Source organism: Pararge aegeria, chromosome Z, assembly GCF_905163445.1.
Source record: "Pararge aegeria chromosome Z, ilParAegt1.1, whole genome shotgun sequence".
Lineage (NCBI taxonomy): Eukaryota > Metazoa > Arthropoda > Insecta > Lepidoptera > Nymphalidae > Pararge > Pararge aegeria.
The window spans coordinates 24,598,892-24,707,433 of record NC_053208.1 but is presented as its reverse complement, the minus strand read 5'-3'; the positions used below and the strand labels follow the sequence as shown (position 1 = coordinate 24,707,433).

The following is a 108,542-nucleotide window of genomic DNA, read 5'->3' as shown; positions in this document are numbered from 1 at the left end:
ATTACATCCCGAAGTTCCCTTACGGGGTGTAATGTGAGTTTGAGAAACCGGACGATGATCCAAGCCTAGTCCATTCTCAAATATTACAATAGTGACGGTTGATATTGTTATTATTAATATTCCAACTCTAGGCACCTGTATTTCAAGACATGATTTAGTCAAAATCTTTCAGTGCCAAGACCAATGTCTTTTAGTCTTGCTAGTTGACGTATCCAGAAGAGACAACGACTCCATTGAACGTCTGGTTGTCCAAGGAAGAATCGAGGGCACCAGATCACGCGGAAGATCGCCCATAAGATGGGCCAACCAAATAAAGGCAAGAAGGCAGAAAGGCAGCTGCCAGACAGGTGTGGCGACGAATAGTCAAGCGTACCACAACCCTTAAGTGACGACCACGACCGCTCTGACAAGAGCCAACCAACTGAGAAGAAGTTATGACTTAAGGCTCTGAAAGACGGTCTGTACCTGGGTACAATAAGAAGGCTCACAGACACTTAGCGGGCAATGATCAGCTTTGCTTGCAGTGAGATACTCGTGATTAAATAAGGACATCCGTGGAAGAATCAGAGTTACCGACTTAGATAAACTAGTTAAGGTGGTGTAAAGTAAACTTAAGATGTGCTAATGTTGGGATTCCAAAGGGAACCCAGCACTGGATAGCGCATTATTGGTAGACATTACTCTTATTAAGTCGCAGGGAGTGATGAAAAACAAGTTTCCCTGAGAGACATTCCAACTACGCAAATCATGTTAAAGTGCGCAAGTGTGTACCCAAACACAGCTGCACTATCTATTTCACCACTCTCATAGTACGATGGCAGATCTGACTCCACCGTGAAGCGATCAGGCGCAGGATCGACAGCTCAACGTGCTCTCCAAAGAACGGGGTCGAATCAAACACTGAGCTGCTACTGAGAATAGAAAAACCTAATACTATACTAATATACCTAACTGGCCCGACCTGGGGATCGAACGCATGGCCTCATTATCTGCAGGCGTACATGCCCACCACTGGGCCGTCGACGCAATCCAGGGAGTTATGGTTACGGGCACAAACATAACGACCTTTTTAATTTTTTTTTCTGTGCATAATTTACATACAAAATCTATACTTATAACTTTAATATAATAAATAAATAATAAATATACTACGACAATACACACATCGCCATCTAGCCCCAAAGTAAGCGTAGCTTGTGTTATGGGTACTAAGATGACTGATGAATATTTTTTATTAATAATATACATATAAACACCCAGACACTGAAAAACATTCATGCTCATCACACAAACATTTTCCAGTTGTGGGAATCGAACCCAGGGCCTTGGACACAGAAAGCAGGGTCGCTGCAAACTGCGCCAATCGGCCGTCGAATATGTCATGTTCATGTTTATTCTTTAAAATAATTGTTTTATAAATAAAACCTAAAATAAACTATTTAAAACTAAATAAAATCTAAAACGTCCTCAAAACCACCGCAGCGAGGCACAGTTTCTAAGATGCTGGCAGCATTGCCCCTTTGGATGGCCAAACTAATTCGTTGGCCAAGGTATCTGCCCGCTCTAGGATCACCAGTAGACTCGATAACCCTTTTCGATAATTCGTTAAAAAGGGCTCTTGCCTCCGGACCCCACGGTCCAAAGTCTAAAAAAGGCACAAAACGGAGTAAACGGATATAAATAAAATTCGGTATAGTAGTAGCTGATATTCCGGGTCAACGTATAGGATATTTTGTATCCCGATAAACAATGAGTTTCCTCCGGTAAACGGGATGAAAATTTTTATCAATTATTATACTTCATAACCCCGTTAGATTTTATCCGTTTTTAATAATTCTTTATTTGAAAGTGTAGCATGCATGTATTGTCTAAATTTTTATGAAGATCTGACAAATAGTCTCGGAGAAAAAAGATATAATTCTTCGCAAATAACAAAGAAGGTTGCATGCCGTGTAGCGCACGCCTCTCTGGAGGATTTGGCAGCGATCAGGCCATTGATGATAGGACCCGCCATGCACTGGGGGGTGAAAACCTTGGCGAGAGTGCGGTGAATACGCAAGTGAACCCCGGGCTCTCACTTATAGGTCTATCGAGGAACAGAGTTTTTAGTGGGTGCGAGTCCCATATAACTACTCCGTCTCCCCCAACGGAGTGCTATGCGTCAGGCATTTTCTCCGTATAAAAAAAAAGGCACAAGGAACAACGATCGAATGCGTGCGTACCATCCTACTAATATTATAAATGCGAAAGTTTGTGAGGATGGATGTATGGATGATGTACAAATGATAGGGTATATTATTTCCAGCAGTGGGCGTACATGATGATTATGTTAGTCTAGAACATTTATAATTATTTAGTTTTATTCTTGCAATCTTTTTAAAGATTATTTTGCTTTTTCTTCTCGAATTACTCGACTACGCTACTCTTAATCGACACCGCCGGAGCTGTGTCGTAAAACAAAAAACATATCGTACCTATTAAAGTGAAAAGGTATTTAAAATTTGACAATATTATGTGTCAATAATGTGTGCTTAGAATGCTGTTCTATGGCTAAGTTAAGTATTGACTTAGTGTTTTGTGGCATTCAACGAAATCAGAGTCTAAATATTACATTCCCAAAATAGACAGTGCGTCCATTTAAGGAATGTAATACTTAGAACAGTTGCTAAGTACTTACTTGGGGTAAGCCATCGTCTAACAACCACTATTTATCTCGGCTTTAGTTTTAAAAGGGCTCATCGATTTTGATAGTTCTATTAATAGCAGGTTACTAGTAAAACGTCATTATTGTTCGATATTAGTGGTACTCGTGGCATGAGCTATATATAGTAGTAATACATATTTTTTGTGCATAATTTACATACCTAATAGGTATATTATAATTTAAATACTAACATATTACTAATATTACCAAAATGTGATCACATTCCAGAATATCACAATATACTTAAGATACTGAGTGTGATTTATGAGTCCAAGGCCGTGGGTTCGATTCCCACAAATGGAAAATGTTTGTGTGATGAGCATGAATGTTTTTCGGTGTCTGGGTGTTTATATGTATATTCCAAGTGTTTATGTATTATATTCATCAGTCATCTCAGTACCCATAACACAAGCTACGCTTACTTTGGGGCTATATGGCGATATGTGTGTTGTCGTAGTATATCTTAATATATATAAATCTCTTGTCACGATGTTTGTCCGCGATGGACTCCTAAACTACTTAACCGATTTTAAATTATATTGGCACACCGTGAGCAGTCTGTTCCAACTTAAGAGATAGGATAGTTTAGATTTTTAATTATAGTCGCAATTTTATTTTATTGCAAATTATTTTTCTATAATTAATTGACAGTCACATGTTATATATATATAATACTACTATACTAATTTAAGGCTTAGCGATATTGAATGCTTTAAAAACAAAATCAAACGCAGACGAAGTCGCGGGCAACAGCTAGTAAATTATATATTTATATATATAAAAAAAAAAAGATTCAATCAATAAGCACTGTTACTATATCTATGGAGTTCTTCAAAGCCACAGGTAAGTATATTTTGCAAATAATTGCGAATTCCTCTCTCAGTTATAATATAAGATATACTTTGGTGTAGATCCGAATGGGGAGATGCCTCTCTTAAAGGTCATCTATTGCCTTTAATATTTTAATTCCGTTAATTTTATAATTTCTTTTTTTCACTTGTAGTTATAATTAGTACTCAAATAAATAGTACCTTTTTTAATTTTCTTTAATTTTATTATTCTTATTTTTTGGGTTCCTTTTTCAGTGTAATTTTTTAAACTAAACCTTTAATTCTTGCAGTACTTGACCCAGTATATCAAACATCTTTACCTAAGGAGTTCATAAAGCAGTTTCCGGCTCCATCTTCGAACCGAAGTACCGTCACCAAAGTAACATGGGTATTCCAAATTTCCGCCAATTATTTCATACATTTGAATCGAAATGTAGGCAAGTGTATTATTTACTTTAAGAAGCAAGGTTTTTTTATATTTAGAGTCATAATTGACGGATCATACAAACGGCCCACCTGATGGAAAGTCTACCCATTGCCTATAAACAGGGCAACACTTCCCAGGGCAAGAACAATGGCGTGCACCGGGTTTTTGACCAGGGTATGCATAAAGAAGGGAGATGGTATAACATTGAAAAATCCTTCCCATTTATGAGTTATACAAAAATTTTAGGGTATGCAGTGTTTTTGTGCATGTATGAAGTGCACGCTACTGGGCAAGAAGCACGTCCATCACGTCCATTTGAGTCGTAGGTGTTAACATTCATGTACACTCTACTACTTCTGCGGAAGATCTCTGTCACATAAACTCTCTACTGCTAAACTGTACCTTGTTGGTGTAACTGACCTTGTGAAATCTTTATTAAAATTAATAAAGATATGCAGTAAAATCGCCAAAAAAACTATCAATGCTCGTCGAAGTGATAACTTTTATCTTTATTGATTTTTAATTATTATAAATATTTTATAATTATTATATTCAATAGTTATTATATTCAATACTAGCTTCTACCCGCGACTTCGTCTGCGTGGACTTCAGAATTGGTTCTAAAGCTTATAGGTATGGAAAGTAAATGTCCTTTTCCATAGCATAAGTGACATTCATACCAAATTTCAAAGCTGTCTGCCCGCGGCCAAGCGTGTAAACAATTTTCAATTTTCCCTCGAGAACTATTTAAGGATACGGAATAAAAAGGTAACCTATGTTTGTTTTTCATGTCACAGGCTATATGAATGCCAAATTTCATCCAAATCGGTTCAGCCGTTTTTGCGTGATTATCTATTGTCGATATATATTTATTACTTACCAGCTTCAGCCCGCGACTTCGTCTGCGTGGACCTCAGAATTAGGTCTAAAGCACTTTACCAATTTTTAATCTTACCACGGAAACTATTTGAGAGGTCGGTATAGAAAGTACATGACCTTTTCATAGCATTGGTGACATGCATACTAAATTGCAAAGCTGTCTGCCCGCGGCCAAGCGTGTAAAAAATTTTCACCACACATTTTTCTTCGATTACTAACTACCAAGGAATCGGAATAAAAGCTAGCCTATGTTCTTAGCCATGTCAAAGGCTATGCATGCCAAATTTCATCCAAATCCGTTCAGCCGTTTTTGCGTGATTGATGAACAAACATCCACACTTTCACACACACATTTATAATATACTAGCGTACCCAGCCCGCTTCGCCGGGCTGGATTTTGCTTTGTTTTATTTAAACAATAAACTTACATCATTAAATTTTTAATTTAAGTCTCATAATATATTAAATCATTTATTTCTCTACGCATTCATTCTCTTCTCGAGCGACTGAAGATCATTATCTACACCCATGTACACCCAACAATCCAAGAATATCATCATCAGTAAATAAAAGCTGTATTTGACAGTTCAAAAATAGGAGTGCTCCGATCGTCGCCAAACTCGCCAGGTCAATCCGGAGATTCCCTGAAAGTTTCATTGAAATCGGTCGAGCCGTTTCGCAGCCTATACGGAACATACCCACACACTTTCTCTTTTATATATATATATATATATAGAAGATATAATAGGAAGTAAGATACCCAGCCTACGAAAGAGCATGGGTCTACTCTTAGAATGAGAAGGGATTAGGCTGCAGTGCACCGCGCAGGCCATGTGCGGATAGTTACACTTCACGAGCCTTTGAGAACGTCATGTTACTCGTAGGTATGCAGGTTTCCTTGCGATGTTTTCATTCACCGTTAAAGCAAGAGATATTTTAATTGCTGAACTAAAAACGCACATAACTCCGAAAGTTAGAGGTGCGTTCCGGGGATCTAGTTCGGTCTCCCCGAAAGTGAGGCTGAACCCTTTAAGCTAGTGCAAAGGGTAAAAAATAAATAAAACATCAAAATATATCCCTTCAAACTGATTTATTTTAATACTGTAACAAAACAATCACTACATCCTTGGCAGACAATTATTCCGTACCAAAAATATTTAATAGGAATGATTTTCTTAAAATAAGAAAACCTATAACATTTACGTTAAGTTACGTTACGGCTGGCTTTCATATTTGCGACTTGGTCGTGCAATTGTCACGAAACTTTTCTTTGATGCATAAATCTATTCTTCTGTTATTTTTTATCTGATATATTAATTACTATTATAATTAACTATTGTCGATTATCTATTGTAAATAAGTAGTTACCTATAGTTGATTTCTCCAATTGAATGACCAAATCGCCGAAATGAAATTTAAAAATACGATTACGCATTTCATATACTTACTAAATACGATTACGCATTTCATATACTTACTAAATACTTTTACGAGTCTGTGTTTATAATATTATGTTTATTTCTTATTAACATTTTAGTAAACATTTCAAAAAGCCTTAAATTGACACCCTGAACAACGCACTATGTGTTGTTTGAAGGCAGTTTAATGGTTTTTCATGTAAATAGTTGCCTGTCAGTATTCGGCAATAAAAAATTACTTTATTAATGGATTCTCCGGATATTTGTCAATGATTACATAGAATAATTTTAGAAAAGGATGGTTTCACAGTCACGGACCATACGCTTTATTTGCGCGTGTTTAACTAATAACTTACCAACTGATCAACAGACAGAAGTAAAAGAAACATGTATAAAAATAAATTACTTAGTAAAAGGATGCCCGTTTTAAGAAGTTGCTTCTAAACTACTACAATTTGTGACAATATCTTTGTGGGTACGTACTAGTTCAAAAATATATTAAATTACCGGACCCACAATTAGGTATATCATGTTAAAATTTCAAATTATCACAAAATAGTCCCCGCTATTCAAATTGTATGTGGGTTTGACAAATAGTATCCTCAAAGATGATAACACGAAAAATTATCCAAATGAAATGCGAGAAAGTTCTTGTTATATGTAAGTAACATTCGAAAATATTGTTTTTCTATTTCATTGTACACTAAATACGTGATTTGATCACGAATAATCTAATAATTTTAGTGGATGGCAATTTAATACAAATGTCGATTATAATATTTTTTTTTTAATAAATTTTAATAGCATTGTATTCAGAAACATACACTACCTATATGAATGTCTATCTACCATATTGTATGATAGGTATTACGACGGCGCTATAATACCTAACTGTAGATATATTTTATTTATATTCTTTGTATAAATGAGGCCGGCATGAGACAGATTTTAAAGGGAGCCTAGGCAGGTATACGAATGTTCAGTAATCCGCGTGAGAATGAAATAACTGTCAGAGTGAAATTACATTAACCGGTATTTAATTCGCATCATATTACTTCAATAACAACAGAATTCTGACTCGTATTTCTTTTTTAAAATACCTGTAATGGGAGAACTTGTTTATGTGTTGTATTTCAAAAGTCAACGTAAAATAAATAAAGGTTACTTTCTTATGCGAAAGATAAAGTAACTACTGTATTACAATCATTTAGCTGCGAGTGTAGATTAAATGCGAATCGAAGCTGATAAAAACGACGACGAAACGACACGTTGAGGGTGCGTTCAAAAAAGCCGTAATAGGCAACAGATCTGATAATCCCTGCACGTAATAATAGATTACTTTAGTGTAACAGCAGACCTATCAATCCTTATATACATTATGAATGATAGGTCGATGATGAATAGGACATTAATTCATCGCATTTTATTGTAGTTTCTTTATTTTTAGCCCTCACAATCTAGGAATATACTCAGTTCGGCCACCAGCTATTTAGGGTAAATGGTATGAATTTTAATTAATTTCAATGCATACTTAAAAAATGGTGCGTTAATCTAAATTAAATGCCTCTATCAATACTGCCATCCTTACGAAAAGTTCAAAAAGACGGTCTCACAGACTTTTATAGATAGCTATCCGAAAACATAAAAATGTTCTACATTGTCGTCTCGGTATAGAGAGATACCTGCTTAGACAGCTTAAGGTATCTATCGCGAATATGATTTTTACTGCCCAAGACCGCCATAACTTTACCGTTGAAATCTTATTCACACTGTTATTTAACTTTAGAATTATTTGAACCGGGTTATTTTACTTATCGTTAGGAGGGCAGAATATGATTCCATATACAATGTTATATTGTAAAATCATTGCATTTTCCGAAAATGCCCTTAATACACAATGAAATTAGTTTCTAATACACAAACTTAAAAATTCACTTATCTAATGATTTCATCTCGTACATTATAATAATACCTAATTACTCAGCATTTATTGCCAACTTTTTTAAGGAAACTAAGAACTTCGCTTTGATTTGGGTATTTTTTGCTACAAAAACATAACCTAATATTTTTATCACATTTCGATAATGCACTAGAAAACATCTCACACGTATTTTTATATATCTACAATTTCCTTAAAACTATTACTCAACCAAGCCAACCGGACGCGTGGGTGGATCCCCCTCCCCTCCCCCCATACGGCATAACCCCCTCAGCACGGCTAGCAAGGGTAGGAGACATTTTTCACCCCGGGAAGAGAATAAAAATGATCTTATCCCACAGTTTTGTCAACTTTTCGAGCATTGGCGCACAATTATATACAAAATAATATGTGAATCGGGTAAACTTCTCCTATTCCGTGTTGTCGCGCTTTGGCAGGTGGACAGGTGAATTTTATCCCCTGTCATAGATATATATAATTATTGTCTCTTGCCCATTCTAGCCGTGCAGGAACCGTGATTGTTATGACACCATTCGCAGTAATAATAAATAACCTGATTTTCTGTTAATGTTCTTTGAAATGAGTGAAGTGACCGTAAATATTTATTCACTTTTTTTTTTTACTTTTCTTACCCGAAAATCTGTGAGAAAAGTTACGTTTTAGAGTCGTCTACTTGGCTTGGTCAGCTAGTGTGTAAATGGCTACAGAGATTCGGGGCTAAATAAAGTCGTAACTCATAATGCAATGGTATGGTAATGGTAAAAATTCAACTAGCCCTCGACATGTGACTTCGTAGCCGACAAACAGAATATAGTAATACGAACTGTTTTAATGGGTTTAAAGTCGTACGCTTTTGTACACCCGTGTTGCGATATCGCTAAAACTGTAGACATATCTAATAGGTCATCAACCAATTCTATATATGTACGACCACATCACATACCGTCAGAGATAGTTCCATATTTCGTAACTAGCGTGGCTATATAGGTAGCTACTGATAATGATATCCTACGGTCAGAGCCATTTGAAATAATAAGGCTAAACAAGGCTAGCAAAAAAGTAGTTTTAACCAACCTAGTAGGTAGATAAAAATTAAGCTGATTTGTTTTTAAAAACAATGCGTTTTGGACTTTATGTAAAATTAGCTCATTATTGCACGCGTCATAAGCGAAGCGTTGAGGTGGGTATTACTGTCAGTTTACGCACACCGAGTGATTCTCCAACTTAAATGTCACTTTATTATTCTTTATTGCTTTTACAAGTGAATATATTTCGAGAAATGTTGAGAAAAACACTATTTTTAACACATGATATTTTTAAATCTCTTATTATTATTTAAATTAATTAAAAAATTGTTTAAAAAAGTTCTTCTTGGACGTCCGTGTGTCTGTATGTGCGGATCCCGTATCTTGTGGTCACGATAACGAGCGAAAACTTCGCTTATCGAGTTGTTTTTTTTATAGGCTTCAGTATTTTTAGGAATAGAAGCCTATTACTTCACTAATTAGATGTAGTTTAATTATTATTTACAAATAATATATCTCAATTTTATTGTAATGAATGAGATTATGAAACGTGCACGTTTGGATTTTCCAACTATTTCAAAAATGCACTCACAATATATTTAAGTTACTTATCTGGTTCAACATTATCAACGACGATGATGAATGTTGTGCGCGAAGAATAAAGGAAACTGATATTGCGTCTTGCATGCAGTGTGCTGCAACTCTGTTTTCCACTCACGATTGCATTGGATATATGCAAGAAATTTTGAACGCGTGGAAGTGTTAAATCATTTAAAAACACTTGGTACACTAGGTACTGAAGAAACATGGATGGATAAATATTGGTTTAGGCAAAAAATTGCCTAGAACCCACCGGAGTACCTGCGTCCGTACACCCAGTGTTTAAAAAGGGTATATGCATATTATGTACCAATGTTTAAAACCGGCCAACAGTTTGGAAGCTACGACGTCACAAGCAAAGAGAACGCGTAAATACATAAATCCCATTGTTTTCCACAGAGGGTTCAAAACACAACCCGTTTGGCGCTACCTACCACAGCTGGCATGTACCTACATAACACTAATCTCGAAAAATAACATCGAACATTAATCATATAAAACTCACAATATTTAGGAATCTTTATATTATTATAATAATAAAATAGTATAAAATGATAATAATGGACCTAATAGCAAAATTATCTATAAAAAATTAGCCCTTAAATCCAATTTGAGCCTTAATGCTACTCGTATTATAGTCTTTTGCGTTAGTCTATTATTCTTCACCCCTGATAATGCCTAAAATACTGACGTAGGAACCCGTTAGGAAGCCGAGAATTCCAAAGCAGATCAGGAACATGTTCTTCCAGAGTACCCAGTTGAAGCGCCCGAGGCCATTGGGGCGATCCCAGAAGGTCACTGTTTCGATGACTGCGGGGAATATGAGGCCGAGAAACGAAAGGCAGACGGCACCGACCAGTGATATGAAAGGTCCCAGGTCTGGAATTGCCACGGCAATGCATACGGTCAAGATGATTATGGCGATCCTGATGCTGTATTCCGCAAGGTTCTTCTTGGCGCCGAAAAAGTGACGTACGTTCTTCCAGATAATCTCCATGGGCACGTAGAACTGAAGACAGTAGGTAAAGAAGATTGCGACAGCGATCATTAACTTGACGCATTGTCCCAGACTGAAATAAAAAAACAGATGCTTGTTACACAAAAAAAAAATAGACGGTTATAATCAAAAGGTATAAATCTCTTCACACCATAGATATTCCTGCTCTCAATACGCAATCCGGTAAAAGACTGGTTCCAGACCCTGGGACCGTGAATGGGTGCCTTTGTGTGATGCAATATGTGTTCATACAATAGCCTAATCTCATGACAGTAAATAAACATCCAGACCGTAAGCTGCAGCTGAAATGACTAAAGTCGGTGTGGCATAAGCATGCTTTGGTAAAGATTGATATACGAGTATATGTGACGAAGGCCACGTAGGCCACGGAGTCTTAGTTATGATTTTTTTCGAGATATTACACCGCCGTTGCCGCGTTCGCCTTTTGGCCACTTTGCTGATGAAGCTTTGGTTTTATAAATGGGAAGTAGCAATTTATTGTTCTCGTACAATGCCGAGTAGACATCGATTGCGAGCGAGATTAATAATATAACAGCCATATCCCTAACAGCTTAGCGAGCTACCATCTTAGACTGCATGATCACTTACCACCAGTCGACGTTGCAGCCTAAGAGAGCTAATATAGCCGCATAGTAAGAGCTAACTAATAGGAAAAAAGTAGGAGAAAATAAAATCTGGTGACTGGTGGCTAAATTCTCGTCAATTATTTTTACATGGACTTCAGTTATAAATAAATCATAACTTTTCGAGTGAAGATAACAAAATTGCCAGAAAATCAATTCACACATTATAATATCCGCTAAGATAAACGCTATCTAAATGTTCACCAACTTGATGATGAGCTTTAGGAAACTTTTTCCACCGGAGTTGTGGTAGATTGTGGGATTAGGATCTGTAAGATATCAATCAATAAAATAACCTGCAATGCCTATAGCGTTTCAATTAATTTCGAACCTGCACCAGCCTAGTACTGAGTGCCTAATTAAAGAAACAATGCATGCCCCAAAATTTCGGTACTGTTATACTGTTATAGTGTCTAGTCTTTTGCCGTCATCCATGATCAAACTAAAGAGTTCCAACACCACTAATTTCTAACAATACTGATTCCATACTGATTAGTCGCCATATAGACCATAATAATAATAATAATAATAATAATAATAATAAAGCCCTTTATTACTGAAAAAAGCATGATTGTTAACAAAAAAAAAAACATAAATATTCAAACTATTATTTAAAACACAATCTTCCTTATGACTATTTTTCTTAACATATTATTTATATTTGACAGTTTCGCAGTTCAGTACGCCCTTTGGACGAAGGCCTCCTCCATTTCTTTCCATGCATCTCTATCACGCGCCAGTCTTTGCCATGTTGCTCCCATCATTTTGACAAAATCATCGCTCCACCTAATTCTCTGCCGTCCTCTAGATCGCTTCCCTTCTCTCGGATACCATTCTGTCACTCTTTTTGCCCACCTGTCTTGCTTTTGCCTGCACACATGTCCCGCCCATTTCCATTTTAGTTTTCGGATTTTTACTTTAACATCTGTTATGTTCGTTTCTTTTCTTAGTGATTCATTTCTTATTTTGTCTAACCGTTTAACATGTAACATACTACGTTCCATCGAGCGCTGACAAATTGCTAATTTTTGTTCTAACTTTTGCGTTAAAGCCCAAGTCTGGCTTCCGTAGGTTAATATAGGAAGTATGCACATATCGAAAACTTTTTGTTTGTATTTCATTAGCATGTCTTTCGATTTCATCACTTCTTTAAACATCCAGTACCTATTCCATGCATTTGTGGTTCGACGTTCTATTTTCTTACTTATTGCGTCTGTTGTAGACACAATTTCCCCGAGATAAATGTATTCTTCCACATATTCTATCTCCATATTATTAGCTTTAATGCATTTATGATCTCCGTTTGTTTTTGCCTCCAACTGAACTCCGATTGCCTTTGTCTTTTGCATATTCATATCCAGGCCGACTTTTTTGCTTTCATACAGTAGTTCATTTAACATTGATTCTAATTTAGTAGGGCTTTCAGAGAATAAGACTACATCGTCCGCAAATCTCAAATTACTTAAGAATTTGCCATCTACTTTTATTCCTTGGTTTTCCCAACTTAATCTACGAAATATATTTTCAAGAACTGCGTTAAAAATTTTTGGCGACATAGGATCTCCCTGTTTTACACCTCTTGACAGCTTAAACCATTTGCCTTCACGATCTAATTTGACTTTTGCCGTGCTATTGACATATATATTTTTTATTATCCGTTTATATTTTGGATGTACCCCTTGTTCCCTCCATATTTCACTAAATTCTAGACTATCAAACGCTTTTGAGTAGTCTATGAATAAGATGTATATGGTTTTCTTATACTCGTTATATTTTTCTATAATTTGATTCAGTGTATGAATATGATCAATAGTTGAAAATCTTGCTCGAAAACCAGCTTGTTCTAGAGGCTGATTTTCATCCAATCTATTTTCTATTCTTTTCAAAATTACTTTTGAAAATATTTTGTAAATATTCGAAGATAAACTAATGGGACGGTAATTATTGATATCGCTAGTATCACCTTTTTTATGAAGTAGTTTTATTATTGATCGCGTCCATTGCATTGGTATATTTTCAGTGTATAAAATTGCGTTAAAAATTGTGCATAATATGTCACTAATTGTAGGTTCGACCGACTTAAGAAGTTCATTTATTATTTTTTTGTGATGACAAAGCGTTGGATACTTCTTTCGGCAAGATCCATGGTATTGATTCCTCAATACTATTCGAGTCTATGTCTTCGATAGAGTTTTGGATAGATTTATATAAACGTTCGTAGAATTCTGTAGCTATAGATATAATTCCTTCTCTATTGTTAACTATTTTCTTTTCTTTATTAAGAATTTTGGGCATCCTTTGTATTTTTTTATCTAATTCTCTGTATGCTTTATGAGTAGCCCCAGATAATTCTATATATTTTTTTAATGTATTTGATCTGTATTCTCGTTTTTTCAGCCTAGAATATCGGTTAATTTTTTTACTAATTTTAGTTATTTCTGCTTTGTTATGTGTTCTATTTGATAGTAACAGTTTCCGCTGCTACATCAAATCCAAAAGAGTTTTTGATACATGTTTTTCATTAGAAGTTTTAGTAGTTAAGGAATTAAGTATTGACTTGATCTTTGCTTCAAAATTATTATAACACTGTTGTACCTCTATTGACGTGACATCAGTTTTATTAAAATTTTCTTCATTTTTCCATTGTTCCAATTCTTTGTTAATTATTAGACTGTCTTCTCTTCCAAATCTTTTAGTGTTGTTCGAATAGTTTCTTCTACTCTTTTTTTGGTGTTTTAGAATTACTTCACCTCTTATTAATCTATGATCAGAATAAAAGTTAAAGTTATTTAGAATCTTGAAGTTTTTTACATGTTTTTTGTTATTGCTTAAAAAGAAGTCTATTTCGTTGGTCGTATGACCATCTGGTGATATCCGGGTCCATTTTCGTTGTTGTTTTCTATTATAGAATGTATTTATTATAGACAGGTTATTACTTCTTGCTAATTGAATCATTCTTTCTCCGTTATCATTACACGTCGTGCCATAAGTATATGGGCCCATTATGAAGTCACCTTGCTTCTTACCTTTACCGATTTGAGCATTAAAATCACCCATGACAAAAATATTTTTCTCTAAGTTATTATTAATAGTCTCCTGTAATTTAGTGTAAAAATCTTGTTTTTTTTGTTTTTCTCATTCTTCCGTTGGGGCGTATACTTCTATTATTGTTGTCATACCCAAAGTTCTAAGGTAAATTTTTAATATAGCTATGCGCTCTGATATTCCGATAAATTCTTTAATGTTCTTTTTGAGATATTTTTTTACTAGAAAGCCTGTACCATACTGGCCTTTGGTTTCACCTATATGAAAGAAAATATAGTCATCCCTTTCCTCTATACATTTTCCCATTCTGCGAACTTCGCATAGACCAAGTATATCCCATTTCACTCTTTGAAGTGCTAATTCCAATTCCATTAATCGTTCATCGCTTCCTAATCTTCTAACGTTCATGCTCAAAATGTGGAAGTTATTATACTTTTGTTTTTTAATACTATCATTTTTTATTATAAAATTGTTGGTATTGATTTGCGAATTTTTACTTTTATTATTGCTGATTGGAGGGTGGTGGTCATTCTCTCCCACGGTGACCAACCGGATTGGGAGATTAATATTTTTATACGCGGTAGATAACCGTTCTGAGGTAGATATGTTAAGAGTTTTGCTTATCATTTTTATTTGTTTTGTGGCGGCAGCAGTGGTGATTGGATACTGGAGAGGCCCAGGTAATTTCTAGTCGTTAGTCTCTTCAGTAAGTACAACAGAGGTGATAGGTTTTTTTGACCCACCGTTATGTTTTTTTAGGAAGTTAGTCAAAGAGTTATGACCGTTATTCGGGATATGGCATTTAGGTTTGTTTTTCTTAGCTATTTGGTAATTTGGCGAATGTTGATTGTCTTTTGTATAAGAGTAACTCATTTGACTCGGAGGAGTGGTTTCTAATTCTCTTTTACGAGAGTTTTGATAGATTTTACCTTTCGCCACTGTATTTTCCTGAGTTGTATTTGCCTCATGGATTATTAACCGATCCTGGCGTAAATATGCCACCTTACCTTCGTTTCGTGCTTGTTGTAATTGGCCTTGAAGTTGTTTTCTTTTTTCCAATATTTTTTGCGGATAATCTTCCTTCAAATAAATGCTTTTGGTCTTTAAATAACGTTGGTTTTTTAAAATTGAGATTTTTTTTCCTTAGGTAGAAAATGTCACAACTATAGGTCTTATTTTGTTTTCTGTTTTTTTTTCCCATTCTTTTTACTATTTCAATTTCACTTCTGTTGCAGTCTATCTTCATATCTGTAGTAACTATGTGTAAAATTTTATTTTCTAACTCTTCATATGATTGACCGCAAAGAAAATTAAATTTCTATATCTTATATGTTTTTCTGTTGCCAGGATTCTCTCACTGTGTTCAAAACTATTTTTCTTTATTAATTCTATCTGACAGTGAATATTTTCGAACTTTTCATCTATGTTTTCATTAATGTTTTTTGTTATTCGCTCTTCGACTATTTTGAGAGACTGTTCGGAGTCCTTTTTGATGTCGCATCGCAGTTCGCGTAAAAGTTGTTCTAAATTGGACATGTTGCACCATCTATTGACAAACAACTTAATTACCTAACGCCCTCTATGTTATAATGATTGAATTACGATGATTAACTAGTGAAAAACACTTCATTCAAACCTTGCTTCTTCGATATTAAGTATATAATAGATCAGCTATTCGATGTTAGATGTCGCTAGGAGGGTCATGAAAAGTATGGTGTAGCAAATATTGATATTCTCGTTTATTTCAATTTTTCGCCAATAAATACCGTTATTATATTGTAAAGAGTTCAAGGTATTATATATTTCTATGTTGACTTATTTTTAGCACTGTTCCAGTTAAACTGGGGATTATTTATATATATTTCAAAACGCCCTCTTTTGGATTCCAATTATACTATGTTGATTAGCCCAAGTACTTAGTTAAATTGTCAAAGGTTGGATAGAACGTCTACTATAGATGTCGCTAGTGAGAACTTTTGGAGCATGATATAGCAAATTTTTAATAGTAATATTGTCTTTGTTTACTAATTAAACACTAATATTATTCACATCGCTAACTTTTCAAAGTCACTTGCTTACAATTTACTTACTTTAAGCACTGTTCCAGTTATACTGGTGATTATTATTTGAGTTCACTAAGAACCAAAAAGTCCGTTACGTTCATATTTTTGTTATTACACATTTGTTAGTTGTTTAGCACTTTGAAAAATACTTTTCACTTATCACTTTCAGTTTTCACTATCTTTTAATACATCAATTACTAGGTAAATCGCCTTATTTATTAAGATAATGATTTTTGAAAGCAAGAGGTGTTTAAAAGTAATGTTTAGTGCTGCACGCCCTCTACCGGGATATAGACCATAAAGGGTTCACAAATAGTGATTAAAGAGACCATGTTTTTTGTTTGAAACTTATGTCCAAGTCAGCTGAAGTTTTTTTAACCCTCTTAAGAACTAAGTCGTTAAAAACAAGGTTATAAGGCTATTGCGACTCGCCCCTTAAAGATGCAAAAGCAGAAGGAGCTTCTATAGTTAAAAGGCAAATTTTTGTTTTCACTAATGACGAACAAGGCAATGCCAAAATAAATAACGCATAATCTAAGGAGATTCCTAGCCATACATCAACCGTTTACCAATAGTTATCACCCAAGAGTTGGTGAAACGTTTTTTCCTTAAGACATCGCCTAAATCATTGAACATTCGATTAAACCGATTAACCGACTATTATTAGTCTTTTATTAAAACGACTCTGATGCGATGGTTTTAAAAACAATTCTAGCATTTAAGTCGTATAAAATATCGGCTGAATCTTATTAAAACTTAATCCTGCAGTCTGGGTTTTGTCAATCAGTCTTGACAATGGGGGCGATTTATTTTAACGAAGCATTAAATTAGAGTCCCTTTTATCACTCCTTGGAAACCTTTATCAACAAACGAGTCACTCAAAGTTTTTCCGTTCGATTATCGACCCCAGGTGATGGAAGAGCGTGTAGCATGACTCCTTCTTGATACATGGATAGATTCAAAAATACGTTAAATAATAGATATTCAAATACTTACACTTCATCTTGGGGCAAATTTAGAGTGATACTGCCTTTAGTTTCGTCGCCGAATTTTAAATATCCAAAGAATCCAACCAGAGCATACAGCGAAACAACGAAAAACATGCCAATGTTGAGCACTCCGGGGCATCCAATGAAGTGAGTTGGTGTCTTCATGTTGTTTTCCAAAGGCATAACCACACCAATGCCTTCAAGTGCGAATATAGCGGTACCAAAGAAGGTTGGAAGGCGTCCCAATTCAGAAAACTTGTTGCGTTCACTCACGCTTGGAATATCTTGAAATAGATAGTAGAAGGTTATCGCCATTCCAGTTGCAACAAGCAGATTGGCAATCATGGAGAAAGGTGCCAAATATTTCAGATTCCTTATGAGATTCATCGCGATGAGCAGAGGAAGGAGAGCTACCATGTAGAATCTCAGATCCAAGTCGTGGGGGAGCCAATCGCTGCTCTCAGCGTGATGGTCGACTACTTGCTTCACGTTCTTGGCAACAAACACGATGTACACGCAGCAACAGCCCAATAGATCTATCACGAGGAACCAGTTTATCATGGCTCTGAAATAATAAATGACAAATGTCATTATGTCGTCCAGACCAAAACTGAATTTGCTGCTTGCTGTAATGTTAATAGAAATTTGTTACTTTCAATAGTTTAATTAGCAGTATATCTTAAACATGCTATCAGTTTTTTTATGTCCTATAACAAATTGCTGGTTTTCGACCATACACAACTGATGGAAACCTATCAGGATACTAACTTAAATAGCAGCAGTAAAGTTCAGATGTATTTATAATTAATATACTACATCTGTATCTGTTTTATAAGGCGTTGGGTTTATCCATCAAATAATTCAGTACAACAGTGGAGTTAGAAAATTATCACGCCCCCCATGTCTTGGAGAGTAATTTCACAGGTCCGGTCCCGCTTATTGTCAGTATTATATGATAATGATCGTTAAAGCTAGCCAAGCCAGATAGGATTGGCGTGGAGTGTCTAAGCTCTACATCTTTGCTCCTAGTGAATGTCTGTACGTAGCATTAAGACAGGCAAGTCCTACTATCAAAAATGTGTCTATATAGTCGTGTTATTGGTAGGTACTTAAACATGCTAGCGTTAATTAAGACTACTTACTTAGCAAGTCTCGAAAATTTATGTGCAGCTGGTGGTCCGGTCAAGAAAGCAGCCTCAGCAGTTTCAGCGAAACCCAAGGAAGGTTTCTGCATCCTCCTGCATAGTTCGTGGGCAGTTTTCACAAGAACATGCACGCAGTAGGTGCAAATCCCACCGATAAGAAACGTGGCTACCAAGCCGAAGTAGAGGCCCGCGTTCATGACCGCCATAGGCATAGCTAAGATGCCGCTGCCAAGCGATCCCTTCAGCAAGTGAATCAACGTGTCAAAGTCTCTGGAAACAGATAATTGAAATAATTTTTAGTCTACTCTAAACAGTAATCATAAAGATGAATAAATTTTACACAAACCTAGTTTTATGAAAATCAATATGGGGCTGGATTAAAATGTCAATCGTTAAATGTACAGTGACTTTTTCGTCTTACAGCCTATAATGATTTATATTTTTTTTTTATAATAATTTTTTATAATTATTTTATAAATAAATAAATAAATATACTACAACAATACATACAGCGCCATCTAGCCCCAAAGTAAGCGTAGCTTCCTGTTATGGGTACTAAGTTGACTGAAGAATATTTTTAGGAATATAATACACATAATTACTTATAATATAAAGATAAACACCCAGACACTGAAAAACATTCATGTTTACCACACTAACATTTTTCCAGTTGTGGGAATCGAACCCACCGCCTTGGACGCAGAAAGCAGGGTCGCTGCCCACTGCGCCAACCGGCTGAATGATTAACCTAAAAGAAATGAATAATATTTCGGTGTTTTAAGATGAAAGAGTTGTCGGTCACAGATCCGATCAGTAGTTCGTCTTGGCAAAAATTATCTGACAAGCTGACTCTAAAATGCATTGTTTGTTATATTTTACTGTCAATGAATGAATGCTTAGTGACAACGAGGTCGAACAGTCAAATTATGGGACTGCCGCTGTACTATATTATGTACTAGTAAGTGTATTTTATCATCATCTTTAGCCTATAACAGTCCAGTACTGGACTAAAGATCTCTCCCAACCAGCGGGTTGTTCCATAACCACTACGTTGGGTAGACTGGTCAGTAATCGCAGTAGATGGTAGTTGTAACAGGGTGCGTTTGCCCTTTCTCCGTCATATTTTCATACTGGCTTTGTATGACACCCGTGGGCAGAGACAGGGTGGTGACAAATGCATTCTGATCCTGCCGTCACCGCGTGGTTTTTATTATTATCATTACTATTCAATTGGCACATAAGCATTCATCTCACACTTTCATCAGCTAACTAATTTTTTTAAAAGTATGATTTTTTTAGGTTGAACTTACGACGTAGGGTGAGCCAGTTTCCTGTGTTCAAATGGATTATAGTCCTCATCCACCTCAATATCTCTCCCCGGTATCTCCATAAGAGGAAGGGTGGACCCCGCCTGTTGTTCCACTGGTATCTCATTTGGATCAACTTTGTATCTGTGGAACCGTCATATAGAATTGTTATAGCTAATGTCTTCGATAGAAACATCATCATAAAAACATACTAATAAATATGCAGATGTATAGGTTAGAAGTGAGTGAATAACAGTGTAGTTTTTATCTCTAAATTGACCTCAAGCACAAGAAATGTAATGGCTTATGTAATGATAACACATAAAGCGCCACGTTTCAAGCTAAAATGATGATTTACTAAATTTACGTGATGTGTGAACTGTGATCTCTGTCGCGAATTATACTATGTATAGCAGTATCTATTCTACACGTGGATAATTTGTGATAACTGTTAATTTATAGGTATAAACCCGGATAAGAATCTTAAATTGGTTCATTGTTAGTCAGTTCTCAGTGTTTTCTATGTCAGTGTTGCTGGGTGAAGTGTGACAATCATTATGGTCTCCAAAATGTACAGGTTCATTTATTTAGGTATTGTGCGTGTCACTCTGTTAAGCCTCGGCATTTACAAAATGGGTGGGCCCAATCGCAAAATTTAATACAGCTTTACGTTTTGCATCTAATGAAACTATTATTGATGAAAATTTTGAATAAAAAAATTCAGCATCCAGAATAATTTGAACCATTTGAGGATTAGGGGATTTGGTTACAGGACTTTTTGCAAATCGCAACTGAATGGTATTTACGGCCAATGAAAATTGTAAAAGGTCATAAAGCTAGATCAAATTTGTACAAAAATACACGATTGCGAGCCAATACCGAACCTGAACAGAGATAGCGCACGAAGCGAACAGCTGCCGCGTTGCTCATGCTGTGCTGAAGGGAAATTTGGGGACGCATTTGATAGAAGCAGAAGGCTTGTTATAGTACCGCTACCTTACCTGAGTGTGACAACTTAGACTTAATAGGCATTTGAAGTGGGTGGCTGTTTAGGGTTATCTGCCAAAAGTTACAGCCTGCTATTTAAGATCGCGTAATTTCTTGTGAAGCTAGATCACATAGGGGATGTGAAGTTTGACGTTTATCAAGTTTTTCCTTAGATATTTTCAGACCTGCCAGTGCAACGATTGTCCACGTTTCCATACTCAGATATGGTAAAGGTACAATACCTATAACAAACTCTCAGCCTTTATCATTTACTTCCTCAAAAGTTTCCACCAGAGCCGTGATTCTCTATGACACTGTAATCGTAATTTGCAACGATCTCTATGTACTACGCGACTGATTTCGTGCGGAATATATTTTGTGATATCATATTTGACAACTCTTCATCGAAGAACTATGTAGTATGATGGCACAATCTAGAGCTTTTGCACACATTGACATTTTCAGGCGCTGAAGTGTTCGATACAATTGCTGTATGTTTACTTTCGGATTCGTTCAGTCTTTCAGTTTTTAGAGATACGTTTTAAGGAGACACTCATCGTTTGCGTCTAAAAATGTCATCGTAACAACATTTACTTACGTTGCAGAAGCTCTTTAATGTCATAAGGAATAAGGGCCCAGCTCTCGGACAGAAGGCCAGATTGAGCAGCGACTACAGTTAGCTATACTTTATTTCATTCTTTTAGCAGTACCAAATAAAATAAATAAACAAAATGAAACCACAAAATGGAATGATGTACCGGTGTATGAGTCCATTGCGATAGCGAGATGATCAAGGTCGCAGAGCGACCTTAATCTCGAGGATACTGCAAACGCCTTCCCGGATCGTCTCCGAACAGGGTCGAGCTGTTATTAGCTTGTTATAAGTACTTAACAGTCAACATACAATATAAAATACCATTTTAACGACAAAACATTTCTCAATAGATAAATAAACACCCGAGTCTAATTGACCCAGTAAAATTTCGCCTCGAAGTATATTTGAGGCTCAAAACGTTTCTCTTTTGTCAGTAAAATAGACTAGTCTTTTCAAAGTCCTGTTGAACAAAAATGTCAAATATTATTACAATAGATTGCTTCCGATGAAAAATGTACACTAAATATTATAATTCAACTTGCCAACAAAAAAAATTATGTTAAGCTGTGAAGCATGCTTTGATTGAACTTTATTTTAAAAGCAGTATGTATTGAGTACATTCCACACAAATGGTCGGATATGGTTCAGATTAAATTGAAGTTCAGTAGAAACCCGATTTATCCGGACTATTGTAAGGTTTTAAAGTTGGACAGGCATAAGAGCTTTATAGAAAATAAAATTGAAGTGGATGTTAAAGTTTTTTTAAAGAATACTAACTTTTGCTTTCTAAAAAGTTGATAAAGGTGTTCCAACATTTATACAGAAGAACGATTAGTTGTTGAAAATGAAAATGAAAATCCTTTATCGAATAAAATGTATGCCAATCTAACTCGGATAAATAGTTGTATATAGTTCCTATTGCCGTTTAACTGATAGTCACGCCTACGAATCCCCCCTTTTGCACATTCTTGTATCGCTCGTGAATGATTGCAGCTTGTTTGACGTCGATGTCGAGTTCGCCTCCTATCCTTAGTACGAGATTTGATCGTTCGCAAACGAGGAGTCTTTTTCGAGTACTTGAACATCAGAGTATTATGGATTTTATTAGCATTACATTAAAGCTCAAGTTTGTCTACAATTCTTTAGTTCGGGCTTTTGAAAGAATGTTTGAAAACAATAATGAGAAGTTCAGGATTTGCAATTCTAAAACAAGTGACATTAGGTCCATTTTACTTTGACGATACAGAGTTTGATATGCGAAAAAGTCACCTCGATTGTGAGCGTGCAAATCTTGTAGTAAGGCTACTCTTTCTTCTATTAGCAGTCACACGACTTTCACTACGGTTGGTTTTGTCGTTTGCCCGACGCAGGACGCAAACTTAAACGCCACGGCGGACGCAGGCTGGCCGCAGGAGTTTGGCCCAGCATTAAGAGTCGTTATATTGCGAAAACCGTCAAATCTCTATAGTTTTTCTTGAATGAATGATAGGGCTGTACGGAGAAAATTGGTTTACGCAGACGTGAAACGGGAATGGAAACCTATATTTATTTCGTGCACCCTTGTGTCATGTCCACCATTGTTAGTAAAGACGCTAAATATTAAGTATATAGGTTATATCGCGCAAATATTGCGTTGGTTAAATCAATATTGATCAGCAGTGGTTTCTGGATTGGAAGTTTAATTATTTTTTAACCTGTCTCGAAGTGCACCTTAAGCTATCGGCCATGCTGTTTTTGTAGTAACATGGTGAGGGTGACATAGCTCTGCACGCTTCAGGCCTAGATCTACAGAGAGTACTGCGTCTTTGCAAAGTTAGTGTTAAAATGATAAACACTTATGTAAAGTAGCCGTTATCTCCCTCTAACTATTTATTATGTCTCAGCAAAGTACCAACAGTCTATAGATCTCAGCCTTATTTTCTCACACATGCTACGAAAAAACTGTAGTGGCTATCAATCGCCTTAATCTCCTAAAACATTCAAAATCATTGTTTCATTATCGTCTAAACACGCCGGTTCAACTAAAACACAAGGCGGTCGCCCGGCGATTAGTCTACCACGAGTCGTCAAAGAGCGCGTCATCAACCAGTTTATAGCATTGTCATTGGCATTGTGTTAACATGTCAATCCACGGGCAAAGCGTTGTCAATCCACGAGTAACGCGTTGTATACAATTCGTAAGTGGGCTGTTGTTGCTTAGAAGTGGACGACTAGTGGGCAACTCGTTGTCCACTCATCGTTGAATGTTTTTTTGAAACTCACTTTATGCCGTACGGAATTAAGTTCACTTTTCAATGCTCTATCTTGATTATCGATAAGGTAGACGAGACCGCTGCCACAAATTCCCTCTTTGGTTATTTTGCTACTTTAAATGTTATAGTAAATAAGGCTCTGTAAGTCAAACCACATCAGGATCATGAGAGGAACCATCCTGCCCCGATGTATATCCTATCTTTTACGAAACGCCTGCGCCAGAAAGGTGGACATTAATAAAATGACAAAGTTGACGTTCTAAGTGCTCAGCTAGTCCAGATAATCGGGTCTCTATAACGAGTGATGATATTATTAACAACACTGGCAGTGAAGCTTGGTCGATGGTGATGAGCTTCTCCCACAGGATAGGAACATTGTCACTTACTTGACCATAACGACATCTGACAGATCATTTTTAACTCCTTTCCTCTTAGGATCATATTCGGCAATCATCGGCCGCATTTGTGGTTTCTGTAAAAAAGAAAATGTTTGGTAAGTTAACGAACTGTAAAAATATTAGTAACTAAAAATAAGGTTGCACTTTACATAACGAGAAGTAGAGTTGAGTTTTACATTGGCTATTTACTATATGTTTATCTATATATTACTGTTCTAGTTGTGGGATTATGGAGCAAGAGGAACTCGGTTGGAATCCAGGGACAAAATAATTTCAGTGCATCTCCGTACCACGGAAAGCATTGGGGCTGATTACTAAGTGGCAATGATGATGTTGGTTTTTTTGTTTGCGCTGTGCGTTGTTTCTTGCCGGAACATAATACGGAAGACCAAATTGATACAGCGGTACTGATCGCATGGAATTTGCAAGGCACATTTCATAAACAAAGCGGTGATAGCCCAGGACCCCGACTTCACTTTCGGGGGGCAGAGTTCGAATCCCAGCACGCACCTCTAACTTTTACATACATGGTTAACGCCGTATCCCACCAAGCTGGCCCAGCGTGTATATCTTCAGTGTAACAATAAACATTACAAAAAACGTAGTGTTCGTAATAACGACGCCATTATGACGTGTCGGCCTGGCACGGGAGCGCAGGGGCTCGGTAGGCCGCCCGTGTTTACGCCAAGAGACCAAGCTCTGCTATTTTGGCGAGTTAAAAATAGCCACTGCTCCAGCACCGCGAGGTGAATTCCAAATAGCCCGCCGCATTAACGAACTATACATGTCTTCAAACGAGATTCTTGTAAATACTACGTTATTTTTGAAGTGAAAACCTTTTTAGGGTAGTTGATAACTTTTTGGGTGAACAAAAATCATGACACTCTTCGTCACCGAACGATTTCCATGAGCTATATTTGTACTTTGTATACACAGATTTACACAGATTTAGTTTTCACTTGTATCGGCAGTCGGCAAAGATCGTTCCGAAAGTTTTTTTTTTAATTAGACCTTTACTGCAATCTCACCTGGATCTGTATTCGCTTAGCGGCACGTCTTTTGACAATAGGGTGGTAACTAGCGTCGGCTGAAGCCAAATGATCAGTTCTTAAATTATAAATTCCCAAATTGCCCCTGTGGGGAATCGAACCCGAGGTCTCCAACTTAAAACCAAAACGGTTCTGACTATTAGGAACGACTGGGTATAGAGATAAGGTTTAACTTGTTAAGTTTATCTTTATATGTTTATATGTTTCAATGCCGTAAAAACGACGCACTGTGCGCAAACAAAAACATATCTTTAAACCTAAGATGCCTAAAGTGCGTTGACATTAGAAAGTCGTTCATTAAAATAATGTCAAAACAAAAACAACAATGCTATCTTCTATTTTGAAGAAGACTTGTTGTGCTGATCGCCACACATCAAGGTTTAGAGCAAGCTTATGATTAAGAGGATTCTATTTATTCCCCTACTATCCCGGGATAGTCCCTGTAGAGCTAAATTTTGTGTGTTCGTAAAATCAGTCTAGGTTTTATGTCTCTATCATTTATGTTTATTGGTGGCCGGTTGGCGCAGCATTCGCGCATTGGGCAGTGACCCCACTTTCTGCATCCAAGGCAGTGGGTTCGATTCCCGCAACTGGAAATATGTTTGCGTAATGAACATGAATGGTTTTCATTGTCTGTCTGGTGTTTATCTGTATATTATAAGCATTTATGTGTATTATATTCATAAAAATATTCACCAGCTATCTTAGTACCCATTACACAAACTACGCTTACTTTGGGGCTAGATGACGATGTGTGTATTGTCGTAGTCTATTTATATTATTATTCTTGCAAATCCAATTACTTTAGCAATCTTATCCTCTAAAATCACATAGAATTCACCTTTATCACCGCCATGTTCAGAGATCTCACAGACAGATATGAACGAAAACACATGATGATGAATCTGTTTTAAAATGTTCATACCAAAAATAAGTGAATGTGACAGTTACGGGTGTGAAAACGGATAAACGAAACGTTAACCTCGTAAAATTTTTATTATACATTTTTTTTTTAATAATTGATGGACCAAGCCGATGGCCCACCTGATGTTCGCAGGGCATGGTCATAGGTATTAAGCCACATGAGCCTATAATTACACCGGCACACTTCAGACACAGCATTGCAACAATACTGCTTAGCGGCAGAAATGAACGAGGTGTTAGTGCTTCACCTGACGAGCTATGTCATACAAAGCTCTGTCACTAGTCAAATCGGACTGAGCTGTAGCTGTCCCTATCGGAGGAAGACATTCATTCTTCTAATTCTTGACCTACCAATGTATACATTTAAAAAATGTATGCGATTACTATACATTTGATGAATTCCTCAATGGCAAGGTAGATTGGAAGCAGCCAGCCTCGCTCTCATCTCCCGCAAGATAGAAAAATGATTGTAAATGTTGAAGTTGGAAAAGAGCAAGTACTGAGTTTCTTGCCGGCTCTTCTCGGTAGAATCTGCTTTGCGAACCGGTGGTAGAGTCACTACAAATATACATACTTGACGTTTCAAAAGTGCTTTTAAAGTAGGCCTACTTGAAATAAATGAATTTGAATTTGAACATAAGGAATTTAGCCCAGAATGTCGATAATAGTTTTTTCAAATACGTTTCATCTAATTTGTCGCAGCTATACCATCGTCTCATTTCAAGCGGTGATAGCCCAGTGAGTAGGAATTCCACTTTACTTTCGTGGGGCCGAGTTCGAATCCGCACGCACCAACTTTTTAAGTTATGTGCGTTTTAAGGAATTAAAATATCACTTGCTTCAACGGTGAAGGAAAACCTGCATGCCTGAGAGTTCTCCATAACGTTCTCAAAGGCGTGTGAAGTTCACCAATCCGCACTAGGCCAGCATGATGGACTGCGGCCTTAACCCTTTCTCATTGTGGGAGGAGGCCCGTGCCGTTGATGATGTACCATCGTCTTAATTTATGAGGTACTTGCATTGTCTCTAATGGATGTAATTTATCCTGAAACCTTGCAGAAACCTGCAATGTTTACTAGGTAGGTACCTAGTAAACATTGCAGGTTTCTTTGAATTATTGGAAAAAAACTTTGGAAAAGGTTGGAAACTTTTAAAACATTTAGCGTTTTCAATTACTTTATAAATAAGAAATTCTAGTAGCTGTTCTGATAGTACGTATTACTATTAGAATTAGGACCCAATTAACTATAATTTACATTTACATAAATATCCAAAAACGATAATAATTTTAATTACCTCTCAAGTAGCTACTGTAGTATTAATATACACTACACTGCCAAAAACGCTTTGTTTTGCCAATACCATTTCTATCGGTTTATATCATCGATGTTTAGTGCATATGACGTCATGTCGGTTAGCAACTGGGGTTACTGAATGCAAAGTAATAATTGGGTACTCGATGGCAATATTCTACATTGAAACGTAATTCAACAATAAAGAATAGGCCTGCAGATTCCCTTTCACATTGCAATCGCCCCAATTGCAGATTTTTTTTTTTAATCTTGATCAATCAGTTAAAAAAATTAACCAAATGCGCAGTTCATAGAGGATCAGCGACCTAAATGCCCTTGAAATACCCTTTCTTTTTTGAAGTATCTAGATAGGTATCAGGGCCCCGCTTAATATTCCAGTCTCTGTAATAGCCTTGAGCTCTTTTGTTCAACATAGACATAACATCAAAGCTAATGCAAGTTGCTTGCACGTGCTATTTTATTAATCCGCAAATAATTAAATTTCGCCTTTACGAAGATAAAAATAGAGTCGTAACATCCGAAATTAGGGTGCACCTTACCCCTACACCTTTCACAATTTCCCGTGAGTCATAATACATAAATTGTGTGTGTACATGCATGCAATTTAATTCCCCCTATTGTGTACAACTAACCAGATACTTTTTTTCAGGGGTATTCAGCTATTGGAGATTCTAAATATATTAGTGAAAGTTTTAAAAGTTTGCTTATATTTAGGTTAAGACTAATATAAATTTATTAGTTACATTATTAATTATTATAATATTTAACTTGTTAACTACGCTCGGCTGATTTGTGGCACGAGCTCCCTAGCCTAGGTCTAACTATTAATTTATTAATTAACATCACGATTCAGAGCTAGCCTCCGGAATTTGCTGTACCGACGTAACTTGAACATGATGTGATACGGCCGCTTCTTGGTTAGCAGGCATACTATGGCTAACAAAGTTAAAAGCACCGCTGCCGGGACAAAACAATGTATATAAATATAAAAAAACAGCATTCAGCAATCGTCACGTTCTATTGCAACACTTTCCAAAGCAAAAACTGTAACTTACTGCACTCAAATTTGTAGACGAATAAATATCATTTTTATCATTAATAACCTATGAAAATCTACTGCTAAAGTAATGGCCTTAATAAATTTTTTTGCCTGTTATCGCCACATTGGGCAGACGGGTTGGTGATCCCAGCAGATGGTAGTAGTAGCACTGATTATACAGTTACCGACTGCAAAAGAACGAGTTGCTAAGGTAAAGTGGCTATAAGCAGGGAACGTGGCACGTAGTACCTATGGCCGTTGATCCTAAGGTGCGGTGTGCGGTGTGTCCGCATTAGAGGGTGGAAAGACGCCATCACGTTAGTCACAAGTTAGGACAAGAGTGGCACAAAACTGAGTAGTATAAAATTGCTTACATCAGACCAGCAGAATGTCCAACCTAGGCTATCCATCGGTAGAAATCTCAATGATGATGAAAAGTGTATAAACTGTTTTTTTTATCCCTCGCAACCAATTTGATGGTACAAACGAAATATATTTTTAGCGTCGATTATTTTTATTATACGCTCTAAGGATACCGGTTGACTACCCCTGCCTCAGAATTTTATCGAATTTTGAACTCTGTTGTATAGAAATTAGATTTAATGTCGTTCGTCGGGTTGCTGTTGGCAGATCGTGATGAACTGGATTGAACTGGTTTCAAATAATTAATTGGGAGTCCATTGCCAATTGCTTGCAATTGCTGAAGAGAATCCGAGCGTGACAGGGTATATTGTGGTCAAAGTGAAAATTTGCATTCATCCAGTTTTATACGTTTTTGTGTACATCTGTCTACTTTATGTTTCCGTAGTTTTAAGTTGAATTTTCTCTGCTTTAAAAAGATGCTTATAAGAAATTAAGCCGGAGAATGTTCTAGCGTAGTCAAAACAGAAATGGGGGCTTTGTTAGAAACACCTAGTTTAGCCGAAGTTAGACATTACATCTATATAATGTAGATTACATCGATCGACCTATACATATGTGCCACTCAAATAGATTAAAAAGCATCTCTTAACCAAAACGTTTGTAATTCTTCTTGTTTAGATTGAATTTTCTGGAAGACAGGTAAAAATCACACAAGATTTTTTCACGACCTCCGTGGCGCAACGGTGAGTGCTGTGAATTTAAGTAGGTCCTGGGTTTTCTGAGTTTTTCTCTGGTCTGGTCTGGTGTGAAGCTTTGGCCCTGGCTAGTTACCATCCTGCCGACAAAAACTTACCGCTAAGCGACTTAGTGTTCCGGTGCGATTTAGCGTATAAACTGATTAGGGTTTTGACCATACCCCATAACAGTTTGCCCGCTACCATCTTAGACTGCATCATCACTTATCACCAAGTAAGATTGCAGTCAAGGGCTATTAGAAATTGCTGTCCTAATCGAAATCCAGTATCCGCTTGTCCGCACACATCGAATAAATACAACTACATGCGTGCGTCAAGGTTTTGTAAATGAATTTTTATTGATATCGGTTGAAGCTAGTTGCAATGAGTTTAAGAATTGAAATAATTTCTATTAATGGAATGCTAATAATTGACGCCTTGACTTCTTTGTTTTTCTTTGAACAGACCATGACTTCCTCCTCGGATTCTATATATTCATACATATGCTATCGTTAGCTTAAGATAATTATCATCCTTAAAAGATTATAAAGGACTAGCGTACCCATCCCGTTTCGCCGGGCTAGATTCATTTAAACAATAAACTTACATCATTAAATAAAAGCTGTATTTGACAGTTTGACAGTTCAAAAAAAGGAGTGCTCCGATCATCACCAAACTTTACAGGATTACTCGCCAGGTCAATCCGGAGATTCCCTCAAAGTTTCATTGAAATCGGTCCAGCCGTTTCGGAGCCTATACGGAACATACCCACACACTTTCTCTTTATTATAAATAGATAGATAGATAGATAGAAGATAAGTCAACCTTAAAAGGTATACATATGCTGTCGAATGCATTGTTTTTATCGAAACATTAACCGTTTACGCAGCGCACGCAGCCGCAGCTCTCAATGAAAAAAAAAAACGATTTTGAAACGCTACGCTACGCTTCTTTTTAGCGTGATCATATAGCCTATAGCCTTCGTCGATGAATGGGTTATCCAACACTGAAAGAATTTCCAGAGATCATCGCGTCCAAGTAAACAAACAAACAAAAAACAAATTCTTCAGCTTTATATATTAGTATCAGATAATTTTTGTTTAGAGATTTGTATCGGAATCGGCACCATTGCCGCTCATTGGATTTTTTTATCTCTAAAGTAGCTTGCTTATTCCTTACCGGATGAGTTGAAGAGAGACAGGCATGTATATCTGTACTCTTCTCGAGATTAATGGGGCTGTAAAGTAGACATTATTTAGGGATAAAAACATTAGTCTCGTACTCTCGATGTATCAGTAGTGTAGTAAAAATTTAAGATGTTTAAACAAAGTTAAGTAAGTATATTTCTTTATATAATACTAGCTGTTGCCCGCGACTTCGTCTGCGTTTGATTTTGTTTTCTGATGTGACATTAAATTTAGGTGTAGTTCTAAAAAAGTATTCAGTATCGCTAGCCTCGAATGAGGGGTTTGCTGCTGTCCGCTGAGGATATCTGTCATCTATCTCCAAACACAGATTAGGCAAAATTAAACACATATTATAACCTTATTAAATAGGTTATAATGTGTCGGAGTTATGGTATAAAATCGTCAAACACTTTCATCCCCTCTCCCAAAAGAACCAAGCTTAATGTCGGGATAAAAAGTATCCTATATTACTTCTAACACTTTCAAGTTTCATGAGGATCGGTTAAGTAGTTTTTGCGTGAAAGCGTAACAAACAAACTTACATTGACATTTATAATATTAGTAGGGATAGGGATTGGAATAGGGATAATAGAGTTTATAACTGCGTTCTGGTAATAAAAAGAGCAACATCTGAGTTTCTTACTAGATGGTAAAGCATTTCCGAAGTTTGCGATATCGGTAGAGTAATTTTAAATGATGAAGTAAAACGCCGAGTTTTAATGCCATTTCTATTGTTTTTTTCATTCTTGTTTATTTTTTTTATTCTTTATAATTATCTGCGGGATTAGAGAGTTTGAAATGAGATTATACATTTTTCAGTTCTAGTCAAGTTTCTGAATGCCTAATAGGAGCCGAGTACCGAAAAGGTATCTGAAGTCACGGTGTAGAGCATATTTACAGTATAATGTTTTTAATTATAAATATAATAGTTACTTAAAATCACTTAAATGTCCATGTAATAATATTTGGAGAGAGATATCATTTTTCTTTCAGGGTGGTCTTCCAGATATGTATTAATTAGAGCGCCTATTAAAAAAAAAAAAAAAAAAAAAAAAAAAAAAATCCGTGTGGAGTTGCTGGTCTCCCATCGGACGCGTCCCCAGGTTGTGGATAGGGGAACACTTCCCAGATATGGGTGGTACCGGGGAAATTAAATACCCGGCGCGAACAAAAACTGGTAGGCATGGGCGTGCCTAAAGTCCTGTAAGACGCGGCCTAGGGGACTTCACCCCGACAGAAAAAGCAAGCTGTAGCTCAGCCAAAAATGCAAGCGAATGGTAAAAACATTGTACCCCAGGAGGGTACCGCAGCCGGAATACCCTGCGGAGAACCCCTCACTGAACTACGTTCAGTCAGCCCCACCGTATCTGGGGGGGGCAGCTATCGCTGTACACAAGGAGATGACAGTTTTGACATGGACAATGACAGTATACAAGAGGTAGAAAACCCATTTTTAAGGAGGGATTCTATTAAACGAACACCACCGGCACTAGAAAATCTGCAAAGACCTCATGAAAGTGAGATACATCAGCCTTCTCACACCGAAAGACCAGAAAACGAGATCAAGAGTAGAGAGGAGACCTCGCCATCGGATGATCGCCCAAAAAAAAGGAAAAAACTATCGAGCCCTTTCGCATTATAATTAGGAGAAATCAAACCATCGATAGAACTCGCTAAGCTTAAATTAAGGTCTGATGAGCTATATAATTTTACAAGAAGCAACAAGAACGTACATAAAGAAGTTAAAAAGTTTGCGATGGAGATAACAAGTTTGGTGAAACAAGCAATTACAAGACATAAACATGACACATACAAAATCCAAGAACTGCAGAAGGAACTACAAGAGTACAGGGAGACTCAAGAATAAAATCAAGACAAAGCTAAGATCAAGTTTCACAAATCATAATAATTCCACCCCCAATGGGTGTGGATGTCGATATTATGTCAGAACGCGCTAAACTCGCAAAATCAGTCAGTTTTAGATCAGTCCGATTTAATAAATCTTTTTGTATCAAGCCAATCAATCTCAGCCAAATTCCTGAGGCTACTTTATAACATAAAGCTAAGGCAAGTGAGGCGACGCGGCGGGTCGGGGTATATTGTGTAGGATAGCGGAAGAAAGTTTGTATGTGAAACTTATCAGAAATTTTACCCGCTTGTAAAAATATTTAAAGTGAGTAGATAGATAAGATTAGATATGCATTTTGAAATAATCAATAAAAAAAAGTATATTAAGACGCTGCGTTATCAAACCGTTTTCCTGATTATGATGGATTTCTGTAGATCTTAGTCTTTTTATTATCCGGGTACGAGAAAGTAACGTAGGTTTTGGGGCTTTTGGCTATTCTCACATGCTCACTTCGTTGTTTCAACCCGAAACAACGAAGGTTCGATGTAAGGTATGGCCATACCCAGTTTCTGGTCTGGGGGGGAGGGGGGGGGGGGTGGTTAGATCAGATCACCGCCTTTTTTTTTAAATTTTTCTGCCCTCTCCTGGCTTTAGCTATATATTTTATAGTTAACTAGCCGTTTTCACTCACGTTAGTTAAATTATTATAATAATTCTAATATCCCTATCCCTATCTCTATCCCTACCAATATTAAAAATGTGAATGTAAGTTTGTTTGTTACGCTTTCACGCAAAAACTACTAAACGGATTATCACGAAACTTTGTACACATATTCCTGAAGGTATTAGAAGTAATATAGGATGCTTATTATCCCGAAATTAAGCTCAGTTCTTCTGGGAGAAGGGACCAATGTGTTTGACGATTTTACTTCATAAAGCCGTCACATAATAACCGATTTAAATACATTACTTTACTTTTGTACTTAAGAGGTTATATCTGTTATATCTGTTTAATTTTGCCCAAATTTCGTGTAGATCTGATGAATGTGATTGGAGATGGAGCAAACCCGTCATTTAAGGCTTAGCGATATTGAATATTTAAATTTTTTTTAGAACTACAACTAAATTGAATGCTACATCAAAAAACAAAATCAAACGCAGACGAAGTCGCGGGCAACAGCTAGTAATATTATAAATGCGAAAGTGTGTTATTTAAATTGCTTAAAATGATGTGCATTTTAGATATTAGAAATTTTAGATATTTGATACTTAGAAAAGTAAGTAGTGCGTGCTGGGGTTCGAACTCGACCCACGGAAAGTGACACCGAAGTAGATTAATATTAACTGATTAGTTTAATCATAATAATTAATCTTCTTTCCCTCTGATATTTCAGAAGCGGAGATATCGCCTTTCACAGTCATAAATAACTGATCTGTTCAGTACGAGAACGAGAGGCTGCACGGTCGAGGAGAAAAGCTGACTACACATCATCGTACCGTACGCCTAATGCTCCTAATCTTACTTGAGAAAGCGGACTGACATCCCAATTCGCTAGTTGCCGAGGCGTACTCTTGCATGTCCTTAACGAATCCGGACCATCTAATAACGACCCATAGGCCACACAGATACAAGTCCTGCTCGGCGTCTTCGCCGAACAGGTGTTCCTTATCATGGCTGAAGAGCCATGATAAATATACTACAACAATACACACATCGCCATCTAGACCCAAAGTAAGCGTAGCTTGTGTTATTATATATGCTTGGGTACAAAGATAGCTGACGAATATTTTGATATGAATATAATTCACTTAAATACTTTTATAATATGATACCACATAAGTTTAAAGAATGCCTAAAAAACAATTAATACATCGAGGTTACTATATTATTATTGATGAATTTCTTAATGACAAGGTTGCGTGGAGCAAGCCGCTCCGCTTTCATCTCACACAAGATAGAACAATGATTGTGAAATTGTAAAATGATGTTGGAAAAGAGCAACTGCTGAGCTTCTTGTCGGCTCCTTCTCGGTAGAATCTGCCTTCTGAACCGGTGGTAGAGTCACTACAAACAGACATACTTGACGTTTCAAAAGTGCTTATATTAGACCTACTTGAAATAAATGAATTTTTAATATGAATTTTGGATTTTTTGAATTTTGATAAAACGTTTCAAGCAATAGCATCTTGAGTTTTAATCATTATTTAAAATGTAGTTTTATGTTATTATTGCGATAAACTTATTTTCTTATATTATCACAATAATAATAACAAATTAGTAAAACTATTTAAAAAATCTGTTAAAATATTCTGTTCCAGACAAGAATATTTCAGAAATGTATTCGGATTCTGATTCTTCATTTTCTTTCTAGGCTTGTAAACTTTATTTATGTTATGAAAATATGACTCAAATATGAGTATTTAATTATGAAATATCCATGAATAATATAGTAACAATTTTATTTAGAAGTACCTACAAAAAAGTAACTTAATAAATGCTTTAAATTTAAAATGCATTTAAAATGCATTTTATAAAAAAATAAATATAGTACTAACACATAAAAGTTCAATAACCAATAAAAGTGCAATATCTTAAAAAAAATATTATATGTGGCTTAAAGACATACGGCCTTCTGAGTGAAGTTTAATATACCTAGTATTTAAGATGGGTATATTAATAAGTCATAATGCACCTAACGTCTTTATTGTTATGGCGACTAGCCCGTTCAATATTTGTTCTTAATTATTACAATTATCAACAGAGGAAATTGGAAAGCACGACCGAGACGTTTACTTGTGACGTATAGTTGTACTCGCACGGTTCTATTGGTTACCAATACAAATAATAGCTATTATGATCCGTCACGAGACGCTAAATGTTTTACTTAGACATTGTGACGTTACAATCACCTATTGTTTGGCAAACTGATGCGCATATGGCTAAATTGCCAGCCAAGGTTACCTTATCCACATATCTTCAGGACACGCCTTCCTAACGCACATTTAGAAAAAAATTCAAATTGCCATGTAAAAAGAGAGATCTTTTCGCAAATGCCGCAGAGCTGACAGTCATTTTCATGAACACTTGAGAATTGATGAAGACAATTAAATCCCGAGAATAATGTGGAGAACCACGTCCAGTTAATAAACATTGGTGTCACTTATACAACTAGCTTCTATTTTATAATAGTTGATAGTAATTCATTGAAAAAGTTCTGAAAATTAAACTTACGGCCAGCTCACGCAGTTTAAACTTTACTCTTTTCCGCCACAGCCATTTACGTCTACACATTAAACCATTTAGAATCTGAGTCCGCAATATCTTATAAAATAAATATACACCCATCGTTTTGAAAGTTTATAGTTTTGCGATAGATGTTACTACAGGGACAACATGAACCTGTTTGATGTTATCGTTAAACAATACGGAAATCAATCCGTAAACGAGTGAAGAACATCAATCGTAACGAGAGCGAACAGTACATAGCATGCTAATGAAATTGAAAGTTTCATGCGCAATGCAACTCTGTGTACACTATTCGCGTTCTTTTTCTACCTCATAGATTTTGCACATACGGGACTGAGATAAACAATGAACTGCAACTGCAGATTTAAAAACACACTCCTCGCGAGCTTTGCATTCCTGGTACTTCAGATGCTGTTTTTTGCAAAATTCTGCTTTTTCCTGCTCTATTCAAAATTTTCCTTCTCTTTCTTTCCATTGGAGAGAAGAGGTATTTTGAATTAAGTTGTTTTTAACATGTTTTGCACCAACAACAATCTGTAAGCCACGCCCCCGGCAGTGTGTTAATGAGCATAATAAGCTGTAGTGTCAAATTCACACCAGGGAAACATGACTTGCAAAGAGGTCGTTGCACACGCACACATGTAGTAAATGCAAACGCAACATGTGTGTGTACGATTCTGTACTGGCTTTTCTATATCTTGGAAATCATAACTGCGCATGTGTTGTTCTTGTTATTGTGTGCACATTCATAGCTTTTTCAAGGCTTTTACATAAAATGACTGCCAAGTCCTGAGGGTAACTTCTACGATAGTGTTTAAAAAAATCTTTAGCTCATACTAATACGTAAAAATGACACTTTAACTAATTGCTGGTTATAGAGCTTTGCTAATGCAGTCAGGCGGTACCAAAAAGGAACAACCTAAACTTGAAAAAAATATATATATATATAATTATCCATACAAAATTCATTTGATTTTTCCCAATATGCACTGATTTTTTTTGTTTATGAAGGACTAATGTCGTAATAAAATATAAAAAATGTTATAACAATATATTTATAAATTGTTAATTAATTTATTTATTTTTATTTTTTTTATTTATTAATTATTTGTTATTTATTTTTGTTACATATTTATTATAACTAATTTACACGGATTATTATATTATTATTATTGAATAATAAACCTCTATGGAAAATTTGAAATTTCTATACAGATTTCGGCTGGGTGTAAGTCATTTGGTAAAAAAGGGAATCACGAATTTCCTGCTTCCAATGCAAAGAAACATCAAAAAAACTTATTGCATCAACTCACGCAACTTTAAATTGTTTGCTCATCCTTTATTTTGCAAAATAGCTAAATAAAATTTCGATGACAGCAGTATTGCCCACAAAAAATAATCGAAATTTAACGCAAAATAAAAAAAACAATGTGTAAAATCAGTAAACTATTTTTTTTCTAGTTGCGCCGATTTTATCCGCTGTATACTTTTTGTTATTACCTAGAAGGCTAGTACAATCTATAAATTAAAATAATGTAAGTTAGAAAAACTATCTCTTTATAAACTCTACTTTATTTTCTAACCGATCTTCAAAAAAAGTATAATGCCATGTTTTATTAATAAATTAATAATTACGTACACCAGAAAACTAATGGAACACAAAATTGAGCCCTGTTCTGGGACATATTCAGAGCAACGCCTTCATGCGTCATGGTGTCTTAATTTCACTGAATTAATTAATTAATATTTTCAATTTTATGTTAAAGACAATCGAATGCATGCTAACCTGTCGGTCCCAGTTGTTAATATCCCAAAATGTCTATCTCCAATGCGAGGGGAGGTCTGTGCTCAGTAGAGGAGAACTAATTGTCTATGCAGTATGCTATTAAAAATGTATACTTACTTATATTTTTTTTTTTTTTTTTTAGATTATTAATACATAACTATAACCTAAAATAAACTATTTAAAAACTAAATAAAATCTAAAACGTCCTCGAAACCACCGCAGCGAAGCACAGTTCCTAAGATGCTGGCAGCATTGCCCCTCTGGATGGCCAAACTAATTCGTTGGCCAAGGTAACTGCCCGCTCTAGGATCACCGGTAGACTCGATAACCCTTTTCGATAATTCTTTGAAAAGGGCTCTTGCCTCCGGACCCCACGGTCCCAAAGTCTCTACTCCAAAAGGCACAAAAATGAAGCTGCTATATTTACGCCTCTTGGCCGGCTCGGCACTGGAAGCAGCCGCACCTACCATTGACGAAGTGGCCTGGATGTGTGATGCAGCTAGGGTATCAACACAAGTTGCATCCCACAGAAGTGACCTTCCAAGCCTCCAAGGTATGAGCGTCAATAAAATATAAATATTAGCATTATTTATATAACTTACTTATATTAAGTTATATAAATAATGCTAATATACTCGGCGAAACACTGATAGCCTAGTGGGTAAAACTTCGACTTCACTTTTGGCTCTCGAGTTCGAATACTTTTCGAAGTTAGATGCATTTTAAGCAATCAAAATATCACTTGTTTTAACGGTGAAGGAAAACATCGTGAGGAAACCTGCATGCCTGAGAGTTCACTATGATATTTTCAAAGGCGTGTGTAGTCCACGAATTCGCACTAAACCCTTCTCATTGTAGGTGGGATACCGTGCCCAGTAGTGGGTCGGTAACGGGGTGATATGATGATGATGTTGGCCATCGTCAAGCCGAGTGGCGCCGTGGGCAGGGACCCTGCTTTCTGTGTCCAAGAAGTTGTCCAAGGGGTTCGATTCCCACAACTGGAGAAAATGTTTGTGAAATGAACGAAATGGTTGCGGAAGAACATGAATGTTTTACAGTGTCTCGGTTTTTATTTATGCATACGATTCATAAAAAATATTCATAGTTATCCTAGTACCCACAACATAATTTAATTTATTATTTTTAAGTAATTTAATTTAATATTTGTATGGGTAGATGCATTTTAAGCAATCAAAATATCACTTGTTTTAACGGTGAACGAAAACATCGTGAGGAAACCTGCATGCCTGACAGTTCACTATGATATTTTCAAAGGCGTGTGTAGTCCACGAATTCGCACTAAACCCTTCTCATTGTATGTCCTCTAGTGGTATGTCCTAGAGGTACCCCACAGTAGGCTGCTACAGTACTTTACCCTAAGCAAAGAGCATCAAATATTGTTCTACTCAAGAATCTTGTTATACTTAACAATGGTACCGATTTTGTTGTACAAAAGTCTGTGAACAAAATTAATTAACATTTCTTAAATGCTGCCCTTTCCACTCTGTATCCATTGGCAAAGGATAACACTATTTTTAGACATGTCAATATAGTTTCGCTTAGTGATTATATTCACCAAAATTGTAAACATCTAGTGACGCTACATCATACATCATCTGCTACGACTATCTTAAATTAATCATGTTGGACTTTATTTTATGAAAATTATGCTTAATTTGCTATACTCCGCGAACAGCAGGAGAATCTGTATGGTGTAATCTATAATTAATTCAATCCGTATACTCCACACCAAACAGATCCTCGGCAATGTACCCTCTACGCACGTTTCGCTCCGAAACCGGAGCATCCTCAGGAGATGTTGACTTTACAATGAATGACTTTATTTTCATCACACTAATAGGACTTAATAACTTGGATCTTAATAATATTTAACGAGAACTGATATTAATTCAAATGATTTAACAAGAGCATAGTCATTAAAAATCAAAGTAATCAGAAAACAAAGTAATGGCATTAGGATATAAAATCAGTTTTACTTTAAGTCTCTAACTTTTTATAAACAAAAAAGGGGGATCACTTGCCACATCCTTCTTTTTAAATTACCATTTTTATTTGTAATTAGTAGGAATACTTTATCGACTCATTAAATATTGCAGTCTCCGCTATTAAATTCAAGGTCTGGAGCGTGAACTATCACTACATGACTCCTACAATTGATTACGCAGTCTGCACCGAGATTTGATGAAATAAAAGTTGTATTCTGAGCATGCGTGCGCCTGGCCCAATGTATCGAGCCATAATCCAGCTAAGGTACTGGGGACATCAGAGAATGCAGGAGGTAGACAAGCACTGCAAGTTAGCAATGCGCATGAAACCTACACATGCGCTCTGAGCTAGACCCACCCCAAAGTCTAGTTATTGAACCGTTTCTAATCCAGAATCACTAGGAGTTTATGAAATCGAAGAGATATACCAATCTCTTGGTGCTGATGTTTCGGCGGGAAGTGAGAATGTGCTTGAATTTCGATTGCATTGTTTACAATTTTAAAGGTAATTTTTCTAATGGTACTGGTTTAAATATGGGCTTAAACAGTACTATTAATGGTAGTTAGTGCTAATCTGCAGTAGGTAGATGCAAAGTGTTGTTGTGAAAATAAAGTTTCTTATTGAGGTTAGGAGGAGATTATTATCAAGTTTTGTTTTTGCTAAAGCACACACTAGTTTTTTGTTAATGCTTTGTTTTCAAGTAAGCTACAATATAGCCTCGTATATTGACAGTCAGATTCAAGCTCGAAATAAGAGATGCTTACTCGAAAAAATGAAGTTTTTTCTTTTAGATCTTTAGTTGTAATTCATAAACATTTCGGAGCAAATGATCTCTTGCTGTAAGTACTAGTACGGATGGTACATTTGCAACGAAAAGTATTAAGAGTGGTTATTAAATATCGTGAATGAAACCTTCCCCAAAATTATTTGAGCAGAACGGACAAATTTGGCAAGCATTCAAAATGAATGTATTTTTAAAGTTGTTTCTTTCTCAATCCATCCTGCACAGAATGTTTTTCTATACTTATGACTTTTAATATTTTTTTAATGGCGATATTTGTTTTATTGGGTGAGTTTTATAGTTCGGTCTTGTTCTTTCGAAGCGAACAAGTAAGCCAAAGTTGACATAGGTGGCACCACTTTGAATCGAAAGGTTGTAATCCAACTATGAATACATATCAGATATGTATTCAAACTTGTAGCTATTGCTTTTTAAATATATTATGTTAGACGAAGTATTGCTCGAAATAGAAGTTACCGGAAATAAAGATCAATTTTCAAATGGTGTAACTTTTGGTTTATTTGGGCGGTTGAACTACAGATGTAGAAATCGATTATTGTATTGAAACATAAAACATTACGGTTAAAATGTCATAGTAAAAACGTCTTATTTGAAATTTAAGTCGCAGCGGATCAAGCCTGTGCTTACAACGCGAACCACTAGTTTGTTAAAATTAACATAGGTAGCACTACTGCGGTGGTGTAATATAAATGGTCGATTTTATTTAATTGTTTTATTTAATTGTTTTATTTATAAGTTTTATTGAGGGGTTAAAAATTTCCTCTTTATAGTTTTATTTAAACTGTAACATTACAATAAAACGCAATATTGACCCGCAAGCACTAGATGGCGTTAGTTGTGGTTGCGTGAAATGTAAATCGCGCTAAAGAGATTTTTTCCCACTAGTACAAGAAGCTGCAGTGTTTATGCCAACGCTTTGCCCTCGGAGACACTTGCTGGACGCTGTAGTCAGGAACCTTACTAAAGAAACCTACAGGACGTGCTTCCAGATATTGCGTGGGACGTTAACTAGGGACACTGTTCTTGACTGTCAAGTAATTCTAAGTGAACTCTAAATATAACTTTGTTCTTCTGTTATAATTCCTTCACCCCGTCCCTTTTGCTCCGTCACGTAGAATTGATTACAAAACTAGCTATTTCCCGCTTTTATTACTGTGTTTTAATTGAAACTAAGTTCATTATATTGCCCGGGACATTAATATCATTAATCTACCCTGACTCTAGTTTTAATAATTTGTGTCTAGAGCTCCCTGCGACTTCGTTCGCGTATAACTTCTGATAAATATTTAGAAATGTGTATCAGCCCTTCTACTCCCGCCCACCTTTGCTATTTTGGTTTGCTAGGCGTTTTATCACACTTTTTAATTGCTCGACTATTAAGATTCATGGCACGGTGTTTAATTACTGATAATTAATCAAAATGTTTAGTGCTTTCGATTAAACTAAAACTCTTCAGCTTTTTTTTAGTCATAGGTGTCAACTTGCCGTTTAGCGCAGTGGGCAGCGGCCCTGCTTTATGAACCCAAGGCCGTGGGTTCGATTCCCACAACTGGAGAAAGTTTGAATGAAGATCATTAATGGTTTTCAGTGTCTGGGTGTTTATATAAATTATAAGTATATATGTGTATTATATTTTTATATTCATATAAAAATATTATTCAGCTATCTTAGTACCCATAACACAAGCTACGCTTACTTTGGGCCTAGATGGCGATATGTGTATTCTCGTAGTGTATAGAAGTTTTTTAGTTATAAGTACCTATGCCAACACTTAGGCATTTTTGAAACATCAAGACTGTAGTGCCAGTCTACCACTTTTTCAGAAACATATCTTACCGGGAAGTACAAGCAAGAAATTCTGTAATTGCTACGAGTATATTGCGAAGCCAATGTCTTTACCTTTTTTTATAAGTTTTTTATTAGAATAGACACGTGATCTAAGTTCATATATTGATGGGACAGCTGTTTTCTGTTCTTTTTGATCCTTTACGGTTTCCTTATACTATAATAGGATTTTTCTGTAAGCTTACGTTTAATGCAAACTTTGTGTGATTTATCTATGAGAAACATCCATAATCTCAGGGTAAACCTAACATAGTGGTAACGAGAGTGGTGGACTATATATTTTACTATATACTTCCGGATTCTATCACTGTGATATTTTTCATTCAAACAAATTTCAAAACTCAGTACTCCTTATTGCCCCCAACGGGTACCGGAACCTGGACCATCGTGGCCGTCTTGTAAAGAAAATACTTTTGTTATTTCAAAATTGGATGCATGCAAAGCTGACCAGTTTTAGGAATTTAAGTAAGTATTAAGATAGAAATAAAAAAATATATAAATATATAACAACAATACACACATCGCCATCTAGTCCCAAAGTTAGCGTAGCTTGTATTATTATAAATAAAAATATTTTAATAAATATATATATACCATAACACCCAGCCACTGTAAAAAAACATTCATGTTTAAATATATCAAGGAAAGTCTCATGATCGTGCAAAAGTTAAAGTCAGGTTACAGAGCCATAATACACTGAAGAGTTATTAGGTACGATTCTTTAAATAACTTCGCTATAAGGTATCATTTTTTGAAACAACCTTATGAAATATTCATCATTTATCATTCGTTCCTTTGAATTTCTCATAAACACAGACGCACATATAAAAACACACACACAAAATATACTCACACGCTCTCGAAACACACCAACACATCCACACTAGACACACACCTTTATAATTACATTTTGTATTGCCTACTAACCATTTGTTCACTGTTATCATAAAGATAATTTTAATTATGTACCTATTCTTTAGTGTCGGACTAAGAGAGCACTGTCTTTTATAATACAGGCTAAAACCTAGCATAGGGGCAGAAGTTTTTCATCTACTATATATCGACACAATGTTATCTAACTAAAGATTGTTGTAACAATTGCTTAGATCACTTATACGGCCGCACAAGATTATTGTCAACATCCGTATTAATCGTCTCGTTGAAAACACTTATGCAAATCGTCGCTATAATACTCTAGTTCTTAAATAGAGAGTTGGGGCCGGCCCACGCGAGCCGCTATCATAGCCTTAATAATGAGTAGTCAATTTATATCCATTGCGAAACAGTCAAGTGTCTGGGAGCCGGATCAGAGTGATTTAGCATTTAGGAACCCACGTGAGACTCGGTTAGGGCAGGGCCACGACCTTGGTGCATAAGCGATAGCGCAGTGTGCGATGTTACAGACGGCAACAGAGTCCGGAGTGTGAGATTTTCTACCTATACTTGCGCCAAATTGGAGAAAGAGTTTTTAATAACTTAACTAAAATTGTATCCCCCGATTTTATAACCTGATAAGGGGTATAATTAACGTGTCCATCTGTCAAAGCACGGAAACATGAAATATAAGAAGCCCTTGACTACAATCTCACCTGATAGTAAATGATGATGCAGTCTTAGATGGTAGCGGGCTAACCTGTTAGGGAGTATGGTAGTCATACCCCTAATCGGTTTCCACGCGACATTGCACGGGAACACTAAATCGCTTAGCGGCACATCTTTATCGGTAGGATGGTAACTAGCCACGGCCAAAGCCCACCAGACCAGACCAGAGAAAATTCAGAAATTATAAATTCCCAAATCGCCTCTGCCGGGAATCAAACCCGGGACCTCCTACTTAAATTCACAGCGCATAAAAATCTCTTACGTCACCCGCGGACAGAGGAGGGGTAGTGACCACTGTATTCTGATCTGTATGAACCAAATTAAATAATAAATAAATAAATATACTACGACAATACACACATCACCATCTAGCCCCAAAGTAAGCGTAGCTTGTATTATGGGTACTAAGATAGCTGTTGAATATCTTTATGAATATAATACATATAAATACTTATAATATACAGATAAATACCCAGACCCTGAAAAACAATCATGTTCATCACACAAACATTTTCCAGTTGTGGGAATCGAACCCACGGCCTTGGACTCAGAAAGCAGGGTCGCTGCCCACTGCGCCAGTCGGCCGTCAAAATTGAAGCGTTTATATAAAGATTTTTAAAATTTTTGATATCTCCGAGATCCCGTACCGTATGTTCAGTTGTTTCAATACATCTAATGTTAGTTTAAACATTTCAAGTTAATCTTTAACCAACAAGATTAATGAGGTACGCGGTAGCACCTACAGTATAAATATTGGTCGAGATTTAGATAACATGTTGCCAATTCACCATACCAATATCATATATATTTTGACCGACTGGCGCAGTGGGCAGCGACCCTGCTTTCTGAGTCCTAGGCCGTGGGTTCGATTCCCACAACTGGAAAATGTTTGTGTGATGAACATGATTGTTTTTCAGTGTCTGGGTATTTACCTGTATATTATAAGTATTTATATGTATTATATTCGTAAAAATATTCAACAGCTATCTTAGTACCCATAACACAAGCTACGCTTACTTTGGGGCTAGATGGTGATGTGTGTATTGTCGTAGTATATTTATTATTCAAAAAAAATATCGTACTCCGAGCTCTTATTTACATTAAAAGATTGATTATTAAGTTTTGAGTCGACTACCCTGGTGCATTTGTGAGTGCTGTGGTCTTATATGTGGGTGGGCCCGGGTTCTATTCCCGGCAGGACCAAATTGGGTATTTGTACGTGTATGTGTATTGGTACTGTTTTTGTTTTCTGGTCTGGTCTAGGCGGAGGCTTTGGCCGCTAAGCGATTTAGCGTCTCAGCACTATGTAGCGTGAAAACCGATAATATAGGTTTAATATAACTGCCGTACTTACTCCTAATAGTTTAGCCCGTTACACAAAGATAAACTGAAGTCAAGTGCAAATTTGTAGTTGCAAATGTCATCCAGCAGCACTCTTGCTGGCACTCACCTTTTTAACAAGAGTTTCGAATATTACCGCCATATGTATGACTACATAGATGACCCATTAATCTTCACTAGTAGTAGTGGAGTCGCAAAATGGGTCATAAATTCTGTAGTCATGGCTCACTCCTACCGAAGTGATGAAGCAGGCGACGACTCATAACAGAGTGCCATGTGTGAGATTTCCTTCCTACGTTTACTTATTCAATTTCGAGAAAGTTAAATACCCGGCTAAGTTTGTTGCGGGCTCTTCTTATACCAGGCCGCGTTTGGAAACCTCGTAGCTTTACGTTCAAGTTGGCGAACGAAGTTATCACCATCCCCTTACTTGTTATGTTAACATATATGTATGAACGCTTCATAAGTGCCTGTGATAGGCCTACATCAATAATTAAAACATGAATTTGAATTTTGAGTGCTTTAGCAGGTGGACACGTTAATTATATGCCAGGGGATATAATCGGGTGATATAATTGTTGTCTCCTGTCCCCTGCTTCTAGCCCTGCTGAGTGAGATTAAAGTAAAGGCCTTATTTGTAGATGAATAATAGAAAATGCCTTATGCTATACAGCTTCCACTCTCTTACTCTGGCTCTGTCGTTTCATTATTTGTGAAGCTTCGCCTTCTTAAAATTTGCTCAATAGATTGGCAAGTGTTTAGAAAACTTGTGAGAAATCGAAACACAAGTTTTTTTATTCAAAAGCTGCGACGTCTTTGGATCCGAGTCAACATTCCGTAAGTTTATTTACGTTGTTTGTGAATACACGATATAAGACAGACTTTCGCGGATGGACAGATTTCAGAGGCATGGGTTAAGGTGACCTTTCACGGCTTGTACTGATCTGTTATATTGTTTACGTTCTTCGTTACTGCAGGCAGGAAAAACAGGTGCTTGGATGAAAACGTTTCGTTCGAGTCAATTAGATGTAAACCACAAGCAAACGCTTACCTTGTGGTAAAATGGTAAAGAAAGAACTGGAGTGAAAAAACTGCCTACTACATTATATGCAAAATGAGAAATGAGCGTCTCAGAATGGGAATAATCAATGGAAAATATGCCTTTAGTATCTTTAAGATCTATGCGATCCTAGTATCTGATTTAGAGTAATGTAATGGTACTCACAACATAAAATAAATAGGAGATACAGCTTTTTGCAAGAAAATAGAAAACTGATTTTTATTTTGAGGGCTGATCGGCGCAGTGTGCAGTGACCCTGTTTTCTGCGTCCTAGACAGTGGGTTCAATAAATAATGGCAAACCCTCGCGTTGGGATAAATCTTTAGTCCAACATTGCATAGGCTATTTATTGATAATGAATATACTTAAGTGCCGTGGATAATAAATGTTAAAGACCACCAATCCGCGTTGGAGCAGCGTGGCGTGTCTATGATCTACAATCCTATAAGTGAAGCCTGTGTCCGCAGTGGGACGTAAATAGGTTTAAGATGATCAGTCTTGTATTTTTATAGTACTTAATGATGGCTGACTAGTAACTATTATTTGACGCGTGAAAAGCCTTCTTTATTGTCTAGAAAAAAAAATGGTATTCGATATTTCCAATACAGAAACAACGTTATTTATTAGGTCACGTCGGTTTTTCAGTGTTTATATATAAGAGTTTATAGTTCTAACTTTTCTAAGTCATGTACGTTTTAAGCAATTTAAATATAACTTGCTTCAACGGTGAAGGGAAACATCGTGAGGAAACCTGCAGGCCTGAAAGTTCTCCATAGCGTTCTCAAAGGCGTGTGGAATCCACCAATACGTAATGGACCAGCGTGGTGGAGTACGGCCTCAACCTCGGTATGGGAGGAGACTCGTGCCCGGACTGGTAATGGGTTGATATATAAGAGTATATATTCTGCCGCCTTTATGATATGATACGCAAACACACGCTTCCAGAGGCGCCGAGATGCCAATTATTTAAAAGGCTCGCTCTATCACGCCCTATGAGAAACTATCGTTAAACCGCATCCGATTTTAACGTCGCCTCAGCCAAAAATATAAACACGTGACGCGTGGTACGGGCCCATCTGTGTTGACGCGTAGTAGAAAAATATTTAGGTTGAACACACTTTGGAGCAGGAGAGAGCTATATTTATTTATAAACCATATCGCTACACATCAAGGTTGCCGGCCACTTCATAATATTATGATTTATTGTCGACTAGCGGCCCGCGACTTCGTCTGTGTACAACTTCTAAAGAGAACTGCACTCTTGAACGTCTCATTGAAACATCGAACCTTCTGGAATAAAGGACCACTCGAACGGGTTTGCATAACATAGTAACCACGCTGAGCTGGCTGGTGCTCGCAGTAAATGATAGTAGTAGCATGGAGAACAATGCTGTCCGCTCTTCGTTATATTACCTAAGTCGCCTCGTACGACACCCGTGGGAACTGGAGGGGTGGTGACAACTGTATTCTAAACTGCACAGCACGGGTTGGATAAACGAAATCCTTAAAACCGACAACACTTTAATGGCTGTTCATGCTGGTAGTTTTAAGAAACAAATTTATTTTTACACGCTTTATATTAGCTTCACTTGTATGTGTGTTTGTAACCGACTTCTTTGGGCGCGATTTTGACCCACTTTAAACAGTCAGATTTCTTTCAAACTTTGTAGACATATCGAGGACCGATGACAATACACTAATCTGAAAAGATTATTCCAATTTTCACTATAAAAAATAAGATTTTTTTCTAATTACTACAGCGCCATCTAGACCTAAATGTAAAAAAACCTATGGCGTTCGCGTACCTAACAAATTCCACAGAAAACATTAAGCTACTAGATGGTAGAGGGCGTTAGCTATTACTTTTTAATGGCCTGTTTTAAATAATAATTAGAACTTGCATTTCGAGAGACGGGCACACTGAATAAAAAAAAAAAAAATATCTCTTTAATGGTGGATGGGTTACCGATTAATTTTGCTCTAATAAAAATAATAGATCAAGAAAAACTAAAAAAAATCGCTATTATGAATAAACTAAAAGAAAGAAATTAGTTTAGTTTTTTATACCAAGCGTGTTTTTTTAGTTTGTTTGAACTATTTAATTATTAATAGTAATATGGATGGTCCACCGTCACCTTTAAATGCATGCCTAAAATTCCCGACAGAGGCAATTTTGGAATTTATAATTTCTAAATTTTCTTTGCCCGTGGCTAGTTACCATCATATTGATAAAGACGTGCCGCTAAGCGATTTAGTGTTCCGGTATTATGTCGCGTGGAACGGATATCACTACATTACTCCCTAACAGGTAAGCCCGCTACCATCTTGGACTGCATCATCACTTACCACCAGGTGAGATTGCAGTCAAAGGCTAACTTGTAGTGGAATAAATAAAAAAAAGCTGAGCTTTGCACAAGTAAATAAGTCAATGATTTATTCAATGTTTGGGAAGGCACTATCTAAACTTTAAGTTACCAGATTTCCTACTTTAGGGGTAAGGATTCCGAAGATTTATTTACACTGAGTATCTATCACTAATAAATACATTTTATATTATTCCACAATAGGTATCTAACTAATCATTTTCGGTCATGATATTGTCACGTCATTGCATCTGAAATGAAACCTACAATTGATACAATGATACAACAAGCCATAATTCCGCTCGCTACACAAACAGGTCAATCTTAATTTAAAGGAGTATTGGGTCAAGGTGGAAGCGGTGATAGCCCAGGACTCCGACTTCACCTTCGAGGGGCCGAGTTCGAATCCCATCACGCATCTCGTCTCTAGCTTTCCTAAGTTATGTTCGTTTTAAGCAATTAAAAACATCGTAAGGGTACCTGCATACCAGAGAGTTCTCCATAATGTTCTTAGAGGTGTGTGAAGTCAACCAAACCGTACTGGGTCACCGTGGTGGACTACGGCCTGCTTGTGGGAGGAGACCCGTGCTTTGTTCGGTGACGGGAATGGGTTGTAATGAGGTCAAGGCCTCAGAAGGAACAAGCTAGTATCATCAATAAGTCACACCGAATAAGTCGGCCTTGTATCAGCGGAAGTAGCTACTTGTGTTGGGGACAGATTTTTCTCCAACTATTCCGTTCAACGAGACAATATTATTCGACCGTGAGAATCCTGACGTCGGCAGCTTAGTCTAGACACGTATTAGTGTAAATTTAACCGACTGCGTAACAGGAGGACGCTCTCAATTTAACGCGTAATGGATATGAAAACTCTCGCATACTTTGTTGGACCTAGTTGTAAAATTATGAAAGTGGTGTCAATTAATTACTTATTTATTATCAAAGTCACACAACTTTGTCAATCAGAGAGTAAAGTTATATGCGATTGATTAAAAATTGGGATAAGCAAGAACCTATACAATAAAAAAAAATTCACACAACGATCCATGGTGTAATTTTCCAATTGATGTCTTACGTAAAATTCTCCATTAATCTTAGATAAAATATAAAATAAAGACAGAGCAAGTTATATTTAATGGCTTAAATAAAAAAAAAACCAATTGAAATGTGGGTATATAGAAGAATGCTGATAATATCATGGGTAGAGCATGTAAGGAACGCCACAGTATTGCAGAGGCTAGGCAAGAATCTGGAAATACTTATTACTATTAAACAAAGAAAGTTAGAGAATTTTGGTCATATTATCATTAAAGTAAGTATTACCTCCTTCAGCTCATTATTCGGGGGAAATTAGCCGGCAAAAGACCAGAAGAAAATCGTGGCTAAAAAACTTACGTCAATGGTTCGGGAAAAGTACTCGATCTAGACACAAAGTCTAGATGGCTTTATGGTTGCCAACCTTCGCTAGGAGTCGGCATTGCAAGACGAAGCATTAAAAAACGCACATAACTCCGAAAAGTTACTGGTGCGTGGCGAGAATCGAAGTCGGTCTCCCAGAAGGAAAGCCGAAACCTTACCCGCTAGGCTTCATATATAAGTTAACTGTTGATTAAATAATATTAACTTTTAAACCTGTAGATATACCATAATGCGTATAACTTTGCTTCCTTGTTTCTAATTGTGTAACGCGGAATGCCCTTCCGGTATCCGATTCCAATTCCTTCAAAGCAATCGTGTAAATACCAGTTCTAGGAAAGCATTATTACTAGGCATCAAATGACCATACAATTAGTATGTTTTGACTATAGAAACATAGACTTCTGTAAGCTACTGCTATTTCGGTGTGTTCATAAAGTGGATAGATGCTATAGTAGAAAACCGAGCATTGTTCGAAATAAAAAGGAAATGTAAGTCACTATTTTCAAAAAGAGAATAACGTAATTGTCAAACGCGGGAATTGTATTTGTAAGACCACTGCGCCAAAGTGGTCAACAAAATCCCTCCGGTACATTTATGTAATATCGAAGAAAAACTCAAGTCGTTCCGTTTATCTGTTGCTGAGCAACAGAAGGACAAACAAACCAATAAACACCTTCGCATTTATAATATTAGAGGGGATTTAGTAGTCGACCCGTCCCAATCTTCTCAGAATGAGTTTAGGCCGTAGTACCACGCTGGCCAAGTGCGTATTGGTCGACTTCACACGCCGTTGAGAACATTATGGAGAACTTTCAGGCATACAGGTTTCCTCATGATATTTTCCATCACCGTTGGAGCAAGTGATATTTTAATTGCTTAAATTAAAAACGCACATAACTCCGAAAAGTGGTGCGTGTCGAACCCGGTCTCCACGAATGGAAAGCCGAAGCCTGACCCACTAGGCTATCACCGCTTATACTCGCAGTAGCCATTGCCAGCCATAATTAACTAGGAAACGACGCGACGTAGGGCGTTAAAGGACCTTTGGCTTCCGCTCTACAAAGCCAAAGGCCAATAGCTACAATTCATTGCATACGATTAAATATATTCATTTGAATAAAATAGTGTTGGTAAATTATAATGGCTGTCACTAAAGTGTAATATTACCGAATCTAATCTAAGGTGAATGGATAGGTGATGGATTTGGGGGCTTTTATAGCATCATCATCATCACATCAACCTATTACTGACCAAATACAGGGCACAGGTCTCAGTGAGAAGGGGTTTAGGTCGTAGTCCACCATGCTGGCCTAGTGCATTGTTGGACTTACTAGCATAGCCTAATGCAATTCGCAGCGTTATTTTTATACCGTTAACGTTAATGTTCTTTATACCGAAATGGGCAAATATGAAAAAAAAAAAGACTATTGGAGACAGAAAACTCTTAGAAAATGACAGTAAACCAACCGCAATTGCTGCTATTAAATAAAAATGCATTGTTTACGCAATAATATAACATTACTGTACACTCAAACAGATACCTTGATTTCACTGAAATAAGGATTATAATTCTGAAAAAAGAATAACTTTAAGTGATGTTTTATAATTATTTTAGTGACAAGGTTGCTGGAAAGTAGTCAGCTAAGCCCTCATCTGCCATAAGATAGAAAACTGATTGTTGATTTTCTTTCTAATCAGATTTTCTTGTCAATTTCTTCTCGGACGAATCTACATTCTGAACCGGTGGTTGACTTACGACATATAGACATATTGACGATTTAAAAGTGCTTGATAAGTGCTTGAAATAAAATAATTTTGAATTTAGTTGACAAATTTGGAGATTCGATGTGACCTCCAAAAATACTTACACAATCATAAGACTTTCTTATTAATTGAAAAAAATTAAAAACCACGTACCGAATTAAAATAATAACTGAATTATTATTATAAAAAAACGTGGGGTAGGCATATAGATGACTTTTCTAGGACATTCCGCTTTCAGCGTTAGAGGTCCTTGTAATTTTTACTTTTAAGGTCTCGTATTTGGAATTACGTTCAAATACTATTTATTATTGGAGACAAAATTACTATAATATCACTAGATCATTTCAAAAATACGTTCATTTTATATTTAAAAAATGATGCATAATCATTCTGTATGCCAGCCCCTGCCTGATTGCTGAATCTGTTAGTATGTTGGTTATTTTTTTTAGAACGAAATGATTAAGAGCATTCATAATTGTTTCATTTATTTAAATAGGGTCTACTTTATAAAAATTTTTGAAATGTCAAGTATGTGTGTTTATAGTGACTCTACCACCAGTTCGAAAAGCAGATTCTACCTAAAAGAGCCGGAAAGAAACTCAGTAGTTGCTTTTTTACAACATGAACATTTACAATCATTTTTCTACCTTGCGGAAGATGAGAGCAAAGCTGGCCAATCAGTATCAGGGAATAAAGTGTATACATATACATATATATATATACATATACATTCTACACAAACCCAAAATGCGGTACAATGAGTATGTGAGTACATTACAAACTTAAAAATTACAAATACATACATAAATACAAAAGAAAAGAAAGTTGGCCAAACTCCTGTCGCTACCTGGGAAACGAACCAAGGACCTCATTATCCTAACTGAACGTTGTAACGACTACACCAACGGGCAAGTTACGTCCCGGAAATTACTTTCTGTTGGCAAGCCTATTTGTAAGTGGCAAGGTCCGTGCGAATTTCAGATTAAAAATAAACTGCTTCTAGTCTATGGAGAGTAGGTAAGCGTGCCCGCGTCCCGAAATATCCCGACGTGATCTCCACCGACACGCGCACAATGCCACATCGTTATTACCGTAATATACTAACAGAAGTAACAGATATATAAATAACTACTCAAAATGATCCATTTGCAAAAATATCGCGTAATTTATTTCGTGAACACATTCTTTGGAATTTGTTTGTAAAGAACATTTAATCTTTCTCCTCTTATTATGTAAACAGTGTTTTTAATAACTTTCATGTGTAAAGAATGTTTTTAAAATAATAAACACATAAATTCGTAAATAGAATTTTGCTTATTTCTATTTAAAAAAAAACTTTAGACTCAAGTACTCAGTAATGGTAGTAATGTTTGCATCTAAGAATTATGATTAGGTGTGCATCAGTAGTAACATATATATTCAAAGTAATTATATATAATATTACTGTGAAGTCAGTCGTAAAAAGTTTCAGTGATAAACAATTCTTAACTACAATAAAACTATAGTAAATTGTAGGATCAAAAAATAGTGTTATAATCATTTCCTATATTGAACCCTGTAAGATGGATATCCATCACTTTACATCTGCCAATTAAAAAGATGTGTAGAATATAATTGAAAATTAAAATGACGAAAGTTTTTAGCATCCCAATGAGTATTAATAAAAGTGTATTAATAGTAAATATATTCATTAACTTTTGATCTAAAATAATAGTAGAAATAAAAATGAGTATTATTAATATTTAGTATACCTTATTTTAGGTAAGTGCATTAGTTTAAAAGAGTAGGGGGCCTTTTTTTAGCGCTTACTTTCTCATAGCTTGATTGCTTTAAGTAAAAATATATGCGTATAAAACTTTGACGTTTCCTCATTCATCATAGAGGAAACGTCAAAGTTTTACAAGTACCAAAAATAATTAATAACGTTATATCGAGATGTTATTAATAGAACAGCAAGTTATAAAATTACAACAGATATTACATAACGCTTATGCCCAGTGCCCACCAAATCGGTAGCGATAAAAAAATCTGAGAGGAAATATTAGAGGGTGTGAGTTAGCTTAGTCAAAGTCAAAATCAAAGTCAAATATTTATTTATTGAAATAGGCACATAGATGGCACTTTTGATGCGTATATTACATGTAAAATACGACAGGTTAAAGATATGCGTTGCTATATTGTATTACTTTTCTGAGAGTTGGTAACAGCTGTGAGAACCAGAAAGCTTCATTGATTGTATTGGTTGTATACTAGTCTAATGAATAAGTAGGTCTTTAATTTTCGGCAGTAACTAACATCATATACCATTTAAGCCTAATCGAAAGTATGGTGATATAAACTCCGGCTTTCGATTTTGAAGCGGCGTCATCTCTAAATAACCGTTTCCTATGAGAAAACAGTACAAAGCAGTAAGTCGTTGTTAGATGGCGGAGGCTTCTTGCCATTTGCGGCATATCGCTCACATCTCACTCATAAATAATTTTTTTAAGGCTTCTTCAGACGAAGATGCATTTGGAGCCATCACGTATTTAGGTTAATGTTGACGAATATTAAAATAGGAAATAACCACCTTACAATATTAGAAATAGGTTTAAAAAATAACTACTGTAGGCAGGATATGGAGTAACGTATTAAAAGTAATAGTAGAATGTAATATAACCTTAATTAAAATATTTTCATACGAGTGAATATGTAAATGTTTGTGTGAGGGTCAGTTATTTAATCGTCATTTAGGCATTAAACTTGATCTTTTGACAGGTTTTCTGAGCGACGGGGCGTCTGACAAAAATTTATTCGTCGCTTAGGTTATGAAATTAATGAAAAATCTATCCTGAAAGAAATGAAAATATATAATAATATATAAATGTTTAATAAAAGTGGTTTTATTTAGATAGAATCCATGCTGATATTATTAATGCGAAAGTTGGTTTGTTTGTTGTCCTTACTATACGCCGTAACTAAGCAACTAATGTACCTGATTTTTGGCATACAGTTAGTTGAAGGGATGGGGAGTAAAGTACCTGTGTTATAACCCCACGGATTGGTCAATAACCGTACTAAACCGAGGGAAAAAACGACGGTTTTAAATATAAGAACTTACGAATCCAAATAAGAACAACAGTTGTTATAAGATTAATAAAAAGCATATTATCATATCAGCGTATGCATCGGTTGACCTGGATCCACAGCTTAATAATTGAATCAAAAGAAAATTTATAAACCGGAAAATTTATTAGATTCAGATGCCATTCCTTAAATTTATATTTGCATTTTAAAATAAAATAAGTCTAGTTAAATGTATTATACAAGTCACTACTCTTCTGCGATCGTCTCCGCTTTGGCGGACACCGGGCCTTATCCGAATGTTATTCACGAAAACGTAGCGGTACATGAATCGGAGCCACTTTTCAGGTGACGTCACTGTCTGGATGCCACCCTTGGCTGGCGCCGACCGGCAGCGTGTCGGTGAAACAGGGTCACCCCGGAACACATTTCTACCGCCGGCAGCCATGGCAAAGCTTTTCATAACAAGCTTTAGTTCTACTTCTTTTTGAAGTTATACTTCTTTTGGCGCGATAGGGATTTTTTTTCAATTCTTTATTTATTCTTTACTTTTCTTAACAATAAGAATGTCAGCCCCATCGTTCCCTTTACAAAAATTAATAATTACTTCTTCTCTTATTACTTAAAATGTAATAGCATTCTACCTCTGAATAAGGAGATGACAGGATACTTTGCAATCATAAACATAATTAAACATTAAACTAACATATTAATATGTAAGTTTAAAATTAACGTTTAAATTCTTTTCCTATTGTTAATGTCAAAAGATAACATTTCTGTAAAACTTTTTATTTTTATTACGCCAAAGAAGTATTACTTCTAACGCATGTAAACACGTTATCCCCCTATCAGTTAGCTGTTGACTGCGACTTCACCTAGTCACTTCACTTAGAGTGATATCTAGCCAGGACCAAAGTCCGGTGAACCAACCTCTGTCGTGTCAACTCGTGTTTCTGGTTCCAATTTTTTCTGAAGGTTTTCCCCTAACGGCTGTTTAGTTAGCTTCATAAATTAATTTTTTATTTAATTTATAAGGCATTATTAGTGATAGCCGGAGTGTAGTCTCTAATAATTACAATTTTCGTAAATCGACAAAACAGTAGCCAATTTTTTTTGATTTTTTATTATATATTTAACAAAATCATAGAGAAATCACTGGTCTAAAATATGGATCTGAAATCGTTATAAAAGATACCATAGAAATATTGAATCTCTGCGTTTTTCAGCTCGTGCTCGTGTTATAAACTGTGCGCGATTTCAATTTCAAGTACCTACCTATTCAATGTTGTATTATCTCTACATTGCAGTCTGTTCATCAAGCAAATGTGAAAGGCAATATTTGGGGTACCGCGTCTGCCTCAAAGACTATAGTCTTACTCTTGGCCTTGGCCTAGATGATAACAATAAAAATACAGACAATTGGTGCCTACCTACACTACATAACAGACAGTGTAAGTCGAATGGTAAACAACGGTTGTATGTTTCAGTATTAATACGCGAACTTACCACCCCTACGTCAGTGCTGAATTCCTGGTCTTTTGTAGGGATTTTTACACTCCTTTGAGCTTTTGTGACCCTGTTTACCTTTTGTTATTTTTTTAGCTTTTCTTTTAATGTAAACATACTTTCATTAGGTTTTAGTACTTATCTGAAAATTGAATAAATAAGTACAAATAAAATAAAAAGAGAGATCATAAAAGACCATAAAAGACACCAAAAAAAATAATGCAGAAATTGATTTCCCTATAAGAGAATTAAGGAAAAATAGGCTTTAGATACTCGACCGAAACATAGAATATATTACTTACCTGCTTCATAAAGGAACACAAATAATTTATCCCTAAGAGTTCAGCCTTCTGTTGCCAAGCGGCGTTGTGGGAAAAGAGCGGCGTTGTGAGGCGACGCTAAAGTCATGAAAACGATTTTAGTAAGCATGCAAGGCGTAATGGGACTAACGTCAAAGTGGCGTAGTGGCAAAAGTTTGTCCGAAATAACAACTTGTTAAATTATTTCAATTAAACAGGAACCTGCGGGCACGTTCATAATTATAGGTACATAATTACGTTAGATTTATAGTTAGGTACGTGTGTAAAAATAAATGATGTTACAAGGAGTAAAATTATAGAAATAACGTTTTATTTCCTTTGTGTGGAAGCCGAATGCTCTAATGATCATTTATCGCGAATACAATAGAATTGACTGTAACTATGTACACATGTATAATATATATAATTACGTGTTTATTATTTACGTCTCATTAGTGTTCGATTTAAGTACAGTACCTAACTCTGGAGCTAGTTTAGCTAGACTAAAAAAACATCATTTAGACGGCATCCATGGTGGAGTGGCGAGCGTTATTAATTCAGAAGTGACAACTTGAATTTATCACTTCTGTATTGCCCCGGATGATTCTGGTGGGAGGCGACAGCCTTTCTTATCGTACCCTGCCGGCTGCCCTGCCGGTAAAGATGTGCTGCCAAGGGCCAAAATTTAAAAATAGTAATATGCTCTTGCGGACTTTTATATGGAAACAACTTTGTCATACATTATTTTAACCGTCTACTCATCGCACGCAGCGGAATCTCTCAAAATTGAAAAAATAAACCCGATTTTGAAACATTATTCATTGGAGTTATGCTCCTATTGGTCTTGACGTGATGATAAAGAGCCTATAGCTTTCCTCGACAACAAGGGCGTGCATAGACGGTATGCACAGGGTATGCAGATGAAATAAAATGAAGAAAATCTCCAGTAAGATTTCAAATAAAACTTAAAGATAGGTATTGTAAGAGTTATAAAAGCCTACCCTGAAGTATTTATAACTCGTACTGGTGATTTTCTTAATTTTATATCATCTGCATACCCTCTATGCACGCCACTGCTCGATAAATAAGCTATCCAACACTGAAATAATTTTTAAAATAGGACCAGTAGTTCCAAATAGAATCGCGCTCAAGTAAATAAACAAGAAAACTCTTCAGCTTAATATATATAGTATAAGATTTGGGTTTAATATAGCTACACCTGCCGCGGATCATTCCCGGGACCTTACTTAAAACCACATTTCAAACCGCTGCACCATAGTAAAAAAAAATAAACACAGTAGTTAATGGATATTCCTTTTATTACAAATTCATTAAAAATCCAATTACGTCTAAAACAATAGCCAATCGGAACAATATCGACTTCACTTTCCCATCACAATGAGTACATGGTATTTATAAACTTAGTGGAACTTTACGATTCATGTGTGCTATTCGCGAACCAGCGCTAACCGGTTTTAAGAGTTTAGCAGAAAGCATGTTAAGAGTCAACACAATGAAATTCCAAGACGTGCGCGATTCTCGCCGTTTGAGTTTAACTGAACGATAGAAGTGCAAGACTTTGTTTGTTTTATCATAGGCAAAAAAGTAGTCAATTAGTTATTCATAAACATTAATATTATACGTCGCACATTCATTATTAAATAATAAATTTTGTCATTCAAATGCATATGAATAATTGATAAATTCATTGTAATATTTTATCTATAATTACAAATAAGTAATGTCAGTTTTCACAATATTTCATTATAACTGTAACAAGTAGTGGGTATATTATGCCAAAGATATCGTTTAACGTTGTGAACATAAGTTTTTAGAGTGATTATTATATACTACTCTCTTGGTTTCTCTGCATACCCTGTGGAAACCGTTTATTTCCTTGAGAAAAAGTGTATGTTACTCTCGGGCCTTTCAACTAAATCTATGCCAAAAATTAAGATTAAAAATTAAGTTTGCTGGTGGGCGCCACTGTATGGATACCTATATTATTTTTAATAACAAAAAGTTTGGGTGGATATTTGTTACTACATTACAGTAGAAAGGCTGTAAGATTCTTGATGAAATTTTCCACTATACTTAGCGATAGATTAATGTCTGGTATAGGATATATAATAACTTTTGACATTACATAAATACATAGTTCAAGGGTCAAAGAATAAATAGGCTACAATTTACCCCGGAAAAATTTACGGTTCCTATGGAGTATGGTATAGCATAACAATAACTGTTTTTGTATTCAACAGGAATCGTGTTTCTAAAAAGAGTTTCGTTAAGGGTTGGGAAACAGAGTTTAAGGGCACTTTCCTCAAGAAAGCTTGGCCAGTACCTAACTGTAAGAATTTAAGAATATAAATGTATGCAGGAAGTGTGTGCCTACATTAAACTTATTAGCTAAGTAAGACTAAGTCGCGGGAACCTCAAAGTAAAAATTCTTACATCAAATCATCAGCTTCTGCTTCATTAATTTGACGGATAATTTTAAAACGATGTTTTTTTACGACAAGAACTGCGAAAAACGTCAATTCGTCAAAGCTGGCCTTTATTTAGTTTTTTATAGAATACCCATATTGATTTATTTCTTATCAATCTACGGTTTTGGGGAACAGTTAATAAAACAAGGCTTAGCTATAAAGCAATTAGCGTTATCACTTATCAGCTTGCTAAGTTTATCAGTGTGTTCTTGATTCATCTTGAAAGTGATATAGTATGATAACATCGAATGACTAATGAAACTGATAGTACAGTGACGTCAGTACTCTGTATATGCGCTAGGCAGAGCAATCGCACCGCTGATGACGCTGTGGGACAAAAATTAGTCCCGCAACTATCAAGCTAAACAGTACAGGAACATTCTAGTATTTTTAGAATTCTAGGAAACAGTAGGTGTATTTTAAATTATTTATAGTAGTCTTTGAAAGCTTTACCAATAACATAAAACGAATTTCCGATAAATATAGTGAACAAATAAAACGTTAAACGACCCGCCACGATGTTTTACGCCCTTTTCCAACTTTACGACTAGGCAATAATGGTTGAGGGCTTAGGCGCATACAAAAGGAAAATGTTGGACGAAGGAAATGTTTATTCTTTAGAATAAATAAACGTGAAGTGAAGCCATCTTAATACTTTGATGCCACTGGATTATTGCAATGTTGATAATAAATTTAATAACTATTCAAAATAGCAGCCAACATCAACCAAAGACATGATACAGTAGGTATTGAGTCAATTATCAATATATTTAAAAGAGAAAGTGTGTGGGTATGTTCCGCATAGGCTCCGAAACGGCTGGACCGATTTCATTGAAACTTTCAGGGAATCTCCGGATTGACCTGGCGAGTAATCCTGTAAAGTTCTGTGACGATCGGAGCACTCCTATTTTTGAACTGTCAAACTGTCAAATACAAGCTGTATTTACTATGATATTCTATTGTTGGGTGTACATGGGTGTAGATAAAGATCTTCACCCGCTCGAGAAGAGAATAGAAGAGAATGAATACGGAGAGAAATAAAAGATTTAATATATTATGAGACTTAAATTAAAAATTTTATGATGTAAGTTTATTGTTTAAATAAAATAACGCAAAATCTAGCCCGGCGAAGCGGAACGCTAGTTAATAATAAAACTAATTATTAATTGTGGGGTTATTGCAAGCCACAGGACGGAGGGCCATAAACATAAAGAACAAAAAGGGGAATTTTAACCTGAAGCGTAGGTATTAAGCCTCATACACGAGCAACCACGACCTTCGAAGCGGAAGCTGGCAACGGATAAGCATGGCAGTAGTACTCTTCGACGAGCTCTGTCAAAAAAAAACCTCTACTACCACTAGATTTGACAACAACTTCAGTAATTTCGAAGGGCAAGAGGGCGGTCACCTACTCGTTGGACGGATACGTTGACCCAGACTACTGTGGTGGCCGGTGGAATGCCTCCGACTAGCCAGCAATCGCTGAAAATCAAGAATCCTCGCGCGGGAAGCCGTGCGATCCAATGATGTAGGCATGCCAGTCCTCTTAGCAGGACCACTTTGCCAAGAGTGCCCGACTAAGAAGAAAAATTTTCGATCTTTGGCTTTCTATCTTTTTTGTATGGTCTGCGGTTATAGGTACGCGGTACGCTGCGGCGGATGGAAATCGTGGCGTCCATTGTAAAAAGGCCAATAAAATATAATGTGCCAGCCCGTTACGATATTGTTAATGGCATTCATATATCAAATATATATATGTATAGTCTGAAGTGGATGGAAATTTTCATATCAGTGTTTAGGTATGACACATAAATATTACCCAACATGACATGCATAGTTTCGTTAATATAAATGCCGTCTTGCCGGCTTCTCCCGCGTTTTCCTATAAGTGTGACAAATATTATGATATTTACTGTCTGAAAGAAAGGCGAGAACAAAAACTTATCTTTAGACTTTCTAATAAAGGGGTACTACCCCTTTCTAATACTATGGGCCGTAAAAGAAGCTGCAAGTGCGTTGATTTGGATTTTGTCGAGCGACCTTTTAATATTCAAATTAAAATTCCATACATTTTTCTCCTTTTATTTAATGAAATGATCGACAAAAATTGTATAGAACACAACTTAGGTACCTATCAAAACTAATAATAATATAGAGTCTCTTTTGGTGTGTTTAAACGCGTTTGTCTCTCAAACTACGCGTCTGATTTGATAAATCTTTTCTAAATTTAAAAGACCTTGCGAAATGTTATAAGCTATTAAATATAGAGCAAAGGGCAGACTATGCGATGCAGTGGGTCGCAGAAAGAATGTTTTGTATAGGACAAATTTGCTCAATAGAAGCCTACCTATGAAGTCGCGGGGAGGCATTAGTGTTATGCTTGACAATTTAGTTTAGTTTATGCCCAATGTACCATCAAAATTAGCACCGCTGACGTTATAGGTCGCGTCAAGAAAAAAGGCCGCTGATAGTGAATCTGCGCAGTTATGAACTCACACAATCATATTAAGAGTAGGCGTATATTATTGTACATTGGTTTATGTTTATGTATTATAGTTTATTACATGTAAAAACTAACAAGTATTATCTACTTGCTGTGTCCCGCATTCGGCATTCGGTGGTTAGGTACTATTACGATGGATTTGGAATTGATAAGTTAAGACTTTGAATCAATAAAGGTAAGTGTAGGTCTGTGAATTAATTTTTTTTTTACAATTATTAATTTTCGACATTCATTAATAAAATCATTACATAAAGACCACATAAATTAAATTGAAGTCTTTTATAGAATCTTATCCAATAATCAGATAATAATCGATTTCCGGATATTATGAAAATTTTTCTAAACTCGAACTTTCTGTTTCGGTTCAGGTACCTACTTGAAAATATAAAATACGTAGCTTAATACTCGTTACGTCATTCGTTTTATCGCTTAATTCATTGATTTACTTGAATAAACAATATCGAGAATATTGAAAATGTAAATCACCCATTGCGCTGCGCAGTTACACAGACATCGCTCTTTTCACGTGAAATGACTTACATAATGATACACAAGCATTTTAGCAATTTTAACACGTCGTGAAGGAAACGTTTGATATGTTAATATTGTTCTGACGAAAATATCGAATTGCTAACTACTGTTCTAACCAATCTGAACCGCATGTACTGATAATTGGTGGCACATAGCCTATAACGCTGGAAATCGGATCCAGGGCTGTCAACTATGCGTATCTTGAATTGTATATCGAACTAGAAGTGCCCTTGACTTTTTCCGCGTTGCTTTACTCATGTTCGTGTCTACAATATCCGTCTGTTTTTACACGCTTTATATTAGCTTCACCTGTATGTTTGTATGTTTGTTTGTAACCGACTTCTTTGGGCGCGATTTTGACCCACTTTAAACGGTCAGATTTCTTTCAAACTTTGTAGACATATCGAGGACCGATGACAATTCACTAATCTGAAAAGATAATCGAAATTTTCACTATAAAAAATAAGATTTTTTACTAATTATTACAGCGCCATCTAGACCCAAATGTAAAAAACCTATGGCGTTCGCGTACCTAACAAATTCCACAGAAAACATTAAGCTACTAGATGGTAGAGGGCGTTAGCTGTTACTATTTAATGGCCTGTTTTAAATAATAATTAGACCTTGCATTTCGAGAGACGGGCACACTGAATAAAAAAAAAATATTTTATCTATATTTTATCTCTTTAATGGTGGATGGGTTACCGATTAATTTTGCTCTAATAAAAATAATAGATCAAGAAAAACAAAAAAAATCGCTATTATGAATAAACTAAAACATAGAAATTAGTTTAGTTTTTATACCAAGCGTGTTTTTTAGTTTGTTTGAACTATTTCATTATTTTGAAGTAAATCTTTTTTAGGCGCGACTAGGGAGTAACACAGATTTACGTAAGTAACGCTTACGTCAGACGTCGATGCAGTTTCCGCTATTTAAAAATAATATTTGGATTGGTCGTAAATATATGTCATGTACAGTGCTTTTTCTGCGCTTCTTGACTTATACGCCAGCTAGTGGCATAATCAATTAGGATTATTTATTTACAATATATTCAACCGGATCAATTGTGAATAGGAAAGTGAATAAACAGTTTAAACAAATATTTTTAAGTAAATATATAAGTTTTTTGAATATAAAATAACCCAGGCCCAGGAACATTTTACTCTTTCATCAATTAATAATAATAAAAGTGTTACTTCAATCGCGCGTAAATTTTATAACACTACAAGTTAGTCATGTTTAACCCATACTCCGAATCGGTTTTTACGCTACATTATACCGGAACGCTAAATCGCTAAGTGTCACATCTTTGTTGGTATGGTGGTAACTAGCCACTGTTGGAGTCTCCCACCAGACAACGGTTTTAACAAAATAATGATCTAGATATAATTGTTTTTTATTAATCCCCTACAAGTTAGCCTTTGACTGCAGTCTAGCGGGTGGTACCTAAGGGATGACGCTGTTTAGGAGTGAGCCAGTTATATTAAAGTTATATCCCTATTCGGTTTTGAGCTTTAGTTCATGTTTTAAAATTGCTTACAAAGCAAATTAGCGGGCTTAGAGAAGCACGACTTTTAGACTTCCTACCGAAGTTAATAATCAATATACCTACTACAAGATATTCAGACCTGACCTTAGTGTAGACATCTTTATAGAGTAGAGAAAGAATAGCATAGCACTATAGCCACAATTCGGGGCCACAATTCGGGACAATTTAATGTCGACAGTCTTTGTATGCAGAGGTTTAAAAATTTACTTTATATATTTTGGTGAAATGAATAAGCAATTCGTACGCGATTTTTTCAATGCCAAAGATAATCAAAGCCTTGATAATAATCTTATTATTTTGTCGTGATATTGTCCTTTCATCTGCTACGGAAATAAATGTTGAAAACTCGTAATGTGTATCTTTTCGCGAATGAAAACTGGGGCAATATCCGTAAGTAGGTAAAGGTCACGACCGCCATAGATAGCTTTTGGCAACTTCTTCGGTAATAAAGACTTCTTATATATTATTCTCCGAATCTGTAACTATAGTAGCATAACAGAAGCCGGAGTAGGTCCGGACCCGTGGAAATTGAATGCAAACACAATCATTTTGTGCTTATTATGTTTGAATGTAAGCTACAACTATGTGTGTTTAAGTTTGACATTCGTAATAAGATTTTAGAATTTGGATTTAGATTTTAAAATTTTTATGAAAGTGCTTTTTCTGCACTTGGAGGAAATATACATATTTCTTCTAATTTAATTTAGCCTATAGCGTCCCACTTTTGGACAAATGCCTCCCCTTCTGCTCTAAATATTCGTTTAAATAAAATTAAAGGAAAACTCTGGATTAGACTATATTAGAAGAAATATTCGAACGATTAACTTTTTATATGCCCACGTTTCTTCAAAAAGAAGTGAAATTCGCTTAACCTTGGAACTAAGTGACCTGCAGAGTTGAAGTTTTGGATTTCAAGTATATGTTTATAACTTACTGGATGACGAAAATTTCTGCGTTCTGGTCTTATCCAGAGATTCTCAAACACGTTACGGCAGTGTTTGCTTCGCGCTCGACTTATCGGGGTCACTGCTGTGCCCCCTGATAATAAAATGAAATAAAAAGCTTGAATGCTTAAGAAGTTGAGTTATTTCTTTTTGTGGCAACCCTACCAAGATATTCTTATTGGTATCACAAGGTCGTAAAATCGGTTGTTGCCAAAGCTGCTGGTATAATTCTCTAAACCCCTACACCTCTCCTCTAAATAACGTTGTAAAATGGTTTTAGTTACGCAATGTTTTGTCTTCTTCATACGTATGCCAAATTATTGAGAACAGATAGAGAGAAAAAATTATTATCATCATCATCATCAGCTAAACAATTAATATTAGTAAGGGTTTAAAAAGGCTTTAAAGCGGTGATAGCGCTTTGGGTAGGAGATCGACTAACAATCAAACATCTCTAACTTTTCTAAGTTATGTGCGTTTCAAGTAATTAAGATATCACTTGCTTCAACGGTTAAGGAAAACATCGTGAGAACTGCATACCTGAGAGATCTACATAATGTACTCTAAGGTGTGTGGAGTCCACCAATCCGCACTGGGCCAGCGTGGTGGTGTACTGCCATAACACTTTCTCATTTGTGAGAGGAGACCTGTGCTCTATAACGGGCCGGTAATGGGTTGATGGTATGATGATGAAGGCTTTAAAACATTGTATTATCAAAGTTAAGCTTAATGCACGTTTCGCTGCGAAACCTGAGCATCTTCAAGAGATGTTGACTTTACAATGAATAATTGTTTTAACAATTTTTGTGGAAAATTTGGAGTGGACGTTAAGGATTGAAGTAATTACAGATTTTGAAGGATTGAAGTATTTACAGAGAATTGAATATATACAGATTCTCCTGCTGTTCGCGGAGTATAGAAAATTAAGCTTAATTTTCATAATATATTATGGATTTCCGCAAAGTAACCCTGAATCTGTCCAATATTTAAAACAATGATTTTAATCGTCGGTACGTCTTAATTACATATCAATACTAATATTGCTCTACGCCCTAACTAAGCAGGCCTTAACCAATTCACTTGATTTCTGGCTGATTTCTGGCAATGAGTTTTTCCCAGGAAATCCCACGGGATTTGTGAAAATCGCAGACTAAGTACGCGGGAAACAGTTGTCAACATGTTCACCATAAATTGCGTGAGCTCAGTAATTTGTCATTAATCAAGTGACTCAATACCCTGCGATACATTTCGACCGTGACTTTACTAAGAATTTGGCTTTCGTGTACCGAATAAAATAAAACAGTTTCAATATTAATGAATTATTACGGTCGAATAATATACCGAATAATATAACAACAGTGGGTAGGACTACGACGTCACTTTCACTTTCTAAGAAGAGTTTTTGACTTTGCATTTTCTAAGTTACGTGCGCTTTAAGCAATGAAAAATATCGTTTGCTCCAACGTTGAAGGAAAACGTCGTGAAGAAACCTGCATGATTGAGAGTTCTCCATGATGTCCTCTAATGGAGAATGTTCTGGAGTCCACCAATCCGCACTAGGCCAGCGTGTTGGACTACGTCCTTAAACCCTTCTCATTGTTGGATAGGTAGTTGGCCGGTGATGGGACGGATATGGAGTTCGACTAACAAATAACGTCTACTATAGAACGGTATAACGCAGTATTTTCGTTAATAAGTTTATAACAAGAGACTGTAAAACTATATAAACGAGTTTTTTTGGAAAATACTTACCGACAGGTGATGTCTTGCCAAATCCGACTCTCAAGTCGGCAGTTCAAGGTTATCTCTAATAACGGTCGCATGGTGGTCTTGTTACCTTGTCAACCAATGAGTCGACGCCATTTTGTTTGTTCAAAACCCGGTCCATACGCAGAAATGAAGTAAGTATATGAAATTCAGTGACATTTAAATAATGGTTTTTTCAGTCTAATATACTTATCTTCTTACGATAAGTACAAATCTTTTTATTTAAAATGATTTTTACAGTACTAAAATGCGACGTAGCTATAGAAATATTCGATGTTGCAACCGATGTAGGTGAATATAATTTTAACTAAGAGAATCGCCATGCTGCGTCTATTATTATACTGCTAGCTTTGGGGTGAACGACCGAAATGCTTTGACTAGATTTATTATAAGCAAACTCATATTTTGCCGAGCTCATGGACGCAGTGCGCGTGGGAGGTCCATGGTTCGGTGCCTAGGTCGTGCTATGAATTGTTAGGCCACAGCCTTTCAACTAGAAGGAGAACCAGGAGTTATAAAACGGGCGTTTAACTCTCGTGTCTCGAAGTGTACGTTACGCGTTCGATTCCTTTATTTTATTTTTAATATGTGGAAATATTATAAAAAAATGTTTAATATATGAAAAGAAATATTTTTGCTAGCTGCTGCCCAATTAGGTAGATTTTTTTTTTATTGCAAATATACTTGTTCATATCTCAATCAATGGACTTTGAATCCACATTTTTTATATTCTTTATACTTATACATATATTATAATATCATCATCATATCAACCAATTACCAGCCCACTACAGGGTACGGATCTCCCCCCACAAAGAAAAGGGGTTAAGGCCGTAGTCCACAACGCTGACGCAGTGCGAATTGGTGGACATCACACACCTTTGAAAACGTTTCGGTGAAATGTTAAGTATGCAGGTCTCGTGATATTTTCCTTCGCCGTTGAAGCAAGTGATATTTTAATTACTAAAATCGCATATAATGCTAGCCTATTCACTGTCGATTGAGCCGTCTAAGTTGTTAGACATCGCACTCATGATTTTTTTCTTAATTAAGATGAAATAACGGATAGGATGTAGGTCCTACGGTCGATGCGATCATTAAATATATTTTTTAATAAAATTAGACAGTTCCTATGTGTATCAAAGTATCACATTAGTCTTGAAAAATATATTTCACGCATATTTACAATATATTAATTACAATCAGACATTGTAATCTAAGTTGGTACGTGTCGCGTGCCAACATGTTGGCACATCTGTAGATGTGGGCTGAATACCTCATTACTTTAGTGAGCCGTAACTCACTAATGTACTGAACGTTCATCTGTATAATAATAGTCTATTCAAAAAACTTGCCAAAAGCGTGTTAGATCTAATTGAGATGGTGTTCCGCATGTTATTGATAAAAAGTGTACGTGAACTAAAAACAAGCATCAATTTTTACCATCATGTTTTTTTTTAATATTCAATAAAAAAAATTATCTAATAAAAAAAACATATGTGTGTGTGTGTATTAGTGTTCACACATAAGAAGTGAAAATTCTTAAGATATTTACTTTATTGTTTCAATTAATTGAGGTTTACTAGATTAAGTGTCGTAATAATTAATAATTGCTAGTTTTAGTAAAATTATTTACATGCACTTATATTTACAATCAAAACTTGAGGTTACATGCACTTATATTTACAATCAAAACTTGAGGTTTGAAGATGGATGGGTGGATGAAGATGTCGCGTAACAGAAAAACGTCACATTGCTATAAAATTTCTCCCATACGTAAAGAAGTTTCAGTTCACTTCAAAAAATGTGTATTCAATTATTATTCCAAGTGAATACAAGAACAATTATTTTAGTATTATATCAACAGATAACGGTGATATTTTTAATTATAACTAAAAAAAAAATATCTGTGTATTAATTCTAGAATTTAGTTGGTTAGTTTTCCGTTATTGAAACGAGAAACGAGTATGCTGAAAAATGTTTGCCTGTCGCTTTTGTATTAGAATGAAGATGAGAGCGAGGCTGGCTGCTTTCAATCTACCTTGTCATTCAGGAATTCATCAAATGTATAGTTACCTCGCTGTACTAGATGCGTTTTTACACATTTTTTAAACGTATGCATTGGTAGGTCAAGTATTTTCTTAGGAATCATGTTGTTGTTGTGTTGATAACGAGTTTTGTCTTGCCTAATTAACAGAATAAAAGCGGACGGACAAACTGACATGACTAGATGAAATTATAATGGCTCCTTGTTTTACTGACCTAAGACGGAACCCTAAAACGTTGCTGAACGGTGGCCTGATTATTCTCTCTATGTTGATTTTCTATTCATAAGACTTGTTTATTTTATTTGTACTTACTTATACTGTGTTAACGTTATTGTTATTGTTAATATTATGTTTGGAATTACGTATAAAAGAGCAATCTGCTCAGTTTCTAGCTGGCTCTTCTCGGTGCAATCTGCCTTCCGAACCGGTGTTAGAGTCACTCCAAAGATCCTATATCGCGCTATTGAAGTTTTCACAAGCGAAAACAATATGTACATTATACAACTTCCATAGACGTAGAGTTGAAACCTGGAGGAAGATCTTCCTTTTGTTACGGTCGAACATATTATCATAGTTCCCGTACAACTGGCTGTCTTTGCAACTGTATTATCATTAATCTATTAACATCCCATGGATAGGCCCTGGCCTCCTTTCTCATAGGAGGGAGGGTGTGGGAGCATAAGCCCAACATGCAGCTCGGATATGCTTACCACTGTACATGCGAGACCGTTATGGACACTAACACACAGCTGGACAAAGTCGACATGTTTTTGAACAGTGGGTGTTGTCGGTCACGTTTTATCCTTATATAAGCTAACATAACTTGGCAATAACTCAATGAGTGAAATTTTTCTGCAGTGGCGATAGGCAAAGTCCCCACTAGATTGACAAAAGATATACAAAAGATAGATAGGTCACAGAAAGCTGTAGCAAGAGAAAATTCACACAAAAGAACTGTATCCGTCCTTAATCGATTGAAATTATGATGAATCATACATGACGATAAAAACGGGATTCGATATTAATGTTTTTCGGATGTTTCCCTTGATTTCTACAAATAACTTGCTTTCGTGCCAAATAGCAAGATTCCAGGTCACCACGAGGTTGCCTATAGGCATTATGATATAATAAATCATGAAATGAGGTTTCCAATGGATTTATTGCTGGGAGTATTTTTTTTCGTTGTGTCATTAAATGTAGCTTGGCGAGGCTAATTAGGAAACTGTAATGTCTTTCTGGGTATTCAAATAAATAAATAATGTCACATAATGTGACATAGTCACTTCATGTGGCTAAGCTCTTAAATAAGAGAAAAAGAGAAAAGTCTAATCCAAAATCATAAGAAGGCAGATTGAATTTAGTAGAGCTATCCTTATCCATAGAGAAAGTAGGAAAAATATAGCACTACCAGATAGATAGGGTAGATTAATGCAATCTGCCATCTGAAGATTTTGGATTATTAATTTCTGACGCCAATGGATACTTGTAGAATCGATCGATAGAATAAAATTGCATCGCGCATTTCTTGTAGTACTGAAAGGTTTTACGGTCTAGTTGATTCCAATTAGATTCTAGGAGCATTGGAGAAGAGGACTAAAAAGATATCCTACGGACAATGGGAAATCAAGTCAAGTTAATCGTGATCAGTGCAATCACTTGTAATAAGATCGGATTCTCGATAAGTTAAAAGTTTTACAGCAACATCCTACTTTTGTAAAATAAATTACTTCAATTCAAATAAGAAAAATTCTTTAACTATGTACGGCACTCAAGAAGTTACAAACCAAATCCGTTGACTTAAAACTAAAGCGAGGAGGGTTTCAAATGCAATTTAAATATAACGTAAAATATTTCTCTAACTAGGTTTCTGGATACTTTACATACTGGACAACGTAGTTGTTCTTATTATATGCGCACTTTGCAGGACTAGATATATATGGAAGCCTCGTCGTCAAAGTTAAAGTTATAAATTTCTACCCCATTTGAGATTCAGCTTTAGTGGGATCTTAAAATGTTTAGAAAGTTAGACCTACTTTTATTTACGAATTTCTACGTACTGTGTGTGCGTTCGCATTTGATTGTTCAGTGCGAAGCCTCTTAAACAAATAAAAGAGGAAATAATAAACTCATCTGCACCTTTCAGTAAATTCTGTACCGCACCAACGCCGAACACAATGATTATGTACGGTTATTAATTCGCAAGAGTAGGCACGCGTAGTTGCTAGAACGAGTCATCTGAGCTAAATATTACACCGCCATACAATTATGTTGTTAAAAGCAAATCATGGCAGCCCTGCGGAGCAATCACATCCTCGCTCTTAATAATTACCCGACTACGGAAGAGTTATAACGATTTTCACTGGCTTCAAATGAGGAAGCGAATTCCAAGGAGAATAAATCGAGGTGTAATTTACCTACCTCTAAGTCTTTATTAGGCTGCTTTGCACGCTTTTAGGAACATTATGGAAAAAACTCAGGCATTTCTTCACCGTGCTCTCACGACACTTTATATCATTGATTTTTCAGTATTTGAATAAATCTATTAAAATATGTTAAGCCGCGTACGCATGTAAGAATCAAATTGTTGCGTTGCATGATGGGTAAAAACATTATTTCCATTTACCACGAATGAAGCATGAAGATCAAATTCTGTGTTGATCTCTTTCTTTCATGTATACCAATATGGTACACAATAATTTAAGTAGGTAGAAAAGCATATTGATATGAAGCCCCGTAAGGACATTGCAATATGGTTGAAATTATTTAAAAATGAAATTCCAAAAACAAATTAAATATAAATATTGACCATCAATCATATTCGGAGTTATATTATTCTAAAATAATTCATTTACATTTTGCTTTTCGGACAGAAACGTTCTTTTCAATCGACAATCCTTTGCGATTAGCTCTAGTACATGGCGGTATTATGTGTGTACAAACATTTTCTTGTATGCTTCTCTTATTCGCGTGCGTGCACTTAGCTCAATATATCTACTACAATAGTTAGTATTTATTTTAACTCTTTTTCTGAACCAAATTGTCGTATTTGTAACATTCGTGTTGTAGTTTGCGTACGGGGCTTTATAATATTTTCATAGCAATTTCATGGTAGCGATCACGGGCGCGTTGGGTCTGCAAATCGGCTCTGCTTTGTGTGTGGTATTTGTATTGTATTTTGTAAAGTCTGATCGAACGAGGGAGTGGCTCGACTGAATGGCGACGTCTGATTATAATAGCGGTATATCACGATATCCCGCAAAATATTCGCGTACTTACTTTAATATATAAATATGAAAGTGTGGATGTTTTTTACTCAATCACAGAAAAATGGCAGAACGGATTGGGATAAAATTTTGCATGCATGCCTTTGACATGGTAAACAAGATAGACTACCTTTTATCCCGATTTCTTAAGTAGTTTGAATACCGAGCTCAATTAGTACCCGTGGTAGGATTTCAAATCGTTAACGAGCGAAGCTTTAGACCCAATTCTGAAGTCCACGCAGACAAAGTCGCGGCAGAAACTAGTATATTATAAATGCAGAAGTGTGTATGTTTGTTGGCCTTTACGTCATAGGATGTGACGTAAAGACCAACAACCAATCGACTTGGTTTTTAGCAATTGGCAATTTTCTACCGTGCCGATTGTAGGAAAAAACTGAATCAAAATGTCGGCCCAACCCATAATTTTCAATTAATTCTTTATATCAGTATTCCTTATTATCAGTGTCTTCATAACAAAAAAGGTTATATGGTATAAATATATAAACATATATTAAGGACAATAAAGTAAATGCTTACTTCTCTATTTCCAATAACCATGCATTATTCATAGACGTCTTAAATCTTTACAATGATAAATGGTAGGAAAGCAACATAATAAACTGGCGGTCCATCGCGACTTTGTTGTGAAGGAGAAGAACTTTGTCATACGTTATTAGTATACGAAGCGCTCGAAGTTGAAGCTCTCAAAAGGAAAAAATATCCCCGATTTTGATACATTCTTTTTTTTATTTTCTCCTATTGGTCTTACCGTGATGATATATAGTCTAAAACCCAAGTTAACAAACAAAACTAACTCTTCAGCTCTATATATTAACTAGCGGACCCCAGCGCTATCTGTCGGGCTGATTTGTTAATTTAAACCATCCAGGGTACCACCCAAACGCATACCAAAAAATTCATTCAAATCGGTCTAGCCGTTTAGGAGGAGTTCAGTGACATACACACGCATACAAGAAATATATATATAAAGATATAGATATATAAAATATTACGCGGACTATACGCGGTTCTGATTCTCATTCCGCACATTTCTATTTTATAGCCATAACTATAAAGATAAATATAGACGTGTGATTTATTACATACCAACCTACTACCTGGTTGAAAAAAAAGAACGTGATATTATTAAAGTGCTGTGTTAACAAAGCATCCGCAAGGCCGCGATATCTTATCAGCGTGCTTGCGCTAATCGATGGAGCGAGCCGATCCTAGACTGTAACCTTTTATGGGATTTATAATCTATTCATCATCATCAACGGCCTATAACAGTCCTCTGTAAGTAGGAGAGGCCTTTAGTCCAGACTAAAGGCCTCTCCTACCTGGAGGACTGGCCCATAATCACCACGCTGGGCAGGCGGGTTGGTGATAGCAGTAGATGGTGATACTAGCAAAGAGGATGGTGCTGCCCGCTCTCCGATTTTTTATTCGAATTCAAATTCAAAATTTCTTTATTCGTGTAGGCCTATCACAGGCACTTATGAAGCGTTCATACATTTTTTATAACGTTTATAACATATATGTTTACATAATTGTAAGGTGATAACTTCGCTCGCCAATTTAAACCTGAAGCTACGAGTGTTCAACACTTAGGTTGACCGATATCGTGCGAAACTTTGTAGGACCTTTTTTCGCATACCAACTTCTCTATTTGGAAGAAATCGCTATGTAGCGATAAGGTCACCAAATTTTGCTCTCTTGCTCTATGTGCATATCTCTGTAACTACTTTGTTCTATGATTTACAATAAAAGTGTATTCATTCATTCATTAATTCATGCCCTATGAATAAATGATTATTGCTCGTTTTACGGGCGATGACTTGGATATAATTATATTTGAAAATTAAGCTTAATTTGCTATACCCGGATAAAAGTAGAAGAATCTGTATGCATGGCCGATAGCTTTACACTTAACCTTAGGTCAGCCGTCTGCTTGATCCGCCAATTCTAGCTTTAAAATACTATTTGGCCTTCCAACTTTTTATGCAATTACCTATTCAAATCAAAGTTACTTCCCCAGCACAGTCGACCCGTTTTGTATCCAAGGCACTTCCAAAGATTAGTCTGTTATCGAAAACACCTTGTTATTGCAATTTTTATTGCATAATCATGCATCATGGCTAAATCATTGGTATTTCCAATGCGAACGAAACAAACAATGAGTAAGTAGGCATGTGAAAGTAGGTATTGAATAGGTTAATTGAATAGCTAGGTATATAGGTAAATATACTTTTACCATTTACATTGCACAGCTAATGTTTAATATATAGATAGGTAGTAGAGTCGCTATAAAAAGACTGTCTTGACGTTTTAAAAGTGTTTGTAGACAAGTTAAAACCTTGCTTTGGTGATTGATACATATATATTTGCCCACATAGCTGCATATTATATTTGCATTAGCTATAACATCGCGAAATACTAGTAGGTACCTACGATAACAAAACATCGGGGCGCTAAAAGCAACGAAAGGTTTTGCACTTCAACGAGCGGTGTTCTGAAAAGAGTTTTGTTCGTTGAAGTCTTTTCTTCCCGAACAACGGTTACCAGATATCGTTGATTTCAAAGAAAGATAACCTCGCTTGATGAATTTCAATAGACCCATTGTGGTATAACAAGATAACAATGATGGTAAGGTACCACGCTCACCACTTATAATATTTGTACATAAGCTTTACTCGTGTACCGTCATTGCTAGTGAATGACATTCAAATGGTAAGACATTATTTTTTTAGTGTTCCATATGAAAATGGTACAAAGTTGAACCTATATTTGGTGCTGTGCCGGTCCTCCCGTCTCATACTATCATTTTTTGGCTAGCTACAAAAGCTTGACAACATGAAGTTTGGAATAATGCATGAAGTAACGGTCGTGACATTATTAAATAAAAAATATATATATATTAGAACGAGGAAAATGGAGTGTTTCATACGTGAGATAACTGAAGGCCTATTTTATGAAATACTTTATTTTTAAAACTGTACCCAAAAGTGATATTAGATTTTTTTTAAGCGATAGTAATGTTTTTTACGTTTAGTAGTTTAGTTTTAAATTGAGTTGTCAGTCGGATTAAAATACCCAAACCGCATCGTGTTGAATAAAAATCATGAATTGTAAACACGTAAACAGAAATGTCTGATCGAATTCAGCGCGCAGCGAATAAGCCTCATAACCTTCAGTTTTCGTTTAAATTCACAGGCAATCAATCGTTTTTTTTTCGCTGAGTTCATGCGCGGACGCAGACGGTAGGTGCCTAAAAGTCGTTTCACGTAAAAAGCGCTTTGAGGGTCGATCTGTGCAAGACAAATTTTTTGCAATGTTATGCGATAATTTATTAGTAAATGAATGTTTATTTAATGTTATAAATAGTAAACAAATAACGTCTGTTTCTTTGTTGTCTTAGTTAGACCACTGCACCGTTTTACGAAATGTTGTGCGCCACAAGCTTCAGTTAAGAGAGGGACATAGGAAACCTTTTTTCTTCGAAATGTGGAAAAGCGGGCGATATAAAACAATATCCTTTGTAACAGTCCGATTTAAATTTTATATCGACGCAGAAGTTAGCTGCGAGGTTTTTTGGCGCATGTCGCGTCAAATGTACCTACCGTACGGCTAATTGCCTGATAATATTTAATTATGCGCATCTTTTTTCATTCTACACACGGCTTCATACCTTAATCGATCTTATTTAAATTTTGCATAAATCCCATGTTTTTTATTATGGTAAACCAAAAATATTCCCGCGTGATTTAAAAAAAACCTTAAGCAAACGGGGACTATTTTGCGGAATTTGCTAGTTCTTAAATAAATTAGCTAGTTCTTAAATAAATTTTAGATTCTCCGGTTAGACGATCAGAGCTCCTTTTACGTGACACGAGTTATACCTACCTCTATTATGAGGATATTGGAGCGCATATTGTTATTATGTGTGTGATATGGTGTGGCCTCTGCCCAAATAAATCGGTTGCGTTGGTTAAGCAACTCTGACCTGGATCGATAACCAGATACGTGGTAAGACTTTGGAAATTTTTACCTCCAAAATCACGCCAATTTACCAAATTTTTGAAGTTATACTTCTTTTGGCGCGTTAGGGAAAAATGATGAGAGTAAATTTATACGATGCGCGCGCACACCGTCACAAGAAACCGACAACCTGAAGTTAGCTATAGTCAACATTTTCGTTTTTCAAAAAAGGTTTGAAAGTGTACAATTTCAATAGTCAAAGTCTACGGGCTCACTCCGGTGATTTTTAATTGATTTAATTGTACAAAAACCTCAAACTTTAATGTTGTGTGAAACTAAGTTGTCCGTTTATGCGTTTACGGATGCGGGTTTGCTATTCCAACACCTTGGGACCCCAACGTCCATCGGTTCTCCGAGCTATGAGCCCGCCTATTGCCACTTCAGCTTTGCGACTCGTTGAGCTATGTAGAAACTCTTAGCTCTTTCCATAGCTCTTTCCATCGCTCGATAAATGACTGTACCTTCTTATGAGAAGCGTTATGGTTAGCGATCACATTTTAGATCCGTAATCATCGTATTAAATTCATGTTATTCATAATCAGTTTCTTTGCGACATCGTATCGGAATGCAAAATTGCTTGAAGGCTTCCTTGTCGGTTGGTTGGTATTTAACGGATAAAATATAAAAATTAACTGAAAAAAATCGTTAGAGATCTGAGTTACAAATTTCTGAACAGACTTTTTGGGTGAAATGGAATACAAATTGCCGGGGATCTCACCTAAGACGCACCGATAACAACTTCTTGCTTTGAAAAGCAAGAAGTTCGTAAGTTATTACTATAAACCACGTTCACGCGTGGTATAATTGTAATACGCCGCCTAGTTATTTATATACATCGTCTAAACTACTTATTTTATAATTTTTCTTGTATTTTTATGTGGTGTACAATAAAAGTGTGTGTATTCATTCAACGTAATGTAACCCTCAATTCGCGCATAAGTTTTAGTAAAATAGTAGTAAAAAACACATGCACTTTAATCGCTTATATCGCCTTTATTCTGTTTTGTAAAGTAAAGACAAACTGCCAGTATAGTGTATAACTATTCATGATCCAAAGCCCCGAAGCTCCGAGTCTAGACAGCTGTGTAAGTAAATCAGTTTGAATGTGTTAGCGATCGCACAGCGACGTCGGCGCCGCCAAGCTAAAGCGAATGCGAGCCCCTTTCGAGTTTCGCTTCTAGCGTTCACTTGTGTATACGCCTTTTTATAGGGTTGCCACTTTTTTATTCTCAGATTATAAGTTGGCGTCCGCTAAGCCACGCTATTTCTCTTATAAAAGGGATTAACACCTTTGACCTTTATTCACCGATCGCCACCCCATCTAGTTTCGCTTATTAAAAACCCATACGGTTGTCAATAAAAAACAGTCTGAGAAAAAGGGTTAAATTTCCCACGGCTTCTGCCTCATGGGAGAAAGAGATTTTAAGCACATACTCGCAACACTGCTACAATGCGGGTTACACCTTAACATTTACATGCTAGTGATAACACTAGTCACCGAAAGCTTTAATTGCCCTTTTGATAAATTTCTACATAATATTTATTATGATACAAATCGGTTAAGCCGTTCTCTAAATTTCTTTCTTCTATGAGACAGCGGTGATAGCCTAGTGGGTAAGGCTTCGGCTTTCCTTTCACTAAGGATAAGGATCTGATGTTCAAGAATCTAATAACTAAAGATTAAATTTTAAATTAAATAAATCCCTATACCAATATTCCTCACCCCTTTTGAATGTAGTGTGTATTATTTTACTAGACAAGTGCTTTCATTTGATACCTCTATTGAGCCCGATGTGAAAAAATATGTTTCCACATCTTAAAAATATGTATTTTCATCAAATATTGCTAAGAAAACTCGATTGACGGTCGATTGGCACACTGGGAACCCCATCACACAACTGGAAAATATGAATCTATTTTAGTGGCTAGGTGGGTGTTTATCTGAATATTGTAAGTATTTATGTATATTATTTATTAAAAATATTCATCAGTAATTTTAGTACCCATAACACAGGCTACGCTTACTTTGGGGCTAGATTGTGTTGTGAGTTTTGCCTTAGTATATTTATTATTACTATTTTATTTATTACTCCCGACTAAATGGCCATACGTTCGGGAGCTACGATGACACAGACAGACACACACACCCGTCAAACTTGTAACACCCCGTCGTTCTTGCGTCGGAGGTTAAAAGGCGTGGCAGCCCTGGTCGCGAGCGTGTTATCTTCGCGGCCGGTATGAGGGCGTTGCGGTAGTGTGCGTGCGGGGTTCGGGCGCGGGTGGAGGGGCGATGGAAATTTCCACCGCCTTGCGAGTGCGGTGAATCGAGAATGCGTTGAAGCGAAGCGGCGAGGCGCGATCCGCCGCGCGCCGGGTCGCCTGCGCCTCGCTCGCTGCTCGCACACATGACTATCTATACTTTAGGCAGTTACGACTGTATTACTGCCGCGCTATTATAAAGGAACAATGTCTTCGAATCTGTGCCTATTGCCAATGATGACTTAGGTATTTGAAAAGTGGGCGCTTACTAGAAACACTCAGCGGCCGAGGAGAGAGCTATGCTGGGGGTCACTACGTGATCAAATCAGAAATGAGGAGATCCGTAAAAGAACAAGAGCTACATACAGGGCCATGGGCAGGACCCTTAGCTCGGAGAATCGTTGATCGGCCCTAGTAAAATTTAATCGGTATGTACAATCGTTTCACAGGTAAACCGAAACCGACAGTTTAAAGAACATAGATTTTCGGTTATATATACAGTAAATATAACTTCATGTATTACTGTATTAATATTTTTTTTTCTTTTGTTAACCGAGGAAAATAAAATGAAAAGGGACAAATTCCTTTTTTAAAGATACCTAGGCACTGTAGTTATGCGTGTTTGAGTATCTAACTTACTATATCAATGATTTTTAAACAAAAAAAACTTATGGTTATGATACATTATCACAGGAAAATAAACAATATTCAACAACGTTAAATAGAACTGCTTACATACCTAACAATATTAATTATTGAAAAAGCTGGTTCATAGAATGGTGGTTGCAATAAAATAGTATTATACCTAGGATTCTTAGAAAAGGATTATCGCCATTATAAAAAAAAAAAACTTGTAACTAACTTTCTCAACATCGGCAGCCCTTAGGTATAAACTATAGGATGTAGAATAGATACTGAACCTGTCTCTAGGTAATATTTAAAATGTGTTTAGCACTCTAGTAAATAAGTAATTATCTATAAAGAAATAAATAGAACACCTGGATCTGTTTGTGATGTTTAAATAACACCTTTTAAAAACTTATAACAGTTAATCTGAAAAACTTTTAGATCGACTTTGGGGGGACATTTACTGTAAGATAAAAAATGTTTTAAAGAGTACTTTATACTTATAATGCCGAGTGCCGCGTAATAAAAAGAAAGCCCACGAAATTGTGAACATCGTTTGGTTTTATTATATATAAGCCGATATATGTACACATATTATTTACAATGATAATGATAAAATGTAAATACCGATTTTTAAACAAGGATAAATTAGAAATAAAGAAATTTAATAAACATGGATATTTTAGGTCTAAAGCGTGTTTAGTTAAAAACAAAAATAACTAAGAAAACACAAGTTAAACGTTAATACTAATTTATAACAGATCTTAGAATTAAATAACTTATAGAATGCTATTATATCAGAGTAAATAATGCAAAAACATATAGTGTGCATCTGAAACATCTGCGCACCGAATCATTCCTTTTTTACAGATGACGTGAAATAAGTATTTTATTAGGTATAGGTCGCCCTTTACATGGCCAGATAGATTTAATCTGTGGACAGATTATTATATACATGTCACACCTAAACTAATACTCAATATTTGTCTTATATGGCAAAAAAAAAATCTTATTATTAAAAAAAATATGAACTCAACAAGAGTTAATATTTATTTTTCATATAAACAAGTTAATATGTTCCAATAAATAAAATAAAAGAGATATTCTTTATTAATGTATTATTTTTAAAGCAAACTGTATAGTTGAAAAGCACCGTTCACATAAAAAGACAAGCAAGGAAAAATTGAGCTTAAGTCACTTAAAGTTGCACGTGTAGCGTACTGTTGGTAAATAAATAAATAAACTTTAAATGAAATTTAAAAAAAACGCTAACCGTGCATGAGTGAATTCTGAATTATATTTTAAGAAATTTATAGAATTTAAACTAGAATTGTTCAGGTAAAAGAAAAAAACATCTTCTAATTGTTTAATTATAATGAACGTAGATTAATTCGAACTAGAATTTCAATGCTTTGGTAACATTCCGCGCTAGCCTCGTTTTCCGAGATTCTTGTACATAAGGACTAACGTGTACCTACTGTGATACGGAAAACTGTGAAATATTTATTAAGTACAGGGTTGTCAATAGAAAACTTAATCGAAGTATCGTATATTTTATCTCTTGTCTGTTGTTTTTTTGTTTAAGTCGGAGTTGAGTTTTATCTCTTGTCTGTTGTTTTTTTGTTTAAGTCGGAGTCTATTTTTATAATTTATTTAATAGCACACAGATTCTTATGATAGGTTTAGGCTATTATAGAAGCCCAGCGGATGAAGGATAATATTGCAGACGGGGTTGGCGGGGAGAGCAGTCATTAATAGAAACAATACGTTAAATAAAGACCTTAAACTAGTAACCAAATAAGCACTTTATCATATCATTGTTATAGTTTAACGAACCAAATTGTGAAACATCTGTAAACTATGTACAATTTGAAGCGGTTCGACAAATGAACAATTCGCTTTACAGCTTTCGCACGTCTTGAATAAAAACCCTCTAAAATTAAAGCATTGAAATGTGTGCTTTATGATATATCTTATCTATATCTATCTTATTATAGTAATAACTAAGCTGAATAGTTTGTTTATTTGATAGTTAGAATGCGCTTATCTCTAGGATTTTCAGTCTAATTGTTTGCGCAAATAGCAGGTGAAAACCACAACAACCAACAGCAGGTGGCAGGTTTGCAGCAAATAGCAGGTGAACAACCAACTAAGTGTCTATTACATTCGTAAGAATGAAACGTTTTCTTGATAAATAATAAAATTCTTAAATTCTTTGAAAAACGCTGCAACTGATTACTTTTGTGTATCTGAAGGGGGTTTTTTTCTTTTACTCAAATTTTACTGTGTTCATAGCTAAGTGGGACAAAGTAACTTTTTATATTATAATATATTGTCCTCCATTAAAACGAAAATACAAGTAATTATAGGACCGTAGACAAAACGTAAGTTAATAAAAACCCTTTTCAATACCGTACCTATGTACCTATTACCTACAGGAAAAAGGGAATTTAAAAATTGGCCGGATGAACTTCTATTAACGTTTTAATATAATATGCTGAATATCTTGAAACTCGCAAATATAATACTTTAGTAGTAACTCTGTACTTGTAATAACCAGAAATAATATGTATATCTTTAATCTCTATTATTATCGGTAAGGTAGAAATACAGAACATTAGACGATAATGAGCACGGATGGGATGTACTGGTATTTATGATGATTCCGTGAAAAGCAAAAAGGTGTTTCCCCGGTATTATTAAGTCAATTTCATTGTGTTAATATTATAGTCTTTATAGTTACATACTTCCTATTTGTAACTACATAGTAGGTGAATACGTCTGTACACTATGGTACGTCTGTACCTACTTTCGTACGTATAATCACGAAGAACTCCGCGTGGCGCAGCTAATTTAAATCTTTTTTTAACGAATAAGATTTACATATATAGTAATCGCTATGCCTGCTATAGATATAGTTATCGACGTGAAATTCAGTTTTCATAATACGCTTGTGAACAACGGATTTTCCCGCGGAAGCCTATGTATTAATACTATGTGTAATCTCTCTCCATTCCAAATTTCAATCAAATCCTTTACGTAGTTTGGGTGAAAGAGTAACAACGCACATTTACCCTCACATCACTATATCCATTTATCCTCACAAACTTTCACGTTTTTAATATAAGCAGGTGAAAATTTATTCTGGAAATCAGTCAGGCACGCAAGCTACTTTTGAATAGGTAGGTAAATAAGTTGGTTTCGAAATGGTTTCGATTCTATTTGGGTTTTATACGGTGTTGGCACATTTTAGTACATCTTTAGTTGAATTTATTTTACTATTTTTTTGTACTAAGAACTATGTATCAACTTTGATATCGATAGTGGGTAAGAATTTGTAACGGAATGAAAATGAAAAATAAAAATAAATTATATTAAAAATTAGCTCCAGTATATATACAAGAGATAAACATTAGAGCGCGTTGGAGTCTTTTCCAAAGGGCACCAAGTTATTGTAATAATTAAAAAAAAAATTTTGAACTAAAGGTAGGTATTTTCTAATAAAACTTGGGTGAATAACAATAACTTTTGTAAAGAGTAAAAAAACTGTTGGTTTGTAGCTGTTAGAATTTTGAAAGTTTTATTTGTTACTTTAATATAGTAAATCTTACCTATTTTATTAGCAATTAAAACAATTATTACTAATTTATTTAATTTATATATTTTTTATAGAATTAAGTTAAAAAAAAATACTACCAAAGTTAAAGATACTATATTAGGACTTATTATGTTGACGACTGAATAAGAGTAACGGAAATCAGACAAGAAACGACTATACATCTAACGGGCAAATTTGTTGGAAATACTTGTTGAAAACTTAGAACAGAGAATATCCCTACTAATATTTTAAAGCATTTTGCCCACCTGATGAACACTTGATTTCACCACCTGATGAAAACCATTGCCTGGTTAAAGTTGTTGATGTTAGAATCTTTTTAACGTAACTATTTGAAGTATTAAGCAGCCCAACTCATCTACATAACTGAGATATTATTATTAGGATAAGGAATTACTCTATTGAACATAAAAGACCGACACGCGCATAGTACCTAAGCTACACAACGCGTATCTGATAAAGTGACAGGAATCACTTGATATTGATTTTGCATGTGATGTTAGGGCTGTATGTGATTTTTTCAGTGAAAACTATGGCAGTGGTTTACTGAATACGGTTTCACAGATAACTAGAGCATCACATCATGTCCATGTCCGAACAGGTCACTTCATATCGAAACAGGTCCTACAAAGTGCCGCCCTATGTCCACTAATGCGTAGGTGTTAAGCGTAGATGATATGCCTTTAATAACACCGACTTCCACGCCCTTCAGAGCAGAACACACAGTGGCAGCAAAAGGGGTGGTAGTACTTCCCTGAAGGAACTCCAGCTTTTTAACTCCATCATTTCAATTCTATAATTCGATTGATTGTTATTTCAGCGTACAACTTCGTCGAAAACTAGGCAAGACTTGCGTGCTCGATTACCGAATCAACGAGTGCTTCTCAATCAATCTCAATTACAGTATATTCCGCAACTATTTCGCCATCTATCAATATTTCAAGTTTAAACCAATTAATTATCTAAGGGGAAGTCTGTTAAAGTTACACGACACTTGTCTCGGTGCGTCATGAAAATGTAATTTTAGGTTTTTTTTATTGTATCAATTAAAAGTTGTCCTCCAATCCTACTGTGAAGTACTGGGCCAGCATGGTGTGACCCCTTCACATTGTGTAAAGAGACCCGTGCCCTGTAGAGGGCATACTAAAAGCCGCAGTCCACCATGCTTACCCTGTGCTCATTGGTGGACTCCGCTCACTTTTATGAACATTGTAGGTAACTTTCAGGCATGCAGGTGTCTTCACGATAGTTTCGTTAAGAACGCTCGCAATCGTACACTCGTTATGGAAAAGCTGAAACGTGGAACGTCAAACTAAAATGGAACTTATTTTTATTGCCTTAAGGCTCAAATTTTTAATCAATTCTGCAGCTAATCCCTTTATACACATCCATACAAGGTGTATGTAAAATAAAATTATGTATGTAAAACAGAATTTTCGATTCTAAAACGAAAACGCTTAACTATCTTCAATGAATTGCGAAGTCTATCTTCGAATACCGACGAATAGAGGTTAAATATTTTATTTTGTTTATATTTATGCGAGCCATTAGATTCTTTTGATTAAAATCTTGTTTCATGCATTGCCTCATTTGTCTACTAGTCAGCGTGCTAGCTAAAGTTCACGAGGATATGGATTCGGTTACCGGTCGGGATGATAAACTTTTCAAAACTAGTTAGGTACCTACCTATATTCTCATACTGAACTTAGATATCTCTAACAGTTCGAGTACTCCCCACACTGTGTGAGAAAAACATAATTGATTATGCCCCCCGACATATCCCCCCGGGATATAATTAACGTGTCCCACCTGATAAAGCACGGGAACATTGAATAGGAGAAGTTTAACCCCGTTTAGTATTACGCATATATTATTTGGATATTATATCCACTTGTGCGCCAGTGCACTGAGAGTTGATAAAGGTGTGGGAGAAGATAAATTGTTATCCTTTTCCCGCGATGCTAGCCGTGTTGAACGGATATTGGTGCCATTTATTTTGTACCTACAGAAGTCGCTAATTTTATTTAAGTGGGAAAATTTGGGAGTTTATTATTTCACTATTTTCAGGATCTTATTAACAAGCAAGTATGATTATATATTAAACCGATACCTCTATGGTTTCTGTACGCTATCGCTTGGCGGCATTCTTTTCGGTAAAGTACTAGTCACCCTCGGAGTGTCCCGACAGACCAGACCCAAGGAAATCGAACCAAAGACCTCTAAAAGACCACAGCACTCACCAATGCGCCAGAAAGGTCATCAAACACGCGTATGTGGCACCAGTATTAATTTGAATAGGTGTTCAAATCGATAATATTCTAATATAAAGCTGAATAGTTTGTTTGTTTGATTACTTGAACGCTATTATCTCAAGAACTACTATTACGATTTTAAAAATTGTTTCAGTATTAGATAGCCCATTTTTCGAGGAAGGCTATAGGCTATATCATCACGCTTAGATCAATAGGAGCAAAGCACCAACGAAGAATATTTCAAGGTATCTATATTATAATATATTATATCTATATTATAATATTTCTATCCGTTGGAGAGCTTCCGCTGCATGCGCTGCGTAAACGGTTAAACTTTCGATGAAACGATGTATGACAAAGTCCAAAGGGAGGGAGGGAGCACTTTAAAAGTTCCAAAAAAAAATCCGCGACAGCATATGTCTATCTTTTAAGGTTAACTTATACGCGGACAAAGTCGCGAGAGACCGCTAGTAAATTATAATCAGCTTATTCGACATAGGCATTCAATATGTACGCGGCGTGTAACAAGGATATTTTGCGCCTGTTTGCAAAACAGTTTTCAAAACAACGCCGCGTATAAGGAAACATGGTATCATTCAGCAATGCGGCTCAAATTATAACGTAAATAATAATTCTATAACATATGGTAATAGCAGCCTCACTATAGGTATCAAGTTCGATTCCCGGCACCTCTGACGTTTTGAAGCTATGTGCGTTTTAGGTTATTACATATCACAACGTCATCATATTATGGAGCAACCTTCACGCGTTCGAATTCCACCAATCCACATGTCATGGGCTACGCCTTTTAATATGGTGATATTTGAGTGCCCTATACTAATTAAAAAGAACAACTATACCAGCTAAAGATACATAGGAAGAAAATCGATGCACTTATAAAGATAAATCGAGAGATTATTTTTCAGTGGATAACGGACGGTTTTGTAGCTTACTGGCTGTGAACCGCGGTTTTATGCGCGTTTACCCATAATCTATGACATCGGTGTGATACAAACACAAAACTCTTCAGTGAAATATCATTAAAGTATAGACCTAGACAATATGTTAAATGCAATTGAAAGAGCTATTGTTTTTCATCTGTACTGATCTAAATATTGCATCACTATATCATGACTAACCACTGAGTACTAGGTAGACAGTTTAAATTGGTTTCTAAACAGTACAGTGGTACAGGAAAACCGACTCTATTGTAAAACTTTGATAGTGATATAATACAATTTTCGAACGAAGCGTTTTCCACTTTACGACGAAATGAAGACGTTTGGTACAAAATAGCACCATATGTTTAATCATTAACATATCTACTGTAGAACACCAAAAAAAAAATGCTAATATTTGTATGAAACGAGTTGTAAAACTGAAACTCCGTTACGTTATAGTGGGTACGTTTGTGAAAAATTCAAATTTCAGGTATTTCATTCATACTTATACATTTTAGAAACGTCAAGTCCATCTCTCTGTAGACTCTACCGCTCCCGCCGGTTACGAAGGCAGATTTTACTCTGAAGAAAGCTGCAAGTAAACAAGTGAAAAAAACTAACCTAACTAATAAAAAATATTTTTTTTTTTTTATATGAAAGAAAAAGTAATTTCAACAAAATAAATGGGTAAACATCTATTTCCCGAGTCTCATCTATATTCCACGTTCTATTACACGTGTTTATATTATACAATATGGAGTATAATTTATGCACTTGATTAAGTATAATAGATATTTTTGTATGTAAAACCATGTTTAAATAAGTGTAAATAATAATTGACAAATTTTTTTCTTGGTTTTTCAATTGTCACTCCGAAAAATTAAGCAAAAAGGGTAATTGTTTTTTAAAGCTGTCAAGTTAGGTCTAAAAGTCCTTTTCATTTGTGGGTTTTCATAGAAAAGAAGACTCACATATTAAAGTTTCATTAAAATCAGTTCATTATTTTAAAGAAAAAAATTGGTAGTTTAGACTATGGATTGGCAAGAGTGTTATAGCTTTTATTTAGCGTGCGGCTGCACCCGTATTTTACCTGCGCTGTAACAAGGACACTTTAACAATGGGTTTAACCCAAGCCATTTATGGTCCTGTCCCTTCTTTAAAGCAAATAGTAAACAGACTAACAAAAAATAGGTGTCAACTGATTTATGATCACTTATTTCGACACAAATCTTGGAATTGCCACAGTTTAGGCGTCTAATTTTACTACCATAGGTAATTAAGGTTACGGGTCTAATATTCCTACCATAGAAAAGCAAAACAATATTATTTTAATGATCTTCTTTCAGAAATGCATAATTAAGGAATATCAAAGTCCCTATGACATATGAAATCGTGTATGAACTTATATACCAGCCTAAGAATACACGTAGGCACGCAGAAGAAATATTTTTAGAGCAACAGTAATGAATCTAAAAATGCTATGATGTATTAGTTAAAATAAATATTTATTAATTTTACCTACCTACTTATACGTAGGTACTTTATTTTCAAAATTAGGTTAATTTCGCGAAAGTTCGGTTTCACGAAAATCAAGAATCTGGGGGTTCCGGATTGTGGAATTGGGATGGATGGGCCGGAAAGTTTCCGATTAACCGTTTCATCTGCGATAGACGATAAAAAGATATCACGGTTTCAAGTAAGTTGTTAATATTCAGTGAAAAGGTAACACGGAGTGGACGCGTGTAAAATTTCTTGAAGGTGAGTAATCTCTGCTAGTTATATTATAAGTCGTGTCACGTAAAAAGAGCGAGTCTAAAGTCTTAAGTTGTATATTGAATTATATAAACAATAACACGCGAAAGCGGTATTAGATTTGTTGTTGTTTTTCGGATTAGGTATATTTACCTGATAAACTGATAACTGGATTGCAGCAGCGTTAATGGAAATTTCAAGGAGCGCGAAGCATGTTCGTAGGAGGCACATAATCTAAAATGCACTTCCTGTGAGCCTCGGAAATCTACGTTGGAATAAGTTGTGTTCTAGTTTAGGTTATATCCGTGCGCCCCAGGGTTATGGATTAGACCCACAAATTACGTAAGATGTTTGAATAAAAAAATCTCAGTACCAGCATTAAATTAGGAAAGTCCACTACCTGATTATTATCACAAACATGTCATAATGGTTGTTATAGTACTGCCAACTTGCATAGAAGTAGTATGGAAAATCAAGTACATATTTAACTTTCTCATATGAGAGAAGTTGTAACTTCTCCCTACGCGGCACACCCAGTAGTGAGAAATTAGATTGACAATGATGTGAAGATGCATAGGAATGCTAGGTACTTGCCTATTGATTTTTAAATATCTAAATATTACTTGCTACATTGGTTTGCGAAGATTTTAAGTTTCCCCCAGTTCTTATCGTATGGATAATCAGAAATAATGCTCTAGCGTACAAACTCACGACGAGCAGATGCTAGTTTACTCTCAAACAATGAGACTAATTCAAATGTAATTGCTACATTGGCCGCTGCGCATGTTAACTTACAGCGCTCCTTTTAAGTGATACGACTTACACTGAGTAAGGAATAAAAATGGTAGGCTCAATATTTTATGTAATGTTCAGCAAAATTTCCATTGAAAATATATCTAGTTTCCTAGTTCAGCAAAGTCAATTTAATTCATACATACAGTTACCTACATAGTACTTAATCGCACAGCAAAAAAAATTATTAGAGAAATTTAGAGAGTTGTTTCCAAGAAATTTAACTGTAAAAATAGCTATTTGGTGTTACGTAGGTAGGAACCAACGTTCTTTAAATAACTCTCTCTAAAATATGAACGTTATATTTACCGGTTGTTTATGTCCGTTTACCATGAAATTAGTATGAAGTATACTATTTTGTTTAATATGAATATGCATAAAGATAATAAAAAAGTTTTATTTTTATTATAAAATATTCGCTCAGCACCTGAAATACAGTGGAGAAAGACCAACGAAAATAATACATAACAATTCGCATGAAATGAACTGAAAAAAAATGCACTCAATATTGGAAACCATGTTATATTTTTATCTGTGACGCGACTGTTTTTTCAGAATAAATAAAGATTGAAAATAATATAAAAAACTTACCTTAAATACAGCCGGGGCTAAAGGTATAGCCGCTTGGTTGTGAAGTTGTTTTTTCGACATTTTCAGTTTTCTCCCCTTTCACGTCCAAGGAAATCAAGACACTCAACGTGTTGAAAAAAATATATCTCCAAAATTGAATCTAGCTAATTCAGCAAAAACTGAAAGCTAGTCGCGACGTCAAATGCCGCGTTTTATACGCGTAAGTATAAAAATTTCGTTCGCCGTCTTGGTGGATTTTATTTTGACCGCCGTGTAAGTAGTTTATAGTTTTTATTGCTCGCGGTGAAAAGTTCGGATGCCCGTAAGTATGTGTTTCCACTGTTACGGTCAAGTCGGCAATGAAGTAACGTAACTGTACAGTGGGGCGCTCGGTAAAACGCGATTCATATCGTTTTCGTTTCGTCGAGGCAGCCGAGGAGAGCCGAGGTGCTGGCGCCGAGGCAGTGACGCCATCTTGGAGCCAGCGCTGAGGATTGCAAGGACGTGCCGACGTGACGTCACTAGCTCAATTGGCAAGCACTAAGTTGGAAACTAATTTGTTTTGTAAGTTTCAGATCAAAAGGTATTTACCTACTAACAAGTACCAAGTCTAACAATATGAAGTCACGAGTACACCACTTTATAATAAACGTATTCATCTACTAGCTATGCCCCACGGATACACCCACGTAAAGAACGGGTCGCAGCGTAACGCTACATAGTCTACAGCCTTCATCAATAAATGGGCCATCCTTGATTTCTATATTTTGTTATTGGACTCGTAGTGCCAGACGCACATACATAGAAACAAACTGTTCATTAAGCTACTCTAAAACTACTCTTTCTCTTATACTACCCAGGATCTTTATTCTGAAATTTAGTTTGAATGACTGAAGTGTTTGACGATCTTTTTGATACCACGGTTATTGTTATGTACCAGTAGAACGCAATCAATAATTTATAAATTTGGGAGTAGTTTTTGAGTTTTTAAAAACTGCCATAATAATAAACTACATCTAGCAGTAGATGTTTTAATATCAACTCAACCGAAGAATGTCCACTGGACATTGTTTTAAGTAAAGACTTTCACATGCGGCTGGATTTAGGAAAATAATGATAACGGAATAAACCACAAAAGCAGATCAAGCAGAAACAACATAATTGATCAGAAAACTCAATTTTGTTGTGTTTTTGCGCGTCGACCCTTAGTCATACTCTTGTCTAAAAATAAAATGTTATCTGAGCAAATTTGGGTGTAAATCTTTTCGTTTCTGTAATGTAAACCAGTAGTTGAAAAAATATACCGCGGGGCCATAACTTTGTGCATTGAGCGGCAGTTAAGAACGGTGCGTAGAAATGTATGAGGCAGGCCACAATTCACAATTCACTAAAAGCAGCGGTAAAGCCATGTCGAGATATATGACTTATGACCGATCTGTATGACTTATGACCGATCTGATCATCTTTTCCGTATAACATAACCTCCTTGGCGCAGCGGTGAGCACTGTGTTTTTTTATATTTAGGAGGGGAAAATACTCATGGACATCCCTATGGATAGTGTCAGACTTCTACCGACTAAAAAACCCCTCCTGCCTTCTATACGTTTGTGTACAGGCCTTTTGGCCTACCACTAACGTCGGTGTCCTTTTACATTCCCTCTCTTTCATCACTGTGCACTGTGATATTCAGTTGAAGGTCCCGGGTTCAAGCCCGCCAGGGGCCATTTGGAATTGTTTTGGCGTGACTAGTTACCAACCTACCGAGAGAGACGAGCTGCTAAGTGATAAAGCGTTCCTGTACGATGCCGCGTAAAAACCGTTTAGGGGTATGGGTTTAACATAAGTGCCATATTTCCTAACAGGTAACCCCCAAACCATCTTAGACTGCAAACTCACCACCATGTGAGTTGCAATCTAAGACGGCGTTCGATGCGATGCGGCATTTCGAGACGGTTCTTATCCTATCATCAAAGGATAGCTGAACCAGAACTGGACCATTTGTTGATGATATAGTATCCATAATGATGGCAATACGAAGGTCTGTAATGCCAATTTTGACGTTGAAGGAGCAGGTCTGGGTGAAACAAGGCTGTAGTGCCAATTCTGACGATAACAGAGAAGGTCTGAACCTATATAGGGCTACAGTGCCAATCTGGATGACGACAGCTCCGTGTCTAAAAAGGGCTGTAGTGCCAATGTTGACAATATTGGATAGAAGATAGACGTGCGTAGAGGGTACATTGCCGAGGATCTGTTTGGTATGGAGTATACGGATAGAAGAAATTATAAATTACACCTGCTGTTCGCGGAGTATAGAAAATTAAGATTAATTTTCATAATGTCGACAATGATAAAGCAGGCCTGGGTGTACAAAGGGCTATAATGCCAATGATGGCCAATGTGTGGCTATAAACTACCGTTCGTGCGACAAAATTGTAGCCCCGCAATTTCACATAAAGCTGCAACACATTACTTTAGTATGATAACAGTGACTGAGGCGTCACTCAAACGTGACATATCGTGATCAATGATATATTATGTGATGGCATTTCTAGTATTTACTAAAGTTTACACGTACTGTAGTTAACTTCTTGTGTAGTAACTTTTTAGTAGGTGTTAAGTGAAAAGAGCACTTGCAATGGAGCTGATAGTTTTCCCAGGATAAAATGTAACACTTGTCACTCTCTAAACACGAAATCCATGTAAAAAATAACGGTAAGCGACCGTAATTTTTTAAACTATAATTAAGCACTTCCTAGAAGAAAAATCCTATTATAATATTTAGGATTACTTGAACGATGAAAAAGCTTTGGTGTGAATTGCTCTAGCTTCATAGCTTAATATAAATAAACTGTGGGGTGGTGATAACAGAAAAAAATAAAAAATTACCCGGCTAAGTTTGTTGTGGGCTCTTCTTAGACCAGGGCGCGTTTGGAACCCTCGTAGCTTTAGGTTTAAGTTGGCGAACGAAGTTATCGTCTTACAATTATGTAAACATATATATATGAACGCTTCATAAGTGCCTGCGATAGGCCTACATGAATAAAGAAAATTTGAACATGAATTTGAATATACTGTCAGTAATTGAAGTTATTATTTATGGATAGCAACATCGTTTTACAGCCAGTAAATGAGTAAAAAATTAATGCGTAAGTAATGCGTAATTCCGTTTATTTATTTGTTTCAAACCTCCTTATGTTCAGTTCAACCGCTGAATCGACCTTTACAAAGTTTGGCATAGACATATTTTGCATACAGGAGACGTACTTTTGATCGAGGTAAATTTAATGACTCCTTCCCCTTCTTTTCGAACGCGCTTGTATTTAGTTTTTGGGACAATAGAGTCTACTTCAATCCCATAATTGCTTGGCATTAATCGGCTTTAGGAACTTCTAAGCAAATAAATTCATTTCGATGGCGCTAGAAATGTATACTCATAAAAATATTCAAGATGTAGACTGTAACATTACACTACATTTTAACCATCCCTTCCATAATCGGATTACAGTAGACATTCGTATGTAATCGTTATCTCCCAATTCAGAGTTAAAACTTTAAACACACTTTTTCGTGACACAACTTATACCAAGTGAGTGCGTAATAAATATCAAATTATTGTTAATTCGACTTTATTGCACGTAAAATAGGTAAATAATAAGCATTACGTATACAAAATGCTGACCACATAATAATACATCCGGACGCACTGTACGTTAGGTACTAATTGTACAAAGTACAGTGCCTATTTAAAATCTGCAAAGTAAGCTGACTAAGCTAAGACGGGTGAGGTCAAACACAAACCTATGGAGTCCACCGCTGGCGTTTCTAGTGATTCTCACTCCGCCGCCTAGTGGGGGACATTGCTGATTAGGAGGGGTAGGTGTAGGTGGGGTAAGAACGGGCATTTAAGAATTTCATTATCAACCTTATTCTTATTAAAAATTAACTAATCATCATCAATTCCACAATGCCTTATGTAGGGAGTTCCACAATACACTGGCCTGGTCCGCTTGCCTCGATTGATGTCGGCTGTCCACCACGTAATGGGCCGACTTACGCTGCGTTGGCCGCCCTTCCAGCACCTTAAAACACCAATGTCCATCGGTTCTCAGTAGTATGTGCCCCGCCCATTGCCACTTGAGCTTCGCGACTCTCTGAGCTATGTCGGTAACTCTATTTCTTCTACGGATTTCCTCATTTGATCACATAGAGATACTCCTAGCATAGCTCTCTCCATCGCCCACTGAGCTGAGAAATTTATTAATCATAACTAAAAACGTAATTATTCTTCTAGAAATAATGATTTGAAAACATCAAGGGCCAGATGGGGCAGCCCCTTGCGTAAGATAGAGTACGGAATGTTTGTTAGATTCGTAATAAAAAGATTCACCATATTTAAATATGACCAGTACTGTAAGAACATTATAAAGTTTCAAAAATTATGTTAACGATAGTCTTAGGTATATGTGAAAAAACCTGTAACAGTACCTAAAGTTTGAAAAATATGTTAACGATAGATATATATTTGATTTGAGAGATAAAACAATTGATAAGATTAACAATAAAATTTCCAGCGTTTCCTTTAAAAGCTTGGGTTGCAAACTGGTCTTTTATAGCATCCCATAAATCGGATGATTAACGAGTTCTATGCGTTATGTTTCGACAATGTTTATTCGGTCACTTCACTTGTGACGTGGAAAGCTATACGTTTCGGGGGATTTTCCATTGAAGCCTTGGCTAATATATGTCTAATAACATGATTTAAAACCGGTAAAATCCATGCATGCGACAAACGATGATATCCGTAGGCGATGGTAATAATACAATTTATTGGTTTCTATAATATTTCTTCAGGGGTGCGTATGAGACAGTGTTATACCTTTTTCACATTATTATGTGTATCTAAATGTTTCAAAGAAAAAGGTGACTGTCTGACTCATCTGAATCATGCTGAAGTTTAGCATACAGATTGCAATGTGATGTACAAAATAACAGGTTTTCAAAGTCAATATATGCATAAGACTGATCTTGAGAACCCGTTCTTTCTTGAAATCGGTGTACGGGCCTAGTTCGGAAAAGTAGTGCGCCTTTGAGAACTAGACTGAAATAGATACGATCTTGATATTTAATTGCAAATGACAAACGCTTCTGCAACGATTTTAAATTTGTAATTTTTAGCTCAATAATCGTCATTTCTGGTGATTCGTCAAGCCTTTTTGTAAACTGGGCTATATTAAAAAAATCGAATTCCGTCTTATCCTTCTATTTTCAAAGTGACTAGGTATAAAGAAAAAAAAACTCTTTTAGTTAAATACTGCTGTCGTCCAGTTATTTCATTAGAGTCTTTGTTTTTAACGAGCTGTCTCTATCAAATCAAACTTTCTGAAAATTTAAGCTAATCGCTCCTACTCAATTACTGACTGCTGTCAATAATCATCAGTTCAATCAATGATATTGTAAATCTTGTAGGAATTCTCCATGTTCCCGATAAATAGAACTTACGCAAGGTATATTAACTTACGTTAAAATCGGATCAGCAATTGAGTAATTTACAATACCAATGTGTTTTGTAAATCCCGTTTGAATCCTTTATATAGTATATCCGGCTCCAGGATTCAAGTAACTTATGTTCCTAGGATTCAGTGGTGGGGCCGAAAATAGCATAGGTAACAAACTTTACCTATTACATAAGCGTGGATATGTACATGGACTTTTGACTTACAAGTTCCTTTCTTAAACCGCGAGGGATCGCTAGTTGATATTCCACGGACACGTGTGAAGCCCTTTGCTTCCTCGTTTCTAATACTTACCGCAAAGATCTGGAATGCCGTCTTGACTTCCGCTTTTCTCGGCATTAAGAAAAATGCATCTTCTCAGGTGAGCGCGTTATTTAAATTGTGCACACGTTAAACCAAGCGTTTTATGTTAGGGTTTTTTCTCCTACCAAGTTCTCTATTTTCCCTCACTTCCATTTTTTTTTTGCAAAAGCTGTCATTACGTAGTTTTTGCTTAATACCAGTGGCGTGCACTTCATACATGCACAAAAGCTCTGCCTACCCTAAATTTTTTGTATAACTCATTAATGCGAAGGATTGTTCCATTTTATGGCATCTTTCATCTTTATGCATACCCTGGTCAAAAACGCTGCGCACGCCACTGCTTAATACATATAATAACAAATCTTATAATAATAATGTAGTAATGACGCGGAGTTATGTGCGTTCCAAGCAATTAAATATCACTTGCTGCAACGGTACCGGAAAAACCTGCATGCCTTAGAGAACCCCATAATGTTCTTAAGAGCGTGTGAAGTCTATCAATCTGCATTTAGTCAGATGGACTTGGGCGTAACCCCTCTTTCCTCTGAGAGGAGATCCGTTCCCTGTAGTGGATCGGTAATGGGTTGATAAAAATCATGATGTGTAATTATGCTATAGGTGTAAGGTAAGGTGATTTCCGTTTGTTTATAAAACTGCGTCTCAACTCTCAGGTGGCAGGTCGGTTTTCCTATTGTTATCCGACACTCAAGACGCGGCTTACATTATGTCATTATATATGTGACGGCCTCTCTGGTGCAGCGACGTGTGCAACATAGATATACAAGTGAGAGGCTCAGGGTTCGATTCTCGGTAGAAGCGAAACTTGTTTTAGTCATTTAGACTTATTGATGCACTGATTGTATTGATGGTGAAAGCTAGATTCGTAAAACTAAAGATACGAGGGTCTGAATTCGTTCTTTAGGGGTATGAGAAGCGGTTTTGTACATGAGAAAATCGGTAGACATAATTAACTCGTGAAGCGCAAGTTAACCCGACTAACTTAAGAGGAAATAAAGCCTTATTTTTGTTATCACCATCTGATATTAAAATAACCTAGTTAGTTTCATAATTAGATCCCCTCATTTTTTTATTCAGAATTTCACCTCAGTACTTCTCGGGGATTATTCTATGGATTCAGGCTATATATGCTCCAAATTTCATGAAAATCGAATCGCTTGAGTCTAACATAGGTGAAAAACAAACGTTTGCTAAACTCAGTAGGTATAAGATATTTAGTAACGAATATCAGTTAAAAAAAACTGACTCTCCTACTACTGTTTTTAAGGTAAAGGTTGTAGAGCTGATGAAATTAACTTATTTACTTATTTTGATTTTCAAGCTCACTGTCATCATCAAATTAACAAATTGCCGTCAGCTGCTGAACTTAGTTTTTTTGTTGGGTGATTGGCCGGGGTCTTGGCCTCCAGCGGCTCCCTGGGACTCATTAGATGTCATCACCTTCATCAACATATTAAACCATTAACGGACCACTACAGGGTCTCCTCCCCCAATGAAGGGGTTAAGGCCGTTGTCCACTACGCTGGCCCAGTGCGGATTGGTGGACTCCACATGCCTTTCAGAACATTATGTAGAACTCTCAGGCATGCAGGTTTCCTCACAATGTTTTCCTTCACCGTTGCAGCAATGGATATTTCAATTACCTAAAACGCATATAACTTAGAAAAGTTAGAGATACGTGCTGGGATTCGAACTCGGCCGCCCGGAGTGAAGTGGAGCTCCTACCCACTGGGCTATCACCGCTACATCGCATCATCATCAAACAAACCGTACTACTGGACGTATGTGAGGCAGGGAATTCTGAATTCCCCGTTTTCGTGCTGACATCCAACTTCTCCGTCATACTGGTTTGAACTGGTTTGTCGTATATTAACCTATTACGGATATCAAAATTAGAGGTTAGAAAGAAAGAAAAGAAGAAAGATGTCTATCGGTCTGGGTCGTCATTACAGCATCCATCGGTTCTATGGTCTATATTTCCTAGTTACTGTCACTTCAGCTTCGTGACTCAATGAGCTATGTACGAGTATGTTTCTCTTCTGATGTGATCACGTAGCGAAATTCCAAGCTTAGGTGTCTCGCCATTATAACAAAATCTTTATGCGCGCGTCTTATGTAGGTACATAGAGTTCCATTGTCTTAACCGTCTGGGGAATACTTAGTACGCATTTTATAATTCTACCAGTGCGGTTATCTGAAGTATCCTCAACAGTTATCTATGTATTAGCGCGTGAAGCAGAAACTTTGTACTCCTTTTTTAGGAAAATTGCGCGGATAGAGGATTATGAAATTTCCCGCACCTATATATACTATATACTACGACAATACACACATCGCCACCTAGCCCCAAAGTAAGCGTAGCTTGTGTTATGGGTACTAAGATGACTGATGAATATTTTTATGAATTATATATACATAAATACTTAGAAAATACATATAAACACCCAGACACTGAAAAACACTTAACATCACACAAACATTTTCCAGTTGTGGGAATCGAACCCACGGCCTTGGACTCAGAAAGCAGGGTCGCTGCCCACTGCGCCAGTCGGCCGTCACGTCTATAGTTTATAGGAGTGCAGAACGCTAATATATTTGAAGTGAAACTTCTTTCGAATCGTTGTGATTTCCAACTCGATGCAACGAAAAATAAGTCAATTGAGACACAAACACATAAATGTATTGGATTAAGCCGGCGAGAGAATGTTGTGTGTGTTTAATGCATGTGTTTGCGCCTGCGTATTAGAAAGTTTTAGTATAACTGTGTTGATTGTTGATGAATTTTAGAATATTTTCATCTCCTTGATAAATTAATTTTAAAAAGTTATTTATTTTTATTCCACGCTTCAAATAAAATTATTGCTACCATGTTCTACATCAGAGATTCCTAAATGGTGGTAAACAGAACCCTTAGGTTCAGCGCACGCACTGCATTACGGAGTTAAATTATATCGCTTTGTGTTATAATAATTATTGAAGGGAAATTAGAACCGTTGTAATTTTAAACTTGATGTAACGAAATGCTTCACGATCAAGAAAGAGACAGATTTATATACGACACATATATGGGAGGGAATGAGATGGAATACATTACACATTTTGTTTCGTAATTAAGTTTCCTAGGAAAGCGAATAATATCTAATTAAAGAAACAAACACGTAAATGTGAGAGAGATAGAAATCATTATATATTTTTGTACCTATTCTATTTACCATGGAAACTAAATAACAAACCTTACATTTTTATTGTAACAGTTCTGATATTCAACTCAATCTCTCGTTGGCTACTTTCCAGAAGTTACACTTCTGCCGTGTGTGAATAAATTGCACAGGATTTTATTTCATTATGCATAAAACGAAAGCATAATGTTTTTTTTTATTAAATCAATAAAAAAAACATAACGCGCACTACTCTACTTTCATTGTTTTAACTTACTCAATGACGGCGAATTTATTTACTATCTTAACGATGTATTTGACATAAATTGTTTTTAATAATTATTTGGATTATAATTTGTTGGAAAAAAACAAGCATAATAACTGTAATTAAAGAAATAAAGTCTTTAGTCTTTAAATAGTGTTCAAACTTATAATTTTTATTAATTATCTTCCGCTATGTACCACTACTTAACATAATTTCATGAACCAAGATGCATAATGGACAATTCCTTTCATCTAGTTTTCTTTGTTTACAATATTAGTTATGGCTTAAATAAGACCTAAAAATAAAGATCATAATTCTGAAACAAGACGTCAACAATTTTATAATAATACTGTTTTAAGCGATTGTAGTAACATGTTTTGGGCACGTTACTTTATGTCTTTATGCTAACACGTGCTAGTATTAATAAATCAGTCAACGTAGAGATCACCGCATGATATATGGTCAAGATAAAAGTAACACGCATCAACAAACAACGCTCAGTTTATGGTAGTGGTTATAAATAGACTAAGAACGGAGAGTATTCGTTTAGTTTTTACTAACATGAAGTATAGTTAATCCATGTTATGGAAGATTAAAAAGATAAGGGAAAATGAGAGGCACCTAGTAACGATAGCGTATTATTAGGCTTTAGCTGGTTGCCAGAAAAATCCTAGTATAACGTTAAGGATTACTTAAGCGATAAAAAAGCTTGGGTGTGAATTGCTCTAACTTCATAGCTTACTATAAATTTACTGTGAGATGGTGATAACAAAAAAATACCCGGCTAAGTTTTTTGTGGGCTCTTCATAGACCAGGGCGCGTTTGGAACCCTCGTAGCTTTAGGTTTAAGTTGGCGAAAGAAGTTATCACCATCCATAATTTATTTATTTATTAGCTCAATACACATAATATACATCACAGGTCTTAATTTAAAGGTGTAAGCATAAACTCAAAAAAAAATTTCCGTACACCCAGCCGTTGACAAGTTTTCGCTCTGTTAGTCTAATAGATTAATATATTAACATTCACAATTAATGCTATAAAATTCGTTACTTATTCACATTACCATTTAGAATGAATAATACAAGCGTTATTTAATTACATTAAAAACGCAAATAAATAAGAAAAATAAGAAAAAAAAATTGTTGGAGGTAAACTGAATTAGTAACCACTGGTTAAGAAGATAATAATAGTCTGAGTACTACCCATAGCTGGTAAATTATAATGTAGATTTTATATCTAGGCTCTTTAAGGTAAAATTTCTATAAAAAGACCTTCTATTATTTCCCTTCCAATATTTGGTCCCTGCCTCCCGAATGCCACGCTTGATTATCATGCAACGAATTGGCAAATTGATTATGAACCGGTGACGAATACTTCATAGAATTGCAGCTGTTTAAAGCGGCAATTCATGAAAATAGGTGCCCCATAAAGAAGAATTGCATCTTCATTACAAATTCCTTTCCGATATAGTAGCTCAGCTATTAACGTCCAACTTGTAATAAATATTGCCAAAAAAGAAAAAATTAGCTGGAGTGTTGCCGCTCTTATGTAGCCGTGGCTTTTTAGATACCGACAAAGACAAACTGCCAAGTGATTGATGCAAACTCTCATGCAGAATCGAATCAACATAACGTTAGTCAAAGGGCGTAAAATTTAATTTTTAGGGAATCCGATATACGGTTGGTCGGTCTTGTGCTGCTTGGGTCCGGCACATATTTGATGTCATCTGTACAACTTGTCGGGTGTCTACCAACGCTGCCGATGCAAGGTCCGCATGCCAGAAACTTGGGAACCCAACGTCTATCGGTTTTCCAAGCTATGTGATCTGCCATTTAAACTATGAGACTCTGTTGTGCTCTATCGATAAATTTGTTCATGCCATAAGGCTCGCATTTGAGGAAGCATCTTCAGTTGGTGAAAAATCCGTGTGCAAAAAGTAAAAGTCGATGCTCTGAATATTATAAATGCGAAAGTGTGTTTGTTTGTTTGTCTTTTCTTCTTGCCCTTACTAAGCAACCAATTAACTTGACATCGAGTTAGTTGAAAGGACAGAGAGTAACTTAAGCTACTTTTTATATGCCCGTTAGTTCGAAGACGTGCTAGGAACGCAGCATTCCTGACATAAATTCTAAGAAAGATCCAGAAGTTATACCAGTAGGAAAAGAATCAAATCTACATAGCAAAAGTTTGAAATGATTATGGGTATGCAATGTCACACGCAATCAAAATATAAACGCAGTTAAGACCTTGAACATCCCCCCGTGGGCCCGTACCAAATGATTTTATTGGCACCCGCGGGGCATTGAGGTAGATGAAACAACGATGATGATGAGGATCGTAATGCTCCGATGCAACGGAGTAGCAGATCAAAGAACAGAATACCTTGGCTTCTTAGCTGAAGCTCTTGGCTTCCTGGGCGGCTTGCTGGAGTGACCCAGCGGGGAGCCGTACCAGCGGCACTACGTACAACGGATGGTTCCCACCGACTAAGTACGGAGACACGCCAGGAGGAAGAAGAAGAAAGAAAGTAAAATAATGTTCGACTTATATTGAAAGTCTAAAGGTATTTTATATTTTCTGGTTAAAAAAAACATTGAAAATATTCTTCGGTACATACACACCCACTCTAATTACGTACCTACGTGCTGGTGTAAAACTGAGCTGATAATTGAGTCGTCATACAATTACAGTACGGCACGATATCGCAGGCTGGCTGGTACGGAACTTGCGAATTGGTTTGTCAATATATATGGGTATAACACTGATTAAGAGTGTATTGAGACACATCATAGTCAAGGCTTTCCGGGATCCGGGCCGCTGGGAATTAAGTTCCTAGGGCTGTGTGTATTTTCTTTAACACTTGTTAAGTTAAACAACAACATTAATAATTTCAGACAGATACAGTCAAACGCAACGTAAGTACACACTGAATTATTAATAACACTTTTCTGGCAGTCAAAATATACCAAGTCAAAAAATAACAAAATCAGAAGGATTTTCAGTTTTCACTTTCTAGGATAGACTAGTTAAATTAAAATTGATTGGCTACTTAGGGTGCTGATAATTGGATATTCGGATTATGGGACGAAATGACGGACGCCTGAACTTGTTGCATGACATGACTTTAGGTAATAATATGAGGATAAGTACCTAAACCAATGGACGATATCAAAGCTCTAACTAGGTATAAGAGAATGAGAATTCAGATGATGATGATTAGGTTTCGCTTCGATATTTAAATCAAATCATTAGATTCACTTTGAATAATGCGAAGTTTCGTGTATTTACACACTCCTAGTATATATGGAAATTTATATTTACGAACGTATCATTCGTCTTAGTAATCTGAGTGAGCGTTGCGCAAACAAAACAAATTCACAAAAAAAGTGTCAGCAAAATGCAAATACAAAGCAATTTCTTTATTATTACTATTACATAATATCCCCAAAAGGGCAAAGTCCATCGCCGCGTCCGTCTGTCTGTCTGGGCGCGAAAATCTGAATGCTACCGGACGGATTCCCACACGATTTTAACTAATGGACAGAGTTACTCATGTGGAATGTTTTAGTGGATAAATTATTATGGATTCCGTAAATTTGTAGAAATACAACTATGATTGTGTGGTGGATGACATTTTGGAGTTATAATTTTTCAATTAAAACAAATGCAAATTTTATTTTTAAATTATTCAAATCGTATAGAAGTCACAATGCAAAAAAAAAGTAAGAAAAATTCTGTGAACCGATAAGCCACCGCCCGGCTACTTACGGTCAACAAAACTGCAACTGTACGTTTGATATTTTTATTAAAATTATTTACTGCGGAAGATTGAAAAAGTTGCGTCCCGTAGTTTATGCGGGTGAAACTGCAAGGCAGAGCACAGCCTCAGATTAATCTAAATTAGCGTTAAGATATTTGTGTTTGTTTCGAATGAACTTCGAAAATACTAACCTAAATATATAAAAAAAAATAAAATTGTATAAAATTTTGTAAAGTGTGTAATTAGGATGGTTGGGATTCACAATTGAGTCCTGTAATAGAGTTCTAGGTTTTGTATGCATATTTAAATGAACTTATGTGTTTCGTAGTTTGGGAATTAAACTAGACAGCGCTACGAACAGGTTTTAGGTCTTTTTAAAGATTTTTCGTGTTTGGAAATGCAATTGGAACAGATAGTAAACATTTGGCGAGGACAAAGTTGCAAGGGCCAACATCGTTTGCGGGTTTGTTTGGAAATTATGACACGAAACGTCTAATATCATCGACTAGGTTTAATTTTATTGATCGTAGTACGAACTAATCATACTGCGGTTCATATAATTTATTAATCGAATTGTTTCTATAAATTACATGCCAGCCAATTTTCTGCCATGCCTGACGGAACTCTGGCGAGGCAATGACCTTGTTGTGTTTGGAAAACCATAACACATACAAGTATGCTGAACGCATTTTATATAGATACCTACCTGATAATTCGTTAATTTAGTTCTTCCTTTCTTGCGCTTTTATTCAAATTGCGTGTCAGCCGCAGTATTTTGCAATGCATACATACTTTACATAAACCAATCTCAAATAACATTTTTCACACACATCTTTTTATGCATTAATGCGAAAAATTATTAGGTACTGAGAAGCAACAAACATGAAGTCGTTCACCTATAAAACAATGCTCGTGTAAAGTTTACCGATCTTCGAGTTTAATTGGTCCATATAAGTGTTACGAAACTTAGCCGTTTGACTAGTCATAACAAAGCTTCACCGTATCACCACATTACCGGATCTCTTCCCATACTGAGAAGGGTTGGGTCCGCAATCCACCACGCTCGGCCAATTAATGGACTCCACAAGCCTTTGAGGACGATATCGAGAACTCTCAGGCATGCAAATTTCCTCACGATGTTTTCCTTCACCGTTCAGCAAGAGATGTTTCAATTGCTTAAAACGCACATAACTTAGAAAAGGTAGAGGTTTGCTGCTGGGGTGCTGGGATTCGAACTCGTTCCCCCGAAAGTGAAGCTGAAGATCTCACCACTAAGATATCAACGTCTAACAAAGCTAAGTATCATTAATAAGCGTTGGAGAGAGCCATGCTTGGAGTAGCTCGACTTTTCTCTTGCTCTGTGATAGGTTGCCTGGTAGAGATCGCTTGTTAGCGATAAGGCCTATTTCACTTTCCTAATATTTGTTACGTTATTCTAGTTAAACTATTTATTATGGTTTGGTGAAAAATGAAGCGTATTAAATAAAAAAAAAATGTTAAATAAAGAGGTTATTGTTACAAACATTTCAACGAGTTCAACGAATTGCGAAGCTAAAATGACAATGAACAGTGGAAATAGCGACGATCTCATTGAATTTGAAGTCTTTGGGTGCTAAAACCTACCAGGTACCTTGCAACGAATAACGATCCTCGAGATAGACGAACGACAATGTGCGAGTCGCAGGGAGAAATGAGAATTGACTCGCGTCTTTTGATAACGCTACAAGACTGTCATTATTAACATGATCAAACATGACATAGGACTTTTGTAGGGAGTTTCATAATTCAGGGCCCTGGGCCGCTTGTTTCCAGCGGCTCCTTGCGTCTCGCTTCATGTCCAATTCATTGGGTGTCGATTTATATTTTTCATTGTTAATCTTTACTTCTATACTAATACTATAAAGAGGAAAGGTTTTTTTTGTTTGATTGTTTCTACCCAATAGGCTCCGAAAATACTGGACCGATTTCAAACCACTTCTGCGGCTATACTTTATTTTTAAAGAAATGGAGCTCCTTAAGAAAATTGCAATAATATGACTCAAAAAAGTATGGAATATATCCACATAGCAGCTTTTGAAGAATATACAACTTAAGAATATGCTTTTAAAACAAAAACAGTCGCGGATGAAGTCGCGGGCAATAACGAACATAATTAAACTTTTAATTTCAATTACATGATTGTACTAGTCAAGCCCTTTCAGTTTATACCCATAATAAGGGATTTGTGAAATATATAAGTGGGAAAAAATATATAAGCCGCCATTTGTAGCGGCGGCTATCTTGGCCTGATTTTCATCGAACATAGCTATGAGCACTCCCGACTTAGGTATATACCTTTCAAACAACACACACACACACCGTTTTGCGTCGGGGTTAAAAAGATATGAACTTTTACAAAATATAGCCGTAATTTCGTCGACAGGCGCCACTAGGAGTACGGGGAAATGTTAGGACTTCTGTTTTAAATATGAAGTTCAGATGGACAAAGTTCCAATTTTAAGTGTTTTTTTATTAATTTGGTAACAGAACATTTTTTTTCAACAACAACCATTTACAATTTGACCTAAGTATTTATCATTATTCTATTTTGTGAGAGATGAACCTATTGTCTAGGAAATTCATCAAATGTATGTAACATTGCTGTAATAAAAGTGTTTCAAAGTATTGTTAAAGTTATGCCATCGTGTATTCCCAAAATTACCCTAGGAATAAAAGAATCTACAATAGTTCTAAGCTTTTATATACATACTTGAGAAAATGTATGTGTTACCAACTCGTCACCTAGATGGCGCAGTAATACTTTTAGTTCGCGCTAACGACATGCTTTCGCCAAAGGTATATAGAAGGCAGTCGGTCATGAACACTATAGTTTTATCTAACTCTCAGAGTTAACATTTTTGGAACAGTACTACTTATTCTAAAGAGTAGGGAGAGTACTGCATTTTAAATCAGAACTCGGGAGTCCGTTATACCGCACTCAATGTTTTATAATTATTATTGTGCATTCGGACTTTTCAGGATATTCTAGAATCCTCAGGTTAATAGCTGTTGCTCGCGACTTCAGCCACGTTTTTCAGTAACCAGGAATCCTTAGTTTTCCCAGGATAAAGGAATTTCATGTCCAGGATGCAAATATACATATGTGTTTTATGTTTAGTCGTGATAGCTTTAACTAACTCACATTCACCCTAACCGCTAACCTTCCGCCTTGAACCGTAAATTGTAATAAGCTAACTAAGCATGAACTCTATTACAGCTGTTTGGACTACAGTATATTATTTAGAATATAATTATGTGTTTAGCTTGGGTTCCAGAGACAAGCACGTTCTAACAAAAAAAATCTTTATCTTTATTTTTTATTATACACTTTTACTAATGATTATTATCGTAAAACTATACATATAATTATATTGGATAGAAAGAGGGGTAACTTTGCGGAATTCCATGATATATTACGGAAATTAAGCTCAATTTGGTATACTCCGCGAAAAGCATATAGTCATACTTAACAATTATTCCCCAGAATTCATTATCCTGCTTTTCGCGGAGTAAAGAAAATTAAGCTTAATTTTCATTGTTATTGTTACACGTTATTATTATAAATCTGACCAAAAATATTGCATATTTTTATTAATTTTTGTCATAAATAAATGAGAAATGAACATTTTATTTTTAATCATGGATACAGCGCTGTTACAAGGTCATGTCAACTGATTATTATGGATTAAATTTTTCTTTATTTTTTATTGTATTTATTAGGTTTACTTACAAATACTTACATTAATACAATAGTATTTAAATTTTTAACTATCCTATGTAAGTGTAATGTTTTCTTAAAAGTAAACACAGCATATGAAAATATATAATAAGTTACAGTTATATGCAACACCATATAATGAAAAGGAAAGGTATTGTGAATGAGAATATAATAACAAAACACACGAAAAAAAAAATAACCGAAACAGCAAGTACCTAAGGCTCAAGTAGCCCATGATAAAAATATCTTATCTCTGAACTTATACAAATGAAGAATAAATGAATTGTTTAATTTAACAGTTATTTTTTTGTCGTGGTGGAAAAGCTTTATGGCTACCTCTGTCCTTTTGGGCAGGACAGAGGTTATGTGGGACTCGTTTACCCGAACTAAAAACCACCACGGCATGTCCCTCTCGTTGGATTTATTGGACGTCCGGGGAACCCGTTGTACACTTCCCAGACGAAGTAGTCAAATCCTAGACCGGTGGGTTGTACGACACAGGGTGTTCAAAGCGATGGCCATACCGCCACATCATATCTGCGTTTTGCGAGGGCAATGACAACACGCTTTTGGTTGGTTTACGCTGGACGCAATCTTAAACGCCGCTAAGAACGCGACATCGCGTTTTTGCCTTGCCTTACAATAAAATAATTAAGAATCTATTATTTTTTGCAACTCACTGCCTTACTGCTCAACGCTTTTAAAATTTCTACAATTATAAATTAATGTACTTTTACGGCAATATTTAGAATATAATTAGATTGTTATTATATTTATTAAGTTACTTCTATTTAATGAATAAAAAATAAGGGGCCTAACTTTTACATACACAAAACCATTCGCAATTTTTTGTGCGCGGAATAATTCGCGAACAATTGCAAGTATTAAACTTTGAAACTGAAAACTATATTCAAGACCTCCCTGGTGCAACGGTGAGCGCTGTGAATTTAAGCAATGGATCCCTGGTTCGATTCCCGGCAGGGCAATTTGGGAATTTTTAATTTCTGAATTTTCCAGTAAATACCATCTTAGACAGCATCCACATTTATCACCAGGGGAGATTGCTAGGGGTCAAGGGCTAACTTGTAGTGGAATAAAAAAAAAACAAAAATGTATCCCTGTAATAAGGTGAAACTTTTTCTGCATTGTCGGTAATGTGTGTGGCCAATATTACTTTGGTGCCTTTTGCGTCTGACTGTTTACTGCACAGACACAAAATAAGTATTTGTAGAATTCCTAGACCTAGATGTTGCACGTGGCTAGAATATCATCAAAATTCAAAATTTGTTCATTTTGTTCATTTAGTAGGCCTAGTATAAACACTTATAAAACGTCCAGTCACTTTGTTTGTAGTGACTCTAGCACCGGTCATCATCATCTATACACAGCACTGGTTTTCTCTCACAATGAGAAAGGGTTAAGGCAGTAGGCCACCACGCTGGCCTTGTGGAAATTCATGGACTCCATACATCTTTGAGAACATTGTGTAGAATTCTCAGGCATGCAGGTTTCTTCACTTTTGTTTTTTAGTTTTTTTTTTTGCTATGTTCAGTAAATCATCTGAATGGCATCACCAGAAGGGCCTTCGAAGTTACATTAGGGTGTTTCAAACTGACTCGAAAAAGTATCGCCTTTTGTTATGTTTTTTCTATTTTTTTTTATTCCTAAGAATTGTAGACGTAAAAAAGCCAGTATGTATAAAAGTAGTGGTAAGATAAAGTATCTTGATACTACGTATAATCTAGGTTCCACAACTTTCTCCATTGACGTCAGGATGGGATGCAGACTGGATGGCGACGTCGAAGCATCGATTCAGCTTCATTCAATGCCGGCTCCCCGCCTCACGCCCCTCTAGCCATAGCTTATAGTGTAATACAATGCTCTTACTAGTTGATATAATCCCGACCTTGAACAATACCCCTACGTGCTATGTATGAGAACGTCGAGTCTAGCGGTCCCTCGCCACTTCATCCGCGTATATGTAACCTTAAAAGATAGACATATGTTGTCGCGGACTTTTTTTTTAACTTTTAAAGGGGAAGAACTTTGTCATACACTCGAAATTTTAACCGTGTACGCAGTGGAATCTTTCAAAAGGAAAAAAAGCGTGGTCTAAGCGTGATGATATTTAGACTATAGGCTTCCTCGATAAATGGGCTACCCAACAATGAAATATTTTTTTTAATCCGTTCCTGAGATCATCGCGTTCAAGTAAACAAACAAACTCTTCAGCTTTAGATATAAGCATAAGATGAGTCGCCACGTATAGATTCTTTTGAAAGATAATATGAGGATGCTCCGGTTTCGGAGCGAAACGTGCGTAGAGGTTACAGTGCCGAAGCTCTGTTTGGTGTGGAGTATAAGGATTGAAGAAATTATAAATTACACCACTCAGATTCTCCTGCTTATCGTATAGCAAATTAAGCTTAGTTTTCATAATATATTTCAGATATTATTTTGTAACATTAAATAGGTCAAATACCTATTCATATAGTATGCTGTCAGAATACTAAAAAAAGAGCGTGTAAAAAATTGCCTATTTGAAAAATGCTATTCTTTATGTTATTTGATAATGCAGGTATTTAATTTCTACCTTTGCAATGATAGGAATATTCCAATTCAAAACAACTGCTAGTAATTATAAGTAGGTACGAATAGTTATTATTAATTTGTATTTGGATTGGCCACTCAGCGATGGTCTCAAACTTCCCATTTCAGATAACCATATTGGCAATTTAGGTACTCCGTACCTACCTATTCAGAATAACAATATTACGTTGCTACCTATTGAATGTCAAGGATGTATCAACGGAAAATTTGCCTCAATTTAACTACAATATTTTCCTTATATTGGAAAATTATAAAAAGTGCATTTTCTTGATAACAGGTACAGCGGTAATAGCCTAGTGTTTATAGCTTCGGCATTCCTTTTGGGGGAACTGTGTTCAATCCCCGGCTCGCATCTCTAACGTTTCGGTAACACTTAAAATATCAAGATGGTTTACTTCACCGTT

At 36.0% G+C, this 108,542-nt stretch overlaps 1 protein-coding gene across 1 annotated transcript; it reads right to left on the bottom strand.

The window, feature by feature from the left end:
* Positions 1–9,763: 9,763 nt before the first annotated feature.
* On the bottom strand, positions 9,764–89,115 carry LOC120635996 (proton-coupled amino acid transporter-like protein CG1139). The gene is made up of 6 exons (XM_039907218.1): positions 88,770–89,115; positions 24,233–24,318; positions 20,016–20,156; positions 18,703–18,975; positions 17,568–18,125; positions 9,764–10,892 (listed from the first exon to the last, which is right to left on the bottom strand). Exons 1-6 carry the CDS (start codon positions 88,827–88,829, stop codon positions 10,478–10,480), a joined length of 1,533 nt encoding a protein of 510 aa, XP_039763152.1. The 5' UTR covers positions 88,830–89,115; the 3' UTR covers positions 9,764–10,477.
* Between the last annotated feature and the right edge of the window lie 19,427 nt (positions 89,116–108,542).

What these genes read in the sequence shown, in the direction of transcription:
- LOC120635996 (XM_039907218.1), bottom strand. Translation starts at nt 88,829, where the DNA reads ATGTCGAAAAAACAACTTCACAACCAAGCGGCTATACCTTTAGCCCCG. An exon ending in AAACTGGCTCACCCTACGTC is followed by an intron (nt 18,976 to 20,015) that starts GTAAGTTCAACC and finishes ATCTGTTTCCAG; the next exon opens with AGACTTTGACACGTTGATTC. An exon ending in AATTTGCCCCAAGATGAAGT is followed by an intron (nt 10,893 to 17,567) that starts GTAAGTATTTGA and finishes TTTTTATTTCAG; the next exon opens with TCTGGGACAATGCGTCAAGT.